This window comes from Xiphophorus couchianus, chromosome 21, assembly GCF_001444195.1.
Source record: "Xiphophorus couchianus chromosome 21, X_couchianus-1.0, whole genome shotgun sequence".
Taxonomy (NCBI): Eukaryota; Metazoa; Chordata; class Actinopteri; order Cyprinodontiformes; family Poeciliidae; genus Xiphophorus; species Xiphophorus couchianus.
Genome location: NC_040248.1, coordinates 16,477,119 through 16,621,297, shown reverse-complemented (window position 1 = coordinate 16,621,297; position 144,179 = coordinate 16,477,119). Strand labels below are relative to the sequence as shown.

The window sequence follows — 144,179 nt, the reverse complement described above, 5'->3', positions numbered from 1 at the left end:
GCTTTCCTGCAGTAAAGCTGTTAAATCCATGTACTCTCTGCTGCTGACGATGCTGAAAGGTCACCCGGTCCGCAGGGAGGCAGGACCAACACTTGACCCTAGGTTTTATTGCCGATAAACATTTAGCCACGCATGCAGGAACATGACTGACAGCACGGACCCATACAGCTACAGTAAACTCCCTATTTCCACTTCAGCCCACAGCCAGTGAACGGCCCTTCCTATTGGAAAGGAAGGAACCATAAACTAGGGAAACACCTGACTGTATCCGACGCTTACAGTCGGCCCTTTGACCCCACCGCAGCACTCTCTGCCTCACGCTGTCTCACCTTCGGCTTCCTGCCTCTGATAGAGTGGACTCAGCCACAGAAACGACACCCAGAGTTTGCTGAAGGATGTTTTCACACTTGATAGTCCGGTTGACTCGGTTCGATTGCGGATAAAAATGACAACTTTTGTTACACTTTGGTTTGCTTTCACACTGCACTGTTTCAAATAATCCAAACCCGTCAACAAAAACCTGTTCCTCCCCTCGCCTGTGGTGGCGCTGCACCAAGAGCCACTGAAGGAAACAAGGCAAACACCTTTGAAGAAGAAAACACTGAGTTCAACAAAGCTTAAACTAAAATGGAGTAGCGTCAGATTTTAGTCGTGTGTAGGATTTTATTTATTTTTTTGTCTTTGGTAAAAAGTTGAAAGTGAGACAGACACTTGTTTATTTTGGTTGCATTTACCCAGAATGCCCTGCGCTATCGTCCGCTCCCTGCCTTTGGAGCGGCCTCTAGACCACTTAGCATTCGCCAGAGTTCACTTCAACCGAACCAGAATATTCTTTTTGGTTTGCATCAGAATTTGCGCATTTATGGCTCCCTTAATAAACTGGACTTTCTAGCTAGAGTTTGATTAAAGCGAACTAAACATGGCTGATATGAATGCACTGAAAAAAAAAAAATGGAAAGGAAGGAAAAATCTCATCTGGATGACACCATACGAACGACATGTAGGGTCTTTATTCTTACAGTCTCAGATGAACAGTCATAAATCCAACTTCATAAGGCGAGCTAAAACTCTTAGGTCTGGGCAGAACTGTGAGAAGTGACATCTAACTGATGATGAAATCTGAACGCAACCGGCTCTGGTGAATTTAAATTACAAATCTTCAGTGAGTAGCTGAGTAGCCTTGTCCATTGACATCAAACACATAAACTTTGGTTCATTTATACGTGTGTGTGTGTGTGTGTGTGGGGGGGGTGTGTGTTACTGTTTGTTTTCCAAATGCCACTGCTCATGAATGATGGACACTGAGACGTAAAGAACCAAAATCAATGACCCTTCCATAACTGAAGCGTGTTTGTTTACACTGTCTGCCTGTGCGTGCGAACTTGTGTGTGTGTGTGTGTGTGTGTGTGTGTGTGTGTGTGTGTGTGTGTGTGTGTGTGTGTGTGTGTGTGTGTGTGTGTGTGTCTCCTTGCAACTCCAGCTGACCAAACAAGGCTGACAAGTTGGTGAGCTGAGTGGATGGGTGGCTGTGACTGAGTGACAAATCTCAGACTGGCCTCTGACTCATGCCTCCTCTGACAGACGCACTCAGGGGAAAACTTTGGAGGATAAAAATAAAAAAAGCCACCTCCTTACATGGAGAGCTTTTATATTTTGCTCTAATAAAAAAAAATAAAAAAAATTAATCAAACTTTTTATGCACACAGTTCTTTTATCGCACAAAATGGCCAAATTACAGAGTACTCTTGGATTCAAGAGTCGTCAAATCTAACAAGAATGATAATAAAATGTGTTATTGAAACATTTAATCAGCTGTAATCAATATATAATCATGTAACTGATAGCAACAGAAGTATATATACTGTATATATATATATATATATATATATATAATAAAAAAACAAAAGAAACAGTTTCAATAAGGTTGCACTGCTGCATATTTAGTAGCAAGAAGGACTTGGGTTGGAATCCTGGCCTATGGACTTTCTGCATGGAAGCTGCATGTTCTCTCTGTGCATGCATGGCTTCTCTCTGGGTACTCCAATTTTCTCAGACGGCTCAGAAACATGACTGTTGAGTTAATTGGTTTCCTTAAACAGGTGAGCTTCTGTATTGCCCTATGATGGATTATTGACCTGTCTACGGTCTAGCTTGCAGCTCAAACAGTGACTGCTTTCGAACAGTCTCCATTTGACGAAGTCAAGTGGGTATAGGCTATGGATGCTTGAGCAGCTGCACAATTTTACTAATAATAACACAATTATCATTCTATTACTAAAATACGAACTGAACTTGGACAGAAATGTTTTTGGTTTTCTGCTCCATCTTCTTGGAACCAGTTGCAGAAATACATGAATCTAAAAGGACTTTTTGTCTCTAAATGATTTTAAGGCTCTTCTTACTGATTTTTGAAAAGGAAATTTGTAAATGTTTTAACTGAGGAATCTTTTAATTAACGTTTTTGCAATGTTGTTAATTTTTATAAATTTTTTTTGTGTGTGAATTTTCTGTATCCTCTGTGTGCCGCTGCTAGTCTTGTCCAGGATTGCCTTGCAAAGGAGATTTTTAATCTCAATGAGATTTTCTAAAATAAAGGTTAAATAAAAATAACAAGTAACTAAGCAGCTAAATAACCAGTTGTAATTAATGTAATATAATAAGCCAAACCCTTTTGGATGAAATTGAAGTTAAAATAATAAACTGCAACATCTCCATCCTGGATGCGAATCAGAAGCCTAACCATCATCACAGAAGGCCTCTTTTTGTTTTTGGTTGTTTTTTTGCTCCCTGTCCTCCCTTTAGAGCTTCACGATGAAATCATAAACCTAGCAATCAAATCAACAGGAAAGAAGACAGAAAAGCCGGAGAGGCAGCCCTTGAAACCTTCTTCGGAAAGTCTGTGTCACTATCTTGACTTCAGCGCGGCTCCCGCTGCCAGCAATGACCTCTTCAACTCCAAAAACCAAGAAACAAAACAAAAAAAAAACCTGTACCTGCCCTGCGCGACGCCTGCAGAATGGAACAGAGATGATTAACGACAAACTGCATGGCAGGAGAATCCATAAACACAGTTGTCACCATCTCGCCACTTGCGCGTTTTGCCAAACATTGGCTGACACCGGAAAATTCAATTAGGCACGCGTTCAAGTGCCTCATCCAGGGGACGAATGTGAAGCACGTACGGCGCACAAACGCACGTAATGAGCGCTGGTGCCTGAGCTCTGGTTCACGCCCACACAGGCTCCTCCACCCAGAGCATTACACGAGTCCAGTTGTGTTTTTCTTCTGCTCTCAGGCCGAGAGTGTGATGTTTGTTTTCACTCCACTTAATTGTGTTTTACGTCATCATTCACCGAGGGAGGAGTCTTTTCTGTTTTGCTGTCTCCATGCGCTAATATGTTGAGAAAAACGGATAATAAACTCATGATATGTGTTTAACTGTGGTTGAGTTTGATCTTAAGGATGTTTCCTAGTGATTTCTGTTCTTCTGTTCCAGATTACAACAGCAGCAATCAGAAGACGGCGTGCAAAAGACACGAGCTGTATGTTAGCTTCAGAGAGCTGGGCTGGCAGGTACCTTTACTTTTTAAGCACTTTTGATGAAGTCTTGCTGTTGAGTTCATTTGTTTTTAATGAGTCTTTACAGGCTGTTAATTCAGCTCAACGACAAATTGCTTTATTGGGAAGAATGAATTATATTTTGCATCTTTTTTAAAACACAGCAAGTAAATCTTAGAAAAATCTGATGTATCACTAAACATTTTTTACAGTTTTTCTGTAATAATGAAAACGTCATAGACAAAAAGCTCTTTTGGCTATTATAATGATGAAATTGGATAACCAGGTAGTATCTTATTTTATTTATTTTTATTTTGTTTTGTTAGAAGTATAAAATAAGTTCTTGACAATTATTTCTTTACTTATATACAGCATATATCAGTTTATTTTTGTCAGGGAGTGAAATAGCAATGTCTAGAGTTAGAGTTCCATAAACCACCACTGAATTATGTGTGTTGAATATGAAGCAACATATAATAATACTTGTACAACGTTTTGTCAAAATGTTATTTTCCATGAATTTATGTAAGCTGGTGTCTGAACCAGTTAATTTTAGAAGGAAACTACGTTTCCACATTGGGCCATGCTCCTTTCCTCGGGTTATCATTGTGTCATGTGTGACAAAATAGCAAAAAGAAGAAGATATATTTAATATACCCATTATACTGGAAGCTAATAAGCCAAAACTTTGTGAATTGTCCTTTTTTCTGAAGCTGTGTGGTCACATTGTTCAATAAACATGGTCCAGTTAATTAATTTCATTCCTTCCAAAAAGCTAAAACGAAAATGCTTTCGGATTTTTCAATAAATTCATTCATTTCAAGACGATAAACATACAATTGAATGAATCCAGTGCAACTGAATGTGAGAAAATGTGGAACACTGAGAAAGCTTCTGATAAGTCTTGACTTATTAGACTTCATACAACTACCACAGACAAGGCATCTCAAGTCACAAAGGCAGAAATAAGTTGCTGCTGCTGGTGTGGGAGGCGCTTTCGTCTGCTCCCGTTAAACACTGCAGGCCACTCTCACAAGGTGATAAGAAACCGCTGCTAACAAGGCAGATTAAACTAGCAGGAGAGGCAGATATACACAGCCGAGTGGGAGCAGACCCAAATGTCAGCCCCCAGGTGTGTGTGTGTGTGTGTGTGTGGGAGTTCAGAGAGAAACCGTGGAAGAAAAGGCCAGAGATCCACTCATCTTTTTCAAACATGCCGATAGCTGTTGACACACCACTGACATCTAGAGGAATAACGCAAGCAATTACTCACCTGAATGTGCACTCGCACATTACATCAACAACGTAACATATACTTGGTTAATCTCAGTCTTGTTTTAGAACAACAACAACAAAAAGACTCACGTTGCCATGAGACAGAAGGGAAAAGAGAGATGCAAGAAGAGAAACGACGTGGTGGAAAGCTAAAAACATGAAAACAAGTCGGAATGAGGTTAAAACATGCTGATAACTCATCAGGCGGATACAGTGAAGCGCAGACAGGAAGGAAGAAAGGGGAGAAATATTGCTTCCTTGAGTAATATGGTAGATGTCCTCAGAGACGTTGTAAACTTTTAGAAGACTGCAGAAACTGTTGCTTTTGCATTTTTAAGGCCTCCCACCAATCAAATAGCTTTAAAACAAACTTTAAGGGTTCTTTGTTAAATTGCTGCTCAGAGCTAGTAGAGACAGATGTGCCACATGCAAATTAAGTTCATATGTGTCTCTTCAGGACTGGATCATCGCCCCCGAAGGCTACGCCGCCAACTACTGTGATGGAGAATGTTCCTTCCCCCTGAATGGACACATGAATGCCACCAACCACGCCATCGTGCAAACGCTGGTAGGACTGCCTCACTCTGCTTGATGCATATGTACATTTGTGTATTTCAGATTAAATCCATGCTTTGTTGCCATGTTGTCAGTAAAACTGAAACCAAGTGACTGATACATTTAAATCTGGTCTCAGATTTGCAATTGGATTTAGGTCTGGACTTTGACTGGGCCATTCTAACACACAAAATCGAAAGCGTTCCACATGTTTAGGGTCATTGTCACAAGTTAACAAATAGTTTTGGTTTTTTTGTTTAAGATTCTACAAACTTTGAGTGTTTTTAAAAAAATAAAAAATGTATGTGCTTTCTTAAGAAAAAACACTCCCGCAGCATGATGCTTCCACCTCCATGTTTCAACTTCATAGAGAAGCAGCATCTGTGCCGGAGTTAAATAACGCACTGAATTCAAATGCATGTCACTATTTCCAGATTTTAGTTCTGAAAACATTTTGAAAATGACGTGTCACTTTAGAGTCACACACCCCAGTACTTTGTGTTGTAAGGTGGGGATATTTAAAACACTGAAAGGGTGGGAAGCTATGTGAAAGCATCTAAAATGGGCAAAGAGAAAAATTTTATATACTCAAAACATGCCACAGGCTTTCAGTCTAATGTAGGTCTAGCCTTTGACTGTTCCCTTCTAAAACCATCCTTTTTGTCACCGATGTTGACTTTCTGGTATGATATGTCTTGCAACGCAACCCGTGTGTATTAAAGCTTACGGTCTTTCACATCTTTTAGTAAATTAAATCATCAATCATTTGCCAACTGGCTTTGTCTGATTTTAAAATTAACTTGACACCCAGAAGTCTCTCTTTGTCGCAGAACAGTATCATATGAATTTGCTAAGGCTCCTCGCGAAAACATGTGAGTTTAAGGATCTGCTCCAATACAAACAGTGTTGTCACATTTCCCATATCTCCAGGTGCACCTGATGAACCCGGAGAATGTGCCGAAGCCGTGCTGCGCCCCCACCAAGCTCCACGCCATCTCCGTCCTCTTCTTTGACGACAACTCCAACGTCATCCTGAAGAAGTACAAGAACATGGTGGTACGCGCCTGTGGCTGCCACTGACACCAGTGAGGACTGGTTGTGCGCCGACGGACATGGCTGAACTCAGCTGGACTCCAGTTGTTTGTTTTTTTTTCGAGCCTGGAAGGTATCAGCATTTAGTTCAATAATCACAAACCGAAACTATTAACATGTCGACGACAAGGACAGAGATCGACACCAGACTGAGATTTACAGCGTCGTTGTTAGCGTCACACTCCAGACTTCACCTTTACGGACTTTGTGTGTCTAAGAAGAGTGTTTGGTATGTATATTGTGTGTTTATTGAATCGTAAGAAGGCCTGACGCGTCAATCCTCACTGAGAGGCCCTAACCGATCTGTTGATGGACTAGTCAGACTGCTGCTTTCATTCCCCATCTCCTCTCCGATGGAAAACACAGCGGATCAGATCTGAGGAGGCGTACGAAAGATCAGTTTCCCCGCGACCGACCCGAACACCTGCTCAGCCGACTCAAAACCCGCATCATCGAGACGAGAATAAACGAGGCCAGTTGCAACTTTACAGCAAATGCTAACTGATGCATCTGTCAGTACATTCGTATTTATCCTTTTTTTTTTTTTTTTTCCTACTGTATTTTCCTCGCAAGCCATATTTACTTTTCCCAAAATATAATTTGGACTCAACCGAAGAGACCGCATTCTGTTTTAGCAGCACACTCCTCCAAATAATGCGCTCTGTGTCAATATTTGCCAGGCTCCGGCTGACATGCAGTTCTCTGGGGCCGGTTTAACCCGATCCATGTTGTGGCCAAACTCGTGTTTTTCTACAAAAAGGACAGAAATTCAGCCCCTTCGCCCCCCGACATGCCACAAATGGCCATTTCTGTTTAGCTGCACTCGCAAAGCTCACAAACACGTCTAACCCCTTTACAAGAGATTGTGGAAAAACATTTGCAGAGACTAAAACGGTCCGTATGACGAGTTCTTTTTTCTTCTGTAACCCTGAGAGCGACATTATGCTCAGATTTAGCTGCAGCGTCTTCCCATCTGAGCGCGTTACTGTGAGCCTTAAATAACGTGGAATATTTAAAAGAACATATCTGAACGAGAGAGAAAAAAAACTTGTATCCGTACCAATCAAAATACCTTTTGTGCCTAACCTATCTTAAATATTATATACCTCTGGAAAGCTGCTGTTTACATTTGTGATCCTGTTAAGACTGTTTTTTTTCCCTGTAAATACGTGTACATTTTCAGCTTATTTATTGCACCTTTTATTGAAAAAGAAAATACCACATTAAAGCGAGAAATACAAACATGTTTTTGGCAAAATTTATTATGAAATCTTATGTTACAACTTTCCACTTTTTTTTTTCTTTTCGTACAAAACTTGTGGATAGGGAACAAATGCGGCCCATTGAAAAACCTCTTTAGACCTCGTGTTGCTTATAAAGAAAGAAAAAAAAACCCTGATAAAACTGTTGCTTTTGCCCGTTTGTGAACCTGGGTTGGACAATAAAAGCCGTCTTGCATCACAGGACATTTTTCACATAGCCGGTCGAGAGCATAAACGTTGGACAATCCATGAAAAATGTTTCAAATTCTCTAAAACTAGAGAATTAAGTAAAAAAAATTCAGTAAATTTACTGAAAAAAATTTAGTTGGTGCAAGTTCAGCTTTACTTTTCAACGAGGCTAGTCAGGTTCTTATGTTATTGTCATTTAATAAACTATTCATATTTATACCAGGGACATTCAATGATGATTCAATCAAAATAATCAGTGATAAAGAAATGAATGCAGATGGTCCTGATCTGCGATTCACTTAGCTTGAGAAAAACATAAACAAACTGCATTTGGATGTTTTTTTTAAAGAGGTGAACTAAAATACAGTTGCATAATTAATGACTTGAAGCTTCAAAAGCTAAAAAAAAAGTTAAAAGATGTCACATATACATTTCACATGAAACGAAGGTGATTGATCATTTTTAGAGCTTTTTGTATTTAGTGAAGTGTAAACAATCTGGTCCACGGCTCAGGTTACCGCGTCAACAACAATCTTGTGTGAGTGACATTATTCTGGTCCACTTATTTTCCCTGAGAGTTACATCAGATAGGCTATCAGCAGATATACATGATGTACCTTTAAAATAACCCTCAACCTCACAGAGACATCACAACCTTTACAACTTAAGAGTCACAGCGTCATAACAGTAGAGGTTTATAATTTAAGTAGGAGGGGAAGGGAACCCACAGGAGTCAGAAAACAAAAAGAAAAACAAACAAGATTTTTAATGAACGTTTTGGTACAGTTGTCGGTGTTTCTGGTGATTATTGGACCAGTGCTTGCAGAGGTTCACAAACATAAGATTTCAGCTCGAGAGATTTATAAAAAAATACATTTCCAACACATCTATTCTGTCTGTAAATACAAAATAAAAAAACCCAGAGACCCAGACGATGACATCAGTCTGTCGCTGGCTTAACTCCTTCCTGAAGGAAATCCGACTTGGCAGTGGCAGGACAGAGACTCTTGTCCAGCTGGCCAGATAACAGGAGACTCCAGGTAGAGAGCTGTTGCTTCCTACAGCTCGTCTCTCGCCTGCCTCATCACGAAGCTGTGCAGGCTCTCCAGGTCCCGCCCCCCGTGATGCTCGTCACCCTGCGCCCCAGCTCTGAAGATGATCAACGTTGGGTAACCCCGCACCTGAGAAAAAGACGTACAAAAACAAAAAACAGGATTACATCAGGTTTGATTAGCCTTAGCAACAGCCAGTTTGAGTGAAGCTTAAGCTGCAGAGTTGCTCTATACAAGTCTGGGCTGTGTGGGGCAGGATCAGGCAGGTGTAAAAGACAAAAACGTTTTCTTCAGTGAACTTCTAAAGCACACTCGGACTTGAGAAGACAGAGTTAAACCTACAGAATACTTGTTGCACAGCGTGCGCTCGACGGTGCAGTCCACTTTGGCGATCTTGACATCAGTGAGGCCAGGAAACTCCTTCTTGGAAAGGTCGTCCCAAGTTGGAGCGAGATTCTTGCAGTGACTACACCTGCACAGCAGGAAGACGAGAGTTGTGCCATTTTAATCAAGAACTGATGTGCTTTGGGAACTTAAAATCCCTTTGTAAAAAACTATTTAGCATTATATTTATTTGTCATTTTAAAACTATGCAAGAAAAGACAGTCCCTTTTTTATATATAAATTATTCATCAGTTTCCTTATTTATTAGGGATTTTATGAGAACAGCAAAGTAGCACATACAAAAAATATCTGAAGTGTTTTGTGTGTATTCACCTCTGACACCCCTACGTTAAACCCAACCTGGTAAATAAAAGTTGACCTGATTAAATAAATGAATTCATTTTAAAGCAGAAGTGGAACAAGGTCATTAGATGGGACCAAAACTGAACTTTGCAGCCTCCGTGCACAGCAGCAATAAACATATCTAGAGACTTCAGAATCTGATTAAGATGCAATTAGAAATTGATTATATTGTCATATAGTGGTACTATTTAAAATATCCACACGGCCATTTGTTCCTACAGAGGTGATCTTACCATGGAGCGTAGAATTTGACGAAGGTGAAGCCCTTCGCTACCGTTTCGTCAAAGTTGCTCTCGGTGAGGATCAACACGTCGGACTGCAAACACAGAACGGCATACTTACACTTTATGGGTCTAAAGAAAATTAATCATGATCACTGGCAGTTGTAACCAAGACTTTTATGCTAGCAAACATCTTATGCTTTTGTTAAGTTTCTAACATTATTAGTAGATAGTAGTATGAAAAAAACCCAAACAAACCTGATGAAGAATCTTTACTGGTCTACTGTTGACTAAAGAACTACTTTCTTACTGTACCGGCTGCCAAACTTGAGGCTCATAACGTTAGCTTACAATTCCTTTAATAGTCAACGGGATCACGCGTTGTGATATCAATTTATTTTTAACAATAACGTGCTGTAAAATGCCACTGTGTCATTTGAAACGACGTTTGTAAAAGCGCCTCGAGGCGATTGTTGTGAACTGGCGCCTTCTGTATGAGCAAAATGAACTGCGCTGCTGTTTTGATACCATGAAATTTCTTTGCGAGGTCACACCCAAAGAAATTCAGAACAGAACACAAAAGTATTCGTTCCTATATGTGCTATGCACGCCTGCTGTCCACACCCACCTTTACCTCCTCGTCTGCTGGCTCATCAGTGGGAATCTCGTTTGATTTCTGCTCCTCGGCTGGTTCCTCCTTCTGCTCTACAGAGAGCGCAGCCTTCAGCTGGTTGTCTGCAAACTCTTTGAACGAGTCCAGGTCTCTCTTCCCTTTGTATTGTTCTATCTTAATAAAACAAATAAGAGCAGGAGAATTATCACACGGACACACACACCAGACTGGGTCATCTGCCAACCCTGCAACCTGCTTCCAAACCTTTTGTCCATTGTGGAAGAACAGCAGTGTTGGGTATCCTCTGACACCGTTCTCAGAGCACACCTCGTAGTGCTGTGTGCAGTCCACCTGGGTCACAGGCAAATTACCAGCATTAAAACAGGAGTGACATCACACCAAACACTGGCACCTGCATTGTTTCTGACCCTCCTATGCAAAACGAGCAACACCTCATGTGATTAACAACCTGTTCTGTCACACAAATCAACTGACTGTGCAAAGGGACTTTGGTCTAAGGAGAGGAGAAAGCGCACAACTAGGTCCCTGCAACATCGGTAGAAGTTGAACATTTAAAGCAAAGCATTAAGCTTGTAAAGTGTGGAGATCTTCTAAGACTGTTTTCAACAGTGATGACACACTCAGCCCACCTTTCCTATCTTTACGTCGTCCGAGTGTTCAAAGCTGGAAGCCAGCTGCTCCCAGGTCGGCGCCATGGCTTTGCAGTGGCCGCACCAGGGTGCAAAGAACTTAATAAAGTGAGCGCCTGGAAATGAAACACAGAAGCCATTACAAGAAATTAATATAACTTTTAAAAAAAGAAGTTGCCTTGATTCAAGATTTATACTTTTAGTAACGTAAACTCATTTCTTTATGCACACAGCATTACCTGCTATAAAAAGCATACCCAGCCTGCAGGGCTTATGCAACCAGGTATGCTACTTTATAGCTCAAATTATTGCTTTGCTGTTGCCAGGATGCAGAGCTACAAGCAATAACCAGATGGTAAAAGGCGCCCGTGTCATATCCAAACAGGAAATCATTTGTTTTTATTTTTAATGACGATTCTTGAGCTTCAGTGGAGCTTAGGAACCGTCCTCTCATTGACAGTTTATTATTGCCCAGTCCAAAAGCATGAGGTGACTTTACATGAAGTTTTTTTTGTTGTTGTAATTGTTAGTTTATCCTGATATTCAAAGCAAAGCAATAAGCCATTTTAAGTTACTTAATGACAGATGCAGAATCACATCTTAGTGTGGATGAAAACTGAAAAAGCATTCAAATATGGAACAAGAGTGAAACTTTTACAGCCGGATACAGCTGCAACTGCAATAAAAAAAAATGTAATTACCCAGTAACTAGTGAGACTGATGAAGCCTCACATTTACCTTTGGATATGTGTTCCTTAAAGTTAGCTGCAGTGAGCTCATACATGCCCTGTTTGGGCTCTGGGGCTTTAGGGGATTCCTGCTCACTTACTGGTTCCTGGAGAACAGAAGTGGATAGAAACCTTTAATTCACAAAACGTCGCTTTGAGGCTGATTACTGAGTGAAGGAAACTCACTGAAGGCTCCTCCTGGAGCGTCTTCAGCATCCACGTCTCCAAAGACTGCAGATCTCTTGGTCCCTGGTACTTCACTGCTTCTTGGTCTGGCTTAAACAACTTTAGTCTGCACATGAACACACAAAATAATGCTTGAAATAGCACACAATTCAAATGAATAAAGTTGGTTATTAAACCGAATAGTCAATAATTATTTAGAGTCGGTTGTGTTCCTGCTGTGTTCGCAGGTGTCAGCAGCAAGGTTAGGGTTGAGACGAAGATTTCTGGCAGAATATTTCACTACATTTGGGTCAATGTGTCACCAGTTTCAATGATTAACGGAAAGCAAGTTTATTTCTAAGTTGTAAAGAGGTGTGTTAACATAAGTGGTGCAGTGAATTGACCATTTCACAGTCTGATCTTATGAGTCACATTTTTAGCCATGAATTGGAAAATTAGCTAGATTCACTTCTGATATGAATGAATGCTGAAATACATTATAGTTTTGAAATCATTTGCATACTGTTCAGTTTTTTTTTCTTCTTTTTTCAAGCAGACAAACTGTCCTGTCTATGCATCTCTCTGTGGCGTTCTCTTACTTACGTGGGGTATCCTCTGACGCCGTGCTCGCTGGAACAGAACTTGGTGTCCTGGACGCAGTCCACTTTCACCACATATACAGGAGGATCATCCATGCCGTTGTATTTGTCTGCCAGTTCATTCCATGCCGGCTGCAGTCTCTGGCAATGGCCGCACCTGGACATAAAGTGATAAAAATGGGTTATTGGACACGTTTGCATTCTCTTAAAAAAATTCCAGGTTTTTACGTTGCTAAAATGTTTACAGCCCACGTGAATAGTTGAGAAACTTATTCTGGTTTTGCTGGAAAGGTGTGAAACTCGATGGAAAACTTTGGATAGAGCTGAGTCAAAAATCGGTCTCGGCCGATGTTCACGTCCTCCTTGGAGACGCTAAATGGCAGCAGACGTTTTTCAGTGAAGGATTTAAAGTATTTGACAGAGTTCCACCAAAATACCAGAGTAAAATCTGTGATTTTCACTTCATGAGATTCAATTTAACAATGTCTAGAAAACAAGGACAAGAGGAACTTTTAAAACTTGTTTGCTATATATTGGTGTTATTTTCCAGGAAGGCCAAGGAACATGTCATTTCATTTTGTACTTTCCCTTTTATTACAGAGGAGTTAGACAACATGAAAAGTATTATTATTTTTTTCTTACTATACTCTGGTACATAATGTTATTTGCTAAAACAATTTATTTGAATTTTATTATTAATGGCAAGAAAAAACAATTAGCCAATTATTGATTTTTTTGGTGCAAATTTTAAACCTATGTGATCAGACTACATTTGTTGTCTTTTCTTAACCAGACTTAAAAAGATAGTTGTTTTTTTTAAATTGGTTTAACATCTTACAGTTCATGTCTGGATGGTTGTGAAACAGGAAGGATTCCAGATACAAATACAGTATGGACCACGCAAATGTTGTTTTTTGTTTGTTTGTTTTACATCAGAAAATAATCCTAATAGATTTCAGAATAGTCTCTTCCCCCACCAAAAAGGAATACTGTGAAGGTCAATGCTGCCAAGTTACATACCACAATATTCCTTACTATTCAACTGAAAGTCTCAACAAGCTTTTGAGAAATCACACCATTGACCATAATAGAAAAAAGGTACATTGTGAGATGTTTGGTGGTCCCTGGATGGGGCAACTCTCAATTATAGCAATTAAAAATATTCCCTTGAATGTTTTAGATTTGCTCCCGTTCGATTTAAATTGAAATCTGTCTAACATTGTGCCATTACATTCTTAATTTGATGACAATTTCAGGATTTAATTCATTTGAATCAGTTGCGTTTATGCAGAATTTTATGTCCCGATGAGATAACTAGTAAAACAGTGTTTTATAGCAGAAACATCTCCAGCTTACAAAACGTTGAGCTCATCTCCTTTTTGTCCCCTTTGCACGACCAAGGGCCTCTGTAGGACCGCGGACCCCCAGTTTTGAAGCCACTCACATAACAGTGAATCAGTGCGCGCCACGTAAGCAAAGCTACCTCCTTATAACTTTGAAAACTTCACCTACGTGGTGCAAAAACAACGACGACAACTGTAGCTTAGTACTTTTTACCTGAAAATGCTTAACATTATTTCATCTGCCTGACGTATGTGTGACGTTATGCTATAGAGGGCTAACTGTAAATGTTTAAATCTGATAAGCCGCTATGCTAATCTAGCCTAGCATCTAAGCTAACCGAATCAACTGTGTTTAGCGGGTGGGCTAGGTAGCTTAGTAGCTAGCCAGCCAGTTTACCGGTAAACTGTTACCACAACAACACGGGAGGTTTTCTTGCACTTACACGAGTTGGCAAAGAGAGAGAGATGCCATAACCGACTAATCTGTCAAACGTCGTTCAAAAAGACTCATTTTCTGCACTTACCATGGGGCGTAAAACATGACAAAGTGGGGTGCAGTCGGCACCGCCTCGGTGAACATCTCTACAGTGTATGTGTGCTTGGCATGCTCCTCTTCTTCTGCATCAGCGTCGCAAAACACAACTGCAAATAGTAACGTAAGAAACAGTAAACACGAAGTAAATGCTGTGCAAGTCAGTGCAGAGGCCATGGTGAATCTCGGCTGGAGAACGGCGTCCCTGCTGGTACAAAAGGAGCGACTTTCGCCAAAACACGCCCCTTTACAGACTCTCTCTAAAGGGGCAGTATTATGTAAAATCAACTTTTCATCATGTCATTAACTCATCAGAAACATACCTGGAGTGTTGCCTTGACTCTTTTATGCATGTTTGAAAAATCCTTTAATCTCCAGCCATTCAGGGTTACAAAACGCTTGGTCTCGCCAAGTGATGTATTTTCCACTCAGCTCTTCCTCAGAGCTGCAGTCTCTAAGCCGAGCTTCTGCCTCACAGAGCACTGCTCTCCTACGACTCCACTACTGAGCTCCTTCAGACTAGCGACAGCAGCTCTTAGCAAACAAGAGGTGGAACTGCATCTACTGAGCTCATCATATGAGCTACTTCTCAGTGCAACTAAAGCTTAATGCAGAAATACGTTGTTGTGATGACGTGCTGAAAGCGGAGGAAAGAGCAGGATCTTCTTATAAAGACCCAGTTTCAAGGCATTAAATTGCAAAGTCACATTTTTTGAAGTCATATTTGATATATGCAGCATTTTTTATAACAACTGAAAGTAATATAGTTACTTGCTTGTGCTATAAAATGACACTATGTGTCTGGAAAATACATAATACTGTCCCTTTAAATGCAACATTTACACTAAACTCGTTCAATTAGAAGCAGCATTAACTACTTCAATGATTTGAGCTACATAGCTTGCCTTTTGCATGAGACCGTAATGGCCATCCTTCACCAATAAAGTGCATTAATAAGACTTGACCATCCATGACTCTGTCACCAGTCCCCCCCACAATTCAGAAAGATTCGGTGTCAGTGTTGTCACAACTTGTGCTAAGCTCAGGAAATTATGATTTTTGTTGGAATTGTTGTGTTATAAAGCTAAAAGCTGAATAATCCAAGATATACAGTACTATTCTTTGTGGAGACTCTGGGTTCACCTTCAGTTCTAAGAAGTTCTTGCATGGGAACAAAATATTTCTTGTATGGACGGCACCTTGCAGAAGTCGTTAGCCACCTCTCCTTTCTCATGTTAATCTTCCAGGGCCAGACTATGCTTAAAAATGTGCTCAGGATTTCGAAAGTCTAACAAAATCCTTTTTTTAAACATGAGGGGTTTTTTTTCTCTTGCTTTTACTTAGAGACTATATTCAGGACCAATAAATTTGTTTATAATTTAAGATGCATTTAGAAGTTTCCCCCCCTAAAGTAGTGTGTGGAAATGTCAAAAGTGGTTACTTGCAAATAGTCCTATAAATTCTTGCCGACTGCACATTGGCAGGCTCCTGAACTTTCCTTCTCACCTTAATCTTTCAAAAACAAATTGTCAACACTTAACGCAAGTGATGTAACTGGTGTGACTCTATTAGGGCAACAATAAACAGACGGTATATTGTGAAAATAAACAAGGTTAGGTTTCTGTTTTACCTGTTCAAACGTGGCTGCCCCAGCTCAGGAGGAACATCACTGCCGCTTAGAATGACAGATGGGCCGTTAGCTTTCTGCAGCAGCCGTCACATGCATGAGTCAGAGTTGCCTCCTCATCACTGCTACAAATGATGCTTTAAAATTACGGTGCGACTCATGGCAGCTGGAGCCTGGCGGAGTGGCGACAGTGCTTATAAATCATGCACCTTTTCCCAGAGGGAAGTGTGTTTGTGTGTGTCTGAGCAAAGTACCTGCTGGCCTTGTTGGACTGACAGCTCCTTGGAAAGTCCACACCTCTTTTAATGTAGTCATGATTTCATGAAACCTAAAGGGAGGAGGGAGATGGTGTGGGTGAGGGGAGCTGCAGTCTTCAAACTAAAAGTTTTTTTTTTATTTTTTATGGCATTTTCTCATTCATTAACTTCTTGTCTCTTGAACCAACAAGTGAAGTCTGGCGAGCTCTGACTTTATGTCCAGGCATAAATCCTTTATTTAAACTAATTTTTGGTTTGCTTATCTAAACAAAAAAAGACTAAGCACAAAGCAGCTGCCATTTAAAAGAATTTACATCCCTTTAATATATATATATATATATATATATATATATATATATATATATATACAAAAGCATGCGCAAAATCACATGTTTTCATTTATTACATGCACAAATTCACAAGAACATACATATTTATACTAATCAACCTCAGACGTGCTGATGTTGGCTTATTTCCACACATAAAAATCAGCTCCACATGTTGACTCTCCTCTCTCACACATGTTCCAAGCTGCAGGAGTGTGAGATGTAGCTTCACAAGCTTGAAATACCTCAGAATGCCACAGTGCAGCAAGGTGCGCGGTGTAGGAAGTCATGGGTGTTTATCTGGATTTTAATATTATTAATAATGAAGTCCTCGTGTTGGTAGCAATTCGTCTTGCATTTCTATATATGCACGAGACTGGCACTTGGCTAAAATATTCATTCAGATGAGCAGAAAATATTATAAATAGCAGCTGTTATGATGTTAATTCCACTGGCTTACATAAAAGTTTTTGCTGCCTTACAATAGCAGCTTCAGTTCACACATGATCTGAAAGGCATGCGTTGTCACAAAATCGTTATGTTGTTTCATTTTTGGCATGGTCATTTCCTACATCCAGGTAGAGCTGTGAAGTAATTTATCAGTCTGACATGCCTGAAATTAGTGTTGTCTTTCTCTAGCAATTTTTTACTTTCGTAGAAAATTGTGCCACAGTAATTACTTTGAATCATAAATGTAAAACACAGTTTCAAATATTGGACAAGAAAGAATGTCCAGGGAGGCTCCTGAACTGTCCACATTTGAGGAACTCTTTACTGAATCAAATTACCTCCACTGCAGAGCTTGCTCAAAATCTGCAGCTGGGACATTTGGGTAACAGTCTTTAGACAAGACGGGCAACAAAGTGGACATTTTGTCCAAAAAGATATATATTAAGAAGAGAATCAGATCAGAAAAAAATGATAGGAGATACTAGGACGGTTAACACAAGACTGCTGCAAAGTTGTTTAAGTTGATTCATTCTAATTTTGAATGAAGGTAATGACTGACGTTTTGGACAATTGGCCATGAAGCGCCTTAAATCTCAACTTGTGCTGAATAAAACAAAGCAGAGGTTTACGTCCAGTATAACAGAACAAGGATGAACACTGTGTAAATTGACTGTCTTAAATTTAAGACATTTGCAAATTTTTACCTGAAAAAGAAATTTGCTATGGTATGTTCTTCAGCATACCACTGAGACATTGAAATGATTGCGTCACTGAAAACAGTCTAGCCAGCACCTCAACAGCCTTGTTTGCATTTGCAAATTTTCTGCACCTATTACGTTGGAAGGATGGAAATGTCCCGTGGACCTCTCTTTTCTTGTCCAACACAGTCCAATCAGAGAACGTGTGTCAAAAAAAGACGGCTGCTGCAGAAAGCTAACGGCCCATCCGGGGCTGCAGTCTACATTAGAAACCAACTTTTGCACTGCAATCTTTTAAAAGAGACATTCCCATAATTCAGCTATGCCTAAGTGAATGCTGGCAGTGGCTTTATTTTAACAGACCAGGCCCTAAATGCTGACACTCCATCTAACTTTGGTGAAAAAGCACGGTGTAATCCATTAAATGTCAAATTTCTTCAAAATGTTTCAACACCTGCTTGTGTCATTAAGTGAAAATACAAACTGAGAGCCGCCTGGAATTTTTTTTTTTTCAAACGACTTGGAAAAGTGTTTTTGACTGTTTTGACTGCTTGCATATTATATTCCTGCCCTGATTTAGTCCTCTGCTCTGACACAAAGGTGCTGGTCCGATGGGAACTCCCACCCACTTAAAGTTTATTTGGGCTCTCTTATATAAAAAATATTGCCTTGCCCCCCGTTTGAGACAGACCATTCCTTACATTCCAGTCTCAGACTGCTCAGTAAAACACACATATCACACACGCCGTCAATTGGAGGTTGAAATCATATGAGATTATACCCTCCTATCTTTTTACATGATAAATAACCCAAGTCCCCCAAAGTGGCTCTATTGTTCCCACTGCAAGCCCACATTCACACCCCACTATTTAGTCTCATCATGTCTTATGGCTGTGGTTAGTACAGCCAAAGTGTCACTGACATATTTTACATTTGACCTGCTACAGAGGAGGTCACATAGTTGCGGGTGTCTACTGGTTACCCGTTGTTGGTATCAAGGCACCATGCCAGGCCAACCAGAGCTTGGTGTAAAGGGAAAAGGAAAGACGAATGGACTCCAGGGAACCGAGGCCATTATGTTTGTTTTCTTCATGGCCTGAAGTTCTCAGCTGAAGGTGCAGGAGCCGACAGGCGGTAAACGGGGCGAAAGCGAGAACCGAAAGAGAGCAACTGGCTGAGGAGAAGGATAATTTGGTTTTAAGTATCTGAGGCGATGGAGTGTTCACTACGGAAATGTCCTGAGTGGTTCATTTTGAAAGATTATGTTGATGCCATTTTCTGGTTGGTGCGGTGCCAAAAAATAAACAATCCTTCAACCTATTGTCACTATGAAATGCATCCCTGCCAGTCTGTTGAACAACCTTTAATGTCTGTGCCCATGTCAGTTTTCGGTGGGTGTCCATGTCCGCGCAGGTTTTGTTTTTCCATCTTTGAACGGTGGATTGAAAAATACCCTGAGAGCTCTCCAACGCTTGGGAAATTGTTTTATAACCTGGTTTAAACATCTCCACGTCTTGCAACACCACCCAGCATGTGTCTTTGTGCCGTAATACTGTTTTCCCGCATTTTTGAACATCACACTGTCCAAAGTCAGCAGTGTTTCCAGTAGCAACACAAGAATCATAGCCGTATCATAACCAGGACTCAGGATGTGACCAGCAGAGGTGAACCGATCTCTTTTCCAGACAGCTGAAACCCATTGCAACAAGCACCTGTTCTACACACACACACACACACACACACACACACACCCATACGCCCACACGCCCGCACACACAAAGGGAAAGGGCTTTTCCACAGGACTGAATCACTCCAATAAAAAATAAAACATAAAAGCATGGAAATAAGAGAAAACCTTGTGTCCTCATCTGGGTGGCTACGAAACGGATGGTGGGTGTAGGAAAGTGACAAGTGGATAAAGCATAACAGAGAAAATGCAAAGTGAAATAAAGTTACTGTATATCTAAGGGAAATTGGGAAAAAAAAGAGGTGGGAAAGCAGCTAGACCAGAAAAAAAATGCAGAGAAGAATGTGAGACATTTAAGAGGGTGCTCACGATTACCACAAGACCTCTCCTTTCTCCCCCCACTCGGGTGTTGAGGTTCTACCACTACGCCTTTAAAGAACAACATGGAAGATTTCCAAAAAGTTGACATTCTTTAAGAGTTAGTTGCCATTTAATCAGCAACTGACCACGTTGCTTTCGGTCCTGTTTGCGTCTTGCTCTTTGCATTTGTCCAGATTGCAGTTTGAGCTTTCGCTCCTTCCTGTCTGTGCCGTGAAAGAACCGACACGGCGTCGCACTTTGATGCATATTCATAGCAGCCACTCGAGGACAGACACTGTAGGTGGGGACAGAAGCTGCCTCTGCCTGCGCTTCGCAGACACTTGTAGGTTTAGAGCTTTCTTTGTCAGAGACCTGCTTCCTGCTGGGAAAACCATCAGGGGGAACCTACCAAAATGTGAAAGAGGCTTTGATGAGGAAGAAAAACAGAAGAAAAAGGCTGGAAGAACAGAAATTGGCTGCACTTTCATGGGTATATTTGTATTTGAAAAACAAAAAAACATAAAACAAAAACAAAACAAAACAAAAAAAACCTTCAAAATTAATTATGTAAACTTCTTCTCCTCACATAATCTGATGTTACAAATTCATTCTTCGCATTTATTTGCAGAACAGGCAAAGATAAAACTGTAAAATAAGTGACTTAATTAATGTTTTCACCATAATTGAACACAGACATTTCTAAAGATAGCCAACCTTTAATTTATGCAGGTCAGTTTAGCGGGGAAATCCATGCTTTACTCAATCAGAGCATTAGAGCATTATAGATAACCAATCAATTGATTGACCAACCGACTGACTGACCGAGCGATCGATCGATCAACAAGGCAGTTCAAAGTGCTCTAATCATTAAAACACCAAAATAACGAGTCATAACAACGTCATACAGTCACCAATTGAGAAACCAAAAACAAACATCACATTTTTGTCGAGTGCCATCATGAAGATCGTCAATACAAGCAATTCTACTCTGGTGGGATTTTAGCTTTGATTTAAAGGAGCTCAGTGTTTCGGCTGTTTTACAGTTTTCTGGAAGTTTGTTCCAGATTTGCACAAAAGCTGAATGCTGCCTCTCCATGTTTGGTTCTGGTTATGGGGATGCAGAGCAGAATCAGAACCAGCAGACCCGAGTGATCGTACTTAGCAGTGTGAATTAGGTACCTTTTCAAATAGTGATCCATTGTTTCACACTAGAGCCACTTGGATTTCTCTGCGTGCCAAAGAGCCTAATCTTAATCTAATCCTTACCAAAGCATAAAAGTTAAAAAGGTTCCCAGAAGCTTCTAGTTTCCTTTTGTGATGGTGGGACAGAGAAAGATGTTGCTAGGTTGCAGTTCATTAATCTACTCTTTCAAAGCAAATAATGTGACAAGGTCCTACTTGTATCCATATCAGATCCTTATGGTGTGAGAGAGTTTCTGAAGCAGAAAACAGGCCTTCCTTATTGGAATGAATGCGATGCTGCTGTTTTGTTCCAGAAAAAGAAAATGCTGGGACTTCTCTTGCAACCACGATGCATCCAAATATTTCTGACAGCCCACAAATCAGGCAGCTGCCATGTAGGCCTGAAGCTACAGCACTCTGAAGTGAAACTCAAGCAGACAGTATTTCACATGAGGCGAGCCATAAATGTCATCAATAACCAGCGAGGCTACATTTTGCTGAGTAAAAGTCATGCATAAGAATTGACGTTTTATTCGTTTTGGATTAGGAGCAACACACGTTAAGGGTGCGTGCTGTCGTTGCAGAGAGGTTTGTTTTGATTTAGTCATTTTTAAAAATTTCTTTTAAAAAATAGAAAATGCAAATAAAAAAATAAAGTCATTACAGATGCTGTCACCTAGTCGCCGCGCTCCTGCTGGCTCTCATGGAAAATCTTAAAAAGGGGCCCGGCCTTGTTGAGCTCAGGCTGACATTACCAGCGTGTTGTGGCCAAGTCACAAAACAGATGTTTACTGTTTTTGTGAGCCGTATTTTTCTCTCCGCCTCGACACTGACCCCGGGCCCAGGCGGTTCGGTTTAAGAGAGCGCTGGCGTTTGAGGGGACAGACGGGGTCACGGTGCAGAAAACCAGGCGATAATGTTTTACTGTAAACGTGGGACCGACTGAAAGCATGTTTTCTGACGTGGGAGAGTTTATGACTCTGACAGGTGCTTGGGTTCATCCACGATTCAGGCGGCTGGTGTGATAAAGCGATCAGATGGATCACACGTTGGAAAATTGGGGCTGTGTGCGATCTCGTCCTGAATGTGTCACCCTGCGGGAGCAGTGAACGGGGTTGTGAGAGGGGTTTTTTTGTGTGTGTGTGTGTGTGTGTGTTTTGCTGTGTAGGCTGCAGCTTCGGAGAGTCTGCAGAGACAGTTACGGAGACGGTAAAGGTCTCTCCACAGAAGCCATTAAGCTGTGCGTCTGTTAGAATGATGTGTTTTCCTTGGCTGCGCGGCAGCAGCAAGTGCTGGGAGGACCAGCTTGGAGCCTCTGCTGCTGACCTGCTTTGATGTGCAGCCCAGGAACCAGCCTCTTTTTGTGTCTTTCTCTTCCATTTCTTTTTTGTTGTCATCCTTTTTCCACAACTTTGTTCCTCCCTCTTACTTCCTTTCCCCCCCCTCTCTATATTTTACATGCTGCTAAAAGGTTTAATTTTTTTCCACTGTTTGTTCAGTTTGATTTTTACCTTTCGTAACATTACCGAGTTCCACTTTTACTCTTTATTTTTTTTCAGAAAAGGTTTTCTACTTTAGCCTTCTGCTCCTTTTCTATATCTCTCCTAGCAGCTAACTGCAGCTGCTAAACATCCAGAGCCATTCAGGGTGCATAGCAGCTTTTAAATTATTGCATTAAAAAGATTTCTGAAAGAGAAGTGCCAGGAAGAGTCCAACAGAGACAAGTTTCCATTTCTTCTAGACATGGTTTGTCTGGGGCCTTAAGCAGAGTAGAATTTAGGGGCCCCTCATCAGCACAACCAACAGCGTTTCAGTACAGATTTGGTGGAATCTTTACACCTTGTCAAATAAATCTAAATTTAAATGTTAAAAAAAAGTTAATTATTTTTATTTTTTAGCTTAATAGTATTCTCATTGTCAATAAACAAACGTAAAGATTCTTGCTCTCATAGAAATCTAAAAAGTTGAAGTCCAAGCATTTATGGAGGGTCCCTAAGCTGCCGCTTAGTTTGCCTATGGCTTGGGCTGGCTCTGCTCTTAAGTCAGTTTGCAGCATAAACAAGTTGCTGCAAACTTATGCAGCAGTTTTCTTCCAGAAGGAAACTGCTGCTCAGCTGACAGAGAAACGAGACTGCGAACCGAAAACCTGTACTCAACTTAGCTAATGTGTGAGCATGATTATTTACATACAGCACCCTCATTACATGTTGTCTCTGCGTATAATGTGTAAAAAAAAGAAAAGTGCACCAGCATATTCTCACACTAAAACATTTCTAGAAAGATGAAGCTACCTCGAGTACATTCATTCTGTTTTGAAAATTTCCTTTGTAAAGAAATGGGACGCTGGAAAAAGCTTTTTTAATTTATATTCTATACAGATTGTTCTTTAAAAAAAAAAAATCACATTGAAAAGCAAATTTCAATATCAGACAAAAATACCTGGAGTAAATAAAAAAAAAAAAAAGTTTTCTAAAAAAAGAGAGAAAGGGAGAAAACTATTTTAAGTAAAAAAAAACAACAACCAACAAACAAAACAAAACAACAACAACAAAAAAAGAACAGCAATAACATTCATTGCTCAACATGGGCATCTTACTGACCAGTGTTAATCTTAGTGCCCTCCCTTCCCCTGCATCCTTCCCCCTCAGCCTCAAGGTAAAGCCATCACGCCTGAAACGATGGAGCAGCGAAGGCACAGGCCCACTTGGGTTCAGAGACACAGGGGAGGTAAAGCATGAAAAGAAAAAGCCAAGCGCTGTCCACAGCCTGCGAGGAGCGTTTGCCTTTTATTTAAGATCCCACTCCCAGACATTCCTTTGCCAAGAAGCGGGGCCTCCCTGGAGAAAGCCAGGATGAGTGGCTGAACTCGCATTCAGATGGGGGGTTCAGAGACTTGAGATACACAAAATCTCATACAGTCTCTGCAGAAATGAAAAAGCAAAAAAAAAAAAAAAAAAAACTGTCACACACACACAGTGATGCCCACACCTTGTTCATCCACCTCCTTTGCCTTTCATTGTTCTGTCAGTCAGGATGGTTTTCTTAGCTGCAGTCCACAGCAGGGAGTTTCTGTTTCACGGATGGTCACAGACTTGTAAAAGAACAACTGATTGATTTATTGGGCTGGAGGGGGCAGAGGTAGATGGGGTATTAGGAGCTCCTTGGAGATTTCAATGTGAAATTCCAGTTCAACAACAACTCAAAATGGCACAAAAAGGGCACTGATGCTTAGCTTTGAGATGTAGCCTGTACGTTTTCTTCCGATTTAAGTTAAAAATCAGACTAAATTTGAAGATCTAGAATTTTACTCTCATGCTTACAGTCCGTTCAGACATCTGTGTTATTTGAGCTGCATTGTATTTGTTTGGACTCGACCAGTTTACGTAGATCCTCGTATGAAATCACCCCCCTGCAAACTTCCTTATGGATCTTGCTGAAAGGTTTGCATTAGAACAACATTCAAAAGCACATGTCAGGAGATGGATCTTCTCGTCACCCAAATGGATTTAAGGTGACAGTACTGTGAGGCCAATTTGTAAAGAATTTTGGCTGCAAACATCACATCCAAATCTGGAGACCACATGTTGTGCCGGCTCACAAAGAACTGTAGCTGAATTTATAGACCATCCTTACTTTTATAGCTTCATTTCATAGAACATTTACAGTACTAAAAAAAAATAAAAAATTGGCATTTAAAATCATCTGTGGGTGCAGCTAAACTTTAAACATATCGCTCACTTAATGATACAGACAAAAGGTATGCTTTGAAAAGTGCCTGTGTTTTTTTTCTTTGCAGAACTTCTACTGTAAAATATCTGTTGGTTCAATCAGCGAATATAGGTGGACACCCACTGCATCAAGGCTTTGAATCATTCTTTATACTGTATCATTCTCCTTCCTGCTCCATGATTTCTCTCCTCGAAGCGATCCCCAGGCAATGAGTTATAAATATCGAATCTAAAAAAGCTCAGGCGGAATGGTTTTCCACAAAAACTGGATCTACTGTAAGTCATGCGATGTGCTTCACACTGTGCAGAAGTTTAAAAGACAGAAGATGTAAATCAAGACATGGTAGGGGTGGGAGGAAGTTATTTTTAAGTCATCAAGAGGATTAATAGATGAGATTCTTCTTCTCGGTTTGTTTAGCATAAAAAACTTGGTTTAATAAATGACTTTGAGACATTTACATCAGTCCGCTGATCGGGTTACTCTTTCACATATGCGAAGGACAATGTGAAAAATAAAGAATTTCAAGGAAAAGAGCTGTGTCTTACATCAAGCGAAAAAAAAAAAAAGGCAGATCGCCATTTTGTAAATTACACAAACTGCCAGAATGATGAAACAGCGAACATCTGCATGCTTGTATTATGATGCTTGGACTGATGACAAATAATAGGTTCAAAAGAAAAACGCTTTTGCATATTAAATGCTTTTCCTCATTATTCATTCATTCTTGAAGTTGCTGTTAGCTTTTGAAAAGCTGCAGCAAAGTGCTAGTTAGCATTTCAAATTATACACAGATTGTCTGGGACATTTTGAGGGAAATGTGAAAGAAGTTTTGGTTGTCAATGATGAAACCTGTAATTTCTACTTTTATTTTAATAATTTTTTGTCATTTATTTATATATAAAAACATTCTCTTCCATGTCCACAAGTTGTCAAGCAAACAGGGAGGTTTTAGTTACTTTAAAAGTTAATTGTGTTCATTTAACAGTTTCACTTTTTCAAAAAAAAACTTATTCCACCCAAAGCAGGATTTTGACCTTTCCAGTGGTTTACTAAGTGGACTTAAAGGAAAAAAGGAGGAGGATACATATATTTGTTTATGAAAAATCCATGATGGAAAACTAACAGTTTATTAATCATTAATAATTTCCCTGACAGGAGGAAAAGCAGGGCATATGGAGAGGACCCAAGGTTCTTGTGCAGTACATGTCTTCCAAAAAGGCGCTTCTCCAGGCAGCAGAAAATTCTGGGACAGGAGTCATGGCGACGCACAAACCAGCCAATCAGAAGAGGAATCCAGCAAAAACCATTGCAATGACTTGATAATTGAAGAAAAATTACCACCTGATGTGAACTTGTTTTACAGCATTTGAAAGACAGTGCTTATGCAGGTGTTTAGCATCATATATATAAGCAAGAAGGTACAAAAACTGAATCCGAATTAGCTTACAATCTAAATAAGCTAACAGATAAATGTGGGACAATTTCATCTAAATTATAAAATGCAGTCAGATAAAGTGAGCAGAAGAGCAGAGTCCTTGTAGGTGAAAGATCACAATAAACATAAACTAAAGATTTGTTCATCCTATGCTATTATTTTTGCATAGTTCCTCTCCCATCAACCATGTTTTTTTTTTTTTTTTTTTACATTTGGCTGGTGTGTATGCACTTATATAGCGACAAAGAAAACATAAACTCATAATCACAACTAGCTACAGGCTGAAAAAACGTTTCAGATGGCTCTAAAGAAGTAGGTGTTGAACAAACTTATACATCCGGGATGATTTGTGTTACTAATAACAAAAGCCTGTTACAACACAATACAGCTGTGCGCCATTTTAAAAAACGTAATCTCTTGAGATAACAGCTGCCTTTAATTGCAACATTTTAGTTTTTTTGGTCAAGCGGAGATACAATCCCCCCCAAAAAATACCTGGCTGATAATGAAAACAAGGAAACATCAACGGTACAGAGGAGGTATGTGGCTGGCATTGAAGCCAGACATTCCTCAGAGCTCCAGGAATCCAGACGACAACAAGCTCTGCTGCTGCTGGTAGCCACCGGCCGATGACAACCTGCGCTCCACATCGTCTCTGGCCATTGTTTAGTCTGTGATTGACCGATGAAGGTGTTTGTTGTTGCTGGACTCTTATCTGTGTTTCTTGGACGGCATTACGTTGACGAAGCGGCCTGTTGAAACGAAGCAGGCGCATAACATCGTGTGCTGTTCGGCCGTTTCAACGTTTTAGGCTTAAAAGATGTCAATGAAAAGAGTTATAAGATAAGATAAGTTGCTTTTATGTTGCACATTTTGTTTTGTCAGAAATAAATTCAGTGCTCACTAATAAGGAAAGGCTGGCATTCATAGCGAGAGGTGGGATATTTAATATCCAACACTTTTCGTTCAGTCGATTGCTTTTAAATGCCACCCAGTGCTCATTTTTCTAAAGCCGCCACAGTCAGAAAGTCTTCAGCATCCATTGCACACTACCCCCTAGAAAAATATCAATTTCATACCACAGATCTGAGAGCTCTCTCTATGGGTGACTGTTAACTATTGCCAAAGAATTCATATTACCACAAGCATAGCTATCCGCCCAGGACCCATCACCGACTCCCTGGGGTGTTGTTATGTTGGGCTATTAACTTGAAAGTGCAGCCTTTTTTTTTTTTTTTTACTGGCATTTTTGTTTTGTGGCCCTTAGTAATTTAGTAACAGGGGCCCATCTAGCTGCACAAAAGAGAAACAAGTGAGCATGCAGAGGCTGAAAATTCTCATAAGCCGACAGAAGAAAGAGAGGAAAGCGCCTCCTTTCTTTTTATTGCTCCAAGAAAAAAAACTTTTTTCCTGATCGTCGTTGGAATGAAACTGAAAGGAATCCTTCAAGGATAAAAAAAAAAAAAAATAGACGGTTTGTGCCAAACTGTTGTCAGTCTCAGCTGAAGTCATCTGCATTATATTTCTTTCTTAGTGGAAGTTCAAACTCCACTGTTGTTTTCTCAGAGGTTTCAGAGAGTTCAGGTTTAGAGAGCGTCGAGTGCTTGCATTTTAATCTACGCACTCGCAACATGAGAAAGATTTAACAGTGGAAACAGAACAAAGGACCTTTTAATTCAGATCTGAATGGCTGGACTTCAAAAGTCAGCAAATCGCTTCAAGACGTTCATATTGTCAGAGCAATATTTGAAAAGTTTGGAATAACTGAGGCTATGTTGAATAAAGTCTAGACAACAACACAAATTTTCCTTGTCACATCACAGACTGAGCTTTATGGGAAGGAAGTTAGAAAATATCAATCAATCAATCAATTAATCAATCAATCAATCAGTCAGACTCTTCATACACAATGAGTGCAATGTTGGTCTTTAAATCAGATAAAAGAAAAGCACAATAGAAATGAAGCAAGCAATGGAAAAAAACATAAAATCTTATGAACTAAAGAAGAGATAAACGTTGGACTTAAAGCAGACAAAAACGTCCAAATGGCAGAATGTATGGAAATGTTTCCAAGCTATTGTTTTGCCTAAATATTTGTATCTGGCGAAAGTAAATATCCAGTGTTCTGAAACTGCTTTTTTTTTGAAGGTACATTGCAAACTGGGACCAGTGAGAACATTCAGAGTTTTTTTTACCCCGCTATTATAAAAAACAAGAATTTGCAGTAGTGTCGCTTAAGAAAAGTATCAATATTCCCACATTCCTTTGCTTTGAGTGTCCATGTAATCAGATATGACTGGTTTGTAGGGAAATACTTTCTACACGGCATCAGCATGGAGGGACAGGAAAGCTCTCAGTATCTGACCGCTTTAACCATTGCCCCTTTTATCTGTGTTCCTCGCCTTGCTGAGCTCCAGCTGGGTGCCGCTGTTTCCTTCAGCATTTTCATTGGCACAGTCCACGGCCAGAGAGCACTGCACCGCCTGCAAAACAGGAAGAGCAGGCCGCTTTCAGACAGAAAACAAGCCGACGCGGTTTCCAGAAACACCAGGCAGCGAGCGGAAGGAAAATGATAATGCTACAATTCATCTGGTGCCCGTTTGGTGCCTGAACGTGACTGAGTTTCATCTTATACGTCGTCGTGAGAGAAAGTCTCTCCGCTGGCTGGAAGCTTCCTCTTAATGTTGATCATACTTCTCGCTCTCCATATGTGAACTGCCTCTTGTAAGGTTACAAGATTGTGGTTCCTGATGCTGTTGCTCACCTTTTAAATGGCCAGTAATCCTTTGATCGGCAGCTAATATTTTAGTGCCTGTTTCAGTTACTCCAAGCAAAAAAAAAAAAAACAACCAACAAACAAACAAATAATGAAGTAATTATAATGTATAAACTAAGCAAATAAAATCTCACAACCAAAGTTATTTATTGTGAGGAAGTAAATGAGAAGAGTGAGGAACATCTTTATGGCTGTGACTAAAAGAAGTTGGGTGTGAGCAGCAAACAGAGCGAAACGCTGCAGAGACTTGGTTTGATCAGGAAATGAAGCAAATGCTAAGAGATCTTACAAAAGAAACTCGGACAGACATTTGGTTTCTCGTTTACTTACATTTTCGATTTATCAAGAGAGTTACCTTTGCATTATTTAATCAGTTACACGTACAGCAACTTTTCCTAATATCAAACTCACATATTTGAAGTCAGCCCAGCTATTTGGACACATGTATCAAAAACTGTCTTTCTTACTTTTCTTACTTTGCTTTTTTTTTAGTAGATGTGTGAGTGGAAATCTAAACCTCCTTCTTTAAAAAAACAATCTGCACACACACGAGATTGTGCACTGTAAAAATGATTGTGTTGAAGTGCAAAGGGAAGTAATACCCGGTTCTACTCTTTACTGTCATGCACTTTGTTCTCTGGCAAGCAAGGAAGGATTAAGATTTAGACTTGTACATCCTCATGTTTCAAATAAAGAGACTGACAAAAAGCCTTCCTCTTTTTATTGTTCTTTCTTCACTTTATAAGTAAAAAAAAAAAATAAAAAAATAAAAAATAGAACGCAAACTGTAAAGCTGTGCTCTATGTCAATGGAGAAATAATTTTGTGAAATCATTTCAACAAAACCATCTAAAAAAAAAAGGGACGACAACAAACATATAAAATGAGTCATATAAGTTGACATGAGGTCACATATTACCTGTCGTTGAGATAAACTAGGTTCATGTTTTTAAGTTCCTCTTGGCCCATTTCCTTTCTGGTATCTTCAATAAAGGCGTCCAGTGTTGGAAAAAAAAGCACAAACTTGATCCGACATGTCGGCTCCTCACAACAACATGAGGAATCGCTGCTGTTTATTATATATGAAAGCGTCAAAAGAAACTGGGAGCTCAGTTGTTGCTGAGATGGAGACAGGAAACATGATGGACCTGCGTGAATTATTTTACTGTTGCAGAAGAACAAAAAAGGCACCGAAGCATCCTTATATGTGTAGCTATGAGTTCGATTTTAATTTCAACAACCCAAACATTACATTTTTACTTGACCATATTGTCGCCCGTGTGCCTTTTACCGAACTCCAGCGGAGCGTTGATATGAGTTTCCTTCAACAGTGGTTTTCTCATCGCCACTCTGTCATACAGCTTTGACGTGTGAAGAGCCTTTAACTGGTTCTGGGTAATAGGTATCAGCCTTTCTCACCAGCCTCCTTCTCCTTGTGAGGATGTAATTAGCCTGATCTAAGCAGATTTACACATTAACCACTTTGTTTCCATTTCTTGATGATTGAGTTCACTGAAATCCACTGCCAAAGAGAATTTTTTTTGTCTCCATCCCCTGACTTATACTTTTCAGTATTCGTTTTCTCTGATTTCCTTGAAGTGTTCTTTACGGTTTTCGTGCTGTAATGGTAACCGGGAATACTGATCAACCAGTGAATGGACTTTCCAGACACATGTGTCTAAAGTAAAAATAACGTAGTTTTTTAATTTCTTCTTTACAGCCAAATATGATCTTTGTCTTTGTTTAAAGTTCCTGGACACCAGTGAGATATGTAACTCCAATGTTTCATGAAGAAAAGTTATTGTTGGTATTCTGCAGCTGCTAATGAAGATACTATTTGCCACAACTATCAGGAAGCTCTATTTTTTTTATCATCAATTTGTCAGCAATCTTTATACACTAGACATTAGAACATGTCCAGTGTAACATTGGAATCCCAAACTTAATATCCAAATCAATTAACTAATGTAAAAATATTAATATTCAGGAAAAAAGATTTTGAAGCAGGATAATAAATACAACAAAATTGGATGTTTGAAAGAAAATATGGATTTAGCTTTAGATAACTGTAAAAAACAAACATTTCATAGCGAACAGAAGCTAAGAATTTTTTGCATAAAATCCTGTCTTAATATTCAAACTGTTATAAACACTCAACGGGCTTCGGTGAGGTAAAATAAATATTTAATCAAACACACCCTGAGAATCTAATTGTGTACCTGACATCCTTTTTTTACAGAAGAGGAAGAAAAGCAGTTGCTGGTTTTCACACAGAGAAGCTGCTCTTTTGATTTTCTGTTCGCCAGGAAATATTTGCATATTTCTTCATTTGAAGCCAATTTGCTGAATTGGTTTAGCTCAATATTGATTGGGTAAGAACATCTTTATAACGTATGCAGTTTTTGTGACTTTTACAGAAACCCCCCCCCAAAACTTTTGTTTGTAATATTAACTGAACATAGTACGATTAATTTAACTTGACTTTGTTTTCAACAGGTTCTTCTGAAATCTTCTCCAGTTTGAGAGATGAAGGTCAATCAGAGTCTGATGGCGGCACTGACTGAGAACATGCTAATCGTCAACATGCTACTGAGTCTCTTCTTTCTTCCAGGTGAGATGTTTGCTCTGTTCCTTTCAAGTTGAGATGTAAAAAAAATATTTCTAGTCTGACATATTTTATCTTGATATTGTTTAAAGGCTCAACTTGTAACATGGTACAAGTGAACTGGAGATGTTTGGATTATGAATTTTCTCTAAAGGCAGATTTTGCTCCACATTATGTTCATTTTTATTCTGCTTCACAGGTGCTTTGACTGTTTACTGTGGTGTTTATAATCCTGCCCTCAGGATCACTACACCAAATAACATGCAAGCTCTGATTGGATCTTGTTTGCAAATCCCATGTACCTATAACACAGAGAATCCTACATATGACAGAGGCAAAACTATCTATGGTGTTTGGATGAAAGGTGGTGTAATTCTTTTGTCCAGTCCAAGCTTTGTTATTTTCAACAGCAGTGGGTCAATTAACACCTATTCACTGAATATTACTGGAAACCTGAAAGAGAAAAACTGCACCACTCTGTTTCCCAATTTAACAACAAGTCATACAGACATTTACTTCTTCAGAGTTGAGAACGTTGTCTACAGGGCATCAGCTTGTGCTGATCCTCTTCAAATAACAGTTAAAGGTAAGAACATTTGTTTTGTCAATATACTAAATCAAAATCAAATCAAATCAAATCAAATTTTATTTGTATAGCACATTTCAGCAGCAAGGCATTTCAAAGTGCTTTCCATCATATCAAACACAGAAACACAATGCAACATAGAAGCAACAATCAAAACACAGCATTAAGTCAAGTTCCATCAATAAATTTGTAATTAATTACATTTCAAATACAATTCTAAACAGGTGGGTTTTTAGTCGAGACTTAAAAGAAGTCAGTGTTTCAGCTGTTTTACAGTTTTCTGGAAGTTTGTTCCTAATTTGTGGTGCAGAGAAGCTGAATGCTGCTTCTCCTTGTTTGGTTCTGGTTCTGGGGATGCAGAGCAGAACCAGAACCGGAAGACCTGAGAGGTCTGGAAGTTTGATACAACAACAGCAGATCTTTAATGTATTGTGGTGCTAAGGTGTTCAGTGATTTGTAAACTAACAACAGTATTTTAAAGTCTATTGTTTGAGCTACAGGGAGCCAGTGGAGGGACTTTAAAACTGGTGTTTTGTGCTCTATCTTCCTGGTTTTACTATTGTGATTCTATGGTGATCTGTTTTATATATTAGGGACAGCTTGCTGGTTTCCCTGTGAATTTGTAAAGCTAGAAAGTTCAAGTTTCTTTCCAAAGACTTAGAAAAAAAAACATTTTCTGTGGTTACTACTCAAACAATATAACCGGAATAGACAACTGAATGAAATTGGATTTACTATGGTGACGGGATGTTTTCCTTCTGTCTTGGAAGAATTTTTCTTAATTGTGGAACAATACATTTCTCTACATCAATTGTCCACTCTACTGTACAGTAAATTTGCAGCAAATAGTGCTTTCATGGTGCTTGGTGTCGATGTTGGACTTAAAGTCGTGAAAGTTGTGTCCTTGTCAGAGACACTTCATCCTCCTTGCCTGCTGCTGATGTTGTCCAGGACAGCTGTGGCTACATCAGTGTGTGAATGAAACTTCAGATTCCTTTGGTCTAGATAAAGTGCTACAGAAGTAAACGCTATTTACCATTTAAACTGTTAGCAATTTATTTAAGAAATACCAATGTGTCTAAATATCTGTTTTGTTTCTAAATTGTTGCTCTAATGTTTACATAAAGATTCTCCTTGGAGTCCCAGCATTAATCTTCCCTCTGACCTGAAGGAGCATCAGTCTGTCACTGTAACCTGCTCAGCTTTCACTCCCTGTCCACAATCACCTCCTGAACTCACCTGGAATCTCCAACAAGACTCTCTCAGACAAACAGAGAAAAACACAGATGGAACCTTTACAACTAAAATCCAGGAGACCATCACTCTGTCAGACACACATGATGGATACAACATCAGATGTTCTGCCAGATATCCTGTGATTGGAGGAAACAAGACAGCAGAGACAAAAGTGACTCTCAGTGTTTCATGTAAGTGATCCTGTCAGCAGGTCATGGTTCAGCTGTTTCTGATCAATAAAGTTTATGTGTGTCTCATTTTCCTCAGATGCTCCTAGAAACACCTCAGCATCCATCAGTCCATCAGGTTTGGTGTCAGCAGGTAGCTGGGTGGAGCTGAGCTGCTCCAGCAGAGCCAAACCTCCACCCAGCTTCACCTGGTTCAGGAACAACAAAGATGGAGCCACTAATGTGTCTGTGGGGCAGGTTTACAAATTCAACTCTACTGAGGAAGAAAAGTTTTACTGTGTGGCTACAAATGATCTGGGTCAACAAAAATCATCTGTGATTCTTGTTGATATTAAAGGTAATACATGAACTTACACGTATCTTGTCATGTTCTTTTAGGATTTTAGTTTGTCTTGCATCATGTTTCAAAATTCACATTTAGTCAATTTTATAAAGAATTACTGTTAGTTCAAATTTTAGCTTATAAAGAAAGTAAAATAAATAACACATCAAATTTTAAATATCTGCAGTACAAAATAATTATGAGGATTCACTTCATTGTCTTTCTTGTTGCAGATGATCAATCATCTGAATTCCAGATCCTTAATATATTGAAGATCCTGGGGATTGTATTGCTCTGCACTAGCATCATCATCTTTGAGTGGTGAGATGCTTTTCTATGAGTTGATACTTTGCAGCTGCTGTTAGATGTTGGTGTTTAAATATGTTTTGTTCTTTCAGGTGGTTCAGATTCTCCAAGAAACCAAAGAAGGTAAACTAACTGAGTTGTTTGCATTGTAACACAAACAATGTGTTGAAATTTGTTAGAAAAGATTGTTCAGGTGACAATATTTTATTTTATGTTTCAGGATTTTAGAAATGGTTAATGTGAAAATCCAGTGTCCTTATCATAAATGATAAATATTCTGCATAGATATATAATAATTAAACTTCTAAAATTAGAGGCTACAGTGAGTTACATTCTCTCAAATACATCCATACACTGATGTACAGGATCATTAGGTAACTTAGGGTTCAATTTTACCCAAAGACACTTCAACCATGATGAAAGGAAGCTGGAATTGAACTCACAACCAAATTTCAGACGATTACCACAAAACTACAATTTACCATCTCATTAAAGGACAAATGTTGTATTTTGTATGTTTAGCTTTGAATCCAGTGAGACTGAAAGCAAAGAGACCAGCCTCTATTTCCTCTGAAACAGTTTGAGCTCAAGTACATTTACTGTAAAATACATTTTGTTCTTTTTGTCCACAGGAACCAGAAGAACCAACCTATGTCAACAATGTGATGGTGACTAAAGAATCATGAGCCACAAAAAGACCAAGAAGATGTCAAGGCCTCTGTCAGAGAGAAGATTTATTATTTCTATCCAATTGTTCAAGTTTGTGTCTCAAGAAGCTTTTTTCTATCTGCAAAGACCAATAGGTGGAGGTCTGGATACACTGTGGACGCGTCACCAGTCCATCACATCTCCATTCGTTGTGCTTTAGAAATTACTTATTATTTCTTGACACTTATTTTTGCACTTAAGTTTGGTACTAATGGAGTATGCTAATGCTTTGTTGGATTGCTGTGTCAAAAAAGAGGTATCTTTCTATTTCAGGTGTAAAACATGCAATGTAAAATAAGATAATTGTAATAACAATACGTATACTGTATATACTTCTGTAAAACAAGTATGAACTGGTTTGGTGTCAGAAGCATTTGTTATTATTTCAGGCCATATTACTCCAAATTGAGCAGATGAAACTAAAATAACCTCACAGTTTTAATATTGTTTATTTTCATATTTTCATATCTTTTATTGTTATTAGTCACAAATGACACCACACATAAGTTACACAGATTTGAAGTCAGCTCAGCTACGTGAACACACGTATCAAAAACTCTTTCTTATCTTGCTTTTTTTAAAATCATATTTGAGTGGAGATCTAAACCTACTTCTTAAAAAAAAACCAATATGTCCACGCAGAATTGTGCACAGTATCGATAAGTGCAAAGAAAAGCAATGGAAAGGTACTGTATACTCTTTATTGTTCTCTGCCAAGCGTGGAAGGCTTCAGATGTAGATATATATCTGCCTTTTTCAAATAAAGACCCTGGTAAAAAAAATAAAATAAAAAATCCACCTTCTTTTTCTTGTTCTTTTATTCTCATTACGAGTGACAGAACACAAACTGCAGTGCTTCTCTAAAATGTGTTTTTCGCTGAAGTTCATCTTATGGATTTATTTACATGAATCTCACTTTAATAATTTGGTTTACTGATGACAACTTACGTTTTTTTCTGTCCAATTAACTTAAAAGTTTCAAACCTAACTAACTTAAATGAACTTAATTAACTTGAAAGGAACTTCTAATTTTGATTTTATTTGAAACAACTGAGTTCCCAACATTACCCAACATCCTTTTTTAGAAGAGGAACACAAAACACAGCTGCTTGATTTCACACGGCATCGGCACAGAGGAGTCTACATACTTACACATTCCCATATATTGATTGGGTAAGAACATCTTTACTTTACTGTGACTCTTATAAATATATATTTATGAAATCATGTTTGCGTGCTATGCCTCAGTTTGGTGTAAATAATTTTACTTGACTTTATGGCATGTTTTTATTCGAGATCAACCAGTCGACTTCTACTTCTACTGTAGGTAAGATAAGATCTTCTTTATTTTATACTTTACAAATGGCAGTATTAATTCATTGCCAAACATGATGCAAACTTTACCTAAAATAGACTTTATTTGAAAAAAAAAGGAAAAAAGACATGTAATTTTTTTTTCTGAAATCTTCTCCAGTTTGACAGATGAAGGTCAATCAGAGTCTGATGGCGGCTCTGACTGAGAACATGCTGATCATCAACATGTTGCTGAGTGTCTTCTTTCTTCCAGGTGAGATGTTTGTACTCTTCTATTTGGAGCAAACACATGAATAATTTGTAGTCAGAAATGTTTGATTCTGATTTTGTTTAAAGGCTTCACATGTAACATGATAAAACTGAACTGGAGTTTTTTGGATTATGAACTTTCTCTACACTTGTCTTGCTTCAGATTATGTTCATTTTTATTCTGGTTTACAGGTGCTTTGGCTGATTACTGTTCTGATTTAATACCAGCCCTCAGGATCACTACACCAAATAACATGGAAGCTCTGACTGGATCTTGTTTGCAAATCCCATGTACCTATGACACAGAGCATAGTAACCACAACAGCAGCAGAAGTATCTATGGAGTTTGGATGAAAGGTGGAATAGATTTAGGGTCCGTTAGAAGCAATCTTGTTTTCAACAGCAGTGGGTCAATTAACACCTATTCACTGAGTATTACTGGAAATCTGAAAGAGAAAAACTGCACCACTCTGTTTCCCAATCTAACAACAAGTCACACAGACAAATATTTATTCAGACTTGAAAACTATCCATTCAGAGCAACAGCTTGTGCCGATCCTCTTCAAATAACAGTTAAAGGTAAGAATTTTTGTTTTTGTTTTATTGTAGCATAACATTAATATAATTGCTGCTCTGATGAATATTGAAAATACCCAGTCTTCCTCAGTATTTTATTTTAATGTTACAATATGCTTTTTCAGCTTAGTGTTGTTTGAAGGTTCACTTTCATTTCTTTTGAAAGACTCTTCTGTATAACTGCTACACAAAGAATTTAATTATGTTTGGTACAAGCAACATTAATTAGTAATGGTGGATAAAAAATATCTAAAAAATATACTTTGTATTCAGTTTTACTCATGATAAATGCTAGTGGACCCATTTAAAGAACTTTTGGTTGAAGTTGAGGAAGATAGTGGTTGGATATTTGTTTTTATTTTAACAACTGTTTAGTCATTTTCTGAAGACTGGAAGTTTTAGTTCAATAAAATATCTATCTGATGCGAAACTCCTAGATTCTCCTTGGAGTCCCAGCATTAATCTTCCCTCTGACCTGAAGGAGAATCAGTCTGTCACTGTAACCTGCTCAGCTTTCACTCCGTGTCCACAATCACCTCCTGAACTCACCTGGAATCTCCAACAAGACTCTCTCAGACAAACAGAGAAAAACACAGATGGAACCTTTACAACTAAAATCCAGGAGACCATCACTCTGTCAGACACACATGATGGATACAACATCAGATGTTCTGCCAAATATCCTGTGATTGGAGGAAACAAAACAGCAGAGACTAATGTGACTCTCAGTGTTTCATGTAAGTGATCCTGTCAGCAGGTCATGGTTCAGCTGTTTCTGATCAATAAAGTTCATATTTGTCTCATTTTCCTCAGATGCTCCTAAAGACACCTCAGCATCCATCAGTCCATCAGGTTTGGTGTCAGCAGGTAGCTGGGTGGAGCTGAGCTGCTCCAGCAGAGCCAAACCTCCTATCAGGAGCTTCACCTGGTTCAGGAACTACAAACGTGGAGCCACTAAAGTGTCTGTTGGCCAAGTTTACAGCTTCAATGTTTCTGAGCGAGGAGAGTTTCACTGTGTGGCTACAAATGATCTGGGTCAACAAAAATCATCTGTGATCCTTGTTGCTATTAAAGGTAATACATTAACTTGAACTCATCTGGTCATGTTTTTTTTTTCTTTTAGGATGATTCTATTTGTTTTGTTTTCCAGATTTAACATTGAGTTATCTTAACTAATTAGTTCAAAAATTGGTTTACAAATCACATTTTAAATATCAAAACATTCAATATGATGTTTTTTACAGTAACAAATAATTATGAGGATTTACTGAATATACTTTTTTGTTGCAGATGATCAAACATCTGAATTCCAGATCCTTAATATATTGAAGATCCTGGGGATTGTATTGCTCTGCACTAGCATCATCATCTTTGAGTGGTGAGATGCTTTTCTATGAGTTGATACTTTGCAGCTGCTGTTAGATGTTGGTGTTTTAATATTTTTTGTTCTTTCAGGTGGTTCAGATTCTCCAACAAACCAAAGAAGGTAAACAGAGTTCATTCTTTGCATCGTAACACAAAAAAAAAATACAAAAACTGTTCAGCACCATCTAAAATATATATATGTCAGGTTTTATTAAAAACACTTTTATTTTATGTCAGAAATTTTTAGAAATTATTAAGGTCAAAATTCTTAATGAACAGCTGATGAAGTTCATTACCATAAATCAGTGGTGCCCAAAGTCTTTCCTCTAGGGCCTCCATCCTGCATGTTTTAGTTCTCTCCCTGGTTTAACATACCTGGATGAAATAATGGCTCATTAGAAGAACTAAGAAGAACATTAACTTGCTGTTAGTACCACAAGGGAGAGAACTAAAACATGCAGGATGCTGGCCCTCGAGGACTGACTTTGGGCACTACTGCCATAAATAGATATAATACTTAAACGTCTAAAATTAGAGGCTACAGTGAGTTACATTCCCTCAAATACATCCATACACTGATGTACAGGATCATTAGGGTAACTTAGGGTTCAATTTTACCCAAAGTCACTTCGACATATGATGAAAGGAAGCTGGAATCAAACTCACAACCAAATTTCAGACGATTACCACAGAGCTACAATTTACCATCTCATTAAAGGAGAAATACAGTACCTTGTGCTTTTAGTTGGGAATCCAGTGAGACTGAAAATAAAGAGACCAAACTATATTTCCTCTGAAACAGTTTGAGCTCAAATAAATTTACTGCAGGGAAGCAAAACACAAGTTTGTTTTTTTCTGGCCACAGGAAACAGAAGAACCAACCTATGTCAACAATGTGATGGTGACTACAGCGTCATGAGCCGCAAGGAGACCAGGAAGATGCCAAGGCCTCTGTCAGAGACAGGATTTATTATTTCTATCCAATTGTTCAAGTTTGTGTCTCAAGAAGCTTTTTACCAATTTAGTTTCTCTATCCAGTAATTAATGTTTGTGTTTCAATAAGCTGATTCCTATCTGCAAAGGCCAGTTGCTGAAACGCTGGATACGCCCCGAACGTTTCACCAGTCCATCATATCACCATTTATTGTGGTTTAGTAATCCCTTACTATTATTATTATTATTTCTTGATATTTTTTTCAGCAATCATGTGTAATACTAATGGAGTAAATACGAGTTCTTTTGTGGATCACTGAGTTATAAGAGATCTAAAAACGTCACAAAATAAAGAGGTTGTTTGAGTGAAGCAGAACTCCTGCTGGATGTAACATTTCTTTGTGTGAATAGAAGTGGATTGTTTTTGAAAGTTATCTTTTTGATTATTACTGCTACATATTGCCATTTTTAACAGATCTTTAACAATTGCACTGGATGTTTTGGCTGTCAGCAAAAGGCGTAAAATGTGATATATTCCATAATGTGAGGTTGAAAAGCTGTACTCTTTGTCTAAGGTTTTTAATTCTCATATTTCCCTGAACGGGAATTTCAGTGTAGGATGTTGTACAAAGGATAGTTGCAGTTACAGCAACAGCTAACAGGTGTGGACACAGGATGATTTCTTCATCATGGTTTCATAAAGTTGTTGATGTGATACATGTAGAATAAGGTTTAGTACTCTTGCGTAACAGGAAGATTTCAAATAGTGAAACACAGGTTTCAGTATTTAATGTGCGTAGTTCTGAACTCTTCTGGGGTTTTTGTCTTGGTGTTTTGGTCTTGCTTTATATGTCCATCCATTCTCTTTTTACATTTTCGGTGTTTTTTCTACGTGTTTTCTTTTCTTCTTCTTTTTTTTTTTCAATTTGCCGCTAAGATGTAATTCATTAGCTTTATCACTTTCTGTAAAGATTCTTTGAAACAGTAAATAAAAATGATTCTGAGAAGAGGAGTCATTGGTGCTTAATTTTCTGGAGAAGCTGGTAAGAGCCAGAGTCCTGATTGATTTAATTGATGTTAATTATTCAAAAGGAGCCAGCGCAAATGAACAAACGTACAATGTCGTCAAAATGAGGTATGAGGGAAGAATCTGACAGTGAACAAACAAAACAAAACAGCTTATACACTGAGGCAGAGGTGGAAAATAACAAGGAACTAATCAGAGGTGATGAGGAACATCTGTGGCAGAAAACAATAGGGAAACAAAAGGAGAGACACCAATCAAGTTACGTTGACTTGCATAGAACATTTCAGAAGCAAGACAGTTCAAAGCCTTTGAAATCATAAAAACATCATAGTGGAGTTAAGTGTGAAACAAGCAATGAATATTACATTTTATTGAACGCCAGAATTATAATCATCAAGCAAATAAACATCAAATATGCTGATCAGGGTCCCTGCTCCTGCTGATAATTAACACGACGAGGCACTCAAAGAAACTCCACAACAAGAGGAAAAGAATCCTGAAAAGAACAAAGCAACAAACTAAAACACCAAATGCAAAGGAATAACAATAATGCCCAGAGAGAAATGAGGTGAATTATGGCAAGATGTGATGACACAAAGAAACTCTGAAAAAAAAAAAGACAAAAAAATCAACAACTACTACCTGAAACGAAAACACATTGGATCATCACGGTCATGACCATATTAGTCCTTCTCAGCTGCAGGACCATCGTTATTTTTATTGGTAATGGTTATTTTTCATTCGTTTTTCAGCAGCAAATAAATACTGCCCGTTGATTGCCAAATCATTAAAATCGTATTTTTTCAGGATTGGTCATTGTATGATGGTGCTAGATAATAAAGAAAAACAACTGAAAGAAAATGTCAATTATGTTTTAAGTAACTGTAAAAAAAAAAATAGACATTTTTCTTAATAAACACTAAATAACTAAACTTTGAAAACTAAAAGAAATCTACTCTTTTTCATCTACAAATTAAAACTGTTATTCAACACATAGTGGATGTCAGTGAGGTAGTTTATGGACATAATCAATCAACCACACCATAAAAACAAATTCTGTACCCAACATCCTCTTTTACATAAGAGGAAGAATGAGCACAGATACAGGCTTTCATACATCGGCTAGAGCAGGTTGCTTCTTAGATCTTTTCTCACCGGTGGAAATTTACGCTTTTCTTGATTTGGAGCAACTTTTATTCTACTGCTAATTGACTGGGTAAGGGCATTTTATAAAGTTCTCATATTTTTCAACTTTTAAATCAGAAAACTAACTTCTTGCCATTAAAATAGTAGAATTTAGTGTCCTTATTTTTACTCTATTTTGGAGACATGTAACTTATATATAAAGATATAAATGTGTATGTGGTTGAATGTGATTGTCTTCTAACACAGTAGGAAGTGTATGTTCATGTCTACTTTCTAGTACATGAGATCTGTTTTAATTCCCTGCCAAAGACGATGCAAGCTTTATTTAAAAAAGACTTTGATGAGAAAATTGAAATGTTGCTGATTCTGAAACCTTGACAGATGAAGGCCTATCAGAGTCTGACTGAGAACATGCTGACAGTCAACATGTTACTGAGTGTCTTCTTTCTTCCAGGTGAGATGTTTGTTCACGTCCTTTCATTGGTAGAGGCCAGATAAATCACTTCAAGTCTAAAATATTTGATCATGATGTTGTCTATAGTCTCCACATGACAGATGCTGCAGCTGAACTGGAGTTTATGGATCATAAATTTTCTCTGCAGGCAGACTTTGCTCTTTATATTCACTATTGGTTTGGTTTACAGGTGCTTTGACTGTTTACTGTGGTGTTTATAATCCTGCCCTCAGGATCACTACACCAAATAACATGGAAGCTCTGACTGGATCTTGTTTGCAAATCCCATGTACCTATAACACAGAGAATCCTACATATGACAACAGTAAAACTATCTATGGAATTTGGATGAAAGGTGGTGTAAATTTTGGGCCGAATCCAAGCCTTGTTGTTTTCAACAGCAGTGGGTCAATTAACACATTTTCACTGAATATTACTGGAAACCTGAAAGAGAAAAACTGCACCACTCTGTTTCCCAATTTAACAACAAGTCATACAGACATTTACTTCTTCAGAGTTGAGAACGGGCCATTCATAGCAACAGCTTGTGCTGATCCTCTTCAAATAACAGTTAAAGGTAAAAACATTTTCTTCATGGAATGATATTATACAATGTTGTTGTGGTTAAATGGTTAAGCTTGAGTACTAGAAGCATATTTACACAATATGCTTCTACAGCCTTTGCAAGAAGAGTTAACAAGTTTTATCATTAGTTGAGAATCATTAGTTAACTATTTATTAGTTAGTGGCATTTGAATGTTTACATTAAGATCTTCCTGGAAATATATTAAGATATGGTCCAAATATTTATTATTTTGTTAATGTAAGACCAGAAAGTATCAGTTAACTTTAAGAAATGTTGTCTAAGTGTGTTGCAGATAGAGATGTCATAGTTCTTTTGCTTGGAACAATTGAACTGTTTTGGAGCACATTCAACAACTCTTTATTTAGTACAATGAATGTGCACTCAATTTTTACAATGTGTGCCTAATTTAAACCCCAGATTCTCCTCAGCGTCCCAGCATTGATGTTCCCTCTGACCTGAAGGAGCATCAGTCTGTCACTGTAACCTGCTCAGCTTTCACTCCGTGTCCACAATCACCTCCTGAACTCACCTGGAATCTCCAACAAGACTCTCTCAGACAAACAGAGAAAAACACAGATGGAACCTTTACAACTAAAATCCAGAAGAACATCACTCTGTCAGACACACATGATGGATACAACATCAGATGTTCTGCCAGATATTCTGTGATTGGAGGAAACAAGACAGCAGAGACAAAAGTGACCCTCAGTGTTTCATGTAAGTGATCCTGTCAGCAGGTCATGGTTCAGCTGTTTCTGATCAATAAAGTTCATATGTGTCTCATTTTCCTCAGATGCTCCTAGAAACACCTCAGCATCCATCCGTCCATCAGGTTTGGTGTCAGCAGGTAGCTGGGTGGAGCTGAGCTGCTCCAGCAGAGCCAAACCCGTCAGCTTCACCTGGTTCTGGAATGGCATAAAAGTTTCTGAAAAACAAAATTACAGCTTCAGTGTCACTAAGGAAGGAGAGTTTTATTGTGTGGCCAAAAATGACTTAGGAAATGAAACATCATCAAGGATCTGTGTCAGTATTAAAGGTAAATGTTGTTACTTCTCGCTTCAAATCAATTCTGATTCTAGAAACGTAGATCAATAACATCAGAAGCAGTTACATGTGAGCACATAGTGATCAGAATCTGCTTGACCCCATATTTGGGATTTTATTATCTATTATCTATAATTTGCTCTTTTTTCAAGGTGTAATGGTTTTCCAACTTACACCTGCAATGATTTGAAAATCAAGCATTAAGAGCACAGATTCAAATTTAATGCAGTTTTTCTCTGATCCACCAATAAATCAAATTAGTTTTAGATGGTTTTGCCATTGGGCTGCACAGTGGCGCGGTTGGTAGCACTGTTGCCTTGCAGCAAGAAGGTCCTGGGTTCGATTCCCGGCCGGGGTCTTTCTGCATGGAGTTTGCATGTTCTCCCTGTGCATGCGTGGGTTCTCTCCGGGTACTCCGGCTTCCTCCCACAGTCCAAAAACATGACTGTTAGGTTAATTGGTATATCTAAATTCTCCCTAGGGGTGTGTGAATGGTTGTTTGTCCTGTATGTCTTTGTGTTGCCCTGCGACAGACTGGCGACCTGTCCAGGGTGTACCCCGCCTCCCGCCTGGAACGTAGCTGGAGATGGGCACCAGCAACCCTCCCGACCCCATTAGGGACAAGGGTGAACAGAAAATGGATGGATGGATGGATGGTTTTGCCATTACAATTGATATTTGACCAGTGTTGTTATCAAAAATGGTAGATTTTAATCTAGAAGAGACCAATCTGTAAGCACAATGCCAGTCTTCTTTATCCATTTTTAAATTATATTGTGATGTATGTTAAAGGTCAAAGTTTGTCATGCACTCAGCTGTGGTAAAGCCTTATTAAACAGACTTTAAGTGTCAACTCCAATGACATAAATGAGGATGTTTGAGGACCTATCCTGCAACCGTCAAAGCGTAAGCCTGTCAAAAACATGGTGTTATTGTTCACAGTGAAGCAAGTTTCAAATCAAAATAGAAAAATAAAATTGTACATGCAGCCAAGAATATGTCAAATAACTTCTGAAGAAATTATTTATTTTGTGAGGAGACAAAGATTAATCAGTTAAGACACAATGAGGCTTTAAGAGCAAATTAGAGAGCATGGAAGAGGTGGCTCTAAGGCTACATTGAAAGTAGCGTATTTCACAAAATTGCAAAATAAAAACACTGAGGATATGGACTTGTGTTTTACTGAATGTTCCAAATGTTTTTCGCACATTTGTAAAGGAAATGCAGCTACTTGTGTTGAAAACTTTAAAAACTATACTTGATGTTTGTCTAAACTCCAAACTGGTACTTCCTCAAACTAATAATATGTTTCATATCTTATGTCCCAGATTCTCCTTGGAGTCCCAGCATTAATCTTCCCTCTGACCTGAAGGAGCATCAGTCTGTCACTGTAACCTGCTCAGCTTTCACTCCCTGTCCACAATCACCTCCTGAACTCACCTGGAATCTCCAACAAGACTCTCTCAGACAAACAGAGAAAAACACAAATGGAACCTTTACAACTAAAATCCAGGAGAACATCACTCTGTCAGAAACACATGATGGATACAACATCAGATGTTCTGCCAGATATCCTGTGATTGGAGGAAACAAGACAGAAGTGAAAGCCGTAATGCTTAATGTTTCATGTAAGTGATCCTGTCAGCAGGTCATGGTTCAGCTGTTACTGATCAATAAAGTTCATATTTGTCTCATTTTCCTCAGATGCTCCTAGAAACACCTCAGCATCCATCAGTCCATCAGGTTTGGTGTCAACAGGTAGTTGGGTGGAGCTGAGCTGCTCCAGCAGAGCCAAACCTCCACCCAGCTTCACCTGGTTCAGGAACAGTGAACATGGAGCCATGAATGTATCTATGGAGCAGGTTTACAGCTTCAATGTTTCTATGGGAGGAGAGTATCACTGTGTGGCTACAAATGATCTGGGTCAACAAAAATCATCTGTGATCCTTGTCAGTTTTAATGGTAAATGTTTTAGCTCCAGTGAATCTTGCCTAAATGTTTAAAACTACCCTTCTAACATTAGCTATTTAATTTTTTTGTCTGTTTTATTTGCTTGTCGAAAAGCCAACAGACATTTTGATACAATGGGAATCGCAGTGGGAGTGTCAGTGACCGTCTTCCTTATTGTTTGCCTCGGTGTGTCTTTTTGGTAAGTATCACAATTAAAATGTTACACAATGAAGATAACATTTTGTTCAAAACAGTAAGAGTGTGTTTAAAAAGCATGTAAAGGTTTTAGTTTTAACAGTATGCCTTTCTTTACATGCCTTTGCATTTTGAATAGTGCACTTCCTGTTGCAAATTAAATACAAATAAAACCAGCAAAAATCTTAGTTCTTCCCTTCAGTGAAATGAGTCAAAGGGAATGTTTGGCTTGTAAAAAAAAGGCTGCAGCTTCTTGTGGTTATATGTAGAGTGAAGTGAAATAATTAGGTTTTTAGTCATATTATGATACCACAGAAAAAGTTTTCAACTGTTTTCTTTTTATTGTCTGTAGCAGCTTAAGGAAAATTTGCAGATTCTTTGTCTTTTTGGCTGTTTTGTGATTCAGTGGAGTGATAGCTTTATATTTCCTTACATATCTTTGTGTTTCTGCACAGTCTATCATTTTTTGCCTTAGTTTTTCTATGTTTGCCACTCTCCAGTCAAACCTTTGTTCAAAAACACTATTCTCCTGTACTGAGAAAAATGCACAAATGTTTTAGTTTTCTGTAATTCTGGAATTAACACTGACTATTAAATGTTTTCTGATGGTAGCAGTGCAAATAGTAAACAGCATTTGCCATATAGACATATGATTTTGACAGTAAACTGTTTAATATGGCTACTGATGTTGGACGGCTTTTACTTGTTGTGGTGTTGTTTATGCTGAACGTTTGATCCAGGCAACATCAGACTTTAGATAAGTATTGATATTAATAAAAATGTAAAGAACGACCCAGAATGTTAAACAAATAGGAGAAAAGACAATGTATACATAAATTAGTAATAAATAGGAAGAATGAAACACATCTAACAGCTGTGAAACACTGCAGCCTAATGGACTAACAGCACAATAACAGCGTCTATGATTTCACCTTCTAGCTTCAGCAATGTCTGCATTTGTTGCCAGAAAATGTTTTTACTTCACAGGTTTTACTGAACTGATGAGAACCTCTTCACTGTCAATGGAATGGATTTTTGTAATAAATTACATTTTATGCATCATGTTTTTGAGCAAACATTAGAAGATAATGTCAAGAAAATGTCAATTTCAAGAGATAATTCAATCAAAATTAAAGCACAGTCTTTTAAAAGGAAATAATGACAATTTGTGGAAAGTACTTAGCTACAGAGGACTTGTCTCATTTTCTGTGTTGCCATGGTTATTGTGTTGGTCGTGTAGACAAAGTATTTCTTATATTACAAATGTATAACCAAACTGGTGTCAAACACCATGAGGAAAAAGTATTTTTTGTTCCACTTAAAACCCTTAATATCCACTTTGATTATACCTGAAACGTTATTCCTGAAAATTACCTCTTGTTTGTCTTTCAGTTATTGTTTAACTTGACCAGGATGTGATTAAACTCATGTTTATCTTCTAATGTTTGCTTCACATAAAGTCTTGACTGTCTTGGGTCTTTGCATTATCACCTGAAGCACAGTAGAAATCTTCTGCAATCTAATGTCTTCCAGGTGCTTTAAGTCCAAACATTCAAATCTACAAAAGAGTCAGGTGAGGAAATGTTCATCGTCCGCGTGCAGCACTGCAGTGTGCTGTCATGTTTGTGGCCACATCAGCATGAATAACTAACGCATGCCTCATTATTTTCCACAGAGTCAAACAGGCATTGAGGCTGATGCTCCGATGTCAGAAGTCAACCAAATAGAAGGGGAAGTTAATTATGGGGAAATTAACTTCATCAAAAAGACACCCGAGGCTTCCTCTTCGCCAGTGCAGAGCAGTGACCAGCAGGAGGAGACGGTGTATGCTCAGATCAAAGTGTCAACGGCGGAAAACTCCTCGACACAGATCGCTGAGAGTCCAGAGAGTCTCTACGCTCAAGTGAAGAAAAAATAATGTTTCCTTGTTAAATATGAAACACTGAGTTTTATTTTCTTTTACACAAATCAATTAGTTCATGTCAGACCTTAAGGGAATCTGCTTCTCTCAATCTGTGGATCCTTTTTGTCACTTTTAATTAAATGCTTTTCAATGATTCAAGATGAATGGATGGATGGATGAATGGATGAATGAATGAATTATGTGATGCATTCCACCCGATCAAAGCTAATGCTTACATACTGTATTCCATAGTTTGAATACATTTTATTATATGTTTATCAATTAATGCAACATAAATACAAATGAACAAGTTATATAGGCAGGAAATACTCATTATATGTAGTTGTAAAAATAAACACCCACACATGCACAAATACCTCACACTTTATTAGGGAATATGTCTGAAAAGGAGTATGGAGAAGCAGAATTTGTTTAATCACCGTCCTTCACATGCAGTGGTTGTTGACATAAATAATCTTCTTGTTTCCGCTGAGTCAAAAATGCTTCAAAGTCAAAATTTAAATGATATACACATAACCATATGCCCACTCTATCAGTCAAAGACTTCTGAATATTATGAGCTAATGACTTTAGCTTCATACATCATCTGCGATGTTTGAAATTCTATCTAATCGGGCAGTGCGCAAAGACAGGAAATGATAAATAAACTATTAGTTTGGTCATAAAAACCAACCCTGTGAACCATTCTGATGACTATTTTTTGATATAAGGGTAATGGTCAAAGCGTTGCCCCAAACTTCAACACAGTAACTTAAATATGGCAAAATTAAGAGCATATGAGCATGTAATTCAGAAAATGTCTAGATTTAACATATTTTCTGAGGTTTCCAGCAGATATTTGAATTAAATGTATTAATATTAGTAATTATTATTATTATTATTATTATTATTATTATTATTATTATTATTATTATTATTATTATTATTATTAATAATAAATGTGTTAATATTAAAACCCTCTTTCAGTTTACATAACTCTGAATGGATTTCTGCAAAGAAATGTTGTGAATTTTGTTCAAAAAATAAATGCATCGCCTGCAAACAGAACTGAATTAAGACTTTTTGAAGCCTCACAAAAATGAAATACTGTCCAGAATATCAACAGTGTTAGTCCCAATACTGACCTCTGCAGGCCACCATAAACAATGTCCAAGCGTGATGACAAGTCACCCGCTTCATTTGTACAAATTGTTGCCTTTTGTTGAGACAGCTCTTCATCCAGTGTAGAACTTCTCCTCTTATACTAAAGCGCTCCAAGTTCTTGAATAGTATTTCATGATAAATTGTATCAAAAACTGTTTTGAAATGAATAAATGTCTTTTTGTCTAACAAGCTGCTGATTTCTTCTAATCTTATTGCTGTGAATCTTTGTGACTTAAATCCATATCGACTCTCAGAGAGAGTTGATGTTTACCGATAAATCTATCCAGTCTTCCAATAAGTAAGTTGTGTCCTTTGTCAGCTGATCACTAATATCATTAATTAGTTATCCACATATTGCCCTGCTTGCAAAAAGATTTTGACATGCTTATTGCATTCTATTTTTGTTTCGTTTACATGAAAACAGCAAAGTCTTTGCACAGGAGTGAGTAAAACCTTTAATTACTTCTGTACCAAATGGATCAGATTAAACCCATTTGGTTGGCTTCACCAGATGGCTGTAACCTAAATGAAAGGCGACAAAGAGCTGAGATGCATCATAGACAGGTCACCATAGGAACAGAAACAAGCATCTACACACACACTCACCCGCACACACACTCTTAGGGAGAATTCAGTGTTGCTGGTTATTCTGCAATAGCTGTTGGACCTTCTTGCTGTGAGCAGCAAAATCAGACGTCGAGTTTTGGTAACTCTAACTAGCTTGTCTGTGATCTTCACAGCAGGACCAGATGTTCTCTTTTATAGTTTTCTGATAATGTAGATCAAAATTGTGCTCGTTTGCTTCAATTGTGGTGTGATTGGTTCTCCCTGTGGGCTGAAAATTAAGGATCCTTCACTTTTTATGACCGGAAACCAAACAAATCTCATTTGCTGTAGAAGTCGAAGTCGAGTCGAAATATTCAAGCTGTTTTCAAGACACGTTGAGGAATGAACTGTAAAAAAGGGAATGGAGCTCCCACTTAAATAACTGAGTTAGCTTGTTACAATTAATCCAATTAAGTTTGTCAGGCTTCATTTATTTGTGTTTGTTTAACATGACAACTTAATGAACTTAATATTTTCATTTGGATGCCACTTAATTTGATTATTTGTGACAACAAATCTCAGATGTTTGTTTTTAAGTTGGAGCATGTGTTTTCTTTTTTCAGTGTATCAATGTGCATTTCCAGTTGCTAATACATGCTCTGACAATCAAATTAAAATCAAACCAACATCCTCTTTTGAAGAAGAAAGCATAAATACAGCCGTTGTCTTTGACACAACGTTATATTTTTAAAAATAGAGAAGTTCGTCCCTGGATCCACAGCTCATCAGATGAAACACATTATTTGACTGAAAGGTAAATCCTTGAACATTTTTGGCTTCTGATTCAGATGAGAGAATGTTTGTGTTTATCTATTTATGACTTTGAGTCCCAAAACCACACGGCTTCTTACTTTGGAAACATTTTAAAATTTCTTCAAACTGTGGTTTTCTATTTGAATTTAATCTTGTCCTTGGTTTGTCTGAAATAAAACCTGTGTTTTATTCAGCAGTGACATTGATTTAAAACACAAATAGTGAACTGTAATTCTCTGATCTTTTTGTAAAGTCTAAGAGACTGGCAGCTCTGCTGACAAGCAACATGTTGATATATAAACATGCAGAAAATAAGCTTAATTTTGAAGATTGATACGTCTACAAAATGCAGACCTGAGTTTCTGCATGCTTGGTTGGAGTGTTTTCAAAGAAATTCCTAGTTTTGTTTAATTTTGTTAAGATATGCTGACAGAGTAAAAACATAAAAAAAAATTAAAGAAATAAAAATAAAACAAATAATACATATATTGGTACATGTCATGTAAAGTAAAACATAATCCTGGCTTTTAACTTCAAAATGGAATTTTTTTTTCAAGTCGTTTTGGGCCTAAATGTGTTTGTGTTGGATATACAATCACAATCACATCTTGTTAATATTGACTATCTTCATATTTTCATTTATTTTATTATCATTGGTTACAAATGACATCACACATAAGTTACACAGATCTAAAATCAGCTTCAAATCTGTCAAAAACTGTGTTTCTTCCTTTTCTTACCCTGTAGATTGGTGAGTGGAAATATAAATCTATTTTTTCAAAAATGTGTCTGCCCACAACACATGAGATTGTGCGCAGTAGAAATCGTTATGTAGAGATGCGAAGGGAAGCAATGCAAATTTCTATTCATTATTTTTATGCACTTTGTTCTCTGCCACGCCATGAATAGTTCAGAGGGAGGCGTACATCCTCCTGTTTCAAATAAAGGCATTGAAAAAAAGCCTTCTTCTTCCTTTTCTTGTTCTTCTTTTTGTCTCTTTGCAATTGAAAAGAGGGCTGACAGAAAACAAACTGCCATGCTTCTTCTTTTCCGTGCTCCATGTTAATTCACACAATTTATTTTTGCGTGAAAATAAATTGTCATCCAAAAATTGCATCCCCTTTTAGAACAGGAACAAAGAGATTGTGCTTGATTTCACACAACATATGCTTTTAAACAAACAGGTCTGCATGATTTTCTTATCGCCAGATGGTTTTAACACATTCCTTGATTTGGAGAAATTTTATTTTATTGCCTTAATTCTACATTGATTGGGTAAGAAGTGAACATCTTTATGAATTATACAGTTATTCACATTTGTTTGTTATTTCTCTGTTAGCTCAACTTGTCTGCAAATGCACTATTACAGAGTAATTATATTTTTCTCAGTTTGGTGTAAATCATTTTTCTTCACTTCATTGTGTGTTTCTTATTTGAGTTCAATCAGTTGATTCCTACTTCTAACACAGTAACACTTAGTAGTAACACTAACACTTCTAACCTGTCATTCTTCTGTATTTCCTAGTTTATATTAGGTCAGTTTTAATTCATTGTCAAAGACGATACAAACTTTATTCAAAAGAGACTTTATTTGAAAAAACTGAAATGTAATTTCTTTTTCTGACATCTTCTCCAGTTTGACAGATGAAGGTCAATCAGAGTCTGATGGCGGCTCTGACTGAGAACATGCTGATCGTCAACATGTTGCTGAGTGTCTTCTTTCTTCCAGGTGAGATGTTTGTACTCTTCTATTTGGAGCAAACACATGAATAATTTGTAGTCAGAAATGTTTGATCCTGATTTTGTTTAAAGGCTTCACATGTAACATGATAAAACTGAACTGGAGTTTTTTGGATTATGAACTTTCTCTACACTTGTCTTGCTTCAGATTATGTTCATTTTTATTCTGGTTTACAGGTGCTTTGGCTGATTACTGTGGTCCTAATATACCAGCCCTCAGGATCACTACACCAAATAACACGGAAGCTCTGACTGGATCTTGTTTGCAAATCCCATGTACCTATGAGACATATCATCCTACATATAACAGCAGTAAAACTATCTATGGAATTTGGATGAAAGGTGGTGTAAATTTTGGCACAGATAGAGATAAAGTTATTTTCAACAGCAGTGGGTTAATTAACAACTATTCACTGAGTATTACTGGAAACCTGAAAGAGAAAAACTGCACCACTCTGTTTCCCAATCTAACAACAAGTCATACAGACATTTACTTCTTCAGAGTTGAGAACGGTGACTACGTGGCATCAGCTTGTGCTGATCCTCTTCAAATAACAGTTAAAGGTAAGAGCATTTTTTTGTCAATATACTATTGTGATTCTATGGTGATCTGTTTTATATATTAGGGACAGCTTGCTGGTTTCCCTGTGAATTTGTAAAGCTAGAAAGTTCAAGTTTCTTTCCAAAGACTTAGAAAAAAAAACATTTTCTGTGGTTACTACTCAAACAATATAACCGGAATAGACAACTGAATGAAATTGGATTTACTATGGTGACAGGATGTTTTCCTTCTGTCTTGGAAGAATTTTTCTTAATTGTGGAACAATACATTTCTCTAGTTCAATTGTTCACTCTACTGTACAGTAAATTTGCAGCAAATAGTGCTTTCATGGTGCTTGGTGTCGATGTTGGACTTAAAGTCGTGAAAGTTGTGTCCTTGTCAGAGACACTTCATCCTCCTTGCCTGCTGCTGATGTTGTCCAGGACAGCTGTGGCTACATCAGTGTGTGAATGAAACTTCAGATTCCTTTGGTCTAGATAAAGTGCTACAGAAGTAAACGCTATTTACCATTTAAACTGTTAGCAATTTATTTAAGAAATACCAATGTGTCTAAATATCTGTTTTGTTTCTAAGTTGTTGCTCTAATGTTTACATAAAGATTCTCCTTGGAGTCCCAGCATTGATGTTCCCTCTGACCTGAAGGAGCATCAGTCTGTCACTGTAACCTGCTCAGCTTTCACTCCCTGTCCACAATCACCTCCTGAACTCACCTGGAATCTCCAACAAGACTCTCTCAGACAAACAGAGAAAAACACAGATGGAACCTTTACAACTAAAATCCAGAAGAACATCACTCTGTCAGACACACATGATGGATACAACATCAGATGTTCTGCCAGACATCCTGTGATTGGAGGAAACAAAACAGCAGAGACAGAAGAGACTCTCAGTGTTTCATGTAAGTGATCCTGTCAGCAGGTCATGGTTCAGCTGTTTCTGATCAATAAAGTTCATGTGTGTCTCATTTTCCTCAGATGCTCCTAGAAACACCTCAGCATCCATCAGTCCATCAGGTTTGGTGTCAGCAGGTAGCTGGGTGGAGCTGAGCTGCTCCAGCAGAGCCAAACCTCCACCCAGCTTCACCTGGTTCAGGAACAACAAAGATGGAGTCACTAATGTGTCCATGGGGCCCGTTTACGGCTTGAATGTTACTGAGGAAGGAGAGTTTTACTGTGTGGCCAAAAATGACTTAGGAAATGAAACATCATCAAGGATCTGTGTCAGTATTAAAGGTAAATGTTGTTACTTCTCGCTTCAAATCAATTCTGATTCTAGAAACGTAGATCAATAACATCAGAAGCAGTTACATGTGAGCACATAGTGATCAGAATCTGCTTGACCCCATATTTGGGATTTGATTATCTATTATCTATAATTTGCTCTTTTTTCAAGGTGTAATGGTTTTCCAACTTACACCTGCAATGATTTGAAAATCAAGCATTAAGAGCACAGATTCAAATTTAATGCAGTTTTTCTCTGATCCACCAACAAATCAAATTAGTTTTAGATGGTTTTGCCATTACAATTGATATTTGACCAGTGTTGTTATCAAAAATGGTAGATTTTAATCTAGAAGAAACCAATCTACAAGCACAATGCCAGTCTTCTTTATCCATTTTTAAATTATATTGTGATGTATGTTAAAGGTCAAAGTTTGTCATGCACTCAGCTGTGGTAAAGCCTTATTAAACAGACTGAAAGTATTAACTCCAATGACATAAATGAGGATGTTTGAGGACCTATCCTGCAACCGTCAAAGCGTAAGCCTGTCAAAAACATGGTGTTATTGTTCACAGTGAAGCAAGTTTCAAATCAAAATAGATTAATGCAGTATTGACAAAAGAAAATAACATTTCCTAAACTATATAACTTGTACATGCAGCCAAGAATATGTCAAATAACTTCTGAACAAATGATTTATGGTGTGAAGAGACAAAGATTGACCTGTTAAGACACAATGAGGCTTTAAGAGCAAATTAGAGAGCATGGAAGAGGTGGCTTTATGGCTACATTCATATTTCACAAAATTGCAAAATAAAAACACTGAGATTATGGACTTGTGTTGTTTTGACATAAACTGAATGTTGAAATGTTTTTGCACATTTGTAATGGAAACGCAGCTACTTGTGCTAAAAACCTGGATTTTAGAAACAATGTGGTGTTTCATCAGGATGATAATATTGAACTGATATGAAAAATGTTTTTTCAAAGGTTAACACAGTCTAACATTAATGACATAAAACATTAAACTTTTAACACTTGATGTTTGTCTAAACTCATAACTGGTACTTCTTCACACTAATATGTTTCATATCTTATGTCCTAGATTCTCCTTGGAGTCCCAGCATTAATCTTCCCTCTGACCTGAGGGAGCATCAGTCTGTCACTGTAACCTGCTCAGCTTTCACTCCCTGTCCACAATCACCTCCTGAACTCACCTGGAATCTCCAACAAGACTCTCTCAGACAAACAGAGAAAAACACAGATGGAACCTTTACAACTAAAATCCAGAAGAACATCACTCTGTCAGACACACATGATGGATACAACATCAGATGTTCTGCCAGATATCCTGTGATTGGAGGAAACAAGACAGCAGAGACAAAAGTGACTCTCAGTGTTTCATGTAAGTGATCCTGTCAGCAGGTCATGGTTCAGCTGTTTCTGATCAATAAAGTTTATGTGTGTCTCATTTTCCTTCAGATGCTCCTAGAAACACCTCAGCATCCATCAGTCCATCAGGTTTGGTGTCAGCAGGTAGCAGGGTGGAGCTGAGCTGCTCCAGCAGAGCCAAACCTCCACCCAGCTTCACCTGGTTCAGGATCAGCGAACATGGAGCCACTAATGTGTCTGTGGGGCAGGTTTACAAATTCAACTCTACTGAGGAAGAAAAGTTTTACTGTGTGGCTACAAATGATCTGGGTCAACAAAAATCATCTGTGATTCTTGTTGATATTAAAGGTAATACATTAACTTCCATGCATTTTGTCATGTTCTATAAAGAATTACTGTTAGTTCAAATTTTAGCTTATAAAGAAAATAAAAAAATAAAACATCAAATTTTAAATATCTGCAGTAAAAAATAATTATGAGGATTCACTTCATTGTCTTTCTTTTTGCAGATGATCAATCATCTGAATTCCAGATCCTTAATATATTGAAGATCCTGGGGATTGTATTGCTCTGCTCTAGCATCATCATCTTTGAGTGGTGAGATGCTTTTCTATGAGTTGATACTTTGCAGCTGCTGTTAGATGTTGGTGTTTTAATATTTTTTGTTCTTTCAGGTGGTTCAGATTCTCCAAGAAACCAAAGAAGGTAAACTAACTGAGTTGTTTGCATTGTAACACAAACAATGTGTTGCAATTTGTTAGAAAAGATTGTTCAGGCGACAATATTTTATTTTAAAGGATTTTAGAAATGGTTAATGTGAAAATCCAGTGTCCTTATCATAAATGATAAATATTCTGCATATATATATAATAATTAAACTTCTAAAATTAGAGGCTACAGTGAGTTACATTCTCTCAAATACATCCATACACTGATGTACAGGATCATTAGGTAACTCAGGGTTCAATTTTACCCAAAGACACTTCAACCATGATGAAAGGAAGCTGGAATTGAACTCACAACCAAATTTCAGACGATTACCACAAAACTACAATTTACCATCTCATTAAAGGACAAATGTTGTATTTTGTACTTTTAGTTGGGAATCCAGTGAGACTGAAAGTCTCCAGTTTGCATTTTGTGTGTTGATCTTCCTTTTACCCTTCGATTCTTTATCTTTGTTAGTTGATTTTCTTCATTAAAATATCCACAATATGCTCCGTCTACCCAATGCTGCGATTGTGTCCACTGCCACACACATCATGATATTGAGTTTATGTCAAATGATTTCATAAACGTTTGAAACTGCGGTATGTAAATTTAATTACATATTTTCTTTTTCAACTGTCACTATGTTGTGACAGTTTGGTGTGAGACATGCTATAATGATTCCCCCACTCAGCTCCTTCAGGATAGCCAGCAGCAATTTGCAAACACTTGCTTGAACTGTGCATCTGCTGAGCTCATTAAGTGCAACACTGCTAAGAGGTTAATAGAGGAGCAACGTTGTGATGACTTCCTGAATGCTGAGTGAGCAAAAGTTTCTTAAAGAGACATAGGCCCAATTTCAAGTAGGAAGTCAAATTTCTATTAAGTCACATTTAATATTTGTGTAATACATGCTTTTTTAAAAAAAAAAAAAAATTGTGAATCCAGTGAGACTAAAACTAGAGGACTAGTTTTAATTTCCTACAAACAATTTGAGCTCAAGTAAGTTGACTTTAAAAAAAAAGAGTTTTTGCTTTATGTCTACAGAAAACAGAGGAGCTAATATATGTCAACAATATGGTGATGACTAAAGCTACATGAGCAGTAAGGAGACCAGGAAGATGTCAAGGAGAGGAGAGAGATGATTTTTTTTTATCCATCTATTTTTCTATCCAATTGTTCAAATTGTTAAGAGGCTTTTTCCTATCTGCAAGACCCAGTTGCTGAAAGGCTGGATAGACCCTGAAAGGATCTCCAGTCCATCACATCACCAAGGCCTCTTGACAGTGGGAGGATTTCTTATTTCTATCCATCCATCTAGTGTTTTTGTCCAGTTGTTAAAGTTTGTGTCTCAAGAGGCTGTTTCCTATCTGAAAAAGGCCAGATGATGAAAGGCTGGAAACACTGTTCATCACATCTCCAGTCGTTGTGTTTAGACATGATTTATTATTTCTTGATACTTGTTTCTGCATTTAGATGTGATGATACCTATGGAGTAAATAGTAATGCATTTGTGGACCACTGAGCGATTAAAACAGCTGTAAAAATGCTAAAAAATAAAGAGGTGGTGGGAGTGAAGCAGAACTTCTGCTGAATGTAAAAGTTTTGTCTCTAAACAGGTGAAGTGGATTTATTTTTCATAGCTGGCTTTCTCTTTATTACTGCTTCATACAGGCATGTGTGGTTTTAATTTTTTACTGATTTAAAAAAAAATGATACTGAATATTTCTGCTGACATGAAATGTGAAGCATAAATGTCACCAGTCTTGTATTTTTTCTGTTTCAGATGTTTAAATGAGTAAATGTAATATCACGGAAATTTTAATCAGCTGTTGTTTGCTGCTATCAGTGCATGAAATCATTCTCAAGCAGGCAGAACAAATATAGCGACATATATACATTTATGTAAGCACAAACTATTTTCCTTGACTCTGTAAATTGTAACATTGAATTTGAATAAAGAAGAGTGAATATAACTTGACATTGGTCATGATTTTGTAACACTCAACCAAAGTCCAATGAATCTTTGGGTGTATATTGAATTACAGTGACTTTCATCAAATGAATTTCATGTATTTTCTTTTACTCAGCACTTGATTTAAGCAAGTTGGAGATCTTTTGAGGTAAAAAAAAGTTTTAAAAATGTACTTTTTGTCTACACTGTAAAGAAAAACGTCTCTAATTTCCTGTAAAATACCAGCAGCTGTGGTTGAAGGAATTTTACCGTATTTATCGGGTAAAACTCCAGCAACCACAGCTGCTAATATTTTACCATAAATTAGATATGTCTTTTTTTATTAATTTTTTCACAGTGTAGTTAGATCAGACACCATTCGCTGGTGGACATGTCGTCTTCCTGTCTTCCTTCTTGCAGGAATCAATAAAGTGATGGCTGAGTGAAAATCACTGATTGCTGTGTGGTAGCTGAAAGTGACACATTGTTTTTCTTTTCTGTCTTTTAAGTTACAAATAGACAATGAGCATGGTATTTCCTTCCTAATCCTGACCTTAGTGGACTTTAACGAGCCACTAGGGGTCAGCATTATCAACTACGAAGGGAGAGTTACACTTAGATTAAATCCATTTACAATTTATGGCATAACTTCATAAGGGATTTAGATTTTATTTTAATCCAGGGCATAAGTAGAAGTAGAATTGAATAAAAGTGCATGCCACATCTTTGGCATTTGTTCAACAAATTGATAATGGAAAAATTTCCTTTCACTGCGTTTTACTCTATTGCGCATCAAAGCAATAGATGAACAATAGAGAACAACAACAAGTGGTTGTTATGTGACATAAAATGAAAAACTTAAAGGGGTTTCATTACTTTTGCAAATTACACTAATCAGAAAATAGGTCTGATTACCATGCTTGGTTATTCTACTGTTTTAAAAATTACTTCTGTTTCTCTAGTGGAATTGTTTGTTTTTCTTTTGGTGACAGAAAATATATTTCACTTCAATTGGAATGGAAAACTTTTTAAACCTATTCATGACATTCTCACCAAATCTTTCAAAAGGGGCTTGCAAACCTTTTATAAACCCCAGCGCACTCACTTTAAAGGAGAATTCAGTGTTGCTGGTAATCCTACAATAGATGCTGGAGGAATCTTATAGCTGTGAGCTGAGTTGGAGCTAACCACCACCTGACTGCAGCAAAACCAGAAATCCAGTGTTGCTAACCCCACTTAGCTTAAATGTGATGTAGTTGAAGCTCCTTTCTCCTCTGAAGTCTCCTGATGATGTATCTGTACATCCTGTTTGTTTTCTTCATCAGCTTTTGAGTCATTAGTTCTCCTTGTGGGTTAAAAATGAAGCAAATTTAATAAACTATGTATGCTCAGCAAATCTGATCAAACTTGTTATGTACATCCATTCCTGAGCAGACTAACAAAATCCTCCACCTATTCCATGTTTAAATATCCAAACTGTTGTTCAACACAGTTGGAGGTAAGTCAGTAAGTTAAAATGTGTGTGCGTGTGTGTGTGTTTACAGGTGCTCATACATATTCTGACAACCAAATTAAAAACCAGCCAACATCCTTCTTTCTTTTAAAAGAAGAAGTTAGTATAAATATAGCTGTGAGCTTCAAAACTGCTGGTTTGTAGAAAAAAAGAAGTGATTTCCTTTTCTGCCGCTCATCAGTTGAAATTCACACTTTACGCCATTTACAGGTAATTTATCAAACTATTTTAGCTTCAGATTCTTCAGATGAAATTTCTTTAGTAGTTTTTTATTCCAATTTTGTTTTACCATGAAAAATAAATTACGATGCCTATGTTTAAAGTACCTGTCCTATATTTAATGGGCAATTTAAGTATTTTTTTGCATTTTATACTGAAATTGTGAACATCTGAAGATTCATGTGGTTTTGATTATTTTTTCAACACAGCAAATTGGAATTTAAGTTTCTGATTTTGCTGCTTTATTTAGAAGTGACTTTGGTTTATAACAAAAATATTAACCCATAATTCTCTGGTATTTTAATTCATTTCTAAGAGAGCTGACAGAGGACTGTGAGAGTGTGATGGCGGCTCTGTCTGTGAACCTGCTGGCAGTACTGAGTGCCGTCTCTCTTCCAGGTGAGCCGTTTGTTTAATTCTTTTCACCTGGAGACATCACATGAAATGTTTCATCCTGACATTGTTTTAAGCTCCACAAATTAAATGCTGTGGCTGAACTGGAGTTTCTAGCTCATGAAATGTGTCTGCAGTCAATCTTTTCTTCATGTTATCTGTTTTTACAGGTGACTTCACTGATTGTCCCAATCCAATCCTTATTGCTAACACACATGGGCAGATTGAAGCTCTGAATGGATCTTGTTTGCAAATCCCATGTAGCTACAATTCAACACATTATACAACAGGAGACACATCTATGGAGTTTGGTTGAAAAATATCTCAAATTTCAATGCCGAACCAAGCGCTGTTATTTTCAACAGCAATAGGTCAGTTAACAAATATTCACTGAATATGACTGGAAACCTGAGTGAGGAAAGTTACACCACTCTGTTTCCTGATTTAGAGACTAGTTATACTGACAGTTACTTCCTCCGCATCGAGAACGGGAAATTTAAGGCAACAAATGTTTGTCATCCTCTTCAGATAAAAGTTAGAGGTAAGATAATGGTTTTGTTTTTTTATACTATTGTAAGTGCAATGTTGTTAAAAATCAATCATATTTCTGATATTTAGAAAAGATTTTTTCACTCAAACAAGTTTTTTCCCTGATGGGAAATGAGATTTACAGATCTCAAATTCTAATAAAATATTGAAAATAGGAAAGACAATGACACATTATTAAAGGATCATCTGTTTTCACAAGAATGAGTTTACATAAAAGAAAAACCACTTACATGAAAATTATTATTAATTTCCTTCCAAAGAAAATTAAATTGGTATTCAAAACTTTTTCATAATAACTGATTTTTAAAATTATTTTATTTGATTTATTTTTAGTGACGAACTCAAAGGGTTACTATACCCTTATAGTAAGTTTATATTGTCATATATGTTTAGATCAAAAATTGACTGTAACATTTTAGCATGAAGCTTTTTCAGTCACAACACAATTTGTTACTTCAAAAACATTCTGATGTTGATCTTGATCCATAATCAAATTATTGCATATATAACCAATAGGAATATAAAGATATAACAAATGAACAGAGAAATGCAACATCTATGAAATTATACATTTTTCTTGGTATTTTTTGTTGTTTTCAGGACACAAAAATGGTTCAATGAAAAACTTTTAGTCAATTATTGTAAAAAAACAAACAAAAAAAACCCAACACAAAATAGGAACCAAAGAGAACATATTTCCTGTTTGAACCTATTGAGAACTGTTGTGGTTTCTTTCTGCATATTTTACATACATTTCTTTTTATTCTGTTGGTTTAATGTGAAATCCTAGATTCTCCTCAGAGTCAAAATATTATTATCCTCCCTGGTTTGAAGGAGCATCAGTCTGTCACTGTAACCTGCTCAGCTTTCACTCCCTGTCCACAATCACCTCCTGAACTCACCTGGAATCTCCAACAAGACTCTCTCAGACAAACAGAGAAAAACACAGATGGAACCTTTACAACTAAAATCCAGGAGAACATCACTCTGTCAGACACACATGATGGATACAACATCAGCTGTTCTGCTCAGTGGAGCTCACATGAAACCCGCCATAGAGTCAGACGTGCTGGAGTATGATTTATCTAAACAAAACTCCCCTTATTTGACATCGACACCAAGACCAGGTCTTACATTATCCCAACAAGCATTGAAAGGGAATGCCGGTAGCCAATTATATTATAAATTATTTAATAATAATAATAATACAAATTATATTATTTTTAAACATATTATTGAATGTTTGTGTATGTTTGCCTTGGTCAAATGTGACGTGTAATATTTCTCCTGAGTTTGGCATTTGAGTTCTTCTCAACTCTTCTTATTCAACAAGTTTATTAGAATTGTTATTTACATTTCTCTCTCTCTACTAGATTTGTTTATTTTTTGGTAACAGAATATTCATCACCTTAAATGTGACAAAGGTTTTAAACCTTTTTATCGCCTTCTTTACACATTTTTGAATGGGGTGAGCAAACATTTTATATCTGATAAAACAGAATGAATCATAAGAAACTCATTCATTATTTTCTGTACCAATTTCCTGCTGTTTGCTCTGCCAGAGCTCTGGAACCTTTGCAAGAGATGCCAACAAGGTGGGGCACTTTGCAGTAATTTACTGTGAGTAAAAGTGATTACCTTGATAAAAGTAAAAGACGAATAAAATAAAAGTTAAAAGATCCTTGTAAACATTTTACTTTAAATAAAAGTTACTTAGCTCATTTCTATGAGCAGAAGAAAGTTCTGCTTGTGGTTTTCACAAAGCAAATGAGAACATGTTGGTCTCAAACGGTTTAAATTAAAGGAGCAACTTTATAAATAATAATGTAACACAAAATAAGACATTTTAGCAATGTGACATCATGAATATTTGGGAAGTATTCTAATATGGCCATGGTGTTTCTGTGAAGCTTCTCTGTGGTTTTTCTTGTTCTCTGAAACTGGCAGATATTCATCCCATTGTTTGTCTAATAAATGCACTGTTCCTGCTGCCGAAAATTTTAATTGGTTGATTTAAAAATGAATAGGTTAACATCCTCTTTCACGACAATAGGAAGGATAAAAAGTGCAGCAGTAAACTCTGACGTGACATTGACTTCCAAACACAGAAGTTGCTTGTTGGATGTTTTGTTCACTGAGTTAAATTCCTACGAAACCAGATGAACATTTTTCTAGTTTTATCTGCACATTATTCAGGTAAGAACATTTTTAAAATGGAAAATGCTTTTGACAATATGTCTTTTCCTAAACCAGTCTTTTTCTTTGCTATAAAAACTACCACTGTTTTCATGTTTAAAATTGTTGCTTTAAATTATACATTGAATTTGTTATCAAAAAGCTATGCTGCAGTTGTTCTTGAGCTCTGTGTCATGTAGTGTAAGTCTGAAGATGGACCAAAATGAAGACAGGAGCTTGGACATGCTCTTTTACTGATTAAAAAAGGAGACCTGCTTTTCTCCTCGGGAAATCCTGGGAAAGTGACACCACATATACTTGTAAAATAAAAAGCTCCTCTTCAAACTGGCTTCTAGATTTTAAAAACAAAAACAAAAAGAATCACTAGTGTTATTTTTCTGGTTACCTGCCAATAATAAATCACATATTTGACTAATATTATACAATAAAAATAAACTCTAACCCTATTACTCTATAATCTCATTGTTATTCTGAATTAAGGAAGTTTCATAATCATTTACTAATTTCAGAATTTCCACATTTTGGCAACAACTTCCCCAGATATTCTTTAGTGAAGATGTGTCTGTAATCATTATTTAACTTTTTTCAATCGCATTAGTTATAACTAACTGTTGTACCTTTCCTTACTTTTTTATGTTTTGTGTTTTAATTCACAATTATTATGATTATTATGATTATGATTACGATTATTATTATTATTATTAATATGATTATTAAGCATGTTCATTGTTAAGGTCATCACAACTCATGTTATTCCTGTGTTTTTCTGACTGTATCGGCTTATATGCAGGCTACACTATTATATGAAGGCCCATAGTGTAGCCTTCACACATGCACACCCCCACATATCACACACATGAATGCACAAACTCTTCTCGCTACATGCAATATATCTCTTCAATGAACATTTCAATTCCTTTTTCCTGGGATTCAGCCAATTAATCTGACCTCTTAATCTTAATCAATCTGACCTCTTAACCGGGTTTCATCTCTCTCATCCTCCAGCAGCAATGAATCCCCTCATAATCTCTGATTCTCCCTCCTTCTCTGGTGCTGAATCTGCTCCAGTGGTTGAAGTTTGTGTGGTTCATATCAGTCAGGTTGACAAATTTTTCTCTCTACTTTAACGCTCTTTAGTCTTTGCTCTCACAACTTTTCACAGTTTTTCTGGACCTGCTCCACCACGTATCCCCTCCGATCTGCTGAAATTACAAAATTTATATCCTCGAAGGAGAATAGAGGGATGGATCAAGGAGGAGAGATTTCATTGGATTAACAAAATGTCCTTTAAGAAAATGTACCACTGCACTCTTGTGATTGATGAAAATAATTTTTAACATAATCGCCAAACCGGACATTGCTCAGGACGCCGGACGCCCGCTCCACTCCTAAGTAAACAGGCTGGAGCACAAAGAGGAAATATAGATGAATAAATTAACTAACATATATTCATTAAAATGGCAACATATAAGTAAGCAAACTTACAAAGTGATGAATACAAACCCAAGTGAGACTAAAGGTTCAAACACATACAGATCATGACCTGCTAAACAAATTGCTAAATTAATTTTTACATGAAATTTGTTTAAAACACTGGATTGCAGTAGTTGTTCTCATCTTTTTACAGTCTGATGGCGGCTCTGTCTGAGAACGTGTTGACAGTCAGCATGTTACTGAGTGTCGTCTTTCTTCCAGGTGAGATGTTTGTTCTCTTCCTTTCATTTGGAGACATCACATGAGTCATTACTCTGAAATATTTCATCTTGATATTGTTTAGAGGCTCAACATGTAACAGTTTCCTCCTTAACACAAGGAGCTTATAGTGGACTTCAGGAAGAAGTTTGACATCATGTAGCCACTTACCAGAAATAGAGACTTTGTGGATGTGATGAAAACCTGAAAGAGTTTTTACTTTGTACTTCTTAGAAGAAACAACATCACTAAGAAACTGCTGCTGTCCTTTTATCTTTGCATTATCTTAACTTACTGTCTTTGTACAAGGTTTTCCAGCTGCACACTAACACAATAAAAAAAGCTCCACAGGTGCCTTAAGGTCACCCAGCAGATAATCCACTATCCTCTGCCTGCAAACTAGAACTGTATAATTCTCACTGATTCAGGAACATCATGAAAATTCTCCAATGACATGAACTTCTGCCTTTGGGCAGACGTTTCAGATCTGTAAAGACTAAAACCAAATAGACTGAGAAACAGTTTTTACCCATCAGCCATCTCCATGCTGAATGCTGTTAAGTGGTCAACTTGACATGGTCTATTTTTTTTAATGTCTGTTTTTGGTATAAAGTAATGTTTTTATCAAGGGAGAAGAGCAATATAAGTTATTATTTGTCATTTTTTTAACTGAGACATTGTTTTTATCTGGATAATTGCATTCACATTTTATTGTACATTTTTTCATTGTTACAGTGACAATAAAAAGAATATTCTATTCTAAGTATATCTATACATCTATATCTATAAAAATGTATTCTATTCTATTCTATCAAAAAATTTATTTGCAGGAAGATTTTGCTCCACATGTTCATTATTTTTCTGTTATTATAGGTGCTTTGGCTCGTTGTACCAATCCAGTCCTTATTGCTAACACACCTGGGCAGATGGAAGCTCTGAGTGGATCTTGTTTGCAAATCCCATGTAGCTTCAATTCAACACATTCCGATTTTGGCAAAACTAATGTTTATTATGGAATTTGGTTGAAAAATATTACGACTTTGAATCAAAATCCAAGTTGTATTATTTTCAACAGCAGTGGGTCAGTTAACATATATTCACTGAAAATGATTGGAAATCTGAATGATAAAAACTGCACCACTCTGTTTCCTGATTTAAATACGAGTTATACAGACACATACTACCTCCACATTGAGAACGGGGCATTTAGGGCAACAGATGTTTGTTATCCTCTTCATATAAAAGTAAATGGTAAGAAACTTTTTGCTTGTTTATACTATATCTGGCTGAACAACTATAAAACAGTATTATCAAACATGTTTATAATATTACTTGTACTTTCACTCTAAAAGAGAATTGTGTGTTAAAATTGCAGAACTTTAAAAATTTTCATTACGGTACATTATTTTCTTTAGGACGTTGTAATAGTACACAAATAGTGAATTTATGATTTTATATACTCAATAATCGACTGATGGACAATCATTGCCCAAGTGTTTTCAGACAGAACAAGAAATATTGTCCATGACTTAAAAAAAATTCTAACGTTTGTCTTTGATACATGACCTAGGGATTATTGAGGATTTAAAACCATTAAAACAAGTGAAAAAAAATAGATGACAAAAACTTGAACATGGAAATGAGACGTCCATTCCTAACCTGTTTTTTTAATGTGAAATCGCAGATTCTCCTTGGAGTCCCAGCATTAATCTTCCCTCTGACCTGAAGGAGAATCAGTCTGTCACTGTAACCTGCTCAGCTTTCACTCCGTGTCCACAATCACCTCCTGAACTCACCTGGAATCTCCAACAAGACTCTCTCAGACAAACAGAGAAAAACACAGAGGGAATCTTTACAACTAAAATCCAGGAGAACATCACTCTGTCAGACACACATGATGGATACAACATCAGATGTTCTGCCAGATATCCTGTGATTGGAGGAAACAAGACAGCAGAGACAAAAGTGACTCTCAGTGTTTCATGTAAGTGATCCTGTCAGCAGGTCATGGTTCAGCTGTTTCTGATCAATAAAGTTCATGTGTGTCTCATTTTCCTCAGATGCTCCTAGAAACACCTCAACATCCATCCGTCCATCAGGTTTGGTGTCAGCAGGTAGCAGGGTGGAGCTGAGCTGCTCCAGCAGAGCCAAACCTCCACCCAGCTTCACCTGGTTCAGGAACAGCAAAGATGGAGCCATGAATGTATCTGTGGGGCCCGTTTACGGCTTGAATGTTACTGAAAGAGGAGAGTATTACTGTGTGGCTACAAATGATCTGGGTCAACAAAAATCATCTGTGATTCTTGTTGATATTAAAGGTAATACATTAACTTACATGCATCTTGTCATGTCCTTTTAGGATTATAGTTTGTCTTGCATCATGTTTCAAAATTCATATTTTGTCACTTTTATAAAGAATTACTGTTAGTTCAGATTCTGGCTTATAAAGAAAAAAAAAAAATAAAACATCCCATTTGAGATATTTGCAGTCAGAGGTGTGACCAAGTCACTGTGTTGCAAGTCTCAAGTAAGTCTCAAGTCTTTTTCCTCAAGTCCAAGTCAAGTCTCAAGTAAAGACAGGCAAAAGTCGAGTCAAGTCTCAAGTCAGGAACCTTTAATTTCAAGTCATTTTGAGTCGTTTTTATTTTATTTTTTTTTTATAATTTGCAATTATACATAAAATTCAAATAATAGACCATTTGTTCGTTTTAAAATATGTATTTATCTCAAATGATAGAACATGTGTAGCTGAACACAAAGTATAAAAAACATTTTTAAATTGGACCACTTTATTGCCCAGTTCTGTTAAACTTGATATTCAATAAAAAAAGAGGAAAATGCTGACATTTCCACAGCACAATACAAAGAACCATAACAGCAGTTTTTTCCTCTTTTCTCTAACCTGTCAAAACAATATATTGTCAATATAATTTCCCAACGTAGATGTCTTCAAATACACCAACCATCCTTAGATGATACTAGACCCGGCTCATCATCATGATGGGACAGAGAGACTCTGTTCCCTGTGTTCAGGTCCAGAATCTGCTTTCTGTTCCGGAGCCCCGCTCACTATCCACCGGCTTCCTGAGCTAACACGGTGCACATTATTTGTGGAGGCATTTGAAGGACCGGATTTATGGTAAATAATCACCAATTTAACCCGGAGTACACATGCTAACACGAAGTTAGCTAAAGTCAGCTATCTTACAGCAAAAGAAAAGCGCCACCTACCGATCTTTGTGAAGCTTCAAATGCCGGACAAAGTTGGACGTCGTGGCATCTCCATCCGATATTCTCTTCTTGCATGTTTTACAAGTTGCAGTTCGTTTTTTAGTCGAAAGTTCATAACCTACGTAGCCAAAAGAAATTACTCGCGGAAGCATATTCGAGCGGTTATTTCGTATTTCGTTCCCTGAGCTCTGCAGCTTTGCCGCGTTTTTTTAAACGTCCAAATCCTGTTAATTTGATTGGTTGTGCTGCAGCTACGTACACATACATACATAAGGAGAGAGGAAAACCATAATGACGGTCTGCGCATATTGATACGGAATGAGTGACATTAATTAATGACGCCACTTTATAAATAATGTGTTTTAAATTTTAAGACTTTGAGTAAAAAATATCAAGTCTTTTCAAGTAAACAGCTTCAAGTCGAGTCAAGTCCCAAGTCAATGGCATGAAAGTCAAAGTCAAGTCCGAGTCTTTGAGCATTTTTTCAAGTCAAGTCTCAAGTCGTGATTTTAACGACTCGAGTCTGACTCGAGTCCAAGTCATGTGACTCGAGTCCCCACCTCTGTTTGCAGTACAAAATAATTATGAGGATTCACTTCATTGTCTTTCTTTTTGCAGATGATCAAACATCTGAATTCCAGATCCTTAATATATTGAAGATCCTGGGGATTGTATTGCTCTGCACTAGCATCATCATCTTTGAGTGGTGAGATACTTTTCTATGAGTTGATACTTTGCAGCTGCTGTTAGATGTTGGTGTTTTAATATTTTTTGTTCTTTCAGGTGGTTCAGATTCTCCAAGAAACCAAAGAAGGTAAACTAACTGAGTTGTTTGCATTGTAACACAAACAATGTGTTGCAATTTGTTAGAAACGATTGTTCAGGTGACAATATTTTATTTTATGTTTCAGGATTTTAGAAATGGTTACTGTGAAAATCCAGTGTCCTTATCATAAATGATAAATATTCTGCATATATATATAATTCTTAAACTTCTAAAATTAGAGGCTACACTGAGTTACATTCTCTCAAATACATCCATACACTGATGTACAGGATCATTAGGTAACTTAGGGTTCAATTTTACCATGATGAAAGGAAGCTGGAATTGAACTCACAACCAAATTTCAGACGATTACCACAAAGCTACAATTTACCATCTCATTAAAGGACAAATGTTGTATTTTGTACGTTTAGTTGGGAATCCAGTGAGACTGAAAGCAAAGAGACCAGCCTCTATTTCCTCTGAAACAGTTTGAGCTCAAGTACATTTACTGTAAAATACATTTTGTTTTTTCTCTACACAGGAACCAGAAGAACCAACCTATGTCAACAATGTGATGGTTACTAAAGCATCATGAGCCACAAAAAGACCAAGAAGATGTCAAGGCCTCTGTCAGAGAGAAGATTTATTATTTCTATCCAATTGTTCAAGTTTGTGTCTGAAGAAGCTTTTTTCTATCTGCAAAGACCAATAGGTGGAGGTCTGGATACACTGTGGACGAGTCACCAGTCCATCACATCCCCATTCGTTGTGCTTTAGAAATTACTTATTATTTCTTGACACTTTGTTTCAATATAATATTGACTAAATAGTAATGCTTTGGTAGAACACTGTAGTATATACAGAATACATACAGTATATATACTGTATATACATATACAGTATATTTATATACTGTATATGTGTGTGTACGTGGAAGGTTGAATAGCTTTTCTTAGTTTTTCACCTCAGTTTTTAAGACAAAACTACTCATCATATTTTCCTGAATGAGAAACTCAGAGTAGGATGTCGTATGTTGTATATATTGCAGTTTCAGAAAGAGTTAACAAGTGTGTACACAGGATGATTTCTAAATCATTCTTTCATAAAGGTGTTCATGTAATGTGCAGAATGGAGTTTAGTACTCTTATATAGCAGATCCATGACAGGTTTCAGTATTTGTTGTGCGTAGTTCTGAACTATTCTTGTTTATGTTTTTGGTGTTTTGATTTTTGAACTTATGCAGAATATGTTAATTCCTTCTCTTTTTGCATTTTCTTATCTTTACCACATGTTTTGTAAATTATTTTTACCCCAATTTGCCACTATGGGCTGCACAGTGGTGCAGTTGGTAGGACTGTCGCCTTGCAGAAGGTGCTGGGTTCGATTCCCAGCCTGGAGTCTTTCAGCATGGAGATTGCATGTCGGTTCTCTCTGGATACTCTGGCTTCCTCCCACAGTCCAAAACATCACTGTTAGGTTAATTGGTCTGTCTAAATTCTCCTTAGTGGTCTGTCTCTGTATGGAAATTTAGCTGAATAGCCAGATTATAGATTTCTATGAACGACTGGAGAAGCTCCACAATCACCTTCTTTCTTATTGCTTTATCAATGCCCTCAAAGACAAATGTCCTTTTATTATTATCAAGTGTATTAAAAATATATATTATTTCTCTTTCTCTCACTGTTGTGAGAAACTTTGTACACAGATTTCTAATTATTAAGGTTTCAATATATTCTTCAGCTGCTGTAAGATCCAAGACCTTTTTTTTGCCGTGATTATCTCAAACTTGGAAGTAATTTATCAAAACATTTGAGCTACATCCTTTATGTTATTATGTTTATATTATGACATCATCATTTGTAAAATACTGAGGAAATCTAGTAAATCTGTAGTTGGTTGAAATAAATGTTTAATATATTCCCCAAGCCCTTGAAACTATTGTTATTTCTATCCAACAGTTTGCTAAAAGTCTCTTGTTCAGCTATTCATAGAAAGCAGTTGATTTGTTCTTTCATTTATTGTATTTAATTTCAGTCCTTATTGACCTGTGCTTTTTGAAATCCCTGTATGTTGTTTTATTTCATTTACCATCATTTTACTGAGCTTCTGTGTATTCCTTATGAGTAAAGTTTTTTATTGGATATTCAAAGAATCATAATTTTCACCTTAATGTGAGCCATAAATGTCATCTTCCTTCAATATTTACTCCCAGTTTTGTGGAGATAATTAGTTCCTGACTTATCTAAGCAAAAATAAGAATGTTATTATCATTATTTTTCAAGCAAACTACGTTTGGTGGTACACCATTGGAAGGGAACTGGACATTGTTTGTATTAATGTATTAGCAAAAACTGATAAAAAGGTGGAGAAATGCTATTGAAACATCTTTTTTCACCAAGTTGCAAATTGTATCTAAATGATCATCTAGATAATTCAATTAATCTTTGAATTACCTAAACAAAATAATATTTCCCTTTTTCATTTAGAAGTTGTCACAAGCAACAAAAAATGGGTATATCATTCATAATATCATTAATTAATAATCCAATTATTTTATATCAACGGCATATCTATTGATGTTGCGCTGCTCCATGGTATTTCCTGGACAAGTCAAATGTCTGTCCTAAGAACAGAGACAAGCAGCTACACACACTCACTCTTAAAGGTATATTCAGTGTTGCTGGTTATCCTCCAGAGGTGTTGGAGGAATCACATCTGTGCCTTGAAGCCGTGAGGTCAGTTGGAGCCAGCTATCAGCTGACTGCAGCAAAATAAATCCAGACTTGCTGAACCCTAGTTAGATTATCCGTGATCCTCGGCTCAGCTGCAGCTGTTCTCTTTTCTACTCATCAACTCTTTCAGATAGGGAAGAGTCAAATCGTTGCTTCATTAGTTTTATTATTAGTTCTCCCTTTGGGCTAAAAATCAAACTAACTCAACGGTCAATGATCAGCAAATCCAGTGAGACTTGTCTGTGTCAACCTATGAGCTTTAAAATCTCCACCTATTTCATGTCCAAACATGGAATAGGTGGAGGCAAAATGTTTGCACTTGTTAATTTTTACTCTGACAATGAAATTAGCAATGAGCCAACTTCCTCTTTTTAAAAAAGGAGAATGAATAAATATACATGTTGTTGTTGATTTGACATTGTTTCCAAAACGGAGAAGTTAGTCCCTGGCTCTGCAGCTCATCAGCTGAAATTCTCACTTTATTTGATTTAAAGATAAATATTTGAACTGTTTTATCTTCTGATTCAGATGAGAACACGTCTGTGTTCAATCATTGCTGATTTTTACAAGGAAACTGTATGGTTTCTTACTTTTAAAATATGTTTTAATGTTTATTTATTTAAGCCATTTTTTTCTTTTGTATTTTGGCCTTCAAGTATTGTCAATGTAATGTTAACATTTGAACCAGCTCCATTTTAAGAATGTAGTTTTGTTGTAAAGCTTTCAGAGCTTTATTCAGATGTGAATTTGATTTAAAACACTAATATTAAACCATAACTCTCAGATCTTTCAGTCCAGTGTAAGAGAGCTGATGGAGAACTGTGAGAGCAGTTTGTTTACTTCTTTTCAATTAAATAATGTTCAGTCTGAAATACTTGATCGTGATATTGTTTGAAAATTCCACATATAATATTTTACAGCTGAACTGGAGCTTCTATATCATGAAGTTTAACTGTAGTCAATTTTTTTCCTCCAGGTTATTTCAGACTCTTTTTTCAAATGTTTTTACTGTTTTATACATCATGTTTTGCACAGATTAATGAGCTTTATTATTCCTTTATTATAACAATGGATTTCTTCTTGGTACTCATCCATAAAGGACATGTCTGAGAAGTAAACACCTAATAATCGTCCCTTAACCAAATTTTCCCACCTGAGATCCAAACCTTATCTTGGTGGGTTTGAAGTTGTGCTATTCATCGCTAAACTCAATGTTCAGGTAGAGAATAACATCATCATCATAATAAACTGATTTTGTTTTACACATAGGATTAAATCACAATGTATGTAAATAGTTTTAATCTGCCTATGTAATTGAAGAGCCTTATAATGATATTATCATTTCTGAATGGGAATTTTATGTAATTGTCCTACAGTTTCTTGAGATGACGCTTTGCTGTGAAATTATGCATAAAAATAATCCATATTGAAATAAATCAGAAAGTTAATGTATAGATATAATTCTCCTCTTCTGTGTTGTACACCATGGCAGATAATGTGTTTGAAAGGCTAACATCCTCTTTCACAAAAGAGGATGCACTTTTGTGCATAAACAAAGGATAAACAGCACTTGTCAGCTTTGACTTAAAATCGACTTTCAAACACAAAAGTTGCTCTTGAGATGTTTTGAAATTCCCACAGAGCCAGAATTAGATTTTTCTTGCTGTTTCATCTGCACAATATTTAGGTAAGAACAGTGTCGATACATGTGTGTGACAACACATTTTTCCAGTCTTTGTCTTTCCTATAAAAACTGCAATTGTTTCTATTTGAGAACTAGTTGTTTTTAATACATTACTTATTATTTAAAAGCACAATCTATTTTTCAGCTCTGTGTCATGTAGTGCAACTCCTACCTAAAGGAGCCCAGAATGACCATTAGCTGCATGTTTAGTGATAAATAAGAAAACTTACAAAGATTTTGGCAGGGTAAGAATACAGCAGCGACAACAGAGAAAACTGATGAGAGCATCAGTGGAGAGCAATGATTATAAATAGGCCTAAATACTCTGAGACTGACAGAGAGACGGAAGATGACAGACAACAAATAAAAGTCTAAGAGAGCAAGCCACATGCAAAGTTGACAAATTTAATGGACTTTTAATACAAGTTTTAATACAATTTTGCACTAAACGTGTCATTATTTACCGAATGACACTTCATGCCAACAGCCGTAAACATTCATGAAAACGCCTTCATGTTCATGACAGGAGTTATGTCATGTTTATCACAGTGTAATGTCAGTTTTATGCACGCCCCGTCGAATAAAGTGTTACCAAGTTTTCATACAAAGACATTACTAACTGCTACTTTTCGTCATATGGTTATCTGGAAACAAAAGACTAAATAAATATCGTCGTTCAAACTGGATTCCCAGCAGAGCATTCGCATTCTGAAGAGAAAGGTCAGCATTTTTCCCTTCGCAGCAGTGTTATTAAAATTTTAAACAGCATTGTCACTTCTCCAAACATGGTGATGAGGGCTGTATCAATGTGCCTTGACATGATTATTTTCATACAGGCTTTTAAGTAGAATGTCAGTGAGCTGAAATCAAACCTGTTTCTTTCAGTAAAGGTGGAACCATGTGCAGTTTGAAAGAGCTTGAATTTCAGTGCAAAGGGAAGTAATGGAAATTTTGACTCTTGACAGTCACACATGAGCTTTGTTCTCGACACTGCCTGACATTTTGGCCTGCATGTGTTAGCCAGACACTAAAGTTGGTGAAGTACCACAGACAGCTAACTCCTATACTGGAAATGGAAATAGAAGAAAATACATTTTTTGTGTATCAAGAATTGCTGAAAGACTTTGTTGGAGTAAATGATATCCAGCCGTACCAGTATAACCCTAAACCGACAGACAGACGTTCAGGATTCAGTGAAAACTCTTCAGATTTGGACTCTGATGATCAAGACCGCCATCGCCAACAAGACGACACACATAACAAATAAAAGTTGGGAACGTAGAAAGATGAGCTTGAGAAAAGCTCCTCATTTCAATACAACAGCAGAAAAAAATGACAAGTGGTTGGATTTGTTTATATTTTGTCCTGGTCAGATATTGATATATTTAACAATTCAAAAATAATGGCTGTTGTTTTTCTGCAGCTGTTGATGAAGCTACTACATGCCACAAACACATTAAAACTAATCATCTATAAACAAATCAGTAAGCTCTATTTCTTTATCATGAGTACTTTAGGAGTCTTTATATGATTCATTTTATAATATGATACAAGTTTAATTATCAGTACTAACTGTTTTATTTCAAGACTAGACAGTGAATTAAACTTAATTTGGATGTTTGGAAGAAAATGTCGATTTTGCTTTTGGTTAGATGAACCCCAAATTTAACTAACCCTTACAAAAATACAACAGATTATCCTTATATTGCAAAATGCCCTGTGTGTTCCTTATCTTCATAAACAAACTATTATTCAACACACAGTGGATACAAGTGTCATGTTACAAGGAAGTAATCAGTCAAACAGACTCTGAAAAGCTAATTCTATACCAAACTTCCTCTTTTGCAAACGAGGAAGAAAAAATACGGCTCCTTGATTTCATACAATATGAACTTTTAAACAGAGAAGTTATTCTTTTGGATCTTCTGCTCACCTGCTGAAATTTATATTCTCATTAATTTGAAGCAATTTTGTTACAGGTATTGATTCATTGGGTAAGAACATTTTATGAACTACATTTCTTTTGCAGCTTTTAAAGTAATAAATTACTTTTTTGCTGTTAAAAAAGCTGTTGAGATTAGTGTAATGAATTATACTTGACTCTGCTTGCATGTTTTTCATTTAGTTTAACCACTTCTGAGAAAAAGCCATTGATTTCCATCCTTTCTAACAGAGTATGGTCTGTATATTCTTGTTTATAATATGTCAGTTTTAATTTGCTGCCAAATTATTTATCCAAAAGAAACTTTGATTTAAAACCTGAAAAATATTTTTCTGAGATCTTCTCCACTTTGACAGACGAAGGACGACTATCAGTCCGATGGCGACTCTGTCTGAGAACATGCTGACAGTCAACATGTTACTGAGTCTCTTCTTTCTTCCAGGTGAGATGTTGGTTCACTTACTTTCATTTGGAGAATGTAAGACATCACATGAAACATTTTTATTGTCTAAAATATTTCATCTTGATCTTGTTTAAAGTCTCCACATGTAACATAATGCAGCTAATCTGGAGTTTGTGGATCATGAAGTTTTCCTGTTGGCAGATTTTGCTCTACATTGTTTTCATTATCATTCTGCTTTACAGGGACTTTGGCTGACGACTGTGGAGGCAATAAACTTGCCCTCAGGATCATTACACCAAATAAGATGGAAGCTCTGTCTGGATCTTGTTTGCAAATCCCATGTACCTATAACACAGAGGATTCTACATATGACAACAGTAAAACTATCCATGGAATTTGGATGAAAGGTGGTGTAAATTTTGGCACAGATAGAAGTAAAGTTATTTTCGACAGCAGTGGGTCAATTAACACCTTTTCACTGAATATTACTGGAAACCTGAAAGAGAAAAACTGCACCACTCTGTTTCCTAATCTAACAACAAGTCATACAGACAAATACTTCTTCAGAGTTGAGAACGGTGACTACGTGGCATCAGCTTGTGCTGATCCTCTTCAAATAACAGTCAGAGGTAAGAACATTTTTGTTTTAATGTAGTGTAACATAGAATTGCTGCTATGTTAATGATGATAAATATTTAAAATTTTGTTATTGTGCAACAAGAGCACTTGACTTTCCTCAAGTTTTTCCAAGTCTTTCAAACTGTTAGCACATGATTTAGTGTTGTTTGAAAGTTTACTTTAATTCTTTCCTACAAAATACAACATATAAATGTATTTGGGACAACTGTCTCTCAAAATGTATAATATTTTTGGGCTTTCTTCCACAAACCTATGACTGGTAAAATGACACATTTGAATTAATTGGAGGAACACCTTTTGATGAATTTCAAGGTCACACCTTTAACACACTGCTTTCTTGTTTGACACAATAGGAAAGTCAAAAGAAATCAGCTAAGATATCAGTAAGGAAATTGTGCAGTTGCACAAGTCGGGTTCCTTCTTGTGAACAATCTACCTATGACTGCATGTGCCAAATTAATTTGTTCCAACAATTATATGCAAATGTGGGAATGTCCAATGATCATAGTGCTCATGAAGGAGACGGTTCTGTGTTACAGAGATGAATGAATGACTTTTGGGCCGCAATGTGTAGATTGACCCCAGAACAAAAGCCAAAGCTCCTGGTGTAGATTCTGCTAAAGAATGTTAAATATGATTATCCACAGAAAAACATGTCTTGTTCCAACATGGGCTGAAAGACCACTCAGTGAGGACGAAACCTTTACTTCAAAAGAAGCATTAAAAGCCAGATTGCAGTTTGCAGATAAACACATTTTTGGAGGCATGTCCTTTGGTCTGATGAAACTAAAGTGGAACTGATTGGCCATAATAACAATCATTACATTTGGAGGAGAATTGGGGATGCTTGCATCATCCTAACTGTCTATGGGATCATGATGTGGGACTGCTTGCTGCAGGAGGAACTGGAACCCATCATAAAACTGATGGCATCATGAGGAAAGAACACTATTAGCAAATATTGAAGCAACATCTGAAGACTTCAGCCCTGGTCTGAAAAGACCTGTGAGTGAGGCTGCCTACAAACTTGACTCAGTTTCACCAGTTCTGTCAGGAGGAATGGACACCAGCAGCAAACTATTAGGAAAAGGTTGTGTCAGAAATCCCAAAAAGGTTTGATCCAAGTCATATATTTTAAAAGACAGTTTCTCTGATAGTGACCAAATTTATGTAAACTTGTGAATCTGAGGAAAGTTTGAAAAAAAAAAAAAATGTTCTTGCTGATTTTTCTTTCATTCAGCAAATAGAAATAATTTTGGTAATTATAGCTAATCTAAAACAACAACAAAAAAAGGTTTCGCCGGATTTAGTTTCATAGAGTCAGAAACAAAAGTGCATGTGTCTCTTTATTGTGTTTGTGAAAATATCTGGTGTCAACTGTGTATATGTTTGCATATGTACACACGTGTGTGTGGTAAAATAATCATTTATTTTCTTTTTGTCTTCCAATTTGTTAATGCAAGGGTGATAAATGTCAATGGATCACTCGTCCATTTGAGGACAATTGTATTTGCGTATTTCTTTTTCTAGGATTAATGAAACTTATTGAAAAATATTTTGATAACCTTTTGGTAGTTTTGGGCACTAAATGTCTGCTTTGTTTATGAAAATGTGCGTCTGATGTGAAATTATAGATTCTCCTTGGAGTCCCAGCATTAATCTTCCCTCTGACCTGAAGGAGAATCAGTCTGTCACTGTAACCTGCTCAGCTTTCACTCCCTGTCCACAATCACCTCCTGAACTCACCTGGAATCTCCAACAAGACTCTCTCAGACAAACAGAGAAAAACACAGATGGAACCTTTACAACTAAAATCCAGAAGAACATCACTCTGTCAGACACACATGATGGATACAACATCAGCTGTTCTGCCAGATATCCTGTGATTGGAGGAAACAAGACAGAAGTGAAAGCCGTAATGCTTAATGTTCCATGTAAGTGATCCTGTCAGCAGGTCATGGTTCAGCTGTTTCTGATCAATAAAGTTCATGTGTCTCATTTTCCTTCAGATGCTCCTAGAAACACCTCAGCATCCATCAGTCCATCAGGTTTGGTGTCAGCAGGTAGCTGGGTGGAGCTGAGCTGCTCCAGCAGAGCCAAACCTCCACCCAGCTTCACCTGGTTCAGGAACAACAAACATGGAGCCACTAATGTGTCTGTGGGGCCCGTTTATGGCTTGAATGTTACTGAAAGAGGAGAGTTTTACTGTGTGGCTACAAATGATCTGGGTAATCAGACATCCTTTATGAACATTAACATTGAAGGTATTTCTTGACTCCATTACAAAACATTTGAACATATTCTCTCACCATGATCCTTTTCAGTTTGTCTTTGATTTTCATGTTGTACTGTTTTTCTTAGGTCCTTCAACAAAAGCAGATTTTCCCATTGTGCCAATGGCAGTGGGAGTATCTGTGGCCATCATTGTGGGTTTATGTCTGGTTTTAACTGTTTGGTGAGTATCATAATTAATAAAATCATGATGCACTTTGTGGATGTAATTACCTTAAAAAGTTAGTTAATATCAAACTCCTCAAAATCGCTCTGATTTCCACACGTACATTTTGAACAATAAAATTTACATTCATAAAACACAAAGTATTTTTTGATTCCTTCTGCAGCCAGTCGGGAAAATTTGTATTTTAAAGAATAAAATAAAACCGATTGTACAAATAACATAATTACAAAATAAAGAAGTGAGGCAGAAGAAAGCGTTTTCAAATCAAATTTTGTTCAACAAAAAAACTAAGAAAACAATAGTTACATTGTGCAATGCATATTATACACTCAACAAAAATATAAACGCAACACTTTTGTTTTTGCTCCCATTTTTCATGAGATGGACTCAAAGATCTAAAATTCATTCCAGATAAACAATATTACCATTTCTTTCAAATGTTGTCCACAAATCTGTCTAAAAGTTTCATAGTGAGCACTTCTGCTTTGCTGAGATAATCCATCCCACCTCATAGGTGTGCCACATCAAGATGCTGATCTGACATGATTAGTGCACAGGTGTACCTTATACTGCCCACAATAAAAGGCCACTCTGAAATGCACAGTTTCTTTGCTTTATTGGGGGTCTGGGGACTCTGAACCAGTCAGTAGCTGGTGTGACCACCATTTGCACCATGCAGTGCAACACATCTTCTTCGCATAGAGTTTATCAGATTGTCAATTGTGGCCTCCACTCCTCTTCAATGGCTGTGCGAAGTTGCTGGATATTAGTGGGAACTGGTACACGCTTTTGTATACGCCGGTCAAGCACATCCCAAACATGCTCAATGGGTGACATGTCCGGTGAGTATGATGGCCATGCAAGAACTGGGACATTTTCAGCTTCCAAGAATTGTGTACAGATCCTTGCAACATGGGGCCGTGCATTATCTTGCTGAAACATGAGGTGACGTTCATGGATGTATGGCACAACAATGGGCCACAGGATCTCATCACAGTATCCCTGTGCATTCAAAATGCCATCAATAAAATGCACATGTGTTCTTCGTCCATAACAGATGCCTGCCCATACCATAACCCCACCACCACCATGGGCCACTCGATCCATAACATTGGGATAAGCAAAGCGCTCACCCACACGACGCCACACACGCTGTCTGCCATCTGCCCTGAACAATGTAAACCGAGATTCATCCGTGAAGAGAACACCTCTCCAACGTGCCAGACGCCATCGAATGTGAACATTTGCCACTCAAGTCTGTTACGGCAACGATCTGGAGTCAGGTTAAGACCCCGATGAGGACGACTAGCATGCAGTTGAACTTCCTTGAGATGGTTTCTGACAGTTTGTGCAGAAATTCTTTGGTTATGCAAACCAATTGTTTCAGCAGCTGTCTGAGTGACTGGTCTCAGACGATCTTGGAGGTGAACCTGCAGGATGTGGAGGTCCTGGGCTGGTATGGTTACACGTGGTCTGCGGTTGTGAGGGCGGTTGGATGTACTGCCATATTCTCTGAAACACCTTTGGAGACGGCTTATGGTGGAGAAATGAACAGTCATTGCACGAGCAACAGATCTGGTTGGCATTCCTGCTGCCAGCATGCCAAATGCACGCTCCCTCAATGCTTGCGACATCTATGGCATTTTGCTGTGAGACAAAACTGCGCATTTCAGAGTGGCCTTTTATTGTGGGCAGTATAAGGTACACCTGTGCACTAATCATGTCAGATCAGCATCTTGATGTGGCACACCTATGAGGTGGGATGGATTATCTCAGCAAAGCAGAAGTGCTCAGTATGAAACTTTTAGACAGATTTGTGGACAACATTTGAAAGAAATGGTAATATTGTTTATCTGGAATGAATTTTAGATCTTTGAGTCCATCTCATGAAAAATGGGAGCAAAAACAAAAGTGTTGCGTTTATATTTTTGTTGAGTGTACATTTAAGTTCCCATCTTCCAGGGTCTAACATTTGCTGCACGTTTCTTCAGCCTAGATGATTTTTTTGTTTTGTTTTGTTTTCAACGTTAAAAAACACAACTTCTATGAAAACAACTTTACTTTATTGAGTCTCCTGCTTCAATGTTTCCATGGTGATTTTGTTGGTTAATTATACAGCAAGATGTGTTTGATCAAACTGGTGTCACTCACACACCATGATGAAAAATTAATGTTTTTTGAACAGTCAAACCCTTCATATGTACACCTGAAACTTTGTCTAGAAAAATGCTTCTTGTTTTGTTTTTCAGTTTTTGTAGTTTTCTGTATTTAAATCTGATTACATTGATGATCATCTTTTAATGCGGTCGCCTCAAATACAGCAGAAATGTTCTGACAGATCTCTAATGTCTTCCAGTTGTTTTAAGTACAAACAATCTTCTCCTCAACAGACTCAGGTGAGGAAATGATCATCTTCTCTATGCAGATCCTCAGTAATATTTCATGTTTGTGACTTCATATGCATTTCCCAGCAGGACAGCTATCTATTTTATATTACTACCCTTACCAGACATTTAAATTCCTGATCAGTTAATGTTTTGCATAAAAGTCTCAATAATAATAATACATCTCAGCAGGGCTACACATACTGTATATATATTTTTATTTTTCTATCCCACAGAGTCAAACAGGCGTTGAATCTGATGTTCAGATATCAGATGTCAAAGAAACAAAAGGAGAAGTTTATTATGGAGAAGTGAACATCATAAAGAAGTCACCTGAAGCTTCCTCTTTGCCAGTGCCGGACGGCGAACAGACGTCGGTGTACGCTGAGGTCAAAGTGCCAACGGCAGAGAAATCCACAACACAGACCGCTGAGAGTCCAGAGAATCTCTACGCTCAAGTGAAGAAGAATTAATGTTCGTTTGTACGATAAAATCAGGATTTATTTGTGCAACAAGTAAGATCTTGTCAGACATGGTAGACATGTTTTTCTGAACGTACTCATCCTTAGTTTAATTGTTCTGTCGCTTTTGATTTCATACTTTGTAAAGATTTCAATTATTTTGTACTTGTTTTAACAGTGAGATCTGCAGATGGATCTCCTTGTCATAAAATGATTTCTGAAAAGAAAAAAAAGTGTTAAATGCTGAAAATAATTTATTTTCCTTCTCATTTAAACCTTCGTAGAAACTGAAGGTTAATTTAAGATTGTGTGTGTGTTTATGTTTTATGGCTTGCTAGAGTGTCAACCATAACATTTTCAGTTTATCCCCTGCTGGTCACAGAAAAAATTATTGAAATAAAAATGTGACCAAACTAATTCAAGTAAATTTGTAAAAGTAATTATTTTCACAGGAGCTACTCTGGTGTGGCACTTCTTACAGAAATATAAGTGATATAAAAGTTAATGACTCTTTTTGTCTGGTTAGAACAGAAAATAGGCTGGGCAACCATGCCGTGGTAGCTACGTCATACTTCCTGTAGGCCATAAGGAGTGAATGCAGACAGTGTTTGGGTGGAATAGAGTTAGAACTAGTTACATTATGACGGGTTTCTTGCTCAGACATTTGCATAGTGTTTACATACTGTAGGTTTTGTAGCACTGGAGCCTTTATGTAATATGTAGTGTGTCTGACCTGTGACAGTCAGAGATAGCCTCTCTGGCAGCCTGGCCTAAAAGTGGAGCTCACACTAAACCCCCCATAGAGTCAGACGTGCTGGAGTATGATTTATCTAAACAAAACTCCCCTAATTTGCCATCGAAACCAAGACAAGGTCTTACATTATTCAAACAAGCTTTGAAAAGGAATGCCGGTAGCCATTTTGCAAACTTTAATTTTAAATATATTATTGAATGTTTTGTGTATGTTTGCCTTGGTCAAATGTGACGTGTAATATTTCTCCTGAGTTTGGCATTTGAGTTCTTCTCAACTCTTCTTATTCAATAAGTTTATTAGAATTGTTATTTACATTTCTCTCTCTACTAGATTTGTTTATTTTTTGGTAACAGAATATGCATCACCTTAAATGTGACAAAGGTTTTAAACCTATTTATCGCCTTCTTTACACATTTTTGAATGGGGTGAGCAAACATTTTATATCTGATAAAACAGAATGAATCATAAGAAACTCATTCATTATTTTCTGTACCAATTTCCTGCTGTTTGCTCTGCCAGAGCTCTGGAACCTTTGCAAGAGATGCCAACAAGGTGGGGCACTTTGCAGTAATTTACTGTGAGTAAAAGTGATTACCTTGATAAAAGTAAAAGACGAATAAAATAAAAGTTAAAAGATCCTTGTAAACATTTTACTTTAAATAAAAGTTACTTAGCTCATTTCTATGAGCAGAAGAAAGTTCTGCTTGTGGTTTTCACAAAGCAAATGAGAACATGTTGGTCTCAAACGGTTTAAATTAAAGGAGCAACTTTATAAATAATAATGTAACACAAAATAAGACATTTTAGCAATGTGACATCATGAATATTTGGGAAGTATTCTAATATGGGCATGGTGTTTCTGTGAAGCTTCTCTGTGGTTTTTCTTGTTCTCTGAAACTGGCAGATATTCATCCCATTGTTTGTCTAATAAATGCACTGTTCCTGCTGCCGAAAATTTTAATTGGTTGATTTAAAAATGAATAGGTTAACATCCTCTTTCACGACAATAGGAAGGATAAAAAGTGCAGCAGTAAACTCTGAAGTGACATTGACTTCCAAACACAGAAGTTGCTTGTTGGATGTTTTGCTCACTGAGTGAAATTCCTACAAAACCAGATGAACATTTTTCTAGTTTTATCTGCACATTATTCAGGTAAGAACATTTTTTAAGTGAAAAATGCTTTTGACAATATGTCTTTTCCTAAACCAGTCTTTTTCTTTGCTATAAAAACTGCCATTGTTTTTATTTTTTAAATTGTTGCTTTAAATTATACATTGAATTTGTTATCAAAAAGCTATGCTGCAGTTGTTCTTGAGCTCTGTGTCATGTAGTGTAAGTCTGAAGATGGACCAAAGTGAAGACAGGAGCTTGGACATGCTCTTTTACTGATTAAAAAAGGAGACCTGCTTTTCTCCTTGGGAAATCCTGGGAAAGTGAAAAAGAAATTTAAACAAAAATTAGACAAATAACAGGGAAACCAGTTTATTCTCATATATGAGAATTGAGGAGAATAAATTAGCTCAAGCACTGCTCAAGCTCAAGCAATGAATGTGATCTCTATTCGGTTCTCTTGTCCTTCTCCATTCGTTCCTCAGACTGACACAGAAACAGCCGAGGGACAAAAGCAGGCAGAGGAGGATAAACCGAAAGTTTAAAACACAGGGAAACTAAAGCTAATAGTTACTAATCTAAGAGAACCAGGACTGAACTGTCACAAAAAAAACTTCTCTGGCAATTTTGGTTTTGGCAGCTCAATATAATTATATGATATGTGAAGGTACATGACATACCAGAGGATATCATGAATGTTGTGATTTGTTTCAAAAGGTAAAATAAAGCAGAGCAGCCGACTTGGAGGAGAGTAGCCATGTTAAAAAATATTAGATTCTCTCACCACTCCTTAAATCTTTGGAGACCAACCTGAAGTGAAAGGGAATGTCAGAGAAACTCTGATGGAGAGTTCTTTTCAATGTTTTACGAAATATATTGTTCATGCAAAACATATTTTTGCCCATAATGACACCATATATACTTGTAAAATAAAGAGCTCCTCATCAAACTGGCTTCTAAAGTTTAAAAACAGAAACAAAAAGAATCACTAGTGTTATTTTTCTGGTTACCTGCCAATAATGAATCACATATTTGACTAAAATTATACAATAAAAATAAACTCTAACCCTATTACTCTATAATCTCATTGTTATTCTGAATTAAAAAAGTTTCATAATCATTAACTAATTCCAGAATTTCCACATTTTGGCAACAACTTCCCCAGATATTCTTTAGTGAAGATGTGTCTGTAATCATTATTTAACATTTTTCAATCGCATTAGTTACAACTAACTGTTGTACTTTTTCTTACTCTTCTATGTTTTGTATTTCAATTCACAATTATTATTATTATTATTATTATTATTATTATTATTATTATTATTTAAAAAGCATGCTCATTGTTAAAGTCATCACAACTCATGTTATTCCTGTGTTTTTCTGACTGTGTGTCAGCTTATATGTAGGCTACACTATGATGTGACCCCATAGTGTAGCCTTCACACAACACACACACACATATCACACACGGAGGTGCACACGCAAATGCACGAATGCACAAACTCTTCTCGATACAAGAAATATATCTTTTCTATGAACATTTCAGTACCGTTTTACTGGGATTCATTAATTAATCAGACCTCTTAATCAGTCCAATCCTCGAAGGAGAATATAGTGATGGATCAAGGAGGAGAGATTTCATTGGATGAACAAAATGTCCTTCAAGAAAATGTACCAGTGGACTGTTGTGATTGATAAAAATTATTTTTAACATAATTGGCAAACAGGACATTGCTCAGGACGCCGGACGCCCGCTCCACTCCTAAAGTAAACAGGCTGGAGCTCAAAGAGGAAATATAGATGAATAAATTAACTAACATATATTCATTAAAATGGCAACATATAAGTAAGCAAACTTACAAAGTGATGAATACAAACCCAAGTGAGACTAAAAGTCCAAACACACACAGATCATGACCTGCTAAACAAATTGCTAAATTAATTTTTACATGAAATTTGTTTAAAACACTGGATTGCAGTAGTTGTTCTCATCTTTTTACAGTCTGATGGCGGCTCTGTCTGAGAACGTGTTGACAGTCAGCATGTTACTGAGTGTCGTCTTTTGTCCAGGTGAGATGTTTGTTCTCTTCCTTTCATTTGGAGACATCACATGAGTCATTACTCTGAAATATTTCATCTTGATATTGTTTAGAGGCTCAACATGTAACAGTTTCCTCCTTAACACAAGGAGCTTATAGTGGACTTCAGGAAGAAGTTTGACATCATGTAGCCACTTACCAGAAATAGAGACTTTGTGGATGTGATGAAAACCTGAAAGAGTTTTTACTTTGTACTTCTTAGAAGAAACAACATCACTAAGAAACTGCTGCTGTCCTTTTATCTTTGCATTATCTTAACTTACTGTCTTTGTACAAAGTTTTCCAGCTGCACACTAACACAATAAAAAAAGCTCCACAGGTGCCTTAAGGTCACCCAGCAGATAATCCACTATCCTCTGCCTGCAAACTAAAACTGTATAATTCTTGCTGATTCAGGAACATCATGAAAATTCTCCAATGACATGAACTTCTGCCTTTGGGCAGACGTTTCAGATCTGTAAAGACTAAAACCAAATAGACTGAGAAACAGTTTTTAACCCATCAGCCATCTCCATGCTGAATGCTGTTAAGTGGTCAACTTGACATGGTCTATTTTTTTAATGTCTGTTTTTGTTTTATCTGGATAATTGCATTAAAAATTTTGATTGTGTGATTTTTCATTGTTACAGTGACAATAGAAAGTCTGATCTTTTCTAAGAAATTTATCTGCAGGAAGATTTTGCTCCACATCATGTTCATTATTTTTCTGTTATTACAGGTGCTTTGGCTGATTGTACCAATCCAGTCCTTATTGCTAACACACCTGGGCAGATGGAAGCTCTGAGTGGATCTTGTTTGCAAGTTCCATGTAGCTTCAATTCAACAGATCCAACATTTGGCAAAACTAATATTTATTATGGAATTTGGTTGAAAAATATTACTTCTTTGAATCAAAATCCAAGCTGTCTTATTTTCAACAGCAGTGGGTCAGATAACAAATATTCACTGACAATGATTGGAAATGTGAGTGAGAAAAACTGCACCACTCTGTTTACTGATTTAAATACGAGTTATACTGACACATACTACCTCCGCATTGAGAACGGGGCATTTAGGGCAACAGATGTTTGTCCTCTTCATATAAAAGTAAATGGTAAGAAACTTTTTGCTACTTTATACTATGTTCCTGATGTACAATGTTAAGAATTATTCATATCCAAGACATATTTAGATTGATTTCCTTCAATCGACAAGTTTTTTTTATTGGTCCCCAATGAAATAAGCAACTCTCAAAAGATAATAAAACAATGTCAAAGAATGATAAATTTTAAAACTTCTGCTTTTGTTTACATTCCAAAAATGAACAGAATGAATGTGTTTAATATCCATTTCCTTCAAAGAAAAATTTAGTTTGGATTTACATCATGGAAGTAAAAAAAAAATACAATTGTAATTTTTGACCACCTTCTTTCACATTTCTATCTGTATCTTAGCAATTTATTTGAATTATTTTCAGTGATAACAGATGATATTAAAGTCAGGACTCTGGCTGAACAGCTATAAAACAATGTAATAAAATGTTGATAATATTACTTGTACTTTCACTATAAAACTGAATTGTGTGTTAAAATGCAGAACTTAAAAACATTTGATTAATTAATTTCTTTAGGACTTTGTAATTGTAAACCAAAAGTGAATTTATGATTTTATATACTCAAAAATTGACTGATGGACAATCATTGCCCATGTTTTTTCAGACATAACAAGAAATATTGGCCATGATTTTAAACGAATTTTAACTTTTGTCTTTGATACATGACCTAGGGATTATTGAGGATTTAAAACAATTAAAACAAGTGAAAAAAAATAGACGAAAAAAACTTGAACATTCAAAAGAGACGTCCATTTCTAATCTGTTTTTTTTAATGTGAAATCGCAGATTCTCCTTGGAGTCCCAGCATTAATCTTCCCTCTGACCTGAAGGAGCATCAGTCTGTCACTGTAACCTGCTCAGCTTCAACTCCGTGTCCACAATCACCTCCTGAACTCACCTGGAATCTCCAACAAGACTCTCTCAGACAAACAGAGAAAAACACAGATGGAACCTTTACAACTAAAATCCAGGAGAACATCACTCTGTCAGACACACATGATGGATACAACATCAGCTGTTCTGCCAGATATCCTGTGATTGGAGGAATCAAGACAGCAGAGACAGAAGAGACTCTCAGTGTTTCATGTAAGTGATCCTGTCAGCAGGTCATGGTTCAGCTGTTTCTGATCAATAAAGTTCATATGTGTCTCATTTTCCTTCAGATGCTCCTAGAAACACCTCAGCATCCATCAGTCCATCAGGTTTGGTGTCAACAGGTAGCAGGGTGGAGCTGAGCTGCTCCAGCAGAGCCAAACCTCCACCCAGCTTCACCTGGTTCAAGAACAACAAACATGGAGCCACTAATGTGTCTGTGGGGCCCGTTTATGGCTTGAATGTTACTGAAAGAGGAGAGTTTTACTGTGTGGCTACAAATGATCTGGGTAATCAGACATCCTTTATGAACATTAACATTGAAGGTATTTCTTGACTCCATTACAAAACATTTGAACATATTCTCTCACCATGATCCTTTTCAGTTTGTCTTTGATTTTCATGTTGTACTGTTTTTCTTAGGTCCTTCAACAAAAGCAGATTTTCCCATTGTGCCAATGGCAGTGGGAGTATCTGTGGCCATCATTGTGGGTTTATGTCTGGTTTTAACTGTTTGGTGAGTATCATAATTAATAAAATCATGATGCACTTTGTGGATGTAGTTACCTTAAAAAGTTAGTTAATATCAAACTCCTCAAAATCGCTCTGATTTCCACACGTACATTTTGAACAATAAAATTTACATTCATAAAACACAAAGTATTTTTTGATTCCTTCTGCGGCCAGTCGGGAAAATGTGTATTTTAAAGAATAAAATAAAACCAATTGTACAAATAACATAATTACAAAATAAAGAAGTGAGGCAGAAGAAAGCGTTTTCAAATCAAATTTTGTTCAACAAAAACACGTAGAAAAGCAATAGTTATTTTATGTAATGCACATTATACATTTATGTTCCCGTCTTCCAGTATCTAACATTTGCTGTACGTTTCTTCAGCCTAGATGATTTTCTTTTTTTCAACGTTAAAAAACTCACAACGGCTAAGAAAACAACTTTACTTTATTGAGACTCCTGTTTCAATGTTTCCATGGTGATTTTGTTGGTTAATTATACAGCAATATGTGTTTGATCAAACTGGTGTCACTCACACACCATGATGAAAAATTAATGTTTTTTGAACAGTCAAACCCTTCGTATGTACACCTGAAACTTTGTCTAGAAAAATGCATCTTGTTTTGTTTTACAGTTTTTGTAGTTTTCTGTATTTAAATCTGATTACATTGATGATCATCTTTTAATGCGGTCGCCTCAAATACAGCAGAAATGTTCTGACAGATCTCTAATGTCTTCCAGTTGTTTTAAGTACAAACAATCTTCTCCTCAACAGACTCAGGTGAGGAAATGATCATCTTCTCTATGCAGATCCTCAGTAATATTTCATGTTTGTGACTTCATATGCATTTCCCAGCAGGACAGCTATCTATTTTATATTACTACCCTTACCAGACATTTAAATTCCTGATCAGTTAATGTTTTGCATAAAAGTCTCAATAATAATAATACATCTCAGCAGGGCTACACATACTGTATATATATATTTATTTTTCTATCCCACAGAGTCAAACAGGCGTTGAATCTGATGTTCAGATATCAGATGTCAAAGAAACAAAAGGAGAAGTTTATTATGGAGAAGTGAACATCATAAAGAAGTCACCTGAAGCTTCCTCTTTGCCAGTGCCGGACGGCGAACAGACGTCGGTGTACGCTGAGGTCAAAGTGCCAACGGCAGAGAAATCCACAACACAGACCGCTGAGAGTCCAGAGAATCTCTACGCTCAAGTGAAGAAGAATTAATGTTCGTTTGTACGATAAAATCAGGATTTATTTGTGCAACAAGTAAGATCTTGTCAGACATGGTAGACATGTTTTTCTGAACGTACTCATCCTTAGTTTAATTGTTCTGTCGCTTTTGATTTCATACTTTGTAAAGATTTCAATTATTTTGTACTTGTTTTAACAGTGGGATCTGCAGATGGATCTCCTTGTCATAAAATGATTTCTGAAAAGAAAAAAAAGTGTTAAATGCTGAAAATAATTTATTTTCCTTCTCATTTAAACCTTCGTAGAAACTGAAGGTTAATTTAAGATTGTGTGTGTGTTTATGTTTTATGGCTTGCTAGAGTGTCAACCATAACATTTTCAGTTTATCCCCTGCTGGTCACAGAAAAACGTGTTGAAATAAAAATGTTACTTTCCTAATTCATGTAATTTTGTAAAAGTATTCATTTTCACAGAAGCTACTGTGGTGTGGCACCTCTTACAGAAATATAACTGATATAAAAGTTAATGACTCTTTGTTTGTAGTTAAACCAGATCCTGGATGCTGGTGGCCATGTCTGCTTCCTGTCCTCATTTTGTAAGAATCAGTGAAGTGCAGGTTGAGTGAAAATCACAATCTTGGCTTGGTTTGTAAGTGTGACACTTTTTTACTTTTGTTAATTTTTCTCTAGATTAAAATGGGGAAAAAGCATGTTATTACTTTCCTAATTCCAATCTTAGTGTACTGTAACCAGCCACTAGGGGTCAGCATTATCACCTGCAACGTGAGATTTACATTGAGATTAAACTTCTACCCCTATTGTTCCAGCATTCACTCTCGTATTTAAACGCTGCTTTCTCCCCTAACATCATGTGTAAATTTGTACTCCATTGTTCCCTGGTTCTGTAAGCTGTTTTTGGACTTTAATTGAAACATTATTTCATCATATACACCAAGACTCCTATTTGCAGTTTGGTCCACATTCTGTCAACACATCGTGACTCTCTCACTTCAAACTAGACCGTTCTGCTCTGTGACAACCTGATAAAATACATAAAAGTTTGTGGTTGTTATGTGAAATAATGTGAAAAACTTATTATTATTATTATTATTATTATTATTATATAGCGTTATTACTTTTGGAAGGCACTATAATCAGAAAATAGGCTGGGCAACCATGCCGTAGTAGCAACGTCATACTTCCTGTAGGCCATAGGAATTGAATGCAGACAGTGTTTGGGTAGCATAGCGTTAGATCTAGTTACAGTAGAGTTAGAACTAGTTACATGATGACGGGTTTCTTGCTCAGACATTTGCATAGTGTTTACATAGGTTTTGTAGCAGTGGAGCCTTTATGTAATATGTAGTGTGTCTGACCTGTGACAGTCAGAGATAGCCTCTCTGGCAGCCTTGCCTAAAAGTGGAGCTCACATGAAACCTGCCATAGAGTCAGACGTGCTGAAGTATGATTTATCTAAAGGAACCTCCCCTAATTTGCCATTGAAACCAAGACCAGGTCTTAGATTCTTCCAACAAGCTTTGAAAAGGAATGCTGGTAGCCATATTGCAGACTTTATTTTTATATATATTATTGAATGTTTTTGTATGTTTGCTTTGGTCAAATGTGACGTGTAATATTTCTCCTGAGTTTGGCATTTGAGTTCTTCTCAACTCTTCTTATTCAACAAGTTTATTAGAATTGTTATTTACATTTCTCTCTCTACTAGATTTGTTTATTTTTTGGTAACAGAATATGCATCACCTTAAATGTGACAAAGGTTTTAAACCTATTTATCGCCTTCTTTACACATTTTTGAATGGGGTGAGCAAACATTTTATATCTGATAAAACAGAATGAATCATAAGAAACTCATTCATTATTTTCTGTACCAATTTCCTGCTGTTTGCTCTGCCAGAGCTCTGGAACCTTTGCAAGAGATGCCAACAAGGTGGGGCACTTTGCAGTAATTTACTGTGAGTAAAAGTGATTACCTTGATAAAAGTAAAAGACGAATAAAATAAAAGTTAAAAGATCCTTGTAAACATTTTACTTTAAATAAAAGTTACTTAGCTCATTTCTATGAGCAGAAGAAAGTTCTGCTTGTGGTTTTCACAAAGCAAATGAGAACATGTTGGTCTCAAACTGTTTAAATTAAAGGAGCAACTTTATAAATAATAATGTAACACAAAATAAGACATTTTAGCAATGTGACATCATGAATATTTGGGAAGTATTCTAATATGGCCATGGTGTTTCTGTGAAGCTTCTCTGTGGTTTTTCTTGTTCTCTGAAACTGGCAGATATTCATCCCATTGTTTGTCTAATAAATGCACTGTTCCTGCTGCCAAAAATTTAAATTTGGTGGTTTAAAAATGAATAGGTTAACATCCTCTTTAACAACAATAGGAAGGATAAAAAGTGCAGCAGTAAACTCTGACGTGACATTGACTTCCAAACACAGAAGTTGCTTGTTGGATGTTTTGTTCACTGAGTGAAATTCCTACAAAACCAGATGAACATTTTTCTAGTTTTATCTGCACATTATTCAGGTAAGAACATTTTTAAAATGAAAAATGCTTTTGACAATATGTCTTTTCCTAAACCAGTCTTTTTCTTTGCTATAAAAACTACCACTGTTTTCATGTTTAAAATTGTTGCTTTAAATTATACATTGAATTTGTTATCAAAAAGCTATGCTGCAGTTGTTCTTGAGCTCTGTGTCATGTAGTGTAAGTCTGAAGATGGACCAAAATGAAGACAGGAGCTTGGACATGCTCTTTTACTGATTAAAAAAGGAGACCTGCTTTTCTCCTTGGGAAATCCTGGGAAAGTGAAAAAGAATTTAAAACAAAAATTAGACAAATAACAGGGAAACCAGTTTATTCTCATATATGAGAATTGAGGAGAATAAATTAGCTCAAGCACTGCTCAAGCTCAAGCAATGAATGTGATCTCTATTCGGTTCTCTTGTCCTTCTCCATTCGTTCCTCAGACTGACACAGAAACAGCCGAGGGACAAAAGCAGGCAGAGGAGGATAAACCGAAAGTTTAAAACACAGGGAAACTAAAGCTAATAGTTACTAATCTAAGAGAACCAGGACTGAACTGTCACAAAAAAAACTTCTCTGGCAATTTTGGTTTTGGCAGCTCAATATAATTATATGATATGTGAAGGTACATGACATACCAGAGAATATCATGAATGTTGTGATTTGTTTCAAAAGGTAAAATAAAGCAGAGCAGCCGACTTGGAGGAGAGTAGCCATGTTAAAAAATATTAGATACCTTAGAGTTAATGTATGACAAGTTCGTTATCTTTTTATGTAGATTGTTATGGTTACTATTTCTTTGTTAGAGGCTGGTCCAAGCTCTGTGTAATGTTTGGGTTTTTGCTTGGAACTTTTTTGTTGGTTTGTCTGCACAAATCACAATTTGAGGGAGGCAAGTTACAGCTTAACTTTGTATCTTATTTGTGTCTTTCTAAAAGACACCATAAAGTAACATACTGATATACTCTGAAGATGAGCATTAAAGCTTGCACATGGAATGTAAAAGGTTCTAATAATGCAATAAAAAGGAAGCTATCCTAAATAGTTTAAAGAAGGACAGGACTCAAGTAGCGTTTCTACAAGAAACTCTTCTCACGGATGAGGAACATAAAAAATGTTTAAGGGAATGGGTTGGTCAAGTTCATTTCTCATCATATTCAAAAAATAAAAGGGGAGTCATAATCTTAATACATAAAAATCTCCCTTTCACAGCTTTAGACACATTTAAAGACACAGAAGGTAGAGTCATCTTGATTAAGGGTGCTCTATATGGAGAGAGTTTTTTGCTTGGTAGTGTACATGGCCCAAATATGAATGACGAGGATTTCTTTGCAGTCCTTCTCAAACAAATTGCTGAGATGGATTGACCAATCATACTTATCGGCGGTGACTTTAATTGCTCTTTATGCCCTCTCATGGACAGGTGTCCCCCTCAAAACACCCAGTCTAGAAACTCTAGGGCAGTAAAAAATATTCTAGAGGAACTGGATTTAATAGACGTATGGAGGCCTTTCAACCCCTTTACAAAAAGCTACACTTTTCACTCGTTGCCACATTCAACGATGACACACATCGATTATTTGTTTATGTCAAATCATTTGGTCCACTTTGTGGAAGAAACAGAGATAGGAACTACTTCCTTCTCTGACCATGCTCCTATTAGGCTGGCGATGCAACTGCTCACACCGCTGGATCGCACAGCTTCATGGAGATTAAATAGATTACTGCTGCTAAAGGAAGACTTTACAAAATTGCTAGAAGAGCAGACAGACTTCTTTTTAGAACTCAATGACAATAATAATACTGACCCCAGATTGGTATGGGATGCTTATAAGGCTTATATGCGGGGTATAATAACATCGTATTCCAGTCGTAAGAGGAAAGAACAATTAGCAGAACAAAATAAAATTGAAAACAAAATTAAAAAACTGGAAGAGGAATATTTTGTATCCAAATCAAGTAAAATTCTAGGGGAACTCAAAACAGCCCAGGCCTCACTATCACTGCCTGGCCAAAAAAAAAGTCGCCACCTGGATTTAACTAAGCAAATAGGTACAAGCCTCCTATTGGATAAGTACTGTATAGGTGATTATCTTTCAGCTGGCAACAAGTTATTTAACCCCAGCTGATGCAATGAGTAACTCCTCATTTCTTAAACAACCATGGCAAAAGACACATCCTGTGGTCGTGGAAAAGACGTTAGTCTGTTTAAGAAGGGTCAAATCATTGGCATGCATCAAGCAGAGAAAACATCTAAGGAGATTGCAGAAACTACTAGAATTGGGTTAAGAACTGTCCAACGCATCATTAAAAACTGGAAGGATGGTGGGGAACCATCGTCTTCCAGGAAGAAATGTGATCGGAAAAAATCCTGAATGATCGTGATCGTCGATTACTTAAACATTTAGTCAAATCAAATCGAAGAAAAACAACAGCAGAACTCAGGAGTATGTTTAATTGTGAACGCAAAAGCATTTCCACACGCACAATGTGAAGGGAACTCAAGGGGTTGGGATTGAACAGCTGTGCAGCCGTAAGAAAACCTCTAATCAGTAAGGCTAACCAGAAAAAAAGGCTTCAGTTTGCTAGAGAGCATAAAGATTGGACTCTGGAGGAATGGAAGAGGGTCATGTGGTCTGATGAGTCCAGATTTACCCTGTTCCAGAGTGATGGGCGCATCAGGGTAAGAAGAGAGGCAGGTGAAGTGATGCACCCATCATGCCTAGTGCCTACTGTACATATGGCTTGGGTTATACGAAAGAGAATGAGATGGAATTTTATGAGAGTTGAACATTTGGTGAGCAATATCTTTATTTGGATAACAGTTGTGCGTCACACTGTAGCATAGTTCTTTTCCTTGGGTTAGTTAGGTGCCTTATTGCATGCAATGTAGAAATGTATGCCCAGCTGTTATTTGAGAAGTTAGGGTTTTCAGGGTATTTTTTTTTTAGTTCTTACTCATTAACTTACCCTACATTTTAATTTGTCACCTTTTTTTTGCTTTCATGTATATTGCAATGTGTTTACACTGTTACAACTATATTGTTTTATTCCCCGTGGGGGCAGTGCTATGATCTTGGGTTGCTGCAGTTGGTCAGGTCTAGGTTCAGCAACATTGTGTGCCCAAAGAATGAGGTCAGCTGACTACCTGAATATACTGAATGACCAGGTTATTCCATCAATGGATTTTGTCTTCCCAAATGGAACGGGCATATTCCAAGATGACAATGCCAGGATTCATCGGGCTCACATTGTGAAAGAGTGGTTCAGGGAGCAGGAGACAAATTTTTCACACATGGATTGGCCACCACAGAGTCCAGACCTTAACCCCATTGAGAATCTTTGGGATGTGCTGGAGAAGGCTTTGCGCAGTGGTCAGACTCTCCCATCATCAATACAAGATCTTGGTGAAAGATTAATGCAACACTGGATGGAAATAAATCTTGTGACACTGCAGAAGCTTATTGAAACAATGACACAGCGAATGCAGGCTGTAATCAAAGCTAAAGGCGGTCCAACAAAATATTAGAGAGTGCGACCATTTTTTGGTGGCGACTTTGTTTTTGGCCAGGCAGCGTATAATAACAAAGAAAGCTGAAAAGGATATATTATTTGCAAAAGTTTTTCAAATATGGTAACAATCTAAACAAATATCTGACAAGATTAGTAAAGAAATCCCCTGGCACAAACTTTATATCCTCAATTCAGGATGAAAACGGTCGTTGTCATATGGATAATAGACGTATAAATGAATGCTTCAAACTGTTTTATGAAAAATTGTACTGTTCCGAAGTAAAAAAAGGTGCACTAGAAATATACCACAATTGGCACCAGAACAGGGAAACTTATTAGAAGGACCTATAACAACTCTAGAAATTGAAAAGGCCATCTCTTCACTACAATCTGGTAAATGTCCAGGTGCTCTTGGATATCCTGTTGAATTTTTTAAAACCTCAAGAGGCAAAATTAGCTAATTATTACAACGATTCTTTAATACATCTCTTGAAAAATCTAAACTACCTGATACCATGTATATGGCAAATATTATTGTAATCCCCAAAAAAGATAAAGACCCTGACCAATGTTCGTCATATCGCCCAATTAGCCTGCTTGGTGTAGGCATGAAGATTTTATCCAAGATTTTGGCCACTAGATTGGAGAAGGTAGTCTCCAACATAGTCAATATAGAACAAGCTGGCTTTATAACGGAGCGTCTGTCATCAAATAATGCTAGACGACTTATTAATATTATGCAACACCTTAACCAGACACAAATACCAGGCATCACTGTTTAAATGGATGCTGAAAAGGCCTTCGACCGTGTTGAACTGGAGTGTATGTTTGAAGTGCTAAGAAGATTTGGACTTGGAGAAAATTTTATAAATTGGGTAAAACTTCTTTATAAAAAACCCACATCAACCGTCTTGACAAATGGCCTCTTATCTGCACCCTTTGGACTGGGTAGGGGTCGGCGCAGGAAGCCCTCTCTCTCCGCTACTTTTCTCCTTGGTTATATAGCCACTTGCAGTTGCAATTAGAAAAAAAAATATATTAAAGGTATATTAATAGGAAAAAAAAAGCATATAAAATATTATTATACGCTGATGATATAGACCCTGTGAAATCTATCCCGGCTCTAATTGACTGTGTCAACAAATTTGGTAAGATATCTGGGTACAGGGTAAATTATGGAAAATCTGAAATAATGCCTTTAAATGCCTGTGACCAGGGAGAACCAGCTTTCATCAAGCCATTTTGATGGGCTTGATGAAACAGGATTAAAATATCTAGGGATATGCATTACACCTAGAACTAGCCAGCTGTACTCTGAAAACATCAATCCTATGATTATTCATATTAAGGATAAGTTGGTGAGATGGAAGAAACTCCCCATAACTTTTTTTGGGAGAGTTAACCTTATTAAGACGATAATTCTCCCTAAGTTAATTTATCCAGTGTCTATGCTGTTTTTGTTTAGTGACTCTATAGATTTAGCTGGAATCAATAAAGCAATATTAGAATTTATTTGGGCAGGCAGGAAACCTAAAATTAAAATTGAGGTCTTACAACTTTCCAGAACTTTGGGTGGATGGGGCCTGCCCAAGGTCGAGAACTATGTACTGTCTTTACATGCAAGAATTATGTCACTGTGGGCTACCCACAAACACGCTAATTCATGGCTTGAGATCGAAAGAAGTGTTTGTAAACCTTGTCACCCTATAAATATGTTAAATAAACAAAACCGAGAACTCCCACTCATTGTCAAAGATTATTTTCTAATTACTAATACTATTAAGGCATGGGGCATTCTGAGGAAAATGTTTGGTCAGAATAAAAATTTTCCATCTCTGACAACATTGGTAGACAACCCGGATTTGACAGTAGAGGGTCCTGGACCTGATCTTAGGTCTTGGCAAGATGCTGGCATTACCAGGATACATGATCTATGGAATAATGGAAAAGTCAAGACATTTGAGGATTTAAGAACACATTATGACATTGTCTCCAGGGACTTTTATAAATATCTTCAGCTAAGGCATAACGTTAAGGCAAAAATGGACTCACTTGAGCTCCCAGAGGATTATTACTTACTTGAAAAAACTATTCTTGATTGTCATAAACGTGGGAGATTTGTGTCAGGATTCTATGATGAGCCCTAATTAAAAGATAATATGGAGAATTTAAGATCAACCTGGAATATAACTCTGAAAAGCACAATTGATTCAGAAGCATGGGAAGACATTTTGACTCTGCCTTCTAGAATCTCAGTATGTAACCATTATGAAGAAATGCAATATAATAGTTTACATAATATATATAGCAAGTACACACCAGGAAGTTCTCCAAACTGTCCCACATGTAAAGTAATTACAGTGACTAGAATTCACTGTTTATGGGAGTGTAAAATTATAGAGGCATTCTGGCGAGCAGTATGTCGAGAAATTAGCTCCACTATTGGACAAACACTTCTGCCTAGTCCAGTCCTGTGTCTCCTTGGGTTCATGCCCAGTTATCTGGATACTCACAAAGAGACTGTGCAATTCCTATTGATGTTGGCCAGAAAATCAATAATGCTTAAATGGGTTTGTTGTGATGCCCCTTCGATCCAGCTATGGAAAAATTTACTCTCTGAAGTTATTGTATTAGAAAGATTAAGATACTGTCTGAATGGTAAATTCTCCGCTTTAAAAAAGAGATGGGAACGTATTCTTGAATACTTCTAAATTTCAAAATTAAAAGTCCAGTAATGGGAATCCAAATGATGTATATGTTCACGTTTATGTATAAATTGGTTACTTTTCTCAAATGATTGCTGTAATTTATGTACATGCCTCCAGTCTTGTTTTCTGTATCAGTGCTGTATAAGTTTTGTCCTTTTGTTGTTTTTTTTTTCATTTCTTTTGTATAAATGTTCAAAATACCTAATAAACAAAATATATACAGTATATTAAAAAAAATTAGATTCTCTCACCGTCCCTTAAATCTTTGGAGACCTACCTGAAGCGAAAGCGAATGTCAGAGAAACTCTGATGGAGAGTTATTTACACTGTTTTATGAAATATATTGTTTGTGCAAAACATATTTATGCCCATAATGACACCATATATACTTGTAAAATAAAGAGCTCCTCATCAAACTGGCTTCTAAAGTTTAAAAACAGAAACAAAAAGAATCACTAGTGTTATTTTTCTGGTTACCTGCCAATAATGAATCACATATTTGACTAATATTATACAATAAAAATAAACTCTAACCCTATTACTCTATAATTTCATTGTTATTCTGAATTAAAGAAGTTTCATAATCATTTAATAATTTCAGAATTTCCACATTTTGGCAACAACTTCCCCAGATATTCTTTAGTGAAGATGTGTCTGTAATCATTATTTAACTTTTTTCAATCGCATTAGTTATAACTGTTGATTTTTTCTTACTTTTTTATGTTTTGTGTTTCAATTATTATTATTATTATTATTATTATTATTATTATTATTATTATTATTATTATTAATAATAATAATAATTATTAATTATTATTATTATTATTATTATTGTTATTATTATTGTTATTATTATTTAAAAAGCATGTTCATTGTTAAAGTCATCACAACTCATGTTATTCCTGTGTTTTTCTGACTGTGTGTCAGCTTATATGTAGGCTACACTATGATGTGACCCCATAGTGTAGCCTTCACACAACACACACACACATATCACACACGGAGGTGCACACGCAAATGCACGAATGCACAAACTCTTCTCGATACAAGAAATATATCTTTTCTATGAACATTTCAGTACCGTTTTACTGGGATTCATTAATTAATCTGACCTCTTCATCAGTCTGTCCCCGGGAATGAAAATTATTTTTAACATAATCGCCAAACCGGACATAGCTCAGGACGCCGGACGCCCGCTCCACTCCTAAAGTAAACAGGCTGGAGCACAAAGAGGAAATATAGATGAATAAATTAACTAACATACAGTACAGACCAACAGTTTGGACACACCTTTTAGTTCAATGAGTTTCCTTTATTTTCATGACTATTGACATTGTAGATTCACACTGAAGGCATCAAAACTATGAATAACACATGTGGAAATATGCACTAAACAAAAAAGTGTAAAACAACTGAAAATACCCCTTATATTCTAGTTTCTTCAAAGTAGCAACCTTTTGCTGTGATTACTGCTTTGCACACACTCTGCATTTTCTTGATGAGCTTCAAGAGGTCGTCACCTGAAATGGTTTTCACTTCATAGGTCAACCTGCCCTGTCAGGTTAATAAGTGGGATTTATTGCCTTATAAATAGTCATGAAAATAAAGAAAACCCATTGAATTAGAAGGTGTGTCCAAACTTTTGGTCTGTACTGTATATTCATTAAAATGGCAACATATAAGTAAGCAAACTTACAAAGTGATGAATACAAACCCAAGTGAGACTAAAAGTCCAAACACATACAGATCATGACCTGCTAAACAAATTGCTAAATTAATTTTTACATGAAATTTGTTTAAAACACTGGATTGCAGTAGTTGTTCTCATCTTTTTACAGTCTGATGGCGGCTCTGTCTGAGAACGTGTTGACAGTCAGCATGTTACTGAGTGTCGTCTTTTGTCCAGGTGAGATGTTTGTTCTCTTCCTTTCATTTGGAGACATCACATGAGTCATTACTCTGAAATATTTCATCTTGATATTGTTTAGAGGCTCAACATGTAACAGTTTCCTCCTTAACACAAGGAGCTTATAGTGGACTTCAGGAAGAAGTTTGACATCATGTAGCCACTTACCAGAAATAGAGACTTTGTGGATGTGATGAAAACCTGAAAGAGTTTTTACTTTGTACTTCTTAGAAGAAACAATATCACTAAGAAACTGCTGCTGTCCTTTTATCTTTGCATTATCTTAACTTACTGTCTTTGTACAAGGTTTTCCAGCTGCACACTAACACAATAAGAAAAGCTCCACAGGTGCCTTAAGGTCTCCCAGCAGATAATCCACTATCCTCTGCCTGCAAACTAAAACTGTATAATTCTTGCTGATTCAGGAACATCATGAAAATTCTCCAATGACATGAACTTCTGCCTTTGGGCAGACGTTTCAGATCTGTAAAGACTAAAACCAAATAGACTGAGAAACAGTTTTTAACCCATCAGCCATCTCCATGCTGAATGCTGTTAAGTGGTCAACTTGACATGGTCTATTTTTTTTAAATGTCTGTTTTTGTTTTTATCTGGATAATTGCATTAAAAATTTTGATTGTGTGATTTTTCATTGTTACAGTGACAATAGAAAGTCTGATCTTTTCTAAGAAATTTATCTGCAGGAAGATTTTGCTCCACATCATGTTCATTATTTTTCTGTTATTACAGGTGCTTTGGCTGATTGTACCAATCCAGTCCTTATTGCTAACACACCTGGGCAGATGGAAGCTCTGAGTGGATCTTGTTTGCAAGTTCCATGTAGCTTCAATTCAACACATTCCGATTATGGCAAAACTAATATTTATTATGGAATTTGGTTGAAAAATATTACTTCTTTGAATCAAAATCCAAGCTGTCTTATTTTCAACAGCAGTGGGTCAGATAACAAATATTCACTGACAATGATTGGAAATGTGAGTGAGAAAAACTGCACCACTCTGTTTACTGATTTAAATACGAGTTATACTGACACATACTACCTCCGCATTGAGAACGGGGCATTTAGGGCAACAGATGTTTGTCCTCTTCATATAAAAGTAAATGGTAAGAAACTTTTTGCTACTTTATACTATGTTCCTGATGTACAATGTTAAGAATTATTCATATCCAAGACATATTTAGATTGATTTCCTTCAATCGACAAGTTTTTTTTATTGGTCCCCAATGAAATAAGCAACTCTCAAAAGATAATAAAACAATGTCAAAGGATGATAAATTTTAAAACTTCTGCTTTTGTTTACATTCCAAAAATGAACAGAATGAATGTGTTTAATATCCATTTCCTTCAAAGAAAAATTTAGTTTGGATTTACATTATGGAAATAAAAAAAAAATACAATTGTAATTTTTGACCACCTTCTTTCACATTTCTATCTGTATCTTAGCAATTTATTTGAATTATTTTCAATGATAACAGATGATATTAAAGTCAGGACTCTGGCTGAACAGCTATAAAACAATGTAATAAAATGTTGATAATATTACTTGTACTTTCACTGTAAAACAGAATTGTGTGTTAAAATGCAGAACTTTAAAAAATTAGATTACATTAATTTCTTCAGGACTTTGTAATTGTAAACCAAAAGTGAATTTATGATTTTGTATACTCAAAAATTGACTGATGGACAATCATTGCCCATGTTTTTTCAGACATAACAAGAAATATTGTCCATGACTTTAACAGAATTCTAACTTTTGTCCTTGATACATGACCTAGGGATTATTGAGGATTTAAAACAATTAAAACAAGTGAAGAAAAATGGATGAATAAAACTTGAAAATGGAAATGAGACGTCCATTCCTAACCTGTTTTTTTAATGTGAAATCGCAGATTCTCCTTGGAGTCCCAGCATTAATCTTCCCTCTGACCTGAAGGAGCATCAGTCTGTCACTGTAACCTGCTCAGCTTTCACTCCGTGTCCACAATCACCTCCTGAACTCACCTGGAATCTCCAACAAGACTCTCTCAGACAAACAGAGAAAAACACAGATGGAACCTTTACAACTAAAATCCAGAAGAACATCACTCTGTCAGACACACATGATGGATACAACATCAGATGTTCTGCCAGATATCCTGTGATTGGAGGAAACAAGACAGCAGAGACAAAAGTGACTCTCAGTGTTTCATGTAAGTGATCCTGTCAGCAGGTCATGGTTCAGCTGTTTCTGATCAATAAAGTTCATGTGTGTCTCATTTTCCTCAGATGCTCCTAGAAACACCTCAGCATCCATCAGTCCATCAGGTTTGGTGTCAGCAGGTAGCAGGGTGGAGCTGAACTGCTCCAGCAGAGCCAAACCTCCACCCAGCTTCACCTGGTTCAGGAACAGCAAACAAGGAGCCATTAATGTGTCTGTGGGGCCCGTTTACAGCTTCAATGTTACTGAGGGAGGAGAGTATTACTGTTTGGCTATAAATAATCTGGGTAATGAAACGTCATCCAGGCTCTGTGTTGGAATCAAAGGTAATAATTTTCTGCTTCAGGTTTCAGTTTAATTTCAGATGTTTTTTTCCTCATAAAATGTGAGGTGCTTATTGGAAAGAGACAGATTAATATTACCAGAGTTTCTTTTGACCAACAAGCAGCTCTATAACATATAGGTCTGCTTGTACCAATATATCACTTTGTATATTTCTGTAAAATGTGTTTTAATTTAATATTCCAGATTCTCCTTGGAGTCCCAGCATTAATCTTCCCTCTGACCTGAAGGAGCATCAGTCTGTCACTGTAACCTGCTCAGCTTTCACTCCCTGTCCACAATCACTTCCTGAACTCACCTGGAATCTCCAACAAGACTCTCTCAGACAAACAGAGAAAAACACAGATGAAACCTTTACAACTAAAATCCAGGAGAACATCACTCTGTCAGACACACATGATGGATACAACATCAGATGTTCTGCCAGATATCCTGTGATTTTAGGAAACAAGACAGAAGTGAAAGCCGTAATGCTTAATGTTTCATGTAAGTGATCCTGTCAGCAGGTCATGGTTCAGCTGTTTCTGATCAATAAAGTTCATGTGTGTCTCATTTTCCTCAGATGCTCCTAGAAACACCTCAGCATCCATCAGTCCATCAGGTTTGGTGTCAACAGGTAGCTGGGTGGAGCTGAGCTGCTCCAGCAGAGCCAAACCTCCACCCAACTTCACCTGGTTCAGGAACAGTGAACATGGAACCACTAACATATCTATGGAGCAGGTTTACAGCTTCAATGTTCCTGAGGGAGGAGAGTATCACTGTGTGGCTACAAATCATCTGGGTAAAGAAAGGTCATCAGTTATACTAGTTACAATGAAAGGTAATTATTAAACTTAAAAGTCTACTTTGAGAAATAGCTGCCTTTAATTATTTGTAATATATGTATTTGTTTTCTTTCTGTAAGGTGAAAAACTTTTGGTCCCCGTCACCGTGGGGATTATTGTGGTCATCTGCTTTCTTGTTTTTCTGGTTGTGTCTGTTTGGTGAGTTTCACCTATTAACATTTTCAGATGAAATAAAGGTCCAAGCCTAAGTAGAACGCTACACTGTAAACATTACTTTTGTACAGCTTCAAATATATATTATTAGATAGGTAAGAGATTGGTTCAAAAAGTATTACATCAAATGTGAGTTATACAAAATGGTTTGAAGGAGGATGTGTTTTGTTCATTTCACATTCATTATTTTCGAACAGCCGAAAATATTACATTTGGAAACCTTTTAGTCAATAAATTAATATATACATTAGTGAGCTCAAAATGGCAGACTTAAGTTTTACAGATGACATTATAGAGATTTATTCAGATTGTTTACAGAATTTATTCACTCTTGGTGGCAGATTGTTGGAGTAGCCCCTTTTTTTTTAGACTTCTGTACATCATTTCATTTGCTCGAGAAATTGCAAGTTTGGATAATCATCTTCTCTGGTTTAGGATTTTTACCCTTCCTTTTTAAATTTTACCCAGTTGCTATGATGCATACCTATGGCAACAAGATATTGTTTTCACAAATGGGAGCAATTATTAGCATCTCAACAAGTCAAATTATACCTGAAATATAGACTCAATTCCCACAGTTGTAAATGCAGGTTTCGTGGACGTAGAGCAGAACCAAAAAGCAGAGAGAGAAGGAGATAGTTTGAGCCAGATATTTCATCAATAATGGGAAAAGGTTCTATCTCAATATAGAGACTCCTAAGTCTCTGTCTGATCATGCAGCCAGACAGAGATTTAAAAAGAAAACAACATGTGGGTACAGTGTAGCTTACCTTACCGCTACCAGTGTGTGAATATGTGAACAATTGAAGGTACTATGAATCTGCAACTGCATAGATCTTACTTGATCCTAATGTAGTAGTTGCTGACTACCACATTACCTAAAACATGGTTGGTCAAGTCTAGTCTTCAAGATCTACCATCCTCCCACCGAATCTAAATTTCTTGACCATATGCAACCTATATCTGACTTTTTCCCGACGGCATGAATAGCTCCCTTCCAATCTTTCCAGCCCCATTAAAACCAGATTTGTGCCACTACTGTATGTGGTACCAGATGTGGAAACATATAGCGTATAATGTAACATGTAGTTTTGAAAGAAACTGCTGTCAGAACGGTCATGCTACATTCATCCAAATTTTACATCATTGCTGTGAACCGTGCATTATTATTCTGCAGCAGATGTAATAATTCCAGACATTAACAGATAACTGGAAATTATAATTATGAAATTATGAAATAAGTCTGTGTCACTGAAGCACATCACATGACAACTCCACCGCTCTCCTGGCTCCGACTACACATCCAAACTTCTCAACAGAAATTGCAGTCAATGTTCTGCAAAAGACCATTGATAGATCGCTTCATAGACAGCTGCATCCATTATTACTTCTCTAAACACTCTTCCGTGCAAGCGGGTCATTTTGGGAACTTAAACCATCCACACAGAAGTCTGACTGCATCATTCAGTGAGTTGTATGAAGCACTATAAAAGAAATGGATTTCAGCAAAAAATAAAAAAATAAAAAAATAAATAGTGGAATTAAGCATCAAGACCTGCTATATTAAGGTAGCTTAAAATTTGCAGGATGGTAGCTCTTGAGGTCCGGACTTGGGCATCATAGACCTAAAACAAGACTAAAGTTTTCTGGAGCCTCCTTTAGGTGAACACAATAAAACACAGAGAATGGGGATTAATAGGAAGCTTGACCTTCAAGTGGCCAATGTTTTGGTTCCACTCACACCTTGTACCACTTCCTAAGCCACTGTGGATTATTCCTTTGCCACTGATATTGTCACTGCTTATGTAGCAATCGTTAAGACATACTGCTGCAATGCATCCTGGGAGCCTGTCTGGGATAAACAAGGTTGGAGTTGACACCATAGGCCCAATTGGTCCTCACACTGGGCGGTTACAATATTGTAAGTACGGGGAATGTGCATTGACGCTCTCCTCATTGTTTTATGAAAATGACATTGTAGACTCCAAATTGTGACTGATCTGCCATGGAATCTGCCCCATGGTGAAGATAGTAATTGTTCTCATGATGCCCTAGTATTGGCCACACCCAACATCTTATTTGGCCAAATAAACATAGAAACACTATGTCTTGGAAAAAAAAAAATCTTTGATAGCTCAACACTGTAGTCTAAAACAAAAACATCACAGAAACAGGCTCATGAGTCTGCGCTAGTAGCCATTCCCCTTTCGTCTACAAATAAGTAACGGCTGTAAATTTGTTAGCTTTAGAAGACCATGAAAATGTATCATTCTTTGTAGGAAGAATGACAACAACAAAACAGCTAGCATCCTTTTTGGCAATTTCATTATATTCAGGCTGATTAGTGAGACAGCGTATGCTCCGACATGAAACTGTACTACAAATTAAACTCGTTAACAAAGCAATGTGAAAGAAACATTGTGCCTACTTTTGGTTCTTTTTCATTTTCTTAGTGTACGTTCTAATCAGGTTTTCTCTAAAACAAAAGCTTGAAAACGCAACAGTATTTCAAGCTAACCAGGTATAAATGGGATTGAATTACGGTAATTATCTTTTTCAAATGTTTTTTGCATATTAGTCTTGACTCTCTCTCTGTTTGTGTTATCACCTGAAACACAGCACCATTATTCTGACAGCTCTCTAATGTCTTGCAGGTATTTTATGTCCAAACATTCAGCGCCACAAAAGCTTCAGGTGGGGAAATGTTCATCCTTTGTGCGCAGCGCTGCTGTGAGATTCTGTTTACATATTTGTTGCCTTCTGAAATTTTCTTTTTCTGCAGAGTCAAATGGACATAGATCTTGGTGTTCAGAATCCAGCATTTGAGCAAGAGGAAGAACTGCATTATGGGGAAATCAAAGTAATCAAGAAGGCACCCATAGTTTCACTTATTCCAGTTCAGGACAATGAGCAGCAGGAGACGATATACGCACAGGTCAAAGTGTCAACGCCAGAAAACCCTTCAACACAGCCTGATGACAGCCCAGAGAATAACTACGCTGAAGTGAAGAAAAAATAATGCTTGTCGTGAGATAAGAAATTTTTTCTTTTGTTTTGTGTCATGAATCTATTCACTTTAGACAAAAAGAGGATTTTTTGTCTAAAGTTTTTATATATATATATATATATATATATATATATATATATATATATATATATATATTGAAAATGTTTAGCAAACTCAGCTTCCCTAAATATTTTTTTTTCCAGATGAATTGTAAAGCACTAATTTATGTGACTAATTTATGTGGCTGATTTGTAACCTTTCAATTGGATAAACTTCAAGATCTGAATTGCTTTGGTTGACTTTTCAAGTTAGCCATTTATACTCACATTCTTACTTTGAAAGGGGTTAAACTGTTTATGCAGCAATCCAGTTTCCTTTCCTCATATTCTATCTCTTTTGTTCCTCCAATAACTTTATTTAAAATAAGAAAAGTACAGGACCAAATAAAGTGGACAACAGAAACCAAGATATAAATATAAATACATTATAGAAATGTAAATTAATGTCAAAAGTATTGGTGTTCGAGGGCTGTAGTCTTTCAAGGGCTTTAGCATTTAAACTTGATTTTAAGGACACTAGAGTCCTACATTTATTGAAAATAAGAACATCTGAAGTGAGTTTTTTTTGCAGATGTTTGGAGGCATGAATATGATATTTACCATAAATACTAAAAAAAGTTAACAATTAAAATGTTTGTATCACTAAGGTCACATTTTTCTATTCCAAATAAAACAGCCGTATTTGTGACTGTCCGGTTAGGTCAGGCTTTTATTAAAAGTAAAGAACTCTTGATCCTTGGATCACTGAACTCAATGTTCAAGATACTGCTGACACGGTTGTGTCAGCAGTTTGCAGCTAATCTGCTTTTGACTATGTTTCTTTTATAGCCAGGATTAAAACAAAATATATGTAAATAGTTTGTTCTGCTTATGTGGTTGAAATGTACGGGATATATTTGATCATATATTTCTGGATATGAATTTGATGTGTTTGTCATAATGTTTCTTGAGATGATATTTGTTGTAAATTTGTGCTTCATAAATCAAAAGTAAATACAACTAAATGAAGATCTTCACCTTTGGCTTCTCATGGTGTAGTAATCTGATTACTTTTATATAAGCTCAACTAAAGTACCAAAAGTGTCATTTGATAATTCTTCAGAGCCGGGTGAAATAAATGCAAATTAAAAATGATGTTTGTCATTCAAAATGAACAGCACCAAAACTTCTAGTTTTTTTAACCCCCACACCTTCTTCAGTTTCCCAGATTATTTCATATATTGCTTTTGACTTTGTTAAATGTTAGATGTAAAACCCCAGATTCTCCTTGGAGTCCCAGCATTAATCTTCCCTCTGACCTGAGGGAGCATCAGTCTGTCACTGTAACCTGCTCAGCTTTCACTCCGTGTCCACAATCACCTCCTGAACTCACCTGGAATCTCCAACAAGACTCTCTCACACAAACAGAGAAAAACACAGATGAAACCTTTACAACTAAAATCCAGGAGAACATCACTCTGTCAGACACACATGATGGATACAACATCAGCTGTTCTGCCAGATATCCTGTGATTGGAGGAAACAAGACAGCAGAGACAAAAGTGACTCTCAGTGTTTCATGTAAGTGATCCTGTCAGCAGGACATGGTTCAGCTGTTTCTGATCAATAAATTTTATGTGTGTCTCATTTTCCTCAGATGCTCCTAGAAACACCTCAGCATCCATCAGTCCATCAGGTTTGGTATCAACATTATGTTTCTTTGAAGCTACTCTGTGGTTTTCCTCGTACTCTGAACCTGGCTGTCATAATATTTATCCTATGCTTTGCCTAATAAATGCACTGTTCCTGGGTTTAAATATTAACAGGCTATCCTCCTCTTTTACAACAAGAGGAAGGATAAATATTGCACCAGTAAACTCTGACGTGACATTGACTTTGAAACACAGAAGTTGCTTGTTGGATGTTTTGCTCACTGAGTGAAATTCTTACAAAACCAGATTCACATTTTTTTCATTTTATCTGCACATTATTCGGGTAAGAACGCTGTAAAAATGAAAGTGCTTTTGACAATGTGTTTTTCCTAAACCAGTATTTTTTCTTGCTATAAAAACTGCCATTGTTTTTATTTGAAAATAGTTGCTTTTAGTTATACATTCAATTTGTTATCAAAAAGCTATATTGCAGTTGTTTATGTAGTTAAAGTTTGAAGATGGACCAAAATGTATGAGGGGTCGTTCAGGACAAGAACTGTGTTTTCTCTCACACACACTACTACGGATTCTCACACAAACACAAGACTAAAATTGCACTTACACACTGTTAAAATATCACACACAGCGAAAGAGTACCTATGACCGCCGATGTTGTGGCTACATGTGCTACCTCATCAGCAATTTTCGAAAGGTAGCATCGACAGATAGACATGGCTGTCTAGATCCGCTGCTGTAGGAAAATCTGATGAGGAAGCACAGATAGTCAGAACATCCGTCATCAGAGGAGTTCTTTTGTTTAAGGCACAGGTCACACTGCTTGTTAAATTCGGTGATGAGAAAATTCTATTAAAAATTGCGGCTACTTGTCCTAATCTGTCCTTTGTCAAATTACAAATATTGTACATGTACGTGTATCTCATTCATATACATGTATTGTCATTCATTAAGGCTAATTAGTTCACACACACACACACACGCACACCCCCACCTTCCTGACCTCTCAATCAGTCTAGTATGTCTGTATGTTTAGTTTAAACAGTATATGTGCATGTGATATTTTAATAGTGTATATCTGCGATCTTAGTCTTGTGTGTGTGAGAGAAAACATAGTTTTTGTCCTAAACGGCCCCTCATAAAGACGCAGAAAGGAGCTTGAAATGACCTTTAAGCGCATGTTTAATGATAACTAAGGAAACCTACAAAGATCTTAGGAAGGTGAAAAGATAAAAGTAACAATCGCACAAATCATACAAAAAACTGACAAAGAAACCAGTGCAACCAGTTTATTGCCAGTGACTGGCTTAAGCACTCCGATTACCTCTTCTGGTCTTCCTGATTTTCTCCACTCCTTTCTCAGATTAAAACAGAAACAGCTGAGGGACAAGCGCAGGCAGAGGAGCATAACCCTAACAGATAAACAGGGAAACTAAAGCCACAGGGGAAATACATTATAATAATAAATACTTATCTAACAGAACCCAAGCTGGAGCACAAAGGGGACAGACAGATGAATAAATCAACTAAGATAGACTAAAATGGCAAGATCTAAGTAAATGCACAACAAAGAGGAAATCAAAATAGAAACCCTTGAGAAACTAAAAGTCCAAACACCTACACACCATGACATAAACAACAATTTCCTAAATAGGTTTTATTCAAATATAACATATTGAAAACGCTGAAATGCAGCAGGTGTTTTCATCTTTTTCCAGTCTGATTTCAGCTATCTGTCAGAGAACATGCTGAGAGTCAACTTGATACTGAGTGTCGTCTTTCTTCCAGGTGAGATGTTTGTTCACTTCCTTTAATTTGGACACATCGCATGAAACATTACTAGTCTGCTTGAAGGCTTCACATGTAAAGTGCTGCAACTCAACTGGGGCTTCTAGATGATGAAATTTATCTACAGTCAAATATTTTTATTATTGCTTTTCTTACAGGTGTTTTGGCAAAATGCCCAAATCCAGTCCTTATTGCTAACACACCTGGGCAGATTGAAGCACTGTATGGATCTTGTTTGCAAATCCCATGTAGCTACAGTACAACGGATCAAAACTATAACATCAATAACCCGATCTGTGGAATTTGGCTGAAGAAAGAGTCGAACTCTAATGCCAAGCCTCCTATTTTCAACAGCTGTGGGTCAGTTAACAAATATTCACTGAATATGACTGGAAACCTGACAGAGAAAAACTGCACCACTCTGTTTCCTGATTTAATAACTAGTTATACTGGCATATACTTCTTCCGAATTGAAAATGTGAAATTTAAGGCAACAGATGTTTGTTACCCTCTTCATATAACAGTCAAAGGTAAGACACATTTTGCCTGTTTAAACTATGATACTTATGTACAATGTTATTCTGAATTATTTACACCCCTGAAGTATTTAGGTTATTTTCATTCAATCGAGATGTTTTTTACTGATGGGAAATGAGACGCTTGTCTCTCAAAAGATGATAAAAACAAGACTTCTCTGTTTTTCTTGACGTTTCAAAAATTAACATCTTGCACAACTTTAGTATTCGGTTACTTGAAAGAAAAAAAATCTTTATTGGCCTTGCATTATATTACAATTACTTTTATGATTTTTGACCAGCTTTTTTCACATTTCATTGGGATATCGGCAATTTATTCCAAATATCTTTATTGATGAGCTCTCTCAACAGATTCTCATTGACATTAAAGCCAAGACTCTTCCTGAACCTCCATAAAACATTAAAGTTGTCTCCAATTATCTAAGCTCAACTGTATGCTGCACTTGTAGCACTTTCAATATTTAGAATGTATCATTAAGACCTCTTACTTATAAACTAAGGGTGAATATATATTTTCACAGACCAAAAATCGACTGATGACTGTTTTGTTTTCAGACAGAAGAAAACATGTTAATCATGACTTTTAAAAACATTCTAGCATTTGTCCTTGGCATAATTGTGGATTTAGAAAAGTAAAACAAATAAACAAATACATGTCAAATTGAACAAGAAAATTAATCATCCTTGGAAAACCATCACCTGCTGTGATGAGAATGAGGCCTTACTTTGAGATATTCTCTCTTGTCTTCAAGACTACAAATGCTTCAATAAGAACCACTTAAAAAGAATGAGGAAAAACATTACAAAATATTATGTACATATTTCCTGTTTGTGACAGGTCGACTATGTTGAAAACCTGTTGAGGGTTAGAGTTATTCAGTGGACTTACTTCACAGATTTCACTTTTTAACCTGCTAGTTTCATTTAAACCCCAGATTCTCCTTGGAGTCCCAGCATTAATCTTCCCTCTGACCTGAAGGAGCATCAGTCTGTCACTGTAACCTGCTCAGCTTCAACTCCGTGTCCACAATCACCTCCTGAACTCACCTGGAATCTCCAACAAGACTCTCTCAGACAAACAGAGAAAAACACAGATCGAACCTTTACAACTAAAATCCAGGAGAACATCACTCTGTCAGACACACATGATGGATACAACATCAGCTGTTCTGCCAGATATCCTGTGATTGGAGGAAACAAAACAGCAGAGACAAAAGTGACTCTCAATGTTTCATGTAAGTGATCCTGTCAGCAGGTCATGGTTCAGCTGTTTCTGATCAATAAAGTTCATGTGTGTCTCATTTTCCTCAGATGCTCCTAGAAACACCTCAGCATCCATCAGTCCATCAGGTTTGGTGTCAGTAGGTAGCAGGGTGGAGCTGAGCTGCTCCAGCAGAGCCAAACCTCCACCCAGCTTCGCCTGGTTCTGGAATGGCAAACATGGAGGCATGAATGTGTCTGTGGGGCCCGTTTACAGCTTCAATGTTACTGAGGGAGGAGAGTATCACTGTGTGGCTACAAATGATCTGGGTAATGAAACGTCATCCAGGGTCTGTGTTGGAATCAACGGTAACTGTTTTTTGCTTCATGTTTCAGATTCATTTCAGATGTTTTTTTTTTCTAATGAAATATGAGATGCTTAATGGAAAGAGACAGATTCATATTGCCAGAGTTTTTTTTTTTTTTTTTTTACCTACAAGCAGCTCTATAACATATAGGTTTGCTTGCACCAAAATCTTTCTTTGATTATTTTTGCAAAATGTGTTTTAATGTAAAACCCCAGATTCTCCTTGGAGTCCCAGCATTAATCTTCCCTCTGACCTGAAGGAGCATCAGTCTGTCACTGTAACCTGCTCAGCTTTCACTCCCTGTCCACAATCACCTCCTGAACTCACCTGGAATCTCCAACAAGACTCTCTCAGACAAGCAGAGAAAAACACAGATGGAACCTTTACAACTAAAATCCAGGAGACCATCACTCTGTCAGACACACATGATGGATACAACATCAGCTGTTCTGCCAAATATCCTGTGATTGGAGGAAACAAGACAGCAGAGACAGAAGTGACTCTCAGTGTTTCATGTAAGTGATCCTGTCAGCAGGTCATGGTTCAGCTGTTTCTTATCAATAAATTTTATGTGTGTCTCATTTTCCTCAGATGCTCCTAGAAACACCTCAGCATCCATCAGTCCATCAGGTTTGGTGTCAGCAGGTAGCAGGGTGGAGCTGAGCTGCTCCAGCAGAGCCAAACCTCCACCCAGCTTCACCTGGTTCAGGAATGGCAAAACATTCTTTGAAGGACAATCCAGCATCACAGTCACTGAGGGAGGAAAATATTTCTGTGTGGCTATAAATGATCTGGGTAACAAAACATCATCACTTATCCTTGTTATTGTGAGAGGTAATCATCAAACTTGAAAGTCTACTTTGAGCGATAGCTGCCTGTAATTATTTGTAATAGATTTATGTGTTTTTTTTTCCTGCAAGTTGAAACACTTTGGGTGCCCATGACTGTGGTGATTATCGTGGTCATCTGCTTTCTTGTTTTTCTGGTTGTGTCTATTTGGTGAGTATCACATTTAAAAATCTTGAGATGAGATAAAGGTCTGAACCTAATAAGTAGAATGCTCCAGTGTAAACAGTACTCTTATGCAGTTTAGAATATCTGGTTTCAGACCAGTTAAGAAACTAGTTTAAAGAGTATTACATCAAATGTGAGTCATAGAAAAAGCTTTCAAGGAGGATGTGTTTTGTTCTATAATGTTTTACATTCATTATTTTCTAACAGCAGGAAATGTTAAAGTTGGGAACCTGTTAGTTATTAAATTAATACATACAATTATAGACATTTATTCAGTTTGTTTCTAGAATTTAATCTTTAATCTGGTGGCTTGTTGGAATAGCCCTGATTTAATTTTTTTGTAAACTTCTGTTCATCATTTCATGTTTTGGTTCCACTCACACCTTGCACCACTCTCCAAGTCACTGTGGATTTTTCCTTTACCACTGGTATTTTCACAGTTTATGTAGCAATCCCTAAGACATACTGCTGCAATGCATCCTGGGAGCCTGTTTGGGTTGAACATGGTGCAACTCCTTTATTCCTTTTGCTAAGAAACAAGCTAGTAGAACTGACACCAATTGGTCCTCACACTGGGCCGTTGCAATACTGCAAGCACTGGGAATGTCCATTGACTCTCTCTTCATTGTTTCATGAAAATGACATTGCTTGAAGTTCCAACAAAATTTCAGACTAACCAGATATAAATTGGATTGAATTATGTTAATTAACTTTTACCATTGTGTTTTGCATATTAGTCTTGACTCTCTCTCTGTTTGTGTTATCACCTGAAACACAGCACCATTATTCTGACAGCTCTCTAATGTCTTGCAGGTATTTTAAGACCAAACATTCAGTGCCACAAAAGACTCAGGTGAGGGAATGTTCATCCTTTGTGGAGAGCACTAAAGTGAGATTTTGTATGTTACATACCGGTACTAATTTTTTTTTCTGCAGAGTCGAGTGAGTGTAGACGTTGGTGTTCAGCATTCAGCGTTTGAGAAAGAGGAAGAACTGCATTATGGGGAAGTCAGAATCATCAAGAAGACTCCTAAAGCGGCAGTAATTCCAGTGTATGACAATGAACATCAAGAGACTGTGTACGCACGGGTCAAAGTGTAAAATGAGCAGTTGCTTAAAATCAGCTTATGTTGTACATGCATGATGTTTTTCTTGAAAAATTTTCTGAGGATCTGGAATCAAAACGTATTTAACTGATTATTTGGGGACATACATGTACATGCCGAAATAGATTGTGTGAGATAAGCAAAAAGAAAACAAATTGCAAATTTTATTTTTTGCATTTAGAAATTATATCAAATAATTGACACATGCATGAACCTATCAAACCAAAAGCCCAAATGTTGAGCACAGGTTGATATTGTCACAGAAAATAGCTACACGGATGACTGCCTTTCATCTTCTCCCTTTGTCCTCTTTGGGAAGTTAACACTTCCACCCTCAGATTGAACCTCCCAGAGGCAAAGCTTGGAAACGAAATGATACTGCAGTTTTCATGTTTTAGTTTTTCTACAATTCAGTGGCTCTTTTGTAGTTATTGCCTTTTAAAAAGCTATCAGATATGGACTGCAAGAAGCTCACCATCTATTGTTGACAACATGTCGCAACAAATAAGTAAAACTGTACTTCCCTCAAACATGTAATTTTCTCTAAAACATCCCATAAAACTTGCTTGACATCGTATAGAGATACAAAAGCTTTTTTTCAAATTTTTGCTAAAGCCTGTATTCTCGCTGGTGTTGTTTGCACATTCTTGTATCACTCTATTGCAGTGCTCCTGTACCTACTTCTTTTGTTCAGTTCTGTCTGAATAAATCAAATCAGCTCCAGTTCCTTCTGAATATATCGTCCTTCCCCCCTTTCATTGTAAGTTTGTTACCTAACGTCTGGCAAAACAGTTTCTACTATATTTGTTGGATTGTCAACTAGACTATAGGATCACCGCTGCTCCAGCTGTTACTCAGGGTAAGAGCCATCTCTCTTTTTAAGGCGGATTTCATGTCCTGCTTCGGATTGTTTGACTATCCAAATCGGTCAAACCGATTTGACTATATAAATTTGGTGAATTTACACAGTCAAGCAGACTTATATAAATTCTGTCGAAACGTGTGACCTGTCTAGAAACAAAGGAGGTCTGTCAGAGTCTGATGGTGTCTGAGAACATGCTGACAGTCAACATGTTACTGAGTGTCTTCTTTCTTCCAGGTGAGATGTTTATTTTTCTTGTCTGAAATCTTTGTTCTTTACATTTGAAGGCTCCGCATGTAACATGATGCAGCTGAACTAGATTGTATCAATCATGAACCTTCGCTTGAAGGCGATTTGCTCCACATCATTTTCATCATTTGTCTGTTTTCACAGGTGCTTTGGCTGGTTGTCCCAGTTCTTTCCTCTTTGTTAACATGCCTCGTCAGATGGAAGCACTGAGTGGATCTTATCTGCAAATCCCATGTAGCTTCAATGTAACTCATCCTGACTATAACACTACTAATTCGATCCTTGGAATTTGGTTTAAAAATACCACAGTTACCACCTCCAACCCAAACCCTCTTATTTTCAAAAGCGATGGGTCAGTCAACAAGTATTCACTGAACATGATTGGAAACATGAATGAGGAAAACTGTACCACTGTGTTTCCTGATTTAAAGACTACTTATACTGACACTTACTACCTCCGCATTGAGAAGGGGAAATTCAAAGCAAACGCTGTCTGTGAACCTCTTCATATAACAGTAGGAGGTAAGAAAGGTTTTGTTTAGTGTACTTTGATACTGATATACAATGTTATTCAGAATTATTCACACCCTGATAGAAATTACTTTTCTTTAATCAAGAAGTCTGATTCCAGTGGGAAAGGAAATTACATCTCTCAAAAGAAATATATGTAAAAAGTACATTAGTACATTTTACACAGTAAAAAGTAAAATGACACATACATTTTATGTTAATATGGCACTTTCAATTGCTATAGAAATGCTGTATTGATTAAAAAGATAACTTAAAACTATCTTCAGAATTTGAGGACTTGGCCCTCTATCTCTACATCATAACATAATATGGAGCTAAACCAGGTCAATTTTGCATAATTTAAGAGATTACTTAAATCTTATAATTACCAGGGTACAAATCAATCTGAGTAAAACAGTGTTACAATGGTATGATTGAATTTTAAGGGTCACTCATTCAAATAGAATGCTTGAACGTTTTTAAAATGTGAACAAAAACTTTGGTTTCTATTTTCATTTGCATATGTCTAAATCAAAAACTGACTCATACAGCATCTTAGTACAACCCCTTTCAGGCATGAAGATACTGTACATTGTTCTTGATTAAAAGAACATTCTAACTTTTGTATCTGATACATCATCTAGGAATTATTGTGCAATCAGCATGAATAGGGAAATAATCAAAATAAGACATCTTTCTCAGAATTATCACTTATGTTGGCGATAAAATATTTTTTCAGATATTTTTTCTGGTCTTCAGGAACAAAAACGTAACACTGAAAACGGCAAAAGACCCCATACATGTTCCTTATGTTTAGAACAAGTAAAATATATTTGAAAATGATTGACAACTGTTGAGACTTTGTTGAATATTTTTGTATGTTTCACTGTATTTACTGTCTGATAAATGTGAAACCGCAGATTCTCCTCAGAGTCCCAGCATTAATCTTCCCTCTGACCTGAAGGAGCATCAGTCTGTCACTATAACCTGCTCAGCTTTCACTCCGTGTCCACAATCACCTCCTGAACTCACCTGGAATCTCCAACAAGACTCTCTCAGACAAACAGAGAAAAACACAGATCGAACCTTTACAACTAAAATCCAGGAGACCATCACTCTGTCAGACACACATGATGGATACAACATCAGATGTTCTGCCAGATATCCTGTGAATGGAGGAATCAAGACAGCAAAGACAGAAGTGACTCTCAGTGTTTCATGTAAGTGATCCTGTCAGCAGGTCATGGTTCAGCTGTTTCTGATCAATAAAGTTCATGTGTGTCTCATTTTCCTCAGATGCTCCTAGAAACACCTCAGCATCCATCAGTCCATCAGGTTTGGTGTCAGCAGGTAGCTGGGTGGAGCTGAGCTGCTCCAGCAGAGCCAAACCTCCACCCAGCTTCACCTGGTTCTGGAACAGCAAACATGCAGCCGTGAATGTGTCTGTTGGCCAGGTTCACAGCTTCAATGTTACTGAGGGAGGAGAGTATTACTGTTTGGCTACAAATAATCTGGGCAATGATTCATCATCAAGGATCTGTATTAGTACTAAAGGTAAAGGTTAGTATCTTTAGGTCTTTTCTTATTCTTTTAAAACACAAATATACTGTATGTAAGGACACTGGGTGGGGACCCGGAAATTCAACCACACACAGGAGTTGCAAAGGAAAAAAAGATCAAAAAAATTTTCAGATACTGGTTGCAGCTCAGGATGTGGTCATCCAACACAGCACTGAGAAGAGAGGAGAGAAGGCTGGTGATGCACCGATAGAGGGGTAACTTAGAAATGTTCAGCTTAACTGACCTGTAGTGCAATGGACGGGTGGAGCAGAGAACCCAGGAAGAGACTAAGACGATAATCAGGCAGAGGTCATACACAGGAGAGCGGAGAGAGCAAACTTAGCTTGAGGGGCAGGCAATAGTCGATGGTCGTGAGGCAAAGCTTGGGTCAGGGTCCAGAAATCCAGAACAGTTGGGATCCATGAAGGGCTTGGCAGGGGTGGTCAATCGGTGGACAGAAAAGGGTCGAAGAAACACTGAAGGCTTTTAAGGAAACCCTGGATCTCTACTGGCTCGTGGCTATCGATAAACTGGCAAGGAGGCAGAGGCTGAGAGGAGTTTAAGTAGGGCAGGCAGGGACCAGGTGGAACAGGTAAGCAATCAGCAGGCGTGGCAGGTGAACTGAATGAGTGTTAACGCACAGCATGGACAGGACAGAACAGGAATCATGACAAATATAATTTTATGACCATGTAAGAAACTCTGTTGAAACAAACATACAACAATTCATTCAGAGTTTGTTGTATTTTAGATTAATATACTTAGAGCTGATCTGAAGCTCATATATGTGATGTGCCATGAGAAAACCTGGAACATATCGCAGGTGCAAAAATGGAGAAAAAGAAAATAAACACTGAAAAATTCTGAGAATCATCAGTTTTCTTGATTATTTCATGTATTGTTTTGACTTTGTTAAATGTTTGTCTGATGTGAAACTGCAGATTCTCCTTGGAGTCCCAGCATTAATCTTCCATCTGATCTGAAGGAGCATCAGTTTGTCACTGTAACCTGCTCAGCTTTTGCTCCCTGTCCACACTCACCTCCTAAACTCACCTGGAATCTCCAACAAGACTCTCTCAGACAAACAGAGAAAAACACGGATGGAACCTTTACAACTAAAATCCAGAAGAACATCACTCTGTCAGACACACATGATGGATACAACATCAGATGTTCTGCCACATATCCTGTGATTGGAGGAATCAAGACAGCAGAGACAAAAGTGACTCTCAGTGTTTCCTGTAAGTGATCCTGTCAGCAGGTCATGGTTCAGCTGTTTCTGATCAATAAAGTTCATGTGTGTCTCATTTTCCTCAGATGCTCCTACAGACACCTCAGCATCCATCAGTCCATCAGGTTTGGTGTCAGCAGGTAGCTGGGTGGAGCTGAGCTGCTCCAGCAGAGCCAAACCTCCACCCAGCCTCACCTGGTTTAAGAACATTTCAGAAGGAGCCATTAAGTTATCTGTGGGCCAGGTTCATAGCTTCAGTGCCATACAAGGAGGTGAATATTATTGTATAGCCATAAATGATCTGGGAAATCAAACATCTCCAGTGATCCATGTTACTGTCACTGGTAAGTTGGTAACTACATGTATATTGTATCTTCTGTTCTCCAACATATAGATAATCTCTCTAAACTCAGAACGTTTTGTATGTTTCATTAAGGTTTGCCGTTTAACCCTCTTTACTGGGGAATCATTCCAGTAGGATGTATAGTGTTCATCTGTCTCTTTGCTGGCTTTTGGTGAGTATCAGAAATTAAATTTGTGAGAATCTAAACCCAGGTAATCCTGTCCAAGTATGTTTCTTCTCACTGCAGTGGGATTTTGTCCCTACTGGGAAATATGAAGGCTGAAAGAAGATCTTTTCCTTTTGCTTCATGAAGGGTGCTTGAACCTAATTGCAAACCAAATCTAATTTTTGAGATCATTACACGTCCTCTCCAGTAATTAGATAATTTACACTTAAACATAATTTTAAACTTTTGTAGGTAAGAATTAACAGCATAAAAAAATACTTTGGTAAGAAACTAAGAAGACACTTTCAAACTGGACATCTTGTTTTGTTTTTCGAGTAAGTTTGTTGTTCATTTTGCTTTGCTGCTGTTCTGAATAGTGCATGTGTACAGGGATCAAGATTGCAAAATTCACAGAGTTCTGCCTTTTAAGGACAGAGTAAATTTTTTTTGTGCCATGAGATGCTTATTGTTGACTTATTATTTGGAATTACAGATTAACCAACAGTGAATCCAACCCCGAATTTTATTAGGGCTGGTTGAGTGTCTCCAATATATTGGATAATTATTATCTGAATAATTGAGAGAATAAGCCATGACATCGGTTTCAGCTTACAGTCATGGTACACATGTACAGCATATGTAGTGTGTGTCTTCAATCATGCAGTCGAATTATTATTATTATTTTGCTTATCCAAAAAATGTAGGGTAGGCAAGCTTATCTGGAGATCCATTTGTATATTGTACTGTTGTATCAAAGCCATAGTAAAATGACTTGTAAACTTATTTTCTATGTCATTGAAATAAAAGTCAGTTACGCAATGACATGAATAGGGCATTGAGGCAAGAGGAAGATGTTTCAGTAACAGAGTTCTTGTTACTGAAATGTTGGCACTTAACCTACAGCATGAATAACTTTGGATCTTTGCTGGCAGTCCCTTCTCAAAATACTGTGTTGCTCGTGATTTGTATTTACATTTTATGGTTGAGTTAGTGTTACTGAAACAGATTTACCTGTCTATGCGATACTGCATGATTCTGGTAGACAAAGTCCTTGACTTAATATCTGAATCTTAAAATTTTTATTTTATGCCCATGCTTTGTAATATTCTTTCATTCGCTTTAACATCCTGTAAAGCAATTTTGATTGTCTTGAGTATGTAGGATGCCATATAAATAATCTTTCCTTGCCTTATTATTTATGTCTGCCAGGTACTTTATCTCCAAATACCGAGCTCCCAAACTGACTCAGGTGAGCAAATATTACAGTTGTATCTACAGAACTGCAATCAGTTTTTACTTGTACATTTTTCTTTCACATCATCTGCATAAACATTGTTTGTTCTTCAGAGTCAAAACAGCGATGTCCAAATGTCAGCCTCTAAACCAGAGGAACAATTGCATTATGGAGAAATAGCATTTTGCAGAAAGACGCCTGAAACGTCCTCCGAATTGGTGCAGCACAACGAACAGACTGTGTACGCGGAGGTAAAATTGTCGCAGCAAGGAATCAGCTCAAAGCAGACTCCTGAGAACCCCGAGGATCTTAGCTGTGAAGAAAAGAAAGAATAATTTCTGTTGTGTGATGGCAAACATCTAAGTTTTGTCTGTGTAAGGGGAAAGGTCATGATAAAGATGGAGAGTCTGCACCTCAAGACCTTGTCACCCTCCAATGCGCATGCTTCTGTCACTTATTAGGGATGAATGAAATTGATTGAAAGGTTTTCTATGAGATTTTGTAATATTTATTGGAATAACAACAAGAGTGATGAGAAAACAGATTTAATTTCAATCTCCTTTGGTAAAAGACTATGGCTGTGAGTGAATTTCCCCTCAAAGCTACGATCCATTTATCCATTTAAGCTGGAGTCGGATTTAGCCTCGCGCTCGAGGTAACAGCGTTCCAATTAATATAGTCAAAGAAATAAGCATTTTAACATGACGTCCAAGAAGAAATGGTTCACCGTACCTCTCACAAACACTGCTTAAAGAATTACTATGCATACAAAAGCACAACTTTTAATTTGTTCAGTTTATAGTTACTGGTGCTACATGTAACAATGTAGCACTCTTCCATCACAGATACTTCTGTTGATGCCTGGAGCGGCCATGTTGATTTGTGAATTTACCGTCACCAGTTGCAACTATCAGAGGTGATACCTCTGTCCCAGTGTGAAGTCCGACTTCAGGGGGTCATTTTTCCAACTGAGGAGTCAGAAACTTTGAGTACCAACTACAAATGGAGCGCAAGAAGTTCCTTAACTTTGAAATTTGAGTAAAAAACCTTTACTCAAATCTAGTAACCATTAGAAAACCATGTAGAAAAGGTTTGATTAAACAAAAAATCCTGTGGTTTTCTAGAAACACTAGAAAACCAGTTTTTTTTTTTTACTGGTGGTTGTAAATAGTCATGGAAAATTTCAGAACCAAGTTATTGCTGTTATGTCCTAATACGTAAAACATGCAGACTATTAGAGTTTGTACTTTCTTTTTGTTTTCTTACTTTCTTTCTTTTTTTACTTAGACCGTAACTATATAGCACAATGTTTTATGTTGAATGATAGATTGCAGGTTAGTTGGTGTTTCTGGTAATGTCTGGACTTCCCATTTCTGTAGTGACTAGTGATTATTCACAATTTGTGGTCAAATTGTGCTACTGTACAAGACAATGCATTAGTTCTCTGCATTATGAACAAGCTATTATGTGGACAATGTTGCTAATTTTTTTTGTTCAAAAAAGGAAGGGTTGCCTTCCCTTTTCCAAGGTTCAGTGAATGGCACACGATTTTATAACTCAGTAAACGCACAAATAAGGAAGTAAAGTTTTTTTTTCTTTTTCTGAAGCTCAGAAAATGATTGTTTTCTATACGTTCACCTGTTGCCAGTAAAATAATTAGCACATTTTCCGGAATTTAAACTTATATTACTCAGTTTGTGCTTTTCTCCTATTTTTCCCTTCATCAAGAAGTAACGGCGCTCGTAAAATAACATGCTTTAGCATTTGTTGGGTAAGTGTGCCAATGTGTGTTTTTTAATCAAAGCTGGTGGGAAAATACAACTTCTGTAAACTTCTGTAAAAAAAAAAAAATCTTGCCTTATAAATAATCTGGGACAATTATTCTTCAATTATTCTTTTTAACTTTCCCTTGACTTATGTAACATGTTAAATGCTTATTAGATAAAATGAACCCATTATTACATTTTTTTCTCTGTTTTCAATATCATTCCAATTTTTTTGTCTGAGTTATCAATTTTCTTTTTATGTCAACAGACTCATGTCACTATTATATAATGACTCATGTCTCATTTAGAAGGCTGTTTTATGTTCAAATAGAACTGCGGTTCTCTGAACATATGCCATTAAGGCATAAAATTATGACCACTGACAAGACTAATCTCTTGAACATGGCATCTAACAGTGGGTGAAATATATTAGTTAAACATTTGTTCTTAAAATTGACGTCTTAGAAGAAAGGACAACAGAAAAGCATAAAACTCTCAGCAGGCTTGACATATAATGCATTGTGATGGTTTGACATGTGGATCAGATTATCTTCAAAACTGGATTTTTTTTTTTGGTGTTTCTGGCCAGTATGTATCAAAATCTGTCCAAAGAAAGAATAGAGATAAACTGGGGACACAGAAATGGGCAACTAAGACTAGTGGAGAACAAATGCTGTTCTTTTGGCCTGTTCCTACAAATAATCTCCTGTAGCTGTAGTTCAGGAGTTCATCATGCGTGATAACAGAGATAGTTTTGGTCTTGTTTACTTCGCCTATTGGTTTCTGCTTATTTGCATGAAAAACAACCACATGAAGCCGCCATTGTTACTTAGTAAGTTTTTCATAGATCAACAGAGGCAACAGTGTGCAGTGTAAGGGTGTGCACTTACACATAGTTCCCCAGGAACACGGTTCACACTGGATGAAGCGCTCATGTCTTTAGCTAATAGAGACTTGAAACGGTGGTCTGAAGGAGTTGAGTTTGATTTAGATCTTTTTTGTTTAAGCATCCGGAAAGGAAGACATACAGACATGCCAAGCTGCAGTTTGTGGAGATTTGTGTGCACAAGTCTTAATTTTTGGATATGCTTATGAATCTCAGCTTGCTTAAAGTTAGACTATTATAACATCCAGCATCCTCTCAATAAGAAAATAAAAATTATGGAGTGCTGAGATGAGGGGAGGAAATCTATACCACCCTCAACATTTATTAGTACTCCCAGTAAAGACGTTATATAAAGTCTTAAAGGGACAGGAGTATTATGTATTTCCCAGGCACACAGTGCCATTTTATTGCATAATCAAGTAACTATGTTGTTACAAAAAAGATGTACATATCAAAAATGACGAAAAACAAATTTGTGTATCGCAGGCATTTCTGACACCATTAAATTGGCCTTTGTCTCTTTAAGAGTCTCCTACTGTTTCCAATAATCCATCTTTAGCACATCATTACAGCAATCCTTCTCCAAGTGTTGGGTCACCTCCAAATACTTCCCACGGGAGATTCAAGGATTCCTCAAACACGCATGAAAATGTCAAAGCCACACTCCAGTGTGTTTTTGATGAAAGGAATAACATTATAACTTGAAGTAAATCACCAACAAAGTACATTTTGCATAATTGTGTTTTTTGAGTGAAAGCTGAGCAGGTTATAGTGACAGACTGATGCTCCTTCAGGTCACCAACAGAGATATTAATGCTGGGTTTCCAAGGAGAATCAAGGAGAATACATGAAACCAGCAGGTTAAAAAGTGAAATGTGTAAAATATGTCCACTGAATAACTCTAACCCTAGTACTCAACAGGTTTTCAACATAGTCGACATGTCACAAACAGGAAATATGTACATAATATTTTTCTTATTGAAGCATTTGTAGTCTTGAAGACAAGAGAGAACATCTCAAAATAAGGCCTCATTCTCATCACAGCAGGTGATTGTTCTCAGACAGACTGTGATAGTCCTTCATCTTCTCTCAGACCTAAAACAAGATGGAAACAAGTCAGTCAAACAAAACTAAGAAGTTTAGGTTACATTCTTGTGTGGAAAAGTTAAAATGTAATTTTAAATAAAGAAGGTAAACTTTATTATACCAGAATGTAAGAGAATTTGGACTTTGACAATGATTTAAATCATTAAATCAAAACCTTTTCAAATGCAAAAATATTTGAGCACAGAGTGCTAATATATTTTGAAAGCAGTAAAATTAAAATTAATAATAATTTCAGTAACATTTTCTTACCTTAAATTAAAATTCTTCAGTTAAATCTAGTAAATCTTGAATTTCACTCAATCAGCAGCAGATCAAATAACCATCCACTCTGTTCAAAAGCTCCAGTCGTATAAAACCAACCAGCTGCATTTATTCTTCCTCCTTTTTTGAAAGAGGATGTCAGAACGTCTTCTGCTTGTGTGGCTCATTTATTGTTCAAGACGTTTACAGTTCTTCCTTAAACTGTCTGCTCAAAGGTAGCCAGAGTGTTCATGCAATTTGCAGAGCTAGTTTCTAAGATTAAATAATTATATTTAGCTTAGCTTATCTTTGCACCTGAAAAATATATGTGCAAAAATAAAGCAGACAGTCAGACGTATCAGTATTTTGGTAAAGTCATCTGTTGGGAACCTTATAATAACTTGCGTCTTGTCTTAGTTTACATGGCGATGACAAGTTTCAGGTTAATTTCGTTTTCTCCATCTTTTGAGAAACATTGCCAAACTAAGATCAATTGTCTCCCAATTTGAGGTGGAAATAATTTCATTTTGGTCGGGTTGGTTCAGTACACTATGCACATCTCAGGAGAGCCAACAAAGGCTGCAAGTTGTTCAGATGCTGATGCTGGGATTCTGACTACACAGTTTAACTTTTCACATGTGGCTCCATTCTCTATGCATCTACACTGGCTTCTGTTTGTCATTATTGGTTAAAGTATTTCTGGCTCTAGGGTTTTTCCATTAGTTTGTTGTGAAGCACATTCTGATTTTTATACATTGAAAGGTGCTATACAACCAAAGCTTTACTTCACTAAATAAAACAACAGTTTCTACAGGTTGCAAGTGTCCAGGCTGTTGGTTACAGAGACGATAACCATGGAAACGAAATGCTATACCTCCTCATTTAACAAGATTTAGAAATGAAATGAGGATCTTGCCGACCGAACCAAATAAACCAACTTCCTCATTTTATTTCAAATGCTCCTCTTTTTCTCGGAACGTTATACTCAGTTCACATGAAACCAATATATGCTATGCTAATTGTAAGTTATCAGATGTAGAAATGTGTAGCTTTGCATTAGCTTACACTTCCATCATTTGAACAACACGTAAGTCTATGAGCTATGAAGACACTTATTTTGATTTTCTGCAAATTAACTGGACTTCCACTAAGTCAGAGCCTCAACAGTATGAAGAAAAGGCATTCTGCATGACAAACTGTAGAAATGTGAAATACAGTCACAGACATCAAAGTGACATTAAGACTGAAATACTAGAGGCTGCTGATGACACTAAAAGAAACCTGAATGATACAAATAGAACCACGTACATTTTCTTTTGTTAATGAAAGTTTTATTTGTACATGACAAAAATGTGAAGGCAGAAGGAGTCATAACTCTGCACCAGCAGCATTGCTGCTCAAACAGGAAAGTTAAAGACAGAGTTTAAATTAATACACATTAAACGCATATCTTAATGACATATTTTTTATTTGTGATCCATATTATGTACTATTCATATAAGGACAAAATAATTGTTAGGAATCAATAATACTTAAAGAAAAGTTACATTATTATTATTATTATTATTATTATTATTATTATTATTATTATTATTATTATTATTATTATTATTATTATTGCTGGTCTTTAGGGTCAGAATGCTTTTCCAGTCAATAATAATTGATCATATTAATTAAAAACTGTTTGAATTGTCTGTGTCAAGAAAATCCGAGCTCATCCCACTTCCCCATGCTGGAGATTTTAGTTTAACAGTAATAATAAATAAAGTTATCTTTAGGTTTCCTGGAAAAAGAGGAAGTTTCCAGCCTGCAGATTTATAAAAATAGCTGAGACTATTTCTTAGTTTAAAGCATGAAAGTTTTAAAGAATGAAATCTAAACATTATTAGTAATTGGATAAGATTCAAAGTAAAATACTTATATTAATATTGGTTTAATTGTAATAATACTTACACTTACATTTGTGAGAACACTTACAAGAAAAACAAGTAACTGTAACTTTAGTAGTAAATAATTAGAATCATGTATTATTCTTGGTTTCTTTTCAGAAAAACATCTGTAATAACTCACATTAAGATTATAATAAATATAATTAATAAGTTATAGTTATAAAATTATAAATGAATGCTAAATCAGAGAAGCTAAAGAAAATAAATGTGATATAAATGTGATTTTGACATTAAACTTGAAATGGTGTAAAAAGGTGTAACTGCAATTAAACATCACTGATATGTTGGAGGTAGAGAGTAGGTGAAAGGTTGTGCAGGCAAGGGACACAGGAGGTTGAGCAACCCTGAGACATTGGCACAGACATCAGGAAATGTCTGTAAGACAGTGATGGATATGAGATCATCTGTCTAAGCAGACAGCAGGCGCACCAGGGGGGTGGATGAACCCTATATAAGGTGGGTGCAAAAGAGGAACCTTTTGTTGGATCCTCCGGGCAGCTTCGAGCCAAGATCGAGATGGACAAAGAACTCTGCAGCTGAAGAAGAGCCGGGGCCACGGAGCCGGAGACTGTCCTGCACATGGAGACCAACCCGTCTGGCCCACAATCTGTGGCTTCGAATCGCACTTCTCTCATCGGCTGGGTTCTGACCCCAAAGACAAAGATGAAGACAAAGACAAGGAAGAAGAACTGGTGCCTTTTTTCCTGCCAGCACCAAGTCCTGTGTGACCTCAGCATCCATGCGGAGAAGAAGCTCATCGGACCTGCGGAGATCCTGGCCTTCGCCGATCAACATCTTCCTCCTGCTGCCACACCTTCTTCATCATCAAGCCAGGTCTGGGGTTCGAAACGCCAAACTCCGTCCGTCTCTCTCAAAGGTTCCCTTTTTTAGTACTCAGTATCAGCAGTAGGGAAAGATAGACTAGATGATTGATTTTACTTATTTGATTATTTCTGCTACTGAATTAAGCTGTACTGACCCTTGCAAAAATGCCTTACTAATAAAATATTTAGCATAAAGAAAACCTAAAAGATGTTGTGGACATTCAGTTAATGAGTCACCTTAAAGTTCTTTGATGGTTGTAAAATAGCTGTGATGTTTGATTCTGGAGAGGAAGAAGTGGAAAATGTTTTTAGGTTGCTGGTAGCCCATATTTAAAACCTCATCCTTGGGACTCGACCGAGTCACTAAAACCTACCTGGTTCAATAACAAATGCAAGTTGCAAAATAGAGAACGAGCGACCGTTAACAGGTGTGCTCTGTGAAACTAGTTGGCTGTAGGCTGCTCAGTCTGGCTAATTCACAGGGGGAAGAAGGGTGGGACACCTGGATGTAGGCCGTCAGATAACCAGGCGAATCGTTTCTCGAAACCAGCTTAAACAGAGTTTACTTCAGTTCTGGACAGGGTAAATCCCAGCAGATTTAGGAAACTCAACGTACCCGTTAGACGGAGAGCTGGTAGCACATCTCCCCTCTCAGAAGAGGAAGTACGAGAGTGAGAGAGTAGAGACAGAAAGGAGGGGGGGGGGGTGTTGCGCAACAACATCTGAAACTGGATTAAAGTGGTTCAGATGTTAGCTGGTAAACAAATACTAATTTGTGTCATTTTGTAATTTTTAACAAAATTAAGTGTTGCTGTTTCTCAAGGGTAAATTTTCAGACCATTTCATTCAGAATCAAAATGATCTTCTGGCCTGTAAATCATGTAGATGTAATCCAGCTGTTGCAGCTCTGGATTACAGAGTGCTGCAACATCTCCCATAATGTTATGCTATATTTTTAGATTTAAAGAAAGCCTTCAACTCACACTATGTTCACTAACTTGAACTTTTCCACACGTTCTCTAAATTGGTATGACTTGTGTTATATATATAGTAGGTGGAGGAAAATCTCCCTGCCAAAATGTTCTACTGTTGTTCTTCAAGCTTTGTTTCTCCTTACAACATCATTTGCTCTATTCATTAATACACAACAACATTTATTTTGAGCTGTTTGTACCCATGTGTGTGTAAACATGACATTACCATTTCCTACGTGTTTCTTTAATGCAATTCTTTTTAAAGATTAGATTTTTTATTATTATTGTTTTAATGATATTGATATTTTCTATAAAACACTTGGGTTTGTTTTCAGTCTGAATGCTGCTAGTTAAATAATGTTGCCTTGACTGGGTCCAAAATCAACCATCCTACCTTGTTTGCAGTGTCTCTGTTATATAAGATTCTTTTATTTAAAACAAAAATTAAAAAATGATCTTTGTTTTCAATAAAGTTAACTATCTTAAAGGTAATAACCTTTTGATCTTTATCACTTAAATTCTATGTGGTTTTGTTGCTGCTCACTAGTGGAAACATTTGTAGCAATTATACATCTGCACTGCTTTCTTAGACCAATAATTAAACAGGTTAACAAGTTTCTCTAATAAGTTATTTGTTGTGAGTTTGTGTCTGTGTGTGACTGCATGTTATGCGTCTCTTTGGTTCTGGTTCTGTCATAAACTGGTGACCTGACCAGTATGGATCTGTCTAGATGGCTAGTTCAGTGTTGTGTTCAGGATTGTTTTCAATGTTATTCTCTGAACATTTAACAATTGGTATCATTTAATAATCAGAAATAAGAAATTCTATTTCTGCAAAATTGACTTCAGATTGGGAAAAAAAAGAAACATCACATTTGTCATATGTGATGAAGTATTCTTGATTATGATAAACACTTTCCCTTTATTTGTTGTTGTCTTTATATCAGCATCATCATCTTTAACATGAATTATTTTATGGTTGGTTTATGAGTGACTGCTAATCGAGACTAAAAATATAATTCTTGTTTTTTTCCCAGGAGTTTACATATTCCCACCTCAGGTTCTGTAAACTTTCTCATCTAAATTTCTCTCCAGGTGTCATTGACTTCATTTTATATCTAACTTCACATTTGCATTAAAAAGATGTGTGACTGTTACAACTGTTTCTTTAAAACCTCAGTTGTATGTGTCAAATTTGAACAATGAAATGTGAATTCAAAGATCTTTGCTTTTTATTCGCATTTCTTCTCTTTTCAAGCAGAAAAAGCTAAATTTACAGTATTGCAAACATTTTTTTCTGAATAACATTTAGTTGCTTGGATGATTTAGCTAAACAAAACATTACAAATTACTATAAATAATAACACTTGCAAAGACAGAAAACAGGATGAGGAAATATAAAAATCCTCCTTCTCAGAATGAATTTAGCATCTTTGCCTTGTGACTCATAATTCCTGAACCTCCATTACTCTGTTAGCAACATTTGCTTCTTCTTTGTCCTGTAGAGATCAAGCATAAAAGAAAAATATTATTGCTCTTCATGAAATGTACTACATATTTTTAATGGGTTTGTAAAGTATTTTAATTCTTGATTTTTAGGAGACATGTTTAAAACCTGCTTCAAGGTTGGCATTTTCTAAAAGTACTTGTAGTTTGACAAACAAGCCTCATCACAACACATGCTCTAATTCTAGGTTACCTACAATATTGTGCAACAGGCCTGACTGTCCACAACACAACCAGAAATTTCAGCAGAAAATAAAAACATTCATTTACATGTAAATCTGCCAAGAGTCTGAATATTTTAAGGCTTAACGTCACGTTGAGATTCGTCAGTTTACCTTTTTCAGTCTCTTGGAGAATCTAAACCAGCTGAAAATGAAAGAGACAAGATTAATATTAGTGAATAATAAATACAACAGGTGAGCAACCTCAAAGAATGAACTCATAAAAAACTGTCTCTCACCACTCAAAGATGATGATGGCGCCACAGAGCATTACTGATCCCAGGATCTTTATTATAGTGTAGACACCAAGTCCAGAACCTTGATGAAAACAGATGTTCAGCATGAAATATTGAATTAAACGAAGAATAAATGTTCCATCCATCCATCCATCCATCCATCCATCCATCCATCCATCCATCCATCCATCCATCCATCCATCCATCCATCCAACCATCCATCTTCTTCTGCTTATCCGGGGTCGGGTCACGGGGTAGCAGCTTCAGAAGGGAGGCCCAGACTTCCCTCTCCCCAGCCACTTCTTCTAGCTCCTCCGGGGGAATCCCGAGGCGTTCCCAGGCCAGCCGAGAGACATAGTCCCTCCAGCGTGTCCTGGGTCTTCCCCGGGGCCTCCTCCCGGTGGGACGTGCCCGGAACACCTCACCAGGGAGGCGTCCAGGAGGCATCCTGACCAGATGCCCAAGCCACCTCAACTGGCTCCTCTCGATGTGAAGGAGCAGCGGCTCTACTCTGAGTCCCTCCCAGATGACTGAGCTTCTCACCCTATCTCTAAGAGAGAGCCCAGCCACCCTACGGAGAAAACCCATTTCGGCCGCTTGTATCTGCGATCTCGTTCTTTCGGTCATGACCCAAAGTTCATGACCATAGATGAGGGTGGGAACGTAGATCGACCAGTAAATCGAGAGCTTTGCTTTTTGGCTCAGCTCTCTCTTCACCACGACGGACCGGTAAAGCGCCAGCTTGACGGCAGACGCTGCGCCAATCCGCCTGTCGATCTCCCGCTCCCTTCTTCCCCCATTCATGAACAAGATCCCGAGATACTTGAACTCCTCCACTTGGGGCAGGACACCCCCCCCCCCCCGACCCAGAGAAGGCACTCTACCCTTGTCTGGCTCAAGACCATGGCCTCGGATTTGGAGGCACTGATCCTCATCCCGGCCGCTTCACACTCGGCTGCGAACCGCTCCAGCGAGAGCTGCAGATCATGACCTGATGAGGCCAGAAGGACCACATTGTCTGCAAGGAGCAGAGATGAGATCCTAAGGCCACCAAATCGGATCCCCTCAACACCTTGGCTGCGCCTAGAAATTCTGTCCATGGAAGTGATGAACAGAATCGGTGACAAAGGGCAGCCCTGGCGGAGTCCAACTCTCACCAGAAACGAGCCCGACTTACTGCCGGCAATGCGGACCAGACTCTGACTCCGGTCATACAGGGACCTGACAGCTCGTATCAAAGGGCCCGGTACCCCTTGGTTACAGAAGATTAAATGTTGTCAGAGTTTATTTAATACTTTAAGTGTATTTGAATACATTTCAGTGAACAGGTTAGCTACAGTTTCTATATCTTCCCAATTGATCATTTGGACTCTGTAAATCTGTCTCACTGATAGATAAGAGGCTCAATGTTTGCTGTTCATGAATGAAGAAAAATAAAGTAAAATTTTGCTGTTGAGTAAATCAGTTTGCACCAGGTAATATGAAGAAATAACAATTATTTGACTCCGTTTTAAAGCAATGGTCAAACACTTTTAATACCAGTTATGAATTACCTTTACTGGTAACTACAATCACAGATGATCTGGTTTGACCCAGATCATTTGTAGCCACACAGGAATATTCTCCTCCTTCAGTAACATTGAAGCTGTAAACCAGCCCCACAGACACATTAATGGCTCCATGTTCACACTTCCTGAACCAGGTGAAGCTGGGTGGAGGTTTGGCTCTGCTGGAGCAGCTGAGCTCCACCCAGCTACCTGCTGACACCAAACCTGATGGACTGATGGATGCTGAGGTGTTTCTAGGAGCATCTGAGGAAAATGAGACACACATGAACTTTATTGATCAGAAACAGCTGAACCATGACCTGCTGACAGGATCACTTACATGAAACATTGAGGGTCACTTTTGTCTCTGCTGTCTTGTTTCCTCCAATCACAGGATATCTGGCAGAACATCTGATGTTGTATCCATCATGTGTGTCTGACAGAGTGATGTTCTTCTGGATTTTAGTTGTAAAGGTTCCATCTGTGTTTTTCTCTGTTTGTCTGAAAGAGTCTTGTTGGAGATTCCAGGTGAGTTCAGGAGGTGATTGTGGACACGGAGTGAAAGCTGAGCAGGTTACAGTGACAGACTGATGCTCCTTCAGATTTGTTAGATCAATAGTAATGTTTGGTTTCCAGGCAGAATCGGAAATTCCACATTAGAGACATAGTTATTTTTTAGGTTCACAATTAAATAAATATTTTATGCATTTAAGCAGAAGTGAACATAATCTGGTACTAAACAAAAAATTATTATTTTATTCCTTTTACATTCATTTATATTTCAACTAATTCAAGATGTGATTAAAATGCTGACTTTGGGATTTGATTAATATTCCACAAAGGTAAAGCATTAACTCAAGATTGACTATGGGTTACTAATCTAAAGCATTATTTTATGTTCATGCCTTCCTAAAACAATCAATGATAAATAGTGTGATGGTTTCTCAGAAGGGCTAAAAATCCTTTTCATCTTGATTTTCCACTACTACTAAAACTGAGCCAATAAACATTGCAGCTAGAAAAAAGTGCATCTCTGACTTAATTAAATGATGAGTTTTGCTTTGTCTTGGGTTTTGTTTTGTTTTGTTTTATTTTTGTCTTTATCTTTAGATGATTTCATTTAACACAAAAAAACAGCATCAGCTGAAGATTATTGTATTCATATATTCACAGAGTCTCTTGCTTATTTATTTTATGTCTGCATAATGGAGTGGTTGTGTTGAAAAATGAGTCTTATCTAGGAATAATAATACTGACAATAAAGAACATCTTTTCCAACAGCATTTTATTCCTGTGTAAGAATGAGTTAAAGCTCAGCAGATGTACCTTTTTTTTTCTAAGAAACAAACAATTAAAAAAATGGTTCCCAGTGTTTGAGCATTAAAGAAAATAATAAAATCCTTAAAACTTTATTTTTTAATAGCTTTGCATTCTACTGCAGACAGCAGATGACCAGAAAATATACATGTGAAAAGCCAAATGCTTATAATGGGATTTCTGTTATTTGAAATTAATGGAGTGATGAAGATAAAATTCTTACCTTTAACTTTTATTTGAATGGGATCACAATAAGCTGTTCCCTTAAATTTCCCGTTCTCGATTCTGAAATAGTATTTATCTTGATGGCTGGTGTTTAAATAAGAAAATAGAGTTGTGCAGTCATTTTTCTTGAGGATTCCAGTTATGTTCATTGGATAGGCATTGACTGATTTGCTGCTGTCAAAAACTACATTCTTTAAATTGCTATGATCATTTTTATACCAAATTCCAACGATTTCAATACTATTGTTAAAACTAGCCTCCCCTTTGATTGCTTCAAATGTACAGGGGATATGCAAACAGGATCCGCTTAGTGTTTCCATCTCCTTTAAGGCATTAATGCGAAGGTGTGTTGTGGCCACAACACCTGTAAAAGCAGAACAACCAAAAAAATGATGTGGATAAAAATCTGAGAAAGAAAAAACTTTCTACAAACTTCAGTTTAGCTGCTGGAAGTTACATGTGGAGCCTTTAAACATTATCAGGATCAAATATTTCAGACTATTAAACGATTCATGTGATGTCTCCTAACAAGAGGAAGAAAGCAAAAATCTCACCTGGAAGAAAGAAAACACCCAGTAACATGTTGACTGTCAGCACGTTCTCACACAGAGCCGCCATCAGAGCCTGACGGTCCTTCTTCACCTGTTTGTGCTTTTAAGGTATATATTAAGCACAGGACCCTGTTAAGAATAAAATGTTACTTTTAGAAGTCATGAAGCTAAGCCGACGATTCCAATAAAATTATTCAACATACAACTACATCAATTCATAAGCAATAAGAAAATAAAAATGTATCATGTAAATGTAATATACTTACCAAATTAATCCAAATTTAAAGCAAAATCAAAATTTAAACCTGTCAACGTGACCCTGTCAGTTCTTCAGCAGGAGGTCTAGACGCTTTTAATAAGGAAGCATTATTTTTAAGCTTCACGCGTACTGGTCCTTCCTCCTTCTTTAAAAGAGGATGCTCGATGATGAAGGCCTCCTCTGTTTGCAATACTGAAGAACACGTTCAACCCATAAACATACAGTATGAACATATGTTTATGACATATTTTATGTTCACACAGTTATTGTGTTGGGGATACTTATTGATTCACAGCAGTGCATTTCACATAAAATCTGCATAATTCATAATGCAATACTGATCACTGGGTGTTAAAAATATTCCACCCACTAGGTGTCACAATGTGGAGAGAATGTGGAGAACCATTTGTCAAATTGTATTTGCATGCATGTCTTCAGTCACCTTTCTTCATCATATTATCTGTAGATCAGTGAAAGAACAGGAACATGACCTTCCTCTGACACACAGCTGTTTGTCATGTGTCAGTGTGACAAATGCACCTAAGTACTTAAAATGTACTTAGGTTGAAGGTTATTTATTTCTAAAATTGCTGGATAGAGATTTTGCATGTTCCTTTAATCAAAGATTCAATTATTTCAAGCTTTTTCACACTTCTTCTCCAGGACATGCTGTAGCATGCAATGTGGAGGACGCTGTAAATACAACAGTAATCAAAACCACCAAACTGTAACTCTGAGTTCATGACCGTCAATGAACACTTCCAAATAATCAAGGGAGCAGGATGAGTCTCATAATTGCTTGGTTTATTTCATTCCTGCTTGGAAATCAATGAGGTAGGCAGAGACATGATGCATGCAAATACACCCCAACACACAAAAGCATGTCTGTGCCACCTGTCACAAAAATTAAAATAAAATAAATACTGTACAAACCGCAGTGATTGGCTCTGGAACCATCCTAACCCACATTTGCATCCAAAACAGGTAGACAGACACGCAAAAGAGTGCTTGCATGAGATTGGAAAGCAAGGCAAAGTCACTGCTGACGAGAATGAAAAGGAAAGTGTCACTTTCAGTGCATCATACAGCAGTAAATGCAAATTTTCAGATGTGTCCAAACTTTTGGTCTGTGCTGTATTTCAAATCTATCGCCTTAACCTCTCGACCTCAATAAACCACGTATTTGCAGGGTTGAGACGCCAGGTGAAATTTCAGGAACCATTTTACAATTTGCTCTCTCTCTAAAAAATGATCTCTTACATATTCTATGAACTCTTCACATACTCGCACTGATCATTGTTGGCAGGATTTGAACCTGCACTGTGAGACACCAATGGATTTCTAGTTCATCCGTTTTTCAGTGACTGATATAAGGATAGATTTCAGGAGCCTTTTTACTACATTCACGTCCCTAATTACTCCACTCATGTCTGATAAATTCATCCTAATTTATCTGTTTGCTCACGCCTGTAGGATTTCCATGTTTAGCTTTAGAGTTCGTTTTGGTTTGCTGACTTGAAAAATGTTTTAAATCCTCTCATCTGGCTCCCTTACGATCAGTTTTCACGAGAAATAAATAGACCTCACATCCTCTCCAGTTCTACAAAGTTGGCACCAAATAGTCAAAACTCATGGCAAATTAAAAAAAAAGCTGAACTTACTAAAATAATCCACTTTATTACCGAAAGTCACATTGACACATCACAAGCAGCTGTGTGTCAGAGGAAGGTCATGTTCCTGTTTTTCACAGATCTACAGATAATATAATGAAGGAAGGTCACTGAAGACGTGCAAATACAATTTGACAAATGATTTCAAAGCAGAACAACTTGGATGGAAATCTTTTAAATTAATTTGAATAATTATCTGAGCTTGATGCTAACTAGAATCAATTGGGATGTGTGTCTGATTGACTTGAAATGACTTTTGGACATTTGTCCTGAACGGTCATTATGTAAATAAACGGAATTGAATTAAGCTGAATTAACATTGTAACTAGTGATTAAAATTAAAGTGATTCTCTCCACATTGTGACACCTAGTGAGTGGAATATTTTTAACACAAGGTGAGCAGTATTGCATTATTAACTATGCAGATTTTATGTGAAATGCACTGCTGTGAATCAATAAGCATCCCCAACACAATAACTGTGTGAACATAAAATATGTCATAAACATATGCTCATACAGTATGTTTATGGGTTGAACGTGTTCTTCAGTATTGCAAACAGAGGAGGCCTTCATCATCGAGCATCCTCTTTTAAAGAAGGAGGAAGGACCAGTACGTGTGAAGCTTTAAAATAATGCTTCCTTATTAAAAGCGTCTACCTCCTGCTGAAGAACTGACAGGGTCACGTTGACAGGTTTAAATTTTGATTTTGCTTTAAATTTGGATTAATTTGGTAAGTATATTACATTTACATGACACATTTTTATTTTCTTATCACTTATGAATTGATGTAGTTGTACCTTGAATAATTTTATTGGAATCGTTGGCTTAGCTTCATGACTTCTAAAAGTAACATTTTATTCTTATATACATACTGTATCTGCATTTTTTGAATCTTTGCAAGGACTGCTCTAAGTTGCTTTTATATTAACAGCATGTTATATTTTATTTTATTTTTTATTTTGTCTACAACTGCTACCCAGTGGTGGTTGTTGTTGTGTCTTGTCTCTATGCTGCTGTAACTGCGAAGTAATTTCCCTGCTGGGATGAATAAAGTAATTCTATTCTATTCTATTAACAGGGTCCTGTGCTTAATATATACCTTAAAAGCACAAACAGGTGAAGAAGGACCGTCAGGCTCTGATGGCGGCTCTGTGTGAGAACGTGCTGACAGTCAACATGTTACTGGGTGTTTTCTTTCTTCCAGGTGAGATTTTTGCTTTCTTCCTCTTGTTAGGAGACATCACATGAATCGTTTAATAGTCTGAAATATTTGATCCTGATAATGTTTAAAGGCTCCACATGTAACTTCCAGCAGCTAAACTGAAGTTTGTAGAAAGTTTTTTCTTTCTCAGATTTTTATCCACATCATTTTTTTGGTTGTTCTGCTTTTACAGGTGTTGTGGCCACAACACACCTTCGCATTAATGCCTTAAAGGAGATGGAAACACTAAGCGGATCCTGTTTGCATATCCCCTGTACATTTGAAGCAATCAAAGGGGAGGCTAGTTTTAACAATAGTATTGAAATCGTTGGAATTTGGTATAAAAATGATCATAGCAATTTAAAGAATGTAGTTTTTGACAGCAGCAAATCAGTCAATGCCTATCCAATGAACATAACTGGAATCCTCAAGAAAAATGACTGCACAACTCTATTTTCTTATTTAAACACCAGCCATCAAGATAAATACTATTTCAGAATCGAGAACGGGAAATTTAAGGGAACAGCTTATTGTGATCCCATTCAAATAAAAGTTAAAGGTAAGAATTTTATCTTCATCACTCCATTAATTTCAAATAACAGAAATCCCTTTCTAAGCATTTGGCATTTCACATGTACATTTTCTGATCATCTGCTGTCTGCAGTAGAATGCAAAGCTATTAAAAAATAAAGTTTTAAGGATTTTATTATTTTGTTTAATGCTCAAACACTGGGAACCTTTTTTATTGTTTGTTTCTGAGAAAAAAAAGGTACATCTGCTGAGCTTTAACTCATTCTTACACAAGATTAAAATGCTGTTGGAAAAAATGTTAGACGAAAAACACTTTCAACTTCATCTTTATTGTCAGTATTATTATTCCTAGAAAAAAAATCATTTTTCAACACAACCACTCCATTATACAGACATAAAATAAATAAGTAAGAGACTCTGTGAATATATGAATACAATAATCTTCAGCTGATGCTGTTTTTTTGTGTTAAATGAAATCATCTAAAGATAAAGACAAAAATAAAACAAAACAAAACAAAACCCAAGACAAAGCAAAACTCATCATTTAATTAAGTCAGAGATGCACTTTTTTCTAGCTGCAATGTTTATTGGCTCAGTTTTAGTAGTAGTGGAAAATCAAGATGAAAAGGATTTTTAGCCCTTCTGAGAAACCATCACACTATTTATCATTGATTGTTTTAGGAAGGCATGAACATAAAATAATGCTTTAGATTAGTAACCCATAGTCAATCTTGAGTTAATGCTTTACCTTTGTGGAATATTAATCAAATCCCAAAGTCAGCATTTTAATCACACCTTGAATTAGTTGAAATATAAATGAATGTAAAAGGAAAAAAAAAATTTTGTTTAGTACCAGAGTATGTTCACTTCTGCTTAAATGCATAAAATATTTATTTCATTGTGAACCTAAAAAATAATAATGTCTCTAATGTGGAATTTCAGATTCTGCCTGGAAACCAAACATTACTATTGATCTAACAAATCTGAAGGAGCATCAGTCTGTCACTGTAACCTGCTCAGCTTCAACTCCGTGTCCACAATCACCTCCTGAACTCACCTGGAATCTCCAACAAGACTCTCTCAGACAAACAGGGAAAAACACAGATGGAACCTTTACAACTAAAATCCAGAAGAACATCACTCTGTCAGACACACATGATGGATACAACATCAGATGTTCTGCCAGATATCCTGTGAAAGGAGAACACAACACAGCAGAGACAGAAGTGACTCTCAGTGTTTCCTGTAAGTGATCCTGTCAGCAGGTCATGGTTCAGCTGTTTCTGATCAATAAAGTTCATGTGTGTCTCATTTTCCTCAGATGCTCCTAGAAACACCTCAGCATCCATCAGTCCATCAGGTTTGGTATCAGCAGGTACCTGGGTGGAGCTGAGCTGCTCCAGCAGAGCCAAACCTCCGATCAGGAGCTTCACCTGGTTCAGGATCAGCGCACATGGAGCCATGAATGTGTCTGTGGGGCCGGTTTACAGCTTCAACGCCACGGAGGGAGGAGATTATTACTGTGAGGCTACAAATGATCTGGGAAATCAGAAATCATCAGTGAGGTTTCTTAGGATTAAAGGTAGTTATTTTTAAAACCACTGAACATGTCGAACAATCTCAACATCTGATGTCTAAATGTTGGTGTAAATGTCCCTATTTTGTTTTATTTAGGTATATTGAATGGACATCTTTTCTGGCTGATAATTGCACTTGCTCTTGGGCTGTTGTTGCTCATCTTCCTGGTTATTTATGTGAGGTAAGTATCAGCAATGAGAGAATCAATTATCTCAGTGAAGTAAACCAAATATGTTCTTAGTTTAGAATATGGATATGGATATGTCAACAACAATCCAATTTGTCCACATGTACAAAACGTCCAATTACATACCTCCAAAAATTTGATTAGAGGAATGACAATGAGTATCATCTGGACAGAAAAAGACAAGCGTGAGCGAAAAGCAACAGAAAGCCAAGAAGTCGGCTACATTTCTGTCAGTATGTTGAAAACATTCCTGCTTCTATGTGCAAATCAATGTTTATGGCAGGTATAATTTTCCTGGGAAAACAGTAGATTATGCATTAGCTGCTTTGGCCTCTTCAAACACTCGCCGCACAACATTCCACAGTTGAAGAAAAAGCACGTTGAAGCTTGTTTAAAATTTGCTGCATGGGATTTGGACAAGCCAGTGAAAAACAGGAGGAACAGTCCTACCTACTACTAGTAGAAGTAGTAGTATTAATAAACATATTTAGGAGTCATCACACACACAATGTTTGGATGAAGAATGGCAAAAACTGACTAAGTCTACACACTCACTGTGACTGCATACTCCTTTGCAATTGATGATACTTAGTGTTTTACATTAGTGTTGTCTAACCCTAACCCTTCTGAAGGAAATGTAATTCTATAATAATCACTATTATTATTACAGTACATCACACAAAAAGCATCTTGAGGTTTGCAGATGTATCGTGATGTGTGATGTCTGAAATTGTAGAGTGTTGCCTGTAATTTATTTAAATAAAGACATATTTCTTTGCACTAAACAGCCTAGTTATTAATGGAGAAATGTGCTTTTCTTATGAGCGTTCTTGTAAACATCTGACGAAAGCAAAAATGTGGATCACATGCAAGACAATAATTCTAAACACACAGCAAAACAATTAAAATAAAATAAAAACTCTTAATTGATCCTAAGAACCTTCAAGATAAAAAAAAAAAAAGAAGTGAGCCAAAGAACTGAGCAATGTATGCTACTAGTTTCTCTATACAGGAAACATTTTGAAGTAGATCTCACAAAGAAATGCTTCATGACAAATTATTGATTATAATAGAAACATTTAAAGTGAGGAAAATAAAGACATTGTCCATTCCCACTATAGTTTTGAAATAGATTTACCTTTCAATGACTAAATGCAACAATGACTTTAAAGACTTATTCTGACAACTCTCCAATGTCTTCCAGATGTTTCAAGTCCAAACAGCCAACTCATCAACAGACTCAGGTGGGTAAATGTTCAGCACTGCAACATATCTTCAGGAGTAGAGTCTGTGCCAGAATCGGTTTAAGCATGAACTGTTTTTAAGAGTTATTTTCCCACAGACTCCAGCTGGTGAGGAGGCTGCGGTACAAACACTTTCTACTGCAGCAGCTGAAGAACTGCAGTATGGAGAAGTAACTTTCTTCAAGGGGAAACCTGAAGCTTCCTCTACCTCAGTGGAGTACGGCAAACAGGAAGAGACACTTTATGCACATGTCAAAGTGTCCAAGTCAAGAAAATGCTCAACACACACCACTGACAGTCCAGATGATATCTATGCTCAAGTGAAGAAAAAGTAACTTTTCATTTAAAATAAAGTTAGCTAAAGACCTCACTTAAAGCTACTTTGCATCTCTTAGGAACAATGCATTTTTTTTTTCTCCAAAGAGTTTTTGCGGCACTAGTGGCTCGTATTTTTTTGACAGTAGGCAGACAGGAAGGAGGGTGAGGAAAAGACATGCGGCAAAGGTCACCGGGACTGGGAATTGAACCCGCGACATCCACGTCGAGGACTAAGGCCTCCAAACGTGGGGCGTGCTAACCCGCTGCACCACCACAGCACGCACCAGGAACAATGCATATTTATCATGTGCTATATTATGATATTTTTTGTGCTGCTGTTTTGTTGTTTTTATTTTATTTCGGGTTGTGTGACTTTTACACCTTGCATGGGATTGTGGCACGAAGTAATCATGTTTGTTACTTCAACAAAGTATTTAAAGCCTAGCCTTCTTAATTATTATTAAAAGAATACGTTAAACACACAAAGTGGGGAATTTTATTTTCACTTAATCATTTCACTGCACCATATTTAAGATAGTTAATAGTTAGATGGCGATGTGATGCTCCACTTCTTCTTTCAACCGTCAGACAAACTGTTGCAATAGCTCTATGTTAAACTATGTTCCCCTTTTTCAATTTGTTGAACACATTGCGACCACACACAGCAACTTGGTCTCCTTGGTCTGGGCGTTTGCGTTTTCAACACCTTTTTTTAAAAGGAACTTGGGTTTTTTTGGGGCCGGAACACAGAACAGTTTTCTATCTTGAACTTCTTCCACAGGACACGTCTGAGAGGCCTTCTCGTCAGAGCTGAGGAAGCTGGGGAGGCGTATGTTATTCACATAAAGCTAAACAAGATCATACGTGTGCAACATGAGCATTTTTACTCTAAGAGTAAATTCTTACTTGAGTGAGTTTATTTTTTATTTACAACCATTTTATCACTCAAAATCTCCTCACAAATCTAAATTCTCAAATACATAGAAAAACAAAGTTAAACACTGCGAGGCTAAATGAAACATTGTCACCGGAACAAATAGCTACACGCATCATGTTGGAGAATTGCTGACTGGGTCAAAAGACGTGGCTGAGGAAAAGATGTTTGTCAGTTCAAGCAGATGAAAGCCATTGACATGCGTCAAGTAGAGAAACCATATAATGAGAATGAGTAAACTACTATATTAGGCTTAAGAAGTATTGCTGAAAGAAAAACAAAATTCAAAAGAAGACATTTTGAAAAAAACAAAACAAAACAGCAACAAAAAACCCCGTAAGATATGGTGATCTGTGATCACCTAAAAGTTTAGTAAAAGCAAATTGAGGAAAAAACAAAAGTAGATCTCACGGTGAAAGGAAGAATAATAAAAGTAACGCTCCAGATTATATTTAAACACATCATAGTGACTCGCCAACATGTCATAAACTGTCTGCGGAGGTAGATGCAGATTTAGAGAAATCGGGCGAGATAAAAGGTGACTACAACAGCTGCCAACTGGACCTCAACCTGGTGAGGGCTACAGGAGGAGGAAATGAGATTTGTTGTGGCAGTGTCGCAAATAATGCATTGCATCAGATCATAACAGTTAACATGACTCAAGGTTGGCTTTCGAATTTAATGCAGAAGTCACTGCGACATGTAGAAGCTTTGAATTGTTTAGTGAACTACAGCCTCAGGGAGGCAGCAGCATTCAAAACCTGAAAACTGCATGATGGTCCAGGAACGTAAAGGGACATCTGCTTCTTCTTCTTCTAGGATTTTTTTGCCATCCGGGATTTTTATTATAATTATTATTAGTAGTAGTAGTAGTACTAGTAGTAGAAGTAGTAGTATTAATAAACATATTTAAAACTTGAGAGACATTTTCATGGCAGAAATTATGTCCGTATTCTTCTTAAACATTTTTATTAATCTTTCTATCCTCATTATTAATGGATTGCATATAACTTCAGTGGCAAATACCACCACATATTATCCATGCATGTGTAACCTTGTTGCCTCCACCTACCATATTTGTTTAAATTTTGTATTGTGCAAAAATAAGAATAAGGCGATGTTACGATGACATCAGTGAGGATGATCTCATTCTACCACATTAAGATATCCCCTTCTCTGTTCTTTGAAAAATAAGCAGACCTGACAATAACACCATGGTATATAGTATGTGTTCAGAGAAGCAGAGGATCTTTTAAAGACGAAGCCAGATTAACAACAGTGTTTAAAATAGCTACATGCACGGAGTGTAGCACTTTTCACACTCCTTTCAAAAAACTTTGAATAAGCCCGTCCTGTTCGGGACGGGTCTATTCAAAGTTTCAGACGCTTCGGGAGCGCTGCAGCATTCAATGAGAGAACCCAACATGTCACGCAGAGGGAACCTGACCAAGCATCCATATATGAAGAGAAGGCACTGATTACCATTGTTAAGACCAAGTGTTTTATAAATGCTGCAGCTTTTGATTATGGAAAATTAAACGGAAGTGAATAATTCACACTAGTACGACTCGAGAGCAAGTGATCTCACAGTTTGGTACAGCGGATGCAGACGTTCACTCTGCCATTGTTTTCTCACACAAACATTTCCATCCAGCCTGGTTTTTGGCCAGACCAGGCCTGAATTTTAGCTAGGGCTACACATCTAAACTCTGCTGTAGGTTACCAATCTGTACATATTACTGCTACTACAGCCACTAATGGTAGTAATAATAATATTAACATTGCCTTTTTAAAATAAAAATCTCTCACTTAAAAAGAAAGGCACTGAAAAGCTATTCTTGTCCACAGAAGACTTAAACATTTCGACGCCAAGATGCCGTCTCAGCAAGACATTTTGAAAAATCTCTCTAAAAGTCCACATCATCTTTCACACGGTCAGACTTTGTACAAACCTCTCAAGCAAAACTGTCTGAATTCCCTCAGTATTTTCTATGCAGCAATAAAAATCATATTCTCATCCGCAGCTGATAGATGGAAATGAGCAAAATCGACACCTGTTTTCGCCTGGAGTACAATATAAGTGATCGATAATTGTGAATGTTTTGTTGAAAACATTCATTCCAAAAGCATCTTCTGCTCATTGAACATCTGAATATTTGATTGAAACTTACTCTACTGTTCAACAGTAGTCAAGTAAGTCTGTATTATTAAACACCCCTAATAAGGTAACACTGTGGTAACAGCAAGATGTTAAAAAGGTAGCTTCCTCTTTCTTGAGGGATGTGAAGGGCAGACAAATTAAAGCAAGTCGACTTGTTTTGCCAACACACATTCAGAGGTCGGCTATTGGATCTGATTCTAATCAGCTCAAACGAGAGCTAGGGAAACTGAACTATTTCCATTTTAACTGCAGATCTTTGGTAAGTTGGTGCTATGGTTTCCACACAGATATTTTAAACTGAGATTTTTTAAAAATCTCAGTTTAATCCCAAGTCTTTTGGGAATATTTAAAAATTAATTAAGTAAATCTGGACAAGTAGGAAGGTAGGCTGAAGGTTTTACTGAAGGTTTTAAAATGCCTTAGGATTTGTTTTTTTGTTTTTTTTATTGAAGGACGACTGTGAGACGAATGGCAGCTCTTCCTGGGAACGTGCTGACCGTCAGCATGTTACTGAGTGTCTTCTTTCTTCCAGGTACGATGTTTGTTTCCTTCCTCCCATTTAGAGACATCGCATGAATCACATCTCCACGTGTTAACCT

General features: G+C 37.0%; 6 protein-coding genes and 1 long non-coding RNA gene across 11 annotated transcripts in view; 5 read left to right on the top strand and 2 right to left on the bottom strand.

Moving 5' to 3' along the window:
* Window positions 1–7,875, top strand: part of bmp6 (bone morphogenetic protein 6) — a 53,158-nt gene extending 45,283 nt beyond the window's left edge. Inside the window, exons 5-7 of the mRNA XM_028004583.1 lie at window positions 3,497–3,573; window positions 5,291–5,401; window positions 6,319–7,875. Of these exons, the coding sequence (XP_027860384.1) occupies window positions 3,497–3,573; window positions 5,291–5,401; window positions 6,319–6,468 (338 nt within the window). The 3' untranslated portion in view covers window positions 6,469–7,875. The remainder of the gene's footprint in view (window positions 1–3,496; window positions 3,574–5,290; window positions 5,402–6,318) is intronic.
* A 237-nt stretch (window positions 7,876–8,112) lies between these two features.
* Window positions 8,113–14,784, bottom strand: txndc5 (thioredoxin domain containing 5). 2 transcript variants are annotated; one of them, XM_028004586.1, is made up of 10 exons: window positions 14,574–14,784; window positions 12,711–12,863; window positions 12,129–12,234; window positions 11,953–12,049; window positions 11,215–11,330; window positions 10,829–10,915; window positions 10,586–10,738; window positions 9,964–10,046; window positions 9,326–9,455; window positions 8,113–9,112 (listed from the first exon to the last, which is right to left on the bottom strand). In XM_028004586.1, exons 1-10 carry the CDS (start codon window positions 14,756–14,758, stop codon window positions 8,990–8,992), a joined length of 1,233 nt encoding a protein of 410 aa, XP_027860387.1. In that variant the 5' UTR covers window positions 14,759–14,784; the 3' UTR covers window positions 8,113–8,989. The 2 variants fall into 2 exon arrangements, with proteins under 2 accessions (XP_027860387.1, XP_027860386.1); XM_028004585.1 differs by having other exon boundaries at window positions 10,580–10,738; window positions 14,574–14,782.
* A 16,591-nt stretch (window positions 14,785–31,375) lies between these two features.
* Window positions 31,376–35,797, top strand: LOC114136543 (sialic acid-binding Ig-like lectin 13). Its single transcript, XM_028004587.1, has 8 exons — window positions 31,376–31,479; window positions 31,604–31,718; window positions 31,912–32,298; window positions 33,426–33,725; window positions 33,802–34,059; window positions 34,278–34,365; window positions 34,443–34,473; window positions 34,983–35,797. The coding sequence occupies exons 2-8, from the start codon at window positions 31,634–31,636 to the stop codon at window positions 35,034–35,036; spliced, it is 1,203 nt and encodes a 400-aa protein (XP_027860388.1). The 5' UTR covers window positions 31,376–31,479; window positions 31,604–31,633; the 3' UTR covers window positions 35,037–35,797.
* Window positions 35,798–36,147: 350 nt separating this feature from the next.
* On the top strand, window positions 36,148–106,364 carry LOC114136530 (B-cell receptor CD22-like). 4 transcript variants are annotated; one of them, XM_028004564.1, is made up of 15 exons: window positions 36,148–36,231; window positions 36,355–36,385; window positions 36,533–36,625; window positions 36,814–37,200; window positions 43,126–43,425; window positions 43,502–43,744; window positions 53,224–53,523; window positions 53,600–53,857; window positions 87,006–87,305; window positions 101,997–102,254; window positions 102,457–102,756; window positions 102,833–103,090; window positions 103,175–103,253; window positions 105,923–105,962; window positions 106,051–106,364. In XM_028004564.1, the coding sequence occupies exons 3-15, from the start codon at window positions 36,541–36,543 to the stop codon at window positions 106,285–106,287; spliced, it is 3,045 nt and encodes a 1,014-aa protein (XP_027860365.1). In that variant the 5' UTR covers window positions 36,148–36,231; window positions 36,355–36,385; window positions 36,533–36,540; the 3' UTR covers window positions 106,288–106,364. The 4 variants fall into 4 exon arrangements, with proteins under 4 accessions (XP_027860365.1, XP_027860366.1, XP_027860369.1 ...); XM_028004565.1 differs by lacking the exons at window positions 36,148–36,231; window positions 36,355–36,385; window positions 36,533–36,625; ... (1 more) ...; window positions 43,126–43,425; window positions 43,502–43,744 and adding exons at window positions 41,614–41,738; window positions 51,960–52,052; window positions 52,241–52,627; XM_028004568.1 differs by lacking the exons at window positions 36,148–36,231; window positions 36,355–36,385; window positions 36,533–36,625; ... (2 more) ...; window positions 43,502–43,744; window positions 53,224–53,523 and adding exons at window positions 41,614–41,738; window positions 42,042–42,122; window positions 42,313–42,699; window positions 45,081–45,380.
* LOC114136551 (sialic acid-binding Ig-like lectin 10) lies at window positions 91,524–101,928 on the top strand. The gene is made up of 4 exons (XM_028004599.1): window positions 91,524–91,582; window positions 99,642–99,709; window positions 100,460–100,834; window positions 101,621–101,928. The coding sequence occupies exons 2-4, from the start codon at window positions 99,646–99,648 to the stop codon at window positions 101,926–101,928; spliced, it is 747 nt and encodes a 248-aa protein (XP_027860400.1). The 5' UTR covers window positions 91,524–91,582; window positions 99,642–99,645.
* Window positions 106,365–111,232: 4,868 nt separating the features above from the next.
* On the top strand, window positions 111,233–141,256 carry LOC114136537 (B-cell receptor CD22-like; the record flags this gene model as incomplete). The annotated part of the gene is made up of 9 exons (XM_028004581.1): window positions 111,233–111,539; window positions 111,616–111,873; window positions 112,088–112,387; window positions 116,910–117,173; window positions 118,115–118,414; window positions 138,480–138,740; window positions 138,833–138,917; window positions 140,128–140,167; window positions 140,266–141,256. Coding segments are annotated over 9 exons (2,052 nt in total), but the record flags the coding sequence as incomplete, so codon positions are not given.
* Window positions 132,821–133,954, bottom strand: LOC114136561 (uncharacterized). Its single transcript, XR_003593833.1, has 3 exons — window positions 133,763–133,954; window positions 133,500–133,625; window positions 132,821–133,309 (listed from the first exon to the last, which is right to left on the bottom strand). It is a non-coding gene; the product is annotated as an uncharacterized LOC114136561 (long non-coding RNA).
* Window positions 141,257–144,179: the final 2,923 nt, after the last annotated feature.

Excerpts from the sequence above, each read along its gene's own strand:
- txndc5 (XM_028004585.1), bottom strand. The coding sequence starts at position 14,758 with ATGGCCTCTGCACTGACTTGCACAGCATTTACTTCGTGTTTACTGTTT. Across the intron at positions 11,331-11,952 it reads TAAGGAACACATATCCAAAG|GCGCTCACTTTATTAAGTTC; the intron begins GTAAATGTGAGG and ends TTTCATTTCCAG. Across the intron at positions 9,456-9,963 it reads GTCAAATTCTACGCTCCATG|GTGTAGTCACTGCAAGAATC; the intron begins GTAAGATCACCT and ends CCTGCTGTGCAG.
- LOC114136551 (XM_028004599.1), top strand. The coding sequence starts at position 99,646 with ATGGCGGCTCTGTCTGAGAACGTGTTGACAGTCAGCATGTTACTGAGT. Across the intron at positions 99,710-100,459 it reads GAGTGTCGTCTTTTGTCCAG|GTGCTTTGGCTGATTGTACC; the intron begins GTGAGATGTTTG and ends CTGTTATTACAG. Across the intron at positions 100,835-101,620 it reads TCTTCATATAAAAGTAAATG|ATTCTCCTTGGAGTCCCAGC; the intron begins GTAAGAAACTTT and ends GTGAAATCGCAG.
- LOC114136530 (XM_028004564.1), top strand. The coding sequence starts at position 36,541 with ATGAAGGTCAATCAGAGTCTGATGGCGGCTCTGACTGAGAACATGCTG. Across the intron at positions 53,524-53,599 it reads AGAGACTCTCAGTGTTTCAT|ATGCTCCTAGAAACACCTCA; the intron begins GTAAGTGATCCT and ends CATTTTCCTCAG. Across the intron at positions 102,757-102,832 it reads CGTAATGCTTAATGTTTCAT|ATGCTCCTAGAAACACCTCA; the intron begins GTAAGTGATCCT and ends CATTTTCCTCAG.
- LOC114136543 (XM_028004587.1), top strand. The coding sequence starts at position 31,634 with ATGAAGGTCAATCAGAGTCTGATGGCGGCACTGACTGAGAACATGCTA. Across the intron at positions 34,366-34,442 it reads AGCATCATCATCTTTGAGTG|GTGGTTCAGATTCTCCAAGA; the intron begins GTGAGATGCTTT and ends TTGTTCTTTCAG. Across the intron at positions 34,474-34,982 it reads TCTCCAAGAAACCAAAGAAG|GAACCAGAAGAACCAACCTA; the intron begins GTAAACTAACTG and ends TTTTGTCCACAG.